The following is a 144179-nucleotide window of genomic DNA, read 5'->3' as shown; positions in this document are numbered from 1 at the left end:
CTTGGTCTCAAAGCCAAGATCCACTTACAGTGGAACCTTGGTTCTCGAATTTAATCCATTCTGGGAGTCCGTTCGACTCCCAAAACTGTTCGAAAACCAAACCGCAGCTTCCGATTGGCTGCAGGAGCTTCCTCCACTCAAGCAGAAGCTGTGTCAGATGTTTGGCTTCTGAAAAACATTCAAGAACCGAAAAGTACGACTGTATTTCCCCTTGAAGCATAAAAAGCAGAACATAGTGGCTTTGAGCGAATGAGCTCCCTGGTGCTACATATTCGCTTGACTTAGTCACCTTGGCAACTTATTTGAAGGGCAGGAAAAACATTTCCCTGTGAGAAATAAATAAATCATGTATTGCCTTTATCAATCCCAAGCAAGAGTTCAGTGTTTGAATCCCTTCTACTCACTATAGATAGGTACTCATGCAAACAGCACACATATATCTGAGAAACGGCACAATTTTTCTGCAGGAAATTTCTCTGCAGGTTCCAACCTTTCAGGTTTAGCCACAGGCAAATAAAAATGTGTGCTTATTTGATAATATTTATTTATTCGTAACTTAAAAAGTTTCAGTCACATTCCCAAGGATCAGAAGTACAACCTCACTAACGAGGGCCTGAAATTATGAAACGTGGGTGATGCATGATGCAAGGCAAATGAGCTTTTGCAATTTGTGTACTCAGTTCCATACATTATGTGCTGTGTGAAAAAAAAACATTTCCTTCTGTCTGTCCTGAAGCTTGCTACATCCCCGCAACACCAGGTTATTTATGAACAAGTTAAAAAGTATTGGTTCTAAGAATGATCCTTGAGGAATCCCACTTCTTACACTACTGCACTGTTAGAACTGTCCTTTTATTCCTACTCTGTTTCTCATTCTTTTGCCACTTATCCTCAGGGCTGTCTTTAGCATATGCTGCACCGGGGGGCAAAAAAACTTGCCCAGCGCTCCCAATTTTTTTGGGGGGGGGGAGGAGGCCAAAGTTGTTGAGCTTTTTTCAGGGGGAAGCTCAGAGTTGTTGAGCTTTTTGGGGGGGACACACATCTATCTCCCATGCTGCTGCAGGTGGAGGGAGAAGAGCAATCCCTGCAGAGGCTTGGGAGGGAAGCTGCATGCCCTCCAGCCATATGGATGGTGGGCACATAACTCTCTCCTATGCCGCTGCGGGAGGAGAGCATTTCCTGCAGAGGCTTGGGAGGAAAGCGCGCAGGAGGGCGGAGCCAGCTGGCTGCCTCAGTGCCCACAACAGAAAAGCCTGAGCTGCTCTGACGGGCTCTGCTCTGCTCGGCAGCGGCTGTCAGCTGGCCTGGCTCTTCAATCCCCAGACTCCAAATCTTGGCCCCGGACTCTTGGCGTGGTGCCCCGCACCCCTAGCGCCTATGGGTAAGCCGACCCTGCTTATCCTCTCCCCTTATCCAGTGGCTGCTAAGGTTACTCACGAATCTTGGGAGGGGATTGTCTCAAAACCTTTCTGAAAGTCTAAGTACACCATGTTGACTGGCTCACCCTTATCCATACACTCTCAAAGAACTCCAAAACATTTTTTAGACAGGACTTGCAGAAGCCATGCTGCCTCTCCATCCATTTTCTTGGCCTTGACCTGTATCCAGATTCACATTGTGCCCAAATGTTTCCCTGCCCTACTAGCTCTGATCAATGTCACATTCTAAAAAAACGAGAATTAAGAATTTCAGGCAATTAAGAAACCATCCATGAACCAGGAATATTAGACCCTCCAAGTGTCCTTATTTTCCAGGGACAGTCCCTGAATTACAGAAGCTGTCTTAGTTTCTGATTTGATCCTGGAATGTCTCACTTTTCCTTAGCATGTCCCTATTTCCATCGGAAAAATATTGGAGGGTATGGTAGGATGTCCCTTTTTTCATGTTGGAGAGTATGGATGCGACCCCTGAGCCAAGGAGATAAGTAACTATGCAACCTTTAGAAGACATCTGAAGGCAGCCCTGTATAGGGAAGGCTTTTTTTAATGTTTAATGATGTTTTTTTATGTGTTGGAAGCCACCCAGAGTGGCTGGGTCAACCAAATCAGATGGGTGGGGTAGTAGTAGTAGTAGTAGTAGTAGTAGAATAGGAAATCACTATTTCCATCAGAGAAATGTTGACGGATATGGAATATCCTTTTGTGAAGACCTTGACTTCCTATTAGCCTGCTAAGAGAAGCCATAGTGATCTGCCCATCTGTGCTAATACAGACAGCAAAATTTGCCGCAAGAGTACCTTTCAGTTTTGTGAATGAGGTGAGTCTGTTTGTGCTTTCTGAGTCTAACCTGCTTTATCCACTTTGCAACTTCCATCTCCAATATACGATGGAGGGGAGAAAATGTTATCTCTGTATTCAATATGCTTGATTTGCAGGGAAACACACACACATAACTGTTCTAGCATTATTCTAACCAACTGCCTGTTAGAGCAATGCCCTTTATTAGTGGAGTGCACTTTCAGTAATGACTCTATGCAAAAGATCACTGGCTGGTAAATGTCTGTGAATTCCATTTTCCACTGCAAACAAAACCCATTCTGAGCCACCAGCCAACAGAGTCTCCTCCAGCTGCTGGAGAAGAAGGAAACAAAAGTGATTATTTATGAAGAGTGGCAAAATAAGATCCCAAGGAAGCCTGTCATAAAATGCTTGTTGCATAATACATGATGGATCAGTTCTATTATGTAACTTTCCCTAAGATATAAGAATAAAGAGAGTTGCTAAGCATCATAGTCAGCATTAATTTACAGTAGGAAAAATAATTAGAATCTACCCCATTTTTAATTTTTTTTTTAGAAGAATGGAGTGAAAATGTAAACAATGCTTCCCTCCAGGCAAGCACTTTATCAAGTTGACAGGTGCATTTGAATTTCCGAGGGTGGGGGACATAATAGGTTATTTATGTGTCATTTTAATAGAAAGACCCAACCATCGAGATGGACAGGGGACTTTATCAGGACTGCTGTTTGCAACTAATCCACCAATTTAATACCCCAGGAAAATACCTGAGACAAAACTGGTCCATTTTTCTTATACACTCCATTATACCCAAATCAATATGGGCTCTATTCATCTCTGATCCTTAGCTCGGCAGGTGCCCATCATGCTGCTTCCCTCCCTCTTGACTCAAAGGCGAGCAATGCTGGTTTGCATTGTAAGGCTCTGGTTCAAGCGCCGGAAGTGAATGCAGAAAAAAGGAGCTGAATAACTCAAGTCGATCCATGCACAACTGGGAAATTAGAGATGGATTCTGAAGGAGACATCTACAGCTCAAAAGGATCAGGTAGGAGGCAATAGGAAAAAGTCCTTGCTAAGACCCTGGAGAGATGCTGCCAGTCAGAGAAGACAATATTAGGCTAAATGGGCAATAAACTGATATGGTGTAAGGCTGCTTCCTAACAGGTGATGCTGTTTTGACCCAACCCACCCCCATTCTGCTAGGCAGCAGTGATGACACCACTGCCAGGTGTGTGCCTCCACCACTCCTCATTACAATTTAATTAGTAAAATAATCCTTTTGGAGCAGGCATAGGCAAACTCGGCCCTCCAGATGTTTTGGGACTACAACTCCCATCATCCCTGACCACTGGTCCTGTTAGCTAGGGATGGTAGGAGTTGTAGTCCCAAAGCATCTGGAGGGCCGAGTTTGCCTATGCCTGTTTTGGAGCATCCTTTCTTAATTATTTCTTAATCAAGATTTACAAACTTAGGACATGCTGTGGCGGGACAGTATTTATCCGACGGGTGACATTTAAAATTCATTTGAAAAATTGGAGATGAACAGCAACAGCAACCAACAACAAGAATTCAGAGGGCAACTGAATCCAAATACATATATCTCTTTGTGCCTCTGCTCCCCATCGAAATCATTATCAACCCAGCAGCTCTACTGCATGAACTACAATGGCTTAATCAATGTCAGGACATTTTGGGTGCTAGCTATTGGGGGGAAATGGCCTCGCAATGTGTCATCTTGCAGTTTTCAGAGCTGATTCATCACAGGTCTTTCCTTGGCCATGCTATTTGGACACCTGGCTTTGAACATAAAGAGGGGGAGATTAGAAAAACAAGGAAGAACAGCAGCCAATTCCTGTAGAAAAGAGCAATTTCATTTTGCAGGATTAATTAAAATGTGGGAGATCAACTGCAGTGGGAGGGAAGGTGTGGACCTTTTGCCTGTGGATCAATGTTCTGTGAGATATATAACCCTCTCAAAAGCAAAATGGAATTCCTTGAAATTGTCTTGCTCACCAAGCTCTCTGTTTTGTAGCTATTTCTTTTAGTCAGTACCATTTTTTCCTTGCGTGCAGTTTTCACTTCTAACTAAACGTTTTCGTATGTTAAAATATATGAAATCAAATGACACTTCTAAAATAACCATTCTTAAATAAGCATCTAACATAAAGCCTCCATCTGTCAATCACCTGCTGTCACAATGATGGCAGGTGAGCTGTTTTTGCCCACATGGATGTTCATCTGATCTTCAGGGCTCAGTAGCTACATGGCACTTTGCAATCCCTGACAACCTAGTGCCTGCAAGTCTGCTTTGGCCTAGTTGAATATTTACCTGTCCCACACAGGTATGGCAGGGACCATAGCATGGCTAAAATAGCCCTAGCTGCACCAATGACAACAAATACAGGCGATCCTTGTTTTGCCACAGGGGTTACATTCTAGACCCCATGCCTGTTGGCACAGCCCATGAAAAGTGTTCCGCCCCATCTCTGTTCTGCCCCCCCACCCCACCCTTTCAGTGAAGTCTTTGTGGTGTTTTAGTGACTTTGGGGGTCACTTTGAGGTTTGGCGCCATGCACGTGTGTGCGTTAGCACATCAACCAGTTGTGTCTAAACCAGGAGTTGCCTATATACATGCTTTTTTGCTTGGCCTTTACATTACCTGCAATTGGTACGTACAAATTAGTGTTAGCTTTGGCAAGCGAAAATGCCGTTGGATATGTTGCAGTGATAGGAGTCATAAAAGCAAAGTTGGTGTTTTTTTAAAAACTCTTGCTGAAGAATATCTTTCCTTACCAGTTCCATGAATCTGAATAATATTCTTTTAGCAGATAATTATTCATGCACAGCTTCCGCTGCTTGTACCGTTTATTCAAGGTGTCCTATTAAATTGGTTGTTGGTATGTTGGCTTGATTTTGGAAAGGGACCAGCAAATTCAGGAAGGAACTGGAAATCACTTCAAGACAGATCCTTTTAATCAATCTCAGGCTTGCAGGAGTGAGGATTTATGAGGGTCTTTCACCCCTAGGTGTGATGCTAGTAACATAATCCAATGTAACTGTTAACGTTTGCATCTGGGTATCCACTGGACTACCAAACATAGCCGTGGAGCTAAAGAAGGCAAAAGGCATAACTTCAAGTGTTAATTGTTTGAGACTCTTATACGAAACATTCACAAACTACATGGGCTCAAGTGCTGTGGAGGCTACAGGGATGGGGAAACTAGGCCTTAATTAACTCCTGGGGTAATTTACAAGTATGCACACCGCACTAGTTACTGGGCTTGCTAACAAGACCCTTGATCGATGGCATGTGTTGAGGAAGGGGGCTGAAATGTGGCAGATAATAGTGGGGAATTGAGGGAACTGATAGGAACAAACTGAGGACCCAAAGCTCAAGGGGAAACCATGTTTGTGGGGAGAAAAAGGTTTCCACTTGCACCTCCCCCTCAGCTTCACCATTTTGCCTTCTCAAACACTGGCATCACATGTGCGGGACAATGTTCATGGATATCTGATTCACACAATTTCCCCCGAAATGGTTCTTCCCACTCCTTTTCATAAAGCTTTCTGTGGGAGCAAGTATGGCATAGTGGTTAGAATGGGAAGGCTGGGAAGGCCTTGGGCCTCAGCCTGACCAACTTCATGGGGTTCTTTTTGGGAATAAGATGAGAAGGCAGAATGTATTCTGCCTTGAGCTCTTTGGAGGAAGGGCACAATATACAAGTAACAGGTGCATACATACACACATATAATATATACACATTTCGTACCCGGTTTTGGAACTGTGGTAGAATCCAGACGTAACCAGTTGACTACAAGCATTTAACAGCCTGGACAAGAAGAAAGCAGGTGGCCTACAGTTCTGAATCAACTCTAAGGCCTTCCAAAAAGCTCACCAAATCTCATTTACAGGGCTGTCCCATGGAAGTTGGAGCAAGCTTGTTTTCTCTGGGGGTTAGGACTTGAACCAATGGCTACAAGAAAGGAGATTCCAACTAAACCTCAGAAAGAAATTTCTGACAGTCAGAGCTGGTCGACAGTGGATTGGTCTTCCTCAGGAGGTTGTGGATTCTCATTCCTTGGAGGTTTTTAAGCAGAGGTTGGAGGGCTATCTGTCATGGATACTTTAGCTGAGATGCCTGCACTGCAGGGGGTTGGACTAGATGACCCTTGGGGCATGTTTGTACCAAAGTGAATCCCACAGCACCAGTGGGATTTACTTTCTATTAATAATGTTCAGGGTTGCAGGATAAGGCTGCCAGTCTAGGCACACTTAGCTAAGGAGGAAGCCTCATTAAACACAATGGACTTACTTCTGAGGCAACCTACACAGAACTGCACTCCACTTGCCATAGTCTAATGCCCTTATTAAACTGTCTAGGAACAAGGTAAATTAAAGGGGAATGTTACCAATTCAATTCATTCATTCATTCATTCATTCATTCATTCATTTAAATGAAGCTGATTAGCTTTGAGTGAAAGAAAGTTTTCCTGCCCTGGAAAGGCAAGAGTTCTACTTTGAGTTTACTGCCAAGCCTGTCAGAATACTGTGTATCACCCATTTGCTTGTTTTATTTTTCTTGCAGAACAAAATGTGGGGTGTTTTATGCATTCGAGTAGAACAGCTTGTTTATTCCAGCTGTTTAATATTTGTCAGGGGACCTACCAACCTCAGGCAACTTTTTCAAGGTTCATTAAAACCAGACCACAGACAAAACCTGTAGACTCATGTTAAGCCCACCTAACCCTTTGGACAGCTGCAAGGTTAGACGCGTGGAATGTAGTCACGAATCAGAATAATGCTCCTGAATGAGATCTTACACTGTATATTCTCTTTGCTTGTTTCAATGGAAATATGGGAGCTTGCTTACCCAGGTAACTTCTGAAATATTGTCATAGTGAAATTGTCAGAAGAACAATTGTAGTCTAATGCAATGGTTAAGCAGGCTAAAAGATGATAAGGTTGAAAGTGGAAGCTAAAATCCTAATGTGACTTTTCATTATTACAAAGTGCCCCCCTCTTTTTGCTTCATATGTATGAAGAGTGGAAATCTGAAGTCAATCTTGAATCTTGATTCAATTTGCATTTAAGGGCCAAACTGCCTAATTCATACTTTCTGAAACATTATGTAAACAGAAAGACAGCTCTCCTTTGAAATCCGCACTTCTCCAAATTTTGCAAAGCAGCTCTTGATCCAAGTAATAGGTGAAAAAATGCATACGCCAAAGTAAGATATCCATCAAAAATGCATAGATTGGTGAAAATAACAGAGATGCATTATATCAGGTGAAATTGCTGTGTGTACGTATGTAAAATTGCATATAAAATGTGCGCATTAAAAGAAATTCACACATTTAAGAAAATGAGAACTCTTTAAAAAAAATCACAAACTGTGAAATGTGGAGAACTGAATTTAAGATTAGAAAAATGAGAAACTTAGAGCAATTGAAACTGGCAGATTCACTCATTCTTATGGACAATACACATTCCTGGAGCTGTCTTTATTATTGCAAACAAACAGAATTCCTCATGCCTTTCATTTCAAATGAATATTTCACTTTTCTACAATTTTTTCTTTTATGCAAATCTTGATCTTGGATGTCTGATTATTATCTGAATTCGGTTTTTGCCGCCCATCCATCTCTATGTCTCCCATCTCAGGTAATCAGCATTTCTGTTTATCGAAACATCTAGCTATCTGAAAACTTAGAATGTGCTCCAGATTTTTCAGTTAAATGCTGCTGTGTATATCACTAATGCTGCTTTGTACATGGCTAATATTTTCCAAAGCTTCTGACAGCCCAATCCATAACCCCATTTGCCTGGAATGCTAGTATGCATTCTGATTTACTTCAACGGCCCTAAATCTGTTTAAATTCAAGAATTTGGGGTTCACTGGATTTTAGAGTTGCCTGTTCCAAACACTCAAATAATTTACTTTGCAGCTTGCTCAATCTATTTATGATGCCATCCTGTGTTATGGCCAGAAACATTTTAAAGGAGATGAACAGTTGTCCTCAACCTCATCAGGAAATAGCCATAACTCAGAGGGAGCTAAATATTCCTCTTTTTACAATCTTGTTTCTATAACCCTAGCCCAATTTGTTTGAGCTGTTGTTATGCATATTTCATTGATCCTAGATCTGCTTAAATTAAAGAATTTGGGATTAATTGAGCAGTAGATCTGATTTGTATTTCCTGCTCCCGTCGGTTCATTAAAGTTTAGCTCTTGAGTTGAAAGAGTTATGATTAGATCAGATTTGCTTGATCAATTGATTCCAAGCATTCTTAATGATAGATTGGCATGTGCAGAAACACATATGCATTAGCTATCTTTATATAAGCATTTCAAAGTGTTTAAAACATTGGTAAAACAAATAGGAACAAAATATCCTAAGGGGTTTAAGAATTGTTCATTGGTGGTTTTGTCACACAGAAGGGAAACAATGTAATATATGAAATTATAATAGACCATGATGTAATACTTGAACCATTGACCTAATGGACCCTGGACTGGCTGTTCAGTCGCTAGAACAATCAATTCCAAAAGTTGCATCTATTAAAAGTGGGAGGCTAGCTATTTTTATACTTGGATTCTAAAGTTCCAGCCATATTTTGTTTTAAATGGAAAATATCCTGAGGGATTTCCCTGTTTACTGGAGACTAGTACAGAAAGCATAGAAAACAATATACGGAATTATATTACATGATCCCTAAGCAAGTTTACTTGGAAGTAAGTCTCACTATGTTCAGTGGTCTTATTCCCATGTAGATATGCACAGGGTTGCAGCCTAAAGGAAGAACATTATTAGACCTAAGAAAGTTATTATTGACTATGACCACAATTACTGAGGAGCATCTCTTCTTCTTCAATGGGGCTTGCCTAGGAGGTGTCCCTGCCAGGCTGAGCCTCCATGTATACTGTGGTACATGGACAGTCCTGTTTACCAACGATTTGGTTTACGGACTCCGCAAAACCGGAAGTAGTGTCCTGGTTTGTGAACTTTACCTTGGTCTAAGAACGGTATTTGAACGGTAGAAGGGCACCAGTGGCGGGAGACCTCATTAGGGAAAGCGTGCCTCAGTTTAAGAACAGTTTCTGTTTAAGAACGGACTTCCAGAATGGGTTAAGTTCATAAACCGAGGTACCACTGTATATGTCAAACCAACAGAAGTCTGCTTGGGAGAGATTTGCTTGCTTTCCTTAAATGCAAAACCATCATGCAATCTGAAGTGTTGAACTGTTAGCATTGTCAGAAAACTAATTATCATATTTTCACTTGCACACTTCAGACCTGCTTGCTAATTAATCTCTGTGGACAGGATGCCTATGAATCAAATATTAATGTAAGTCAGATGATATTGGATGAAATGTGTTCAGTGCCCCACCCTGAGAGCAAATGAAATGGATTGTTTTCTATAGCCTTGACAACAAGCAAGCAAAAAACTGGTTTTCATTGAGCTATTTCTTCCAAGCATCTGATGGCAGGCACACGTGAAGGAATTGTGACTAAAGAAGAAATGGGACTAAATGTTTTTCAATGCGGATTTTCAAGGTTTGTCCATGATCACAAATGGTCTTCATAAAAGACCAGAAGCCCAGCACAATTGTCCTACAGCACAATGCCTCACCTTCTAACCCAGAAATGGGAGGAAACGATTTAGCATATAATGATTGACCAGTAGATGCAATCAATGGGTCTCCCCTTCTTTGGGCTTGGCTGCCTTTGGCATCAGCACTGGCAGCGGCTACTTGTTCTCCCAGGTATGCTTGCTGCCTCCACCACTGGAACAAATCTTTCATTTGCCCAACAGACAGGCAGGCCCTGATCAAAAGCTATTAGCTCATGTCAACAGAACATCCCATTAATTACAGCAGAGGAGACAGAAAATGACAGAAGAGTGTGTTTCTCCTTTGCCACCACTCAAAGTGCTCTAGTGAAACAGTTTGCATATATGCTTAAGTATTGTGGAAATTAACACCTCCCTTCCAGGTATGGGAATCAGAAGGCTGACAAGACGACAATTAATTAGGTTCTTCTGCATCACTGCTTCTACATAATTAATGTGCTCATTATGGATTTTCAAGTATTTTTTTTTCAAGAATCACCAGCAAATTTTAGAAACCTAAATGTTCCTAACATTTTCATAGTTTTCCTTAAATTTAAATGAATGGCAAGCAATGAAAATGTCTCCAACATCAAGTTCACAAATGTTTTTCTCCTAAACAAAATCCTGTTGTGTTTCACCATGACATTTCATTTTGCCCGAGTCTGTAGTGTGGAACGGCTGCACATTGTATTGGATATTGTGTGGCAAAGTAAAGGATGCTGTGAGCAGGTCCTGAGAGCTGTTGCTTGCTGCCTCTCTCTCTCTCTCTCTCTCTCTCTCTCTCTCTCTCTCTCTCTCTCTCATATTTATTTTTCTTCCACAAACATACTACCATGCAATCATCTGATCTGGGGATGCAGGAATCCATGGCTTGGAGTATTTTATACTTGGAGTATTTTAAGCCTGTTTTATTCTGTTCCCTTCCTCATTATTCATAAAATAGGAAAATCATGCCACCAACATAGGACTGTTCAGAGTCAAACAGCAGCTGCAACCTGCAAGACTGTTTCCATTAGGTTACTGGTGGGCAACATTCATTCTTCATTATGATAATTTATTAAAGTGGTCCTTTGTGTGTGCACATCTGTTAAAATGTTTTTTAAACTTCCTAACATGTTTTATGGGCAAATGAATCTCGTTTTTTGTCCAGCCTGCATTTAATTTTCTTCTCCTAATCTCTATTTTCCCTTATACACAGATGTAAGAAGAAGAAGAAGTGTTTGTAGGTTTTGAACCAAGAATTTAATGGCAGAGATCTTTGCCACACTGGTCTAGTTAATTCCAGGTGCCACTCAAAGCTGTTCTCCCACCTCTTAAAGATATTCACTTTTTCTGATTACTGGACCACAGGGAAATGAAAGCTAATATTAGTGACTGATTGTTTATAATCGTGGTTTTCATTTTCTTTTCTTCGCCCCTTCCTCCCCTTTTCTTACTTTTAAGAGGTAAGTGTCACTGTTTATATAGCAAAGATGGCAGCATGCTTGAGGGAACCCAAAGGGTAAACCCTTCTCTACATTGTGTCTGGCACCATGTTGGTGTGTGGCTTTCGTTGCTTTGCTTGGATAAAACTGCCTATGCTCCATGCCTATGCCCCATGATTGAAAAGGGAAACCATCTACTTCAGCCAACAAGAAAATCATATGGTTATTCTATAAGGTTGCATATTCAGCAAATACATTTGCTGCGCTGCTGCGAAAATTAAATGGAAAATAACCAAATTATATATATTTTTTTAAAAAAATAGGGTAATATTTTTTGCTGTACATTATTTTTGCATAGCTTTTAATTTTTGATTCTAAATTATTTGTAATACTTTATTCAGTTGTGATGGCATTCCTTTTCTAATTTCTTTTTGCAAAGTGGTGAAATCCATAAATAAAGATTGACTTCACTTGGCAAAGCATTGCGTTCTTTATTTTTAGGGTTTCAGTTTTTCTCTGCAAATATCACTGCTAGGAGCCTGGTGTGCTCTCTCGCTCGCTCCCTCCCTCCCTTAAACAAAAGCTGGAGTGCACCATTGGCAGCAAAAGAGGGGAAAATGCAGTAGCAAAATCAGTACCCCATCTGGATACTTACATGGAACATGCCCAACGTAGATTTGGAGGACCAATTATTAAGTTCTCCAGATCCTTAAAAAGCCATGTTGAATTTATTGGATCACAGGGATATCTCTTGCAACTGAACGATGGAAGGCAACATTATATCCTTTCCAATGCAAGGATTTTGCCCTTAACTATTAACAGGTAATTAATGCATTATGGAGGAGGAATAAATAGGTGGCAATTAAATAACATATATTAATGACTTATTTATTAACATATTAACAAGTTGGCCTGAGAGTAATAAATGCAAATTAGTGTAAAGTGCCAAAAATTGTGTCGATAATAGGCCCCCAAGTAATTTTGTGTGTTCAACCTAATTACAAATATATTTTCTTTTTAAAAAAATTACTGCCGGCTAATTTTTATGGTTTGCTATAATTTCATTTTAGAATTAGAAAATTAGCCCTAGTCTCATGAATCAGTCTCATTTCCAGGAGAAATTGTCCTGTTATCTTCGAGGAGGTAACGTTCAAGCGATGTCGTTCAAGGATTTCAAAGAAACTGAGTTGGGAATTCTGCATACATGAAGAGCTCGTGCTTTGAATTGATGCACTGATATTTTCAGGTTCATCTCTGTTTTCATTGGACAATGTGCAAACATGCCAGAAGGAGCACCGGATTGATGCCACCAGTGCATTTACAGCATGCTGACCGCACCACTGCCTCAGTCCTTCCCCTCTCTGTCCAAGTATGCAGCAGAGGCTGTCCAAATGTTGCTGGACTTCAACACTTATCAGCCCCAGCCAACTTTGCCAGTATTTAGGGATAATGGGATGCTTTTGAATTATGGTGCTGGAGGAGACTCTTGACTAGTCCCATGGACTGCAAGAAGATCAAACCTATCCATTCTGAAGGAAATCAGCCCTGAGTGCTCACTGGAAGGACAGATCCTGAAGCTGAGGCTCCAATACTTTGGCCACCTCATGAGAAGAGAAGACTCCCTGGAAAAGACTCTGATGTTGGGAAAGATGGGGGGCACAAGGAGAAGGGGACGACAGAGGATGAGATGGTTGGACAGTGTTCTCGAAGCTACTAACATGAGTTTGACCAAACTGCGGGAGGCAGTGGAAGACAGGAGTGCCTGGCATGCTCTGGTCCATGGGGTCACAAAGAGTCGGATACAACTAAATAACTAAACAACACAAACATTGGGAGGGTCACAGTTTCCCCATCACTGTTCAATGTGTAACAGCCTGTAACAGCCTTGGGAACTGGTACCTGTAACAGCCTTGGGAACTGGTAGACAACCTAGCTACTTTTCATGTAACATGATGATGTATAAATGGGGAATTAAATGGCACAGTTCAGGCACACTGACAAATGAAGGTCATATGTGTCTAGGGTTACCCCATGATATGCATCGAAATGAGACTGCAATCCTACAGACACTTACCTGGGACTAAGTTCCATTGAACTCAGTGGGACTTACATCTGAGTAGGCATGAGGACAATTGCAGTGTAAATGAATTTGGTCTCGAACTGAAATCCCATTCAATATTCACCTCATTCACCAACAATTAGAACACAAATACATTTGTAGACATGCAATCTATGTACTTCAAAATATTATTATCCCATTGTTGCTAATGAAGGTCCTAAGGCACACATTGATTAAATGTATACATTTCCATGGGGGAATAATTAGGTCAATGATATAAAATTCATTGTCCCATTATTTAATTGCAAGGGTGAATCATGAGTACAACTTCTAAAATTTGGTTTAATGAAAAACACTTCATCCTGACCTAATCATATCAACCTTATGCTATCTAATTAAGGATGTAAAAAGCATTAGAGTTGCAAAATATGACTTTCAGTTCCAGCTGCTAGCTGCCCATTTATTAATATATATTCTCTTTAAAAAATTTTTTTTAAAAAAACCCTTTTGATAAATACTTAATGATGGGAATGTGACAACATTTGCATGTTGGCAAATTACTTTAATAGAGTGATTCTTGACTACAGAAAGTGACCTTTTTTCCTATTTAATGGATGGCTAAAAATACTTTTGAAAATTATGATATGGCTGTCTTTCTGCCAATGACAAATTGCTTGTCTGAACAATGTAAAAATTATGAAATAGAAAAGCCTTAAATTCTCATTATACTGTAAATGTATCCTCGACTGCTGCATTTATCAATTTAATAAAAGGAAATTAAGCATATTTTAAAGTATGCCGTTACAAGGCAATTTTTTAAATCTAGAGAATAAAAATCAGAAGCAAGCAGATAAGGACAAAAAATAATCCAGAGACACAGTAAAATCCCACTGAAATCAACAAGGCATGGCGTGTGACCCTATTGTTGTTGTTGTTTAGTTGTTCAGTCATGTCCGACTCTTCGTGACCCCATGGACCAGAGCACGCCAGGCACTCCGATACAGAAGTCCAATTGAATGAAATAGGAATGACTTCCAGGTAAGTGTGCACAGGATTGCAGCCTGAACTACTTAATTACTTGCTCACATTCCATTGATTAGTCCTTACCTAACTCTATTTCAGATTTGGCAGCTATTCGCCCCACCCTCTGTCAAATCCCAATATTTAATATATAAATTAAGCTGGTCTTGTCCCCACGACACCCACAGTCCCCTTACTGGCATTGCATTGGTTTAAAGCCCACCAGCTTTGGTTCAGCACTCCAGAGCCCACTTTTTTCATGGAAGAGAGTGATCTTTTTTGTTACCTGTAAGACAGGTGCACCAATTCTAGGGGGTGAAGGTGCCGTCAGCACCATCAATATTCCTTATCAGGGGGCCCATGTTTGAGAGGGCAGAGGAGGCCAAACCACCAAGCCAAGTGTGGCATAGAATCAAGGGCAGGCAACTCCTGAGGGCAAAAGAGGAAGGGCTGCAGCCATTGAAGTTGTGCTGTGTTGGGCAAGTCCTCCTCTTGATGTCAGCAGAGATGTGGAGTGTTTTGTGTGTCTCATGAAGTATACTTTGGTGCGAGAATAAAGGTGTTGTATGTAAACAAGTGTGTCCCTATTTTCATGTGCAAAATAGGGAGGGGTTTTCTGTCCTAAGAAGCTGCCCTGGGAGCCTTATTATAGGAAGCACAAGCTGCTGCAGCAACAGCAATGGAAGATTTCCAAAACAAGATGTTGTTTCCAGGGGCGTAGAAAAGGGGGGGGGGCGGTCCGACCCAGGTGCCATCATGAAAGGGGGTGACAAATTACCAAGGAACAAATACTGCCCTACTAGGGCAGTTCATAAAAAAGCTTTTAAAATTTTTTTAAAAAAGCCTGCTCCAAAGGTCTTATCTTAATATACTAGGGATTATATAGCTACATATGAAATTTCATGCATATCGGTTAATACCTTGACCCTCCTCCACGAAAATAGCTGTTTACTTGCCCATTTTCCTATGTCGTTAAGACTGAAATTTCAACAAAGCACGTGCCTTTGCTAGGCTCTTTTGGGGCAGCATTCTTCTTTAGGCAAGCATACCTAGATGCTTAGAAAGTTGAAGTCATGCAAGACAGGAGTGCCTGGCGTGCTATGGTCCATGGGGTCACGAAGAGTCGGACACGACTAAACGACTAAACAACAACAAAAATGTTTTAAAGTAGGATTGTTAATTTTTCTTGATTTTACTGCTGTGGGAATTTTTTGTTTTTTGTTTTGGTAAACCACTTTTCAGGGTTTTTAAAATAAATTTTATTAAATGAATAAAAAATAATTATAAATAAAATATAAATATAAAATAAATATAAGTAATGTATAAATATAAATATAATTTTAAAATAACCAAAACACAATCCATCCTATAGATTTAAGTATCTGTCCATAGCCGCCTATTTGTTATCAGAGGCTCAGAATCCACATTCTTTTGTAAGAAAATACCAAATAACATAAAACCATTTTTGCAGGCAATTTTTTTTAAAAAATAATCTGCACCAGGTACCACGTGACCTTCCTACTGCAAGAATTGCATTGGTATCATGGGAGGGTCTCAAGGTACAGAGAAGGGAAGGATCCAAAGAAGGAATGTGGACAAAAGGGAGAACGCTGTAGATGCTGATGGAGCTTTGCTTCCTGGTTTTACCTCGGTGCTTTCCAATGCTCTGGAAACACAGATTTCCACAGTGTCTGTTCAGGAACATCACGCAATGGATTGCTTCCAAATAACACCTAGTCATGCATTATTGAGCACAATAATCAAGCTGCCCTCGGAAGCTGTGAAGGATGGGATATAAATCAATAAAATAAATACAAGGAAGGAACAGGTCAAGATCGGTGTCCATAGATTTGTAATGATGTAAATAGATTTGTCCTTCAGACTAGAGAATGTTCCAGAGCTGTGCTCTCTTCTGGGGAAAGTTTACCTGAGATGGACTTTCTAACAGGATTTCTTTCAAATTTCCATCTTGGTTGTGAGTCCTGGAAGTCATGATGCCTTCTTTGCGGGCCTTTTCCAACTGGTCTTGGAGGGCGGGGCCCTGACTTACTCCAGCTATAAAAGCTGAGGCTGATGCAAGGCTAGAGACCATCTTGGCTGCAAAAAGCTGAAGCTACTGAACAGAATCTTTGGTTGGGGTGTTGTTTACAGGGTACGGAGGGGCTGCTGCTGCTTTACGATATTAATTTTTTGTTTCTTTATTTCAGATCTTATTAATATTTTTGGGAAATTGTTTAATTTGGTTGTGTACTTTTTATATTTTATTTATTGTTTATGACGATTTTATGTTTGTAATGAAGCATTTTTTGTCACATTGTAAGTCTCCTTGAGCATGATTTTAACTAAGGAAATGCAACATGCAAATAAAATTATGTATGCATGTATGTATGTATGTACTTTCTGGAATCCGTTATAAGCTATGCCAAAAGCCAATATTAAGTCAGTTTGTAAGATGTATATCAAAAGTTTATCATTCTCGACTTTGATCCAATGAACTTTTTGTAAATTAAAATTTAGTTGGATCGAAAGTTAATTGATGTAGCCTGAATGACAAAGCAGCTAGTCTCTGCCAACTTTGCACATGCTCAGATGTTTCCTAATTAATTAATTAATTACCTGTTTGTCACTCTAAGGTCCCGGGACAGTGAGATATTGGAAATGAACAAGTACTGCCATATTATGCTATAACACACATGCTACTTTCCCAAGATATTCTTTGGTGTCATCCAAAGTACTTGGAGACCTTCGTGCTAAATAGAAGAATTTTTTTTTTAAAAAAAGATCCTGCTATTATTATTATTAGTGCATTTTGGGGTATCATATATATATATATATATATATATATATATATATATATATATATATATATATATATATATATATATAATTTGTGTATGCTGTAAGCCACCATGGGAAGAGTGCATATGTGTACAGTGGCATATAAATTCATTAAATACTTGAACTAAATAAGTTTTCATGTTAATTTGCACCATTGGATTGTGACATGGTAAGTTTGCCCATAACTAATATGTACCACTCACAGAACTATCATTACATACAAAGTAGAAATTAGGTTTAATATGATTGGTTTAATAAGAGAAGATGGTTCTTATTGTGGATTTTGTTGCCCTTCAGATGACAGATGCTGAACTGTAGCTAATGCTAGTCCTACTCAGAGTAGATCCATTGAAATTAATGAACATGCATAGTTGGATGCAACCCAACTGAAGCTGGCTGACTGGGATTGAATTTCCTGGCTTCATTTTGCTCCTCTCTTAAAAATATGGACATCCTTGAACTCTCCTGTAATCTCTTAGATCTTTCCTAGAAAGCTCTTATGGTGAACTGAATGCATACTGAGTTTATTCTGAAAGAGGTTATAGTCCTTTGTCAGGCAAATTTGTGTGGAAAGCATTTCCTAAAGATAAAATTTTCCCTGAAGGTACAAAGTTTGAAAACTACCACAATCTCCTGTTACATACCAGGTGCTAAATACTGACAAATGCTGATTTCCACAAATGTTGATGGTCAGATATTAAACATTTAAACCAGATATCAATGGACTTCAAATTCCAAATACTAAAATACCAAATCTTTGAGCATTGAGAGAGCATACAGAGAATATTAAGCACCCAAATTCACAAAGGAGATTTTCAGGCACTAATGACTTCACAAACGGCTAAGTGTACAGTATCTGCTTGTTCAATTGACACATTCACCTTTTTATTATGTTTTCCAGGGTCAAAACTCTCATTGAGAAAGAAACTGGAAAATAATTAGAACAGCACCAGATGTTTATAGCAGTGACAAGTGAGGCCATATATTTATACAAACTGCTGATCTTTCTCAGTTAAAGCTTTACAGACTTTGCATCCTTTTAGCTGCAGTGCTATTTTATTAGACAGAATCCCCACATTTACTAGTTTTTCACTCCCACTGCCTCCATATTAACCAGCCAAATAATGGAAATGCCACTGCCCCACCTAACCCACCAACAAATTTCTCGGTTGGTCTACATGTTATGGGGATTTCCTGAAAACTGAAAGCTTTGGCAGGCTCTCTTAACTACTTAACTACTTTAACATTTCTTGGGTTCCATGATCACTGCAGAAGGTGACAGCAGTCACGAAATTAAAAGACGTCTGCTTCCTGGGAGAAAAGCAATGACAAACCTAGAAAGCATCTTAAAAAGCAGAGACATCACCTTGCTGACAAAGGTCCTCATAGTTAAAGCTATGGTTTTCTCATGTAGGGAAGTGAGAGCTGGACCATAAAGAAGGCTGATTGCCAAAGTATTGATGCTTTTGGATTATGGTGCTGGAGGAGACTCTTGAGAGTCCCATGGACCGCAAGAAGATCAAACCTTTCCATTCTGAAGGGAATCAGCACTGTGTGCTCACTGGAAGGACAGATCCTGAAGCTGAGGCTCCAATTCTTTGGCCACCTCATGAGAAGAGAAGACTCCCTTGAAAAGACCCTGATGTTGGGAAAGATGGAGAGCACAAGGAGAAGGGGACGACAGAGGACGAGATGGTTGGACAGTGTTCTCGAAGCCACCAACATGAGTCTGACTAAACTGCGGGAAGCAGTGGAAGACAGGAGTGCCTGGCGTGCTCTGGTCCATGGGGTCATGAAGAGTCTGACACGGCTAAACAACAACAACAACTTTAACATTGTGGCCCAATGCACCTCAGATAAAAGTCCAACTGAGGTGAGTTAGACTTACTACCAGGTAAGTGTGTGTTGATCTATAGTAAGTGGACTATGAATTGGCCTCCTTGAGCCACTGTCTTGTTTCCTCTCCCATGTCCTGATTCCTGATAAATGCCTTTAGGTGATTCTCCCTGCCCAGATCCCTGAGTCAGTTCAGTGGTCAACTTGTTCTCATCATGCCTTTCAATGCCGCTATTCTTAATACTGGACATTTCACTGACTAATTTATAAACCCAGTTTCTGAACTTTCATAATATAGTACAGTGGAACCTCGGTTTATGAACACCTCGGTTTATGAATTTTCGGTTTATGAATGCCACGGACCCATCTGGAACGGATTAATTCACTTTCCATTACTTTCAATGGGAAAGTTCGCTTCAGTTTATGAACGTTTCAGTTTATGAACAGACTTCCGGAACCAATTGTGTTCATAAACCGAGGTACCACTGTACTGTATTTACGTGAATCTAATATGCCATCAAATCTAATGTGCACCTCAACTTTCAAAACCTTGAAACCAAAAAAGTATTTGCTGGCACCATCAAATCTAATGTGCATCCTAATTTTTGCGACTTGGTTGGGCAAAAAAGATGTGCACGGCATTCGAGTAAATACAGTATGTGGATCGGGTCAATTCATACCAGAATTAACAAATGAATTCCTCAAACATCCCTATATCATTCAAAGATGAATCAACTTTTTAATAATAATAAAAAAGATACCCCTGAACCAACATGCTGCAAAGCTCTGATGGTACTCACTTTTCGTTTTTCACCATTGATTCCTCTCCACTGTTCTGCCTTTTTCACAATGTAGCTCAACTCTTGGTTGGAGATTTCCAGGTCAAATGGAACAAATAAAGTTGCCTCATCACTCTGAATCCTTTTGAATATATCCAATAACCAGCCTTCATTGTGCATCCTGAAAGGCAGAAAAAAGCACCCTTCACTACTGTAAAAGTTATACTGCCAAAATCTAGACAAAAAAGAAAATAAGGAAGCAATATTACAATGAAGTATTATCATTAAACAGGTACACTGAAGTAGGAACCACATCAAATGAAAGAAGAGAAATACCTAGCTCTCATATTATTATTATTTTCATTCCTTTTATTTAAATTCAATTTTTAATAAATGTATGACCAACAAAACCACTCATGAAGCTTATGGTGGTGATGAGTCCTGTCTGTCTCTGGCAAGGACTGAGATGATAACTCACAAAATCTCTCAGGGAGCCTTTTAAGTTGTGTTTCCCTGATTGGACAATGCTCTCCCCAGTGAGTTCTGCCTGGTGCTATCATCTCTGTGGAATGAATCACATCGAAATTATAAAAATGCCGAATCATGCAGAGAACTGGATCCCCATTCCCTGATAACTGGAGTGGGGAAACCTGACTAAAGTTCCTAAGTCAGGCAGATATATGTATTCATTTATTCATTCACTCACATCATTATGGTTGGAAGCAGAAATGTTGAATCCTTTTCATTAGGTTGAACCATATCTGCATATGTCTTCCATTCTCCTCTATTTGATCCTTGATATCCTAATTGATTTGCAACTAACCTTTGTCAAGGTTAGCTAGACCTGTAAAGGAACTAAGCTCTTGGAAGGATCTTGGCTTTGTTCTAATTATCTTATGGCACAAATTTGTATATAGATACTTGGATGTAATTTCCATTGAGTTCAATGGAACTTTCTCCCAAGAAACTACAGATAGGATTGCAGCCTTAATTATCAGCTTCATTCTAGCCTGTGGGAGGCAAATCTGGTAAATAATCAACAGAAGTAGTTTTGGGGGATCAGTTCCACAGTTGGTTATTTGCCACCCAAAACAGGTAAAGTTTGCAAGTCCTGAGTTAATTTCATGTATAAAAAGCATTTCAGTGAGATTTGTGTTGAAGTATAAATGGGCAAAAGATGCAAAGTTGATGTATACAAAAATGTCTATGTGCACATTAAGCCTAAATATCTTAATGTGCAACAAGATACTTCCGTAGCCACTCAGAAATGCATTTATCAATAGACATTTCCGTGCACAATAAAACAAAAGTGTTTCTTTTTAAAAATCCAGGTATAATTATATTGTGTGCTTTGTATCTTCCACGGAGCGAAATGCTTGGGAAAGCTTCTGTAATGTAACCAGTTTTGTCATGCATGCTTTGGTTTATTATTTTGTTATGAAGAATTTTAAAAGATGCATTGTCCCAATGAAGTACCTTTTTTCCTTTATTGTAAAACATTATGCAAAGATTGATCCAGAAGGGAAAGAATCTTTGATGATCCCACACCTGTTCCCCAGACAATGAAGATGTTCATAATATTCTCATAAAAATCTGCCTTACAAATGTTTTAATTTAAATTAATTTTCCTGAGTAATAAACGACAGCAGCTAAAACTTATGAAGCCATTCGAAACTATTAAGTCAATGATTAAGAAGGCATTAACATCTCAAAAACTAATTAACTAGACTACCAGTACATTGGACTTGTGTACAGCTTGCAGGAATGTAGAAGATTTGAATTCCCTTTGTAGGGTTTTATATTGCGTATTCCCTCCCCCTGCCCCACTTGATGCAATGGCGCTTCTGATAATATAAAGACAGGAATGATTTACTTGTGTGCAAACTATCCCTCTCTAGCAATCTCATTTGCCATTCTGAAAAAAAATTATTCATATTGTTTGGCTAGAGCACACATTTCTGTTGATATTAGCATTAGCTTCATTTTTTTCCCCACTGGCTGATCTGTGCAAGGGTTCCACTCTTGATTCTCCCTATCTTACTGCTACTTTCAATGAAGAGAAAGAGAGAGAAACAGTCATGTAATGTTAAACCATGCATAGTTCCACACCCACCTTAAAAAAGGAAGTTCAGGTCAATGGGAACCTAATAGAGTGGATTAGCATTCTAAGGACTACTTAGGACTGTTTATATGAGCTTAAAGCTGAAATAAATCATTCATTCATTCTTATGACTGTTATTTATGAACAAAATCTAGGCACCAAATCACTTGCCGTAAGCTTTGGCGAACATGCCTTACTCATCAATTGCACTGATATTATACCCATTGGTTTACAACTGTATCACGGTTGATTCACTGTCTGTGCTCTGTTTGCATTTCATGCATACAAATGGACAAAGGGTTGTATCCAGTTGAGTCATACACAGAGAAGATCCCCTGAAATCAGTGGGTGCATCTGATCAGTTGATTTCACTGAGTCTACTCTGAGTGTGACTTAGCTGGGTACAACCCAAATAGTATCATGAAATGTGGCATTCTGGAATTGGGTAGAGGTCTACTGGATATCGAGCTAGTCCCTGTGCCATTGCATGATGTCAGTGGGCCTGACTGCTGCCCCAGTTCCAAGCTGGTTCAGCAATTATCCTGGCCCCCACCTGCCCCAGCTGGCTGATGGGTGGGGTTTGGATAGTCCCCTAAATTAGCCCAAAAAAGTATTAGACCACACCATGTTGCACAGCCCTCCTGCAGGCCATCAGTAGCCTGAAATGGAGCAGGAGGGAAAATCACATTGTGGCTGTTATTCTTACTCACTCCATGTAAATAGCTGTTCAAAGGCCTGAATTTAAACTTAAAGCAAGTTTAAGAAGCTCTCTCTCTCTCTCTTTTTCTCTCGGTACATTTGCTACACCAAAACCAGCATTTGTGCCATTTTGTTTGATGAAATCGTGGCTGGCCATTTGGGTACAGAGGAAAGAATCTTACATTTTGACATAGTGAAAAAGAAAGAAGAGCTTACCTCACAAAATACAGGTACAGGGATGTAGACGAAATGAGAAGCAGCATTGTGTAAAGCAGTAGGGTAATCAAAATGCCCAGAACGCCAGATTCTTCAATTCTTAAAAAAAGCCAGTACATCTTGGCACAGTCAGCAATGGGTTTGCCTGGAGCATAGTGAAGACGCTGAAACACACACACACACACACAGAGAGAGAGAGAGAGAGAGAGAGAGAGAGAGAGAGAGAGAGAGCATAGTAAGAAGGTAAGTCAGTCAATCAATAAATGCTCATGGTGGTGTTATCATTTCTACTTCATTGCGCATGGTGGTTCACAGGGATAGTTAAAGGTTGACAGCAACACTAAAGTGAAATGGCACTGTGGTAGGTGGTTTCTCTCTCCTGCTGCTGGAGGAGTTGTCCATATTTAGGACTGAGAAGTCATGCAATTGCTGTGAGCTTGACCACTCAGTGTTTCCATGGTCTGACTTGAAAAGAAACTATGGTATATTCCATCTGATAAGCAATACTATGGCCCGAAGGCCAAAACAACCCCTTCTCACCCCTGTGGGCCACTTTACAGAACATGAAAAGAAGGGCCCTTTCGGTGATTTTCAGTGTGGTCAGGCGGTGACCCCCACCAGCCATCTTTTAGCCTCGTTTTGCTGGCATGTGCCATTCCACTGTCCCCGAACACCCCCAGAATGACACACTGATGTGATGTAGCATCACTGCATGGCAGTCAGGAGGGGAAATGTCAATACCAGCCAAATGGAGGCCAGGGGAGCTGGAGGAGTGGCCTGCAGGTGTGTCCAGGTACAGGGACAGGAGTACACAGTTGGCTCCGGAAGTGCACCCTGAGCTTGCGCCTCCCCCTCCCTGTAAGCAGCAGCAACATCCTTGCTGGGAGGCTGTTACTGCAGCTCCACCCCACCTGGGGAGAGACACTCCTGGGTGAGTGTCACAAATCACACTACAAACTTACAAGGGGGGGGGGTAGGCAATTTCACCCTCTCTTTAACCACTGCAAATATTGATTTGAGAACCTTCGCCCCAGTCCTCCTAAAAAGCCAGTACAGATTCTGTCAGGTTCAGCCTCTGATAAGCTGGATTCTCCCTTAGGTTTATTCCTGACCTGCCAAGTTTTGCCTTGGCCCTGTTTGGAGAGCCTGCATTTTCAAAAACCAATCATTCTTGTTATTTTATTATTTATGGGCCACCCTTGATTTTACATAGCAGTCCCAAAACGCTTTCCAACATAATCTATAAAACAGAATATACAGAAGAAAGCCAAGCAATAGTATATAATCACATTGGCGCCTAATTATTTATAGAGGAAACAGAACCTCAGATATTTGCAGGACGGGGTTTCTGCTTTATACTGTTTATTATCACATGTCATTGCTTTTCTTTGTTTTGTGTTTTAAGTGCACTGTCAAGTGATCTGTACTTTCCCCTTTAATAATAATAATAATAAATGAAAGTGAGTCAACATGGGTCCCTATTTTCCAGGGCTATCAATCTGTCAACTTTCATAAGCGCTAAGTCCACTTAGAATTTTTTTAAAAAAGATATTAGATCATTAAAATAACTCATGTCACATTACCACAACATAACATTTTAAAATGCTTGATCTAAAATAAATTGATTGGCAAGTAAATCTGAAATAGCAGCTGAAGGAATGCCAACGGCGGGAAGCAAAATTGCAAGTACAAATATGGAAAACACATGTAAGGGATTCGGTTTCATTCTGAAACGGGATATGCCCCTTTTGCGTGGCATTCAGTCAAATGCGTTCCTTGTGCGGGTAGTTTTGGTGGAAAATATTGGCAATTTTCAACGCAATGTATTTTTCTATCAAAGTCAAATTAGAAGCGGTCACAGACATTCAATTCTCAGATCTGTTTCTGCCTGAACTTGCTGCAGAGGATGGCAATTTATCCAAATTCATCTCTTTGTTCGCTTTAGCCAGAAGCAGGGGCTCTTATGTTCTGCTAAGTGTTTAATGCATGTTCGAGCAAATACAATATCTATAGGGCGAAACCTGGCCTGTTGACATCAACAGCAATTTGAAAAGATGCGGCCCAATATTTCCGCGAGTAAATCGGCAAATAATGTTTTGGGTTTTTTTGATGCCGCTTATTACCAACATGTGTAAGTCTTAGCAGTTCAGGAATCTTCTAGTTAAACCTGGTTCCCAGGGTATAGGATGCTGCTGCTTTGTCCTGACTGCCTGGTTTAAGATGCGCATTGCCAAGGCTCCGCCACAGACCCCAGGTGGTTAGTGGCGGGAGGCAACTGGCAAGCTGAGCTGAGAGCCCTGGGGAAAATCTGACAGAAAAACAAATTTTTGTTTCTGATTCCTTACCTATCCTGAAAGCACTATTCATACACTACCTGCATGCAGAATACACCCAGTTTCAAGCTGGAGCAGGGCTGCACTCACATCCCACCCCTGACCCCAAACTACCGGGCTAGTTCTGCTCTTCGAGTAGCTGCTGGTGCATGCAAACTCCTTTGTGCCAGCAGATATTCAAAAATAGCCATGGTTAGATGTTCCAATCATGTGGAGCATCTGTGCATGAGCAACTGCTTGCACAAAGACTGGTGTCCCCATGCTGAACAAGAGAATGGGTTTTCCATGGTAGCCCTTTCCATGTGGAATACTCTCCCTAGAAAGGCCTGCTTTGGCATCTTCCAGGTGCCATCATGCAGATACATTTTTTTTATCCTCCTGGACATTTGGACAGTGCTGTTGGTGGCTCTTGGGATTCATTCTACATGGAAGGCATGAACCTTTTTATTGTTTTATTGGTTTTATAATGGACTTCATACTTCACGTCACTTTGTGAAATAAGATGCAAATAAATGTACCACTTGCAGTGTTGGTGCCCATGGAGTGCTGGTCCATTAAGGTGACTGGATCACTGCCCCACCAACCTCAGCCTGCGCCAAGCCAACCTCCACATGCCTGCCTTCTTACTTAAAACCAGACTAGGGAGTGAGTTTGACCAAACTGCAGGAGGCAGTGGAAGACAGGACTGCCTGGCGTGCTCTGGTCCATGGGGTCATGAAGAGTTGGACATGACTAAATGACTAAACAACAACAGGGGTGAGACTGCAAGTCAGCTTCCTCCTTCTTAGTCTCAGGGTTGGCCTTTTAAAACTGAGCAGGGAGGAGGATGGGGACCAAACTAGAATTAGTTGCCTCCACCTACCGTTGGTCTCCTTGCCTGCCACCATACCGATCCCAAAGGGCAACAGTGTCTAGGACAACAATGGTTGTGCATGTGAAAAGAGCAGCCTTGATCCAGCTTGAAACTGTGAATGCTTTGCACATGAGTTATGTGTGAATTAGGGCTAAAACCATCCAAGCTTGGTCCATTCCACTGGCCATAGGCGTCAACTTCCGGATAGGCAAATAAGGGAAAATAAGGGATCAGTGGTGGCGCGGCACCGGAAGTCGCTTCTGCGCATATCCAGACATGCGCAGAAGCAACTTCCAGTGCCGGGCTGCCCGTGTCCACATGTCTGGGCACCAGAATCATTTCTGGGCATGCACAGAGGTGATTTCCGAAGCCAAGTGAGCAAGCAGCCAGCCGGGGCATGGCTGCGGGCGCCGACAGGAGCTGCAAATCCGAGGGATTTACGGGATATTTTTCAATTCGGGAGACCAGCGGGAAACGGATTTAAATCCGGGGGTTTCTCGCAAAAAAATGGGAGACTTGACAGCTATGCCACTGGCCAATTCTCTTCCTTCCTCCTGAAAGCATTGGAAAGGGCTACTTTTGCTTCAGTTCACAGATTGCCTTGGGAGTGCCTCCTTTTTGCACAGTAGAGAAGCAGATGCACCCACAACCTCATGCAATTGGTGCCCACTTCTATGCTCCTTCTCCCTTAAAAGAGAGGGGAGAAATAGCACAACCAGCCCCTCCATACAACCATCCAGTGGCATTGTGCATAGAACATTACTTCCCCACTTGCAAAAAGGCAGTACCAATATAATGCCTGAAGAAGTTGTAGACATGGATGAGAGCAAAGGTTTGGCATTACAACTGTCAAAGTTTTTATTAAAAACAAAAAACCCCACATTTTTTCTACACATTTTATACCATGCAGCTATTGCTTTGGGTGAGGGGGTTGGGAGACAGAAGTTATACTACATTATTTTTAGTTCATTTCTTTGAAAATATTCCTTAGCTTTCCTGTGATATTGCCATCATCTCTAAGGTTGCTGCAATCATTGGAGCATTTCACTTTAACGTTGTTGTTTTTAAATCTATGTTTTTCGTTTTTGTTTTATTTATTGGGGAGCAGTAGGGAGAAGGGAGATTATATGTCTTACCATCAAAACTGTGATCAATAACATAAAATTTTCTATTTTTTATTTTTTGGGGGGAAAGAAGAAGACTTTTGTATGCTGTCGCCAGGGGTAGAATTTCAATTTCATATCATTTGATGAGTCATTGAAGAAAACAAACTTTTACATCAAGGACTCATATCAAAGTTATTTTAAGTGACTTACCCCCAGGAAGGCATCCACTACAAACACTGCCAAAGGGTCTAGCATTGTCCACAGTCCCCAAGCAATGATCAGCTTTGACAAGTAAGAAGGGAATGAGCCAAACAACAGTTGACAGCCCCATCTCATCAGAACCATAAGAAGCATCACTGTGTTCAAGGTCAAAGGTCCCACCACAATCATGGCCAACTCTTCACTAGTGCGTACCAAAGAGTTCTGGTAGCACAAATCCACGGTATGAGGATAGAACTGGAATCTGGAAATAAAAGAGGGAGCAGAGGGTTCAAGAGACAGGTAGGTTATCTTACTTGATGGGTATACATCACTTACACAATTATTTATGTTGTGCATTTTAATAAGAAAGAAAGCAGCCCAAAGATTTATCACATTGTGCCTCTCCAGTGATGAAAGGTTGCTTTGATCCAGTAGAGTGGAAGGGGGATGTGATTTCTCCCTCTGCAGGCCCCTTATCTTCTTATGAGGGCTGGCGGGGGGGGGAGCTTCAGAACAACATTGTAAGTGACACAGGAGAATGGGAATGTTACAGAAATCAGATCTCTGTGTTTTCACTCCATGCCTCCTCAGGAACAAAGAACCTCCTATAGGTGGAGGAACACCGATACAACTCTGGATTTGTTATGCATTCATAACTGAACAGAATTGGGGGGGGGCACGCATGTGCCTCTTAAGGCACACTCAGAAAAAAATATCCTAGAAATCAGTGAGGGCCATGTAGGTATCTAGTGCTCTTTCAGAAGGCATGTCCTTCACCCTCTCTTAGCAGAGTGAGTAAATTTATCTCCCGTGCCTTGTCATCAAGACATTCTGATCTATGGGAGCTGTGGCCCTATTGTTCTGTTTTGAGCAGTGATATGTTGTGACCCTGCAAGGCACGGTTTCAGTGGAAACCCTGGACAGCTCCATGCAAGTCTTAGACTGCAGAGTTGAAATACTGCTTCAGCAGCAGTCATCGTCAAACTGAACTTTAAGTAGGCGCTGCAGCTTTATCTCAGTAGCCAGATTCATCTTCCATGAAAGGAACTAAAGGGACCCAGCTACTTTAGCAGTCATTGACTCTGACATAGTGGGGGAGACTGTGGTTCCACTAGTGCTTCTAAGCTGGAGTCCTCAGGCTGGAGAGGCTCCATAGCTGCCAAGTTATCCCTTTTTTTACAGGGATTTTCCCTTATGCTGAATAGGCTTCCTCACGAGAAAAGTGAAAACTTGGCAGCTATGCTCCTGGAGAGGTGCTGGTACTTTTGCATGTACACCTAGGGCTGGACCAGAGGGCAATTCCCTTTCTCATTCCAAATACCTGATCTCATCCCCTGAATTAGGGGAGTCCAGCCCCAAAGCCATGACACTTCTCAAAAGCCAAGACCAAAGGGAGGAAAAATCCAGAACTGTGAAAGATATCAAAACATCAAGTATAGGATTTGCTGCCTGAATTCTGGATTGATTTACAGACCACAAAGGCTTGGTTTTAAGCTCTTTGCCTATTGGCTAGTTTTTCATTCAGTAGTGTGGGAAGAAGACAGAGACTGAATGAGATGGCTATAAGATACTTCTGCTGTCAGCTTTCATAGACAGTCAACACCACCATTCCAATCTTCACAATTAACCAAATGAATGGGAAGTAAATAAGAATGGGGCTGGTTGCCTATAGACCCAAAGGTGATGCAAAAGTTATGGTGCCTCTTTTTGTGACATTATGTAGCATAGTGCTGTGTTTTCCAAAACGTACCTTCATTTCCATACTTACTTCGTGACAGGAACTGAAATAGCGTGAAGTAAGACCCACTGGCTGAAATAATGAAGATACAGTCGGGCAAACCAGAGCAAAACCACTAGCAGCATAATGGACCACAGGTCCCAGGAATACCAGTGTCCCCTTCCAAGTTCAGAAAAGATGGCATATACACCAAAGTAGAGGTGCTTTGTGATGCTTGTGGACACACTTGTTTCAACCGCAGGGTGGCAGCTGCAATGGCAGAGATAGGAAAGACGATGCAATCATAGTTGAACACAATGGACTCTTAGCATGAAAATGAATGCGCACATTGTTTGACAATGCCTTATATACTTTGTATCAGTGCTGGATTAAACCCTGTGGAGGTCCCTAGGCAGTCGAAACCTTAGGGGGTGGGGTGGGCTTGTGCACGCACTCTAGTGAGATAACATTGAACCAAGAAAGCTTAATTGTAATTTTCTTTCAAGATCAAATCAATATTATTTTGATCTGTTGTTGTGGAGCCCCTAAACGGCATGGGGCCCCTAGGCCAGTGCCAACTCTGCCTATTTGACAATCCAGCACTGCTTTGTATTTGAAGTAGTCTGCTCCATTTTATTCAGGTGTATTTAGGGAACAGAACAGAACAAGGAGTTGCTGATTACAGAGAGAGAGGTGTCAAGGGTCTCCCCTACATGAAAGGTAAACTCTGCATCTGGGACGCCCTTGGCCTGTTCTGAGGCCACTCACAAAGGTGGCTGCCAAGGATGGCAGTGGGTGAGGAATGAGTGGGTACATAACCAAACAGTCTAAGCCTGAAAATGCATTATGTGACACTTAAGTTAGGAGTATGCAGAAGGACAGAAGAAAACCACCAAGAGGAGGAACAACTGGCAAGGTGAGGCTATGCTGCTCACCTGACCTCCATCTGGCTGCAATGCTGCTGCAGACTGGGGCAGAGAAGGGGAAGGAGAGGTGGCAGCAAGGCTGCATGGGGCAAGTGTGCTGGCAGAGCCAATCCGGTGTTCCTGTTGGTGCACTTGCATCATGCTGACCTCACTGCCACCTTGCCCATACAGCTTGTTCTAGCGTGGTGTGCAGCAGCAATGCAGCTGGAGGCAGGTCAGGAGACCTCCAAAACTAACATTCAAAACTATAATTAATGGTAGTAATAAAATAAATGAATGAGGATGTCACAAATGCAAGCCAGTTATAAAAGGGCACTTATAAAAAGCAGTAGATAGAAGATTGTTCATCATAAAACGAGAGATATCCTTGGGAAGCTTTGGCTAGTCAGCTGTTGTTTGGTCTCTTAAAGGTTCTAAATGGCACTATTACAACAAAATGTGCCGTTGGTTAAAAATTAAGCCACCACAGTTTTAAAACCCTGAACAAATTAATTAATGCTGATAATGATGCAAAAGCACACAAAAAAACCTTTTGGGAGAGTTCAGGATCTCTTTAATTGCATAGCTTATTTGTTCTCTGTATTAGCAATAAGGCCCATTTCAGAAGGGAATAATTGTGCCAGCGCTATTGTATAGATTTTTGTTTCACAATCAATGAGTTAAGTGTTTAATGGTTCTATGATGCTCATTGGCCCATTTTTATATATAAACCAGCCTGAGAGCTGCGCTGAAACTGGCTGTCATAGGAGAGAGAAAGCAGAAAGGAAGTTGCACTGTGCAATCATTTACTGCTCAATGTGGTGTGATCTGCCCTTTAGTTAATTACTCTGCTTCTTCAAAGCAAAGAAAAAAGGCAGACGCACAGATGCAAGCTTGGCATTATGTCTGCAAGAAACTGGAAAATCTTTGCTGATTCAAAGCTGAAAAGACAGTCGCTTCTTTGACCTTTGGAAACTTCTAACTGTTGTGCATATCTCCATTGATTAAAATGACTAAGCAGCTCAGGCTGCCAAGCAGGATGTCAACACACTTGTAGCATTATTTTTATATCGGTGCTGTACTTTGAACATTCAAAAAGCCTAAAGGTCTTGGTATTGAAGCATGCGGGGAATGCTGCTGCTGCTGTTACTGTTTTTAAAAGTATCCTATGAAGAAACGCAATAACCAGTGCCTTCTACACACGGATCCCTATTTATTTAACCCAATTTCTTGACATGCACAAATCTTTCCCCCTAAAAAGAAGAACAATGGTGTGCTCTGTCCCTTCTGACTTTGGTTCATAACAGAGAGCTTCTCACGTATCATAGGGGTGAATACTGCCAACGCAAGCTTGGGAAATGAGCACCACTCCCATCAAGCAGCCTAGCTATGTCTGACCTGAGATAGCATCACCAGCGCATACTGGCTGGTCAGGAGAGGAACTGATCCTGCACCACCACTGGATGGGCCAGAGAACAGCAGCTGTCAGATGATAGAGGAAGGAGATGGAGGTGGTAAAGGGAAGCACCAGATGCAGAGAGACGAGACCTCTAAGTGCACATAGAAGTATCCCAGACTCATCCTCTTGATAATGGCATCACTGCTGTTTACCTGGATGAAGCAAGGTGGTAACAGGCATAGGTGCAGGTGGCCATTGTGGCTGGGGTGCCTTTGCATGGCTTAGGCTGTTGTGGGTACTTTGTCCATCCCTTGATACGTCATATCTGCCCACAGCAGCACATGCCTTAAAAAGGGAAAGGGAAAGGGACCCCTGACCATTAGGTCCAGTTGTGACCAACTCTGGGGTTGCGGTGCTCATCTCGCATTATTGGCCAAGGGAGCTGGCATACAGCTTCCAGGTCATGTGGCCAGCATGACAAAGCCGCTTCTGGTGAACCAGAGCAGCACACGGAAACACCGTTTACCTTCCTGCTTGGAGCGGTCCCTATTTATCTACTTGCACTTTGATGTGCTTTCGAAATGCTAGGTTGGCAGGAGCTGGGACCGAGCAACGAGAGCTCACCCCGTTGCGGGGATTCAAACCGCCGGCCTTCTGATCGGCAAGCCCTAGGCTCTGTGGTTTAACCCACAGCGCCACCTGCGTCCCGCATGCCTTAGTTGTATGTAAAAGGTAAAGGTGAAAGACTCCTGGATGGTTAAGTCCAGTCAAAGGCGACTATGGGGTTGTGACGCTCATCTCAGTTTCAGGTCGAGGGAGCCAGTGTTTGTCTGCAGACAGCTTTCTGGGTCATGTGGCCAGCATGACTAAACCACTTCTGGTGCTACAGAACAACGTGATGGAAGCCAGAGCTCACGGAAACACCGTTTGCCTTCCCGCCGCAGCGATACCTGTTTATCTACTTGCACTGACATGCTTTTGAACTGCTAGATTGGTAGGAGCTGGGACAAAGCAACGGGAGCTCACTCCGTCGCAGGGATTCGAACCGCCGACCTTCCAATCAGCAAGCCCAAGAGGCTCAGTGGTTTAGAACGCAGCGCCACCTGCGTCCCTCTTTGTAATGTACTGTGTATGGAGTTATCTTTGAGAAGTGTTGGAAAACTTCATTTGATCCAGAGCACTGTGGTTAGACTCCTGAACTGGTGCTGGGTATCAGGAATGCATGATTCCTTAGTTGCCCAAGGCAGATTGCTGATTATGACCTAAGAGATTGCTATGACATGGACTATGCCCGATTTCTTGAAAAGGCATACATCTGTTGACATGAAGAATGCTGAAGGATCTGACCCTAAAGATGCCCTATTAGAATGCAAATCAAGCTGAGCTGAAAAACAGAAGAGTCGAGCCACCAAATTATGCTTCAAGTGTAAATGGACTTGGGGGGGGGGGAATTGCCTGTAAAACTGATAGCATGGAGCACAATATATACCGAATCCCAATGAGTTCCAGAGTGCATTTTCTCAATTTATGAGTATATATACGCCCCCCCTCCGCCCTAAATGCTAGGCATGTAAACTCAGCATGGAATCTAAAACTCAAGCTGTGTTATTTCTAGCTCATATTTCATCAACTCTGTTAAAGATCCTGAAGGAGAAATTCTGCCCTCAGTTACACTTGGGCAACTCAATTATCTTAAAGTGGAATTATACAGGAACAACTCGGAACATGGTGGGGGAGGGATGCTTACCTGTGGACCTAAAATGCAGATTTTTATTTTTATTTTTGTAGCTGAAACATTTGCAAGGTGCAGTGCCAGGCATATGATGCTAACTCTTCTCTACCCACCTTTCCTAAAATGAAAGACTGGAAAGCCTAGAAGATTATTGATGTCCATGAAACATACATGAGATAATACCGGTAGTGAGGGCTGACAACTCTCCTGATTTTCATAGAACAGTGATGAATTCAGTCATAGACTGAATGAAAAGCCATTGTTCATGAATTTTTGGGCGGAAGTGCAAAATAGGTAGGTTCTCATTAAAACACAGGTGGCACTGTGGGTTAAACCACTGAGCCTAGGGCTTGCCAATCTGAAGGTTGGCGGTTTGAATCCCCACGATGGGGTGAGCTCCCATTGCTTGGTCCCAGCTCCTGCCAACCTAGCAGTTTGAAAGCATGTCAAAGTGCAAGTAGATAAATAGGTACCGCTCCAGCGGGAAGGTAAACTGCATTTCCGTGTGCTGCTCTGGTTTCGCCAGAAGCGGCTTTGTTATGCTGGCCACATGACCCGGAAGCTATACACCGGCTCCCTCGGCCAGTAAAGCGAAATGAGCGCCGCAACCTCAGAGTTGTCCGCGACTGGACCTAACGGTCAGGGGTCCCTTTACATTTACATTAAAATGCAAACTGAACCAATTTCCTCTCCCTTCCCTAGAGAACAAGTGAATTTCTGTCTTAGCAGGCAGGCCTGTACAGGTGGAAAGGGCAGTTTTCAGCACCCAGCAGTCCGTCAGCATACCCTCCCTGGGAGTTCCCTCAAAAAGCATTAAAAAGACAAGTAAAAAACAATAAAAACAAGTCAGGTAAAGCATAATCGAAAACAGTAAAATAGGCAGCAGAAACCAATTGCAACACATTTTCAAATCAGCTTATGGTCTGAGTTGAAGGCCTGTCTACATAAAAATATATTTCCCTACCAACTTTGGAGAAAACCTGGTATAATCTTCTACTATATATTTCAGAAAGTGCTTTGTCCATTTTTGGATAGATTCAGCTGCCTCTCAGGATATTGCTGCCAAAATCAGCACAAGGGTTTCTGCAGTGGGAGTGTTTGAATCATGGGTGCCATTTTGAATAAAGAGGGCAGACCAAAATGTGACTTTGGCATGACTTTCGGCATGCCAGGTCCAATGTGTTCTGATTCGGAAGCCACTGAAGATATTGTTACACCATCTGAAAGGCCTTCACTAAATTTGGCATCATGGGTCCAGCCTCCTCCACTTTGGATGGTTCCGAAGACACTGTTGACCAATTTGGTGTGATGAGTCTCAAGTGCACCGACCTGAACGCCTCTTGAAATATTGCCACCTGACTCAGCATGAGGGTTCCCAAGGTGAAGGTGACTGTCTTCTTCCATGTTTTGGTGTTGGGTGTCATTTTGAATAAAGATGGCAGACTGAAACATTTGCACCCATGTTTGATGCAATGAACCATGTTTCAATGTGCGTATGTGTGTGCGCACACACAGCACAAAAACTCACCAGTTATAGAATCCATTTAAAATTCTCTCCTTTTTCTGTTTCTTTGAATTCTATTTAAGACTCAGTCCACCAGATATGGGATGCAAGAAGGTTGCATGCAACGTACTTAAGTGGCCAGATGGTTTTGACCTTGATCAGGAAACACCTCTAATGCTAAACATATTATTTAGGGAATTAAAGTAGTACCGAGCACCAGGAAAGAGGCTTGTAGATGCAATAAAGCAATAAACACATTTCCAATTTAAGGCAACCAGACACACACAAAATGAAATATCCTAGGGGGGTAAACCATCTACAGAATTTACCCATTTTCATTTTTTAAAAAATTACAGCGAAACATTCTGTAGAAAAGATGGGGGAAAGAACAACAATAAGGAGACTTGCTTCTGCTCTGAGAATCCTCTGAATATGGTATGTTGTACCTTCCCTACCTTGCCACAGACTATCTCCCCAAGGACATTTGCTTTAACTAGAGGGGGGAAATTTCCATCTTCCTCCAAACTAAATACTGTTTGAAATCCTGAAATGATTATTCACTAAAACACCAGCTGCAACCTGAAGTAAAAGCACATCTTTGCTTGCAGGGCACTGGGGAAGAGACTCTGGAATTGCTTGTCATGAAAGATCCCCCTCAGTATTAGTTGGAACTTTACAGCAAAAGTAGAGCAATTCTGTGAAGAAAACATCACTGGGATAGCTAGCTAGGCCATGGCGGCTAGGATTCTGGTCACCTTTGTCAACTTCCAGAGATGGAAAAAGAAACCATTTTAAAAAAAATAAAATAAAATACTTATTTAGGGATATATTCATTGAGAATGCTGCATTGTAACTTCTGAATAATTTTTAAATTAATTTAAACAAATAAATTATATACTTATTTTATTTACGTGGCAAAAAGGCAGAAGAACCCACTGAAGTTAGCAAGTCTCGCTACTGTCGACATTCCCCTTTCTACTGTAATATAGCCACATTGCTTGTGTAGAGTAATCTTATCCCCTGCCTCCTATGTTCTTTTTGGTAGTTGCTGCCTAGGTGCTTCAAAAAGTTCTCATGATTTGTGGATATGCAGCAGGCTGCTAACCTACTAGAGAATTATGTCTCTACTATCCTATCTGGAACTGATGAGATGGCTGCTGAAAGATTGCTTCCAACTCTGGAGACTGCATATCTTTTCACAGCATTTTTAATATAGCTTACTATATAATAAAACTGTAAGGATGCCATCATGCTGCAATTTGTGCGGCAGCCCCTAATATTTTTATAATTCAGTTTTACTTGCTATTTTGCTTTTATGCGTTTGTGGTATATCTTTTTGAAAGGCAGCATATATATTCCTTTAACAGATAATACAACAAGCAAACAGATAAATATTATCTCAGATAAATTCTCACCACAACCTGATCAGATAGGTCACAATTGTCAATACTCTGTTGCAACTGAGGGGCTAAGGCTGAGAAGCTGACTTGCTTCAAGTCACCCCATGAGTTGGTGGCTGATGAAAGATTTGAACTGGCATTTCTTAGCTCACTTTCCAGGCCACTATGCTACAGCAGCTCTCATTTTTAAGCGTAAAGTTTAGATCGTAAAAGTTTGTAAAATAAAACAAAAATAGTGAATGCAATTAAATATTGGAACAGAATACTCAATGAGATTGGTTCTGCCTAATTAGCAGCCTTGAAATCAAAACCAGGCACCTTTCCAAGTACATTTAAATGATTTGGTGTTCTAATACTGGAGAAATGTCAAAGAACCTAGAGTCCATGGCATTATCTTCTACTTGTATTGAACTCTAACCATTGTCAGATACATTAACACTGGTTTCACCCATGCTTAACATAATATTTTGCTGTTGGTAGGTGGGAGAAACAAATGTTCAGGGGGAATAATTTATCTGAGCAAATTTTGCAAGCTTTTAAATGCAAATCTTATCCATGTTTATTGTGACTTGTCTCTCAAAATTGAGACAACGGTGCTATTTTATTAAGAAGCATTAAATAAGTAAAGAGGGAGCTTCTATCAGAGGAGATACAAGCGTTATTAAGAATCAATTGATTTGCGACAGATTTTGCTATACTTAAAACTCTTTTCAATGTATCTCTTTAGCAGGGGAAGTTCAATCGGTAAGAGGAAGATAAATGGGCTTGGAAAAATTTCAGTAAACTAAAATGCATCATGGAATACCAGCATTAAGTTTTTCTTCTCCATTTTATAGTGAGCTATTGTAGTTAGTCAACTCTTTCAGAGTGTAATTTGGGCTGATGGCTCTGAAGAAAATCCAGCCATTGAAAACTAGATTTAATTCCTTTTGAACCACTCTTATTTTTTTTAAAAAAAAATTCTTTTTAACATGTCCCAGCACTGCAAAATCTGATGAGAAATCCACCTTGAACTGTGCGCACTTTGACACACAATCTCTCTCTCTCTCTCTCTTTCCCTAAGGCAAAATGATCCTATATTCAGCAGGGTTTTATCACAGTATTCTAAAGGACTCACACAGAATGTACCTGATAGAACTGGACCAGAATGTCACCCATGATAGAAATTACAATCAAGACATGGTGGATACATAAAGAGAACCTTATCTATTTTGCAGTGGGCTGTGATTGGTAGAGAGTACCTTTAGGGGGTTGTTTACAGAAATCAGGTCTTCCTGCATTAAAGGAAAAGAGGGAGGAAACTGCAAGCCTTTATGCAGTGTTCTTTTTGTTTGCTTGTTATATGACACAATAGATACTGGCTGTATTTATGGTATTCAGACAATGCACAAGCTTGCTCGACTGCTCTTGGGGAGTTGCTTCCTTACAAACAAAGCCCCCAAGCCCAGAACTCTGTCCTGTGCTTCAATACAATATTACCCAGGTAGTTTAGAAACGAATAGCATCACCATTTCCTCGGTTTCCAATTCTCAGACTACGAGTGCCTTTTCGATCGTGTAGCTAGAATGCCACCTCAGTACACAAGAGGGAAGTATCAGTGGCCTTGGAGGAAGCCGAAGATTTGCAGAAGAACAAAAAGGATTTTGGGGAATCTATTGGGGGTCCCTCCTAAACAGCTGACTCTGAACTGAATATGCACAATGGCCATTGTGCTAAGTGATGCTAAGTGATGGAGGAAGAAACAGAAAACTCAGCGCAGGGAGGACAGAAAGGAGTGGTTGGAATCCTGACCCCCCCCCCCCCCGTACTCCAGAATGCAACATTTGGTTGCAGTTCCTGCTTGTTTCATTAGCGAATTCAGGTGGGCGAGGGATGGAAGGATCTGCCCATTTTGGTTCTCCCAGTTTCTCATTTTTTCAGTCTTAAATTCAATTCCCCAATTTCCGCAGCAATTTGCAAATTTTATTCTCAAAAAAACTGCCATGCAAATTCACCAGTATTTCAGTGCAAATTCCCCCTAATGCATTTTTGTGTGTAGTTTCGGCTATTGTACACATTTTTAAAAAACAACTGCTCCCGATATAACACATTTTGGTATACTGTCTTCATTAATATGTTCATTTTAGCTAGAATGTGAATTTTTGTAAACACTGGTTCGTTGGAGAACTGCACCACAAAATTCAGATAATTTCAAAGGATGGCGGTATTTTTGTCCTTATATTGTGTTGGGAAGTGGGGCTTTCATAAATTTGGCCTTAAATGCGAACTGAATCAGATCTCTCCCCCACCCCTAACTGCAACAGTTTGTTGCAGATCCCACTTGTGGCATTCTCCCTTCGAAAGATTTATACAATCATTTGCCCTCCAGATGTTGCTGAATTCTAATTCCAATCACCCCCTTTGGCTGGTCAGGGATGATGGGAAATATAGTTCAAAAATTTCCCATTCCCATATTGGTGCCTCTAACTGCATTTATATGACCCTGGCATCAATGACTAATCTAGGAAAACATTTCTTCAATTCAGATCTTCCTACCCAGATGGGACATCTGGTATCAGATGCAATCTTTTCTTGGCATGATCTCCTGAAGCCGAGTTCTGATTGGTGTGTGGCAAAGAGCAAGAAGAAGAAGTAGAAGAGTTTGGATTTGATATCCCGCTTTATCACTACCCGAAGGAGTCTCAAAGTGGCTAACAATCTCCTTTACCTTCCTCCCCCACAACAAACACCAGGTGAGGTGAGTGGGGCTGAGAGACTTCAGAGAAGTGTGACTAGCCCAAGGTCACCCAGCAGCTGCATGTGGAGGAGCGGAGACGCGAACCCGGTTCCCCAAATTACGAGTCTACCACTCTTAACCACTACACCACACTGGCTCTCCTACAGTCTGGTTTATAATCACATTAAGTGCTAGTTTGTTGAACTCAACTGGATTTGACTTCAAGCATCACCTCCTTGAATTGGGTCTGGAAGCACATAGGAAGATTATGGGAACATTCTCTTGTATTTTCTGGAATTGTTATCATATTGTAGCAGCGGCAAATGCAAGAAATATCAATCTGTTCATTATTTCATGGAAATATGCATTTTATGGTTATGATATACAGCACTCTTGTCTTCATCATCTACATGTGACCATGTAGATGGCACACTAAAATACGTAGTATATATTAAGTAATATTATTAATATTAGAGTTGATATTTCTTATATCTATTTGTTAAGATACCATCATACAAACTGGGCTATAATTTCCTATAAAAGAGGTGGGTTTTTGAGTTTGTTTGTTTTTTGAAATATTTCTTTCAAAAAGAAAATAATGAAAAGGAAACTCAGCTATGAATCTGATTCTAAGGAGTTTACAAAAACATTTTGCCCTTGCCCTTCAGACTTGGTTCCCAGAGCTCTCCCCCCCCCCTAATATGCATTCCTTTTTTTTAAAAGGGGGGGCACCATATTTTATTTTTATTTTGCTGTCAATATACATTCCATTTTCATTCAGCAAAGCCATAGAACACTTTTTCTTTCCTTGCAGAGCTTTTGAGGCATTCAGCACATTCTTGAAGTGGAAGAAGAAATACAGTACAGAGGAAAGTGGGGGGGGACACTCCCTTGGTGATTTATACATCTTTCTGTGTCTGGGGGTCATGAAATGTACTACTGCACCTGTCAAGAGTTCCTCATGGCATTTATTGGAGGTCACATGTGATACCAAATTTCCCAGCGCAAAGAAGAAAAGTAGAGGGACCTGAAAAGAATAGGTTCAGATTGCCCTAAAAACAATCATTGCAGGGAAATAAGGCAAGAGCTGTTGAATGAATCCTATGAATTGTGATACGCTGATAGAGCCTTTCCCAACCTCCTGCTCTGCAGATGCCTTTGGACTCCTAACTAGAAATGCGGGGGAGAGGTGCAATTCAGTTTGCATTTAAAGCTGAAGCTAGCTAAATTTGGGCCTTCTGAAACAATACTCAAACAAAAGGACAGCGCCCGCAAAAATTGAATTTTGTAATGCACGATGGAATATGCTGAGATAACTAGACTAACTCTGAGAATTAGAGAACAAAATGAGAAAAACATTATTGAAGAATGGAAATATTTTGTGGAATAATTGGGAAAAAATATCATGGTTGCGTTAAAATGTATGCAGGATTTGAAGTATAGCAACAGAAGAGAATTTATAGTTTAATAATTTCGAATTAATGCATACACAGTGGTACCTTGGTTCTCAAACTTAATCCATTCCGGAAGTCCGTTCCAAAACCAAAGCGTTCCAAAACCAATACGCGCTTTACCCAGGGAAAGTAATGCAAAATGAATTAATTCATTCCAGACTTTTAAAAACAACCCCTAAAACAGCAATTTGACATGAATTTTGCTATCTAATGAGATCATTGATCCATAAAATGAAAGCAATAAACAATGTACTGCAGTCACACAATCAATCAATCAGTGGCTGAGCTGGGTTCCACACAGTCACAAAAACAAAACAAAAAAAGCTGCAAAAACAAAAAAGCAAAATAAATAGCAAAAACAGACAGACCTTAGCGTAACACTCAAAATGGAAGCGTAACACTCAAAACAGAAGTGTGGCACTCAAAATGGAAGCGTAACACTAAAAATGGAGCACGTTCAGCTTCCAAACTTAGTTTGCAAACCGGAACATTTACTTCTGGGTTTGCAGTGTTTGGGTACCAAGTTGTTTGCGTACCAAGGCGTTTGAGAACCAAGGTACCACTGTAACAGATAAAATATAAGTAACATAGCAGCTTTATAAGGGATTAAAAGAGCACCATGGAAGGGTCAACAGATATGAGAGATTTGTTCGGACTGTATTTTAAAAGAATTGGTAAAATTGGAAAAACTAATTAAAAATATTATTAAAAAATATATTTTGTAATGCAGTTCTCCAGCCAGTAATATGCACCAACAAGCTTATACTAAGGGAAAGTGTGCATAAATATGCATATATTCATGAAACTGAAATGGATTATATTGGGGTAAATGTGCATCTTAGGAGAAATTCACAATAAAATGCTAATTCATTTTCATGAGAGCTTCTTTAAGATGATTGCAAACTCACCTGCAAATGTAGAGGACTGAACTTAAATCTGGAAAAAATGAGAAACTGAGAGAAATTTAAACTGACTGCTTCCTCCATCTGCAACTCCAGTTGCCATCAGGTCAGGAGGGTAGATGGAGCCACAATCCAGTAACATCTTTGAGGATGCCAGGTACGGGAAGCCAGCACTCCTATTTCCTTCTCTTTAAAGTTATATATTAAAAATCAGGAATACTCCAGTCCTAAACAAACTTTCTAGGGAGTAAAGCCCATTAATCACTGTGAGCTTTACCATAGCCGCCAAGTTTTCCCTTTTCTCGCGAGGAAGCCTATTCAGCATAAGGGAAAATCCCTTAAAAAAAGGGATAACTTGGCAGCTATGATTTTACATCTGAATAAACATGCATAGGATTGCATTGCCCTGTTAGTGCATTAGGATCTATCCTAGCGATAGTTCATTGGCCGCTTTTGGAACGAAATCAGGACATTTGACTCCTTATTGAATTAGCTAGAGCCAAGCAGCTTAGATATGCATAATGATACAAAGAAAACTTAATTCATGATGTTTAATAGTGTATTCACTGTATCTTCCATGCTTTGATGTGCCAATTGCCTTTAATCGAGTTACTCATGCTCTCTCTCTTTATTTTAAAGGGCTTGTTTCACAGAAACTGAAGCAAACCCATTTATGACTGCTGGAATCTTTCCATGTGCTTTTCATATTGTCTCCAAATTGCTGACCTCTTAATAGTAGGGAGGAAGTGTAGAGTGAGTTAGAGGGCTGTAAAAATAATCACTCCAGCAACCCATCTCTTCAAGCAGTACACCCACACAAGTCTCAGTGAAATAAATGCCGGCAACTCTCATAGTTTGTTTGGGAAAATACCTTCCTTGAGATTGGAGAATTGAGCTTGATTACAAGATATTAATCTTGCATTTCAGGAGTGTGTTTGCATTCTCATCAGATGCTTTTAAAAGCATGCATTGTTAAGAGGTTCCTGCAAGGGGCAGATTCACCAACTTCCAGCAACCAGTGCCATGCAGTGGACAGAGAACTGAACATGATCTGTAGAGACTCGGTTTCAAATCCCTCCTCAACTACAAAGCTTATTGGGTAACTCTGGGCCTCTCACTAGCTTGACCACACAGCAATTTGGGGGGAAATCGAGGATATTACCATGATTATCATTTACCGTCAACCTAAGGTCCCAGGGCAGGTGACAACAATTGAAACACAATGTTAAAACAGTTTAGAACAACGTACAATCACTGATATAAGGTGGGACCTAAAAGTGTAAATCTTAAAAGTGTCAAAATCCAGAGTAAGGAGGTGTGCCTTCTCTATTTGCTGAAAACTGTGTGATGAAGATGCCAGACACCCTCTGTGGGGAGGGTGTTACACAATTTACGGGCTGCCACAAATAATGCCCTCTCCCAGATTGCACAAATAATGCCCTCTCCCAGATTGATCTTGCGCCCCCTAACCATGGACAAATTAGCTCTTCTTTCCGTCTCTCCTCCAACCCCCCTCCACCCATTCAATTCCTCACGCACTTCACCTTGCTATTTTTATTTATAGACATATTTTTAGCCAATTTTGTGAGGGGGACGGGCCTTGCCTGTGCCCACCTCATCACCCCCTAGCTACAGCTCTAGGTTGCATACACACACACCAAGCTTCTGAGGCTGTAGGAACTACCAAGGGGGTCTGAAAGTAAGGAAGTATTTCGGGTATTTGGGGCCTAAGTCATTTAGGACGTAAACACTACTGTTCCCTTGAAAGAAGGATGGAACCAAAAAATGTGGTAATAAACAAAGTGTCATTATTTCCACAGTTCTGGACTCTAATAGTCATAGTCCTATTGAATGATTTATGAAAGACTCTGTTCCAGGATACAAAATAATAATAATAATTTGAGGGGCACATCACTAAAACATATTAAGACCAACAGCAACAAAAAAGCGAAAAAATTGCATTGGGTGTGAGCAATGTACCAAACATCAGGAATTTCAGCAGCCTGTGCTATTTACTTAGAAAGGTTTAATGGGATTTACTGAGAAAGTATACATTGGATACTGTCTAGGAGAGCTATGATACTGCTTCCACAGAGTGATGTTGCTGTGAGACTAGATCTGGGATGAGTGGCTATACCTATTTCTAGTCAATATCACTTTTTGCATCCTATTACTCAAAATTCTGGTCTTCATTATTCAGCCATTTTATTTTTAAAAAAATCCTCACAAGATATGTATTTAAATTTGTTTTCTCCCAAAATAGCATCTAAATGTGTTTTTCCTCTCTTATCATTTTTACTTAAATGCATATTTTGAAATATTTAAACTGACAACAATTGCATCACAATTGTGACATCCAGTGGATGTGGAAGTTCTGATCCACAGTTTAAGGCAAGCAGTGCAGATGAGGTCATTTCATATAAAAATTCGGAAAGACTGAATTTTTCAAACATCTCAGACTAGCTGGCAAACAGAGGAAGCTCGGCTAATTGGATGAACGATGTCTGAATACTGAGATTTCACCAGATATCAAAGAGTTCTGGGGACAAAGAAGGTGGCAGTAGAGTGTCATTTATGAAAAGATTCTTTAAGGTTCGTGAGCTGTGAAGAACAGTGGCATAATGCAAAACTGAAAACAAAAGGAAACACTTTTTGCAATTAAAAGATAGTAACACTGTACTCTAATTAGTTCTCTCAGGAAGTAAACATGTCTCCAGTTAAGTGAATGAGTGACAATTACTTGGATTATTGTCATACTTAAAATGTCAGAGCTGAACGACCGCTTCCAGCTCATGAGAATAAATTCTACACATTTAGGTGTCAGAAACAATAAAGTTACATATAGACATGTTTTAATGGACATAAAAATTCACGCAGAGAGAAAGAGTCCGGCAGAACAGTGTACTAAAAATGACTAATGATCAATTGGGCATGCTGTCTCCCTCAGAATAATCACAGTTAACAAATATAAAGGAAAGTTAATCTTATGAGCACTGATTAATACCAAACTTGCACATAGTGGAGGATGGAAATCTAAGCACCGTGCCAGAATCACTGCACTTGGACAGAGAGGGAAGGGGCAGCAAAAAGGTTAGTGCTGTGGGGATGCATCAGAGGGAACACAAGATTAGGTCTGCCAATGCAGCTGCACAGCACTGACCTCCCTGCCATGTTCCTTTCCCTTTCCTGGTAAGCTGGTGCGAAAAGGCCAGGTGGGCACTGCCAACAGTCCCTGCCAGCTGTTTGGGCTACTGTCAGCATCTGACATCCTTGTGCAGTTGGACAGGTACTCTGTGTACTGTGGACAGGTACTCTGTCAGGGTCTACTGCTGACACCTGTCTTGCCCATCCTCGTGCTTTAAATCAGGCTTCCTCAAACTCGGCCTTCCAGATGTTTTGAGACTACAATTCCCACCATCCCTGACCACTGGTCCTGCCAGCTAGGGATCATGGGAGTTGTAGGGCAAAAACATCTAGAGGGCCGAGTTCGAAGAAGCCTGCTATAAATGCTCTGACCTGGCACTGTGAGGAGCCCTAGGTATGTTTCCCCACTTTTTTGCTGCTGCTGCTACTTGTTGTTGTTTAGTTGTTTAGTCGTGTCCAACTCTTTGTGACCCCATGAACCATAGCACGCCAGGCACTCCTGTCTTGCACTGCCTCCCGCAGTTTGCTCAAACTCATGTTCGTAGCTTCGAGAACACTGTCCAACCATCTCGTCCTCTGTCGTCCCCTTCTCCTTGTGCCCTCCATCTTTCCCAACATCAGGGTCTTTTCCAGGGAGTCTTCTCTTCTCATGAGGTGGCCAAAGTATTGGAGCCTCAGCTTCACGATCTGTCCTTCCAGTGAGCACTCAGGGCTGATTACCTTCAGAATGGTGCTACTACTACTACTATTACTACGACTAGGCAAATGGCATTTCCTGGCACTCTGGCACGGTCCTCCGTGCACCAGTAGAGGTTTAGTCACACTGGCCACATGACTTGGAAAACTGTCTGTGGACAAACGCTGGCTCCCTTGGCCTGAAAGCAAGATGAGTGCCACAACCCCATAGTAGCCTTTGACTGGACTTAACCGTCCAGGGGTCCTTTACCTTTACTTTTTTACTACTACTAATACAGGCAGAGACCATTTTATGTGCATCCGATTGACGACCACAGACAGACCCTGAAGTAACTGGAAAATGGGGCAGAATGGGGCTGGGGCTTATGAAAGCGTTTGGGGGCGTAACAGGGTGGGGCCAGTTGATGCATGTTCCGCTGATGCGTGGGGGCCAGGAATGCAACCCCCTTGCAAATGGGGAGTTGCCTGCAGCAGCAGCAGCAGCAACAACAACAATACAAGAAGTGAAAAGCCAAAATAAAACCCTCCCCAGGCTTCTGCTCATTTTTAAAATGGGAGAGGTTGGGGCAGGAAAATTGTGTCCCTTTTGGAATCTGCTGCCTGGGGCAACTACTCCACAGTTTCTCCTATTAAAAGTGTCCCTGGAATGAATAAATAAGAATATCAGAATAAGCGAGGGGCACTGCCTATTCCATAAAGTGGTAAGAAATGAAAAAGTTTTATAAAATATATTGCATGGTGAATGTATTTCCCCACCCCATCCCCACACTCCTAAAAGGAATCTGCTTTAAAAAAGAAAAGTCACTCTAATTGTAGTCAATGCCAACATTGATTTGCTTCACACCTGCTGTGAAATTCAATATGTGGTTGTGTGATGGGGACACAAAACTGTGTTTTTCTGCTGCAGAACACACCAACTGTGATGATTTATCATATGATTGCTGTGTCATTAATTTTGTCTATACTATAGGAGATACTTATTGCTACCTTGTCATTTTGTTTAATGAAGAAACAACATGGCTGCAAGCCTTCTTCATTGTGCTAGGCCAGGAAACTATTTTCATTTAAACATACCATAATTTGCTAATTGCTTATGTTCCCAGTATCTCAAACATTGCTTCTGGCGTAAAGACTTCCTATTAAAAAAAAAAGAAAGGAAAGGAAAGAAGCAGACACACTGCCAATTAATTAAATAGCAAAGCAACTATGCCCACGTATTCCAAAAAGCATCTCTAGCAGTGAATGGTAGGTGAAAAAATCAGTGACCTGCATGCACGTCTGTGTCTGATAGTTAGTGTGTCGACACATGTAAAAGGGGCTTTGCTTCTTATGTAAATCCCAATTTGCATGCAGAACCAATAAATGTAGAGAACAGCTTGAAAAAGAGAGCATAATTGACAGAGTGTTGCTCAGAGAAAGCATGAGAAACTGTGGCTCAGATCCAGGCCTGTCCTTGACTTCTTCAGCAAGAGAATGGGGCAGGTAATGAACTATCTCACAGGGTTACCATGAGGATGGATCAGATAAGAATTGCAATGTTTCCTCAGGGATTTAATATCCACCAGAAACCTATCAGAGCATCGTCACTAAGACATTTGGGAATGGTGGACACAAGAGTCTGTTTGTTTCCTGGTTTTCTCTGCAATATACAGCCAGGGGAGAGTGTTCTGGGTCAAATTCATTTGGTGTAGAACAGGAGTACCATTCTCTTAGGTTGGGTCTGTGCATGCAGCAGAATGAAGTGGAAATGAGATCCCACTTCAGGCTGGAGATTATAACTTTTTAATCTTCTCCCACTAACCAACACCCTTGCAAACATAAAGCGGGCACATCAGGTCGAAAGGTTCTTGCCTGCTTTTCCTTGTGGGGAATGTTTCATGTAGAGCAGGGTTTCCAAAACTTGGGTCTTCAGCTGTTTTGGACTACAATTCCCACTGGTTGTGCTAGCTAGGCATGATGGGAGTTGTAGTCAAAAACAGCTGGAGACCTTAGTTTCAACAGGAATCAGTGAACAGCCTTCCATTCCATACTTCCGCTTGACTTCATGTTTCATAACTCATAGAACTAAAAGAGAGAGGAAAGTACCCAAAACAAATTTAGGTGTTGTTGTTGTTTTTTTAATTTGCTCCCTAACACTCACAGAAGGTTTTATAGTAAACAGCACGGGAGATAATGGAAGGTAAAATTTCCATCTCAAAAGGCTTGATTCATCCAAATTATTGGGACAATCGCTTAGGTTAAATATTTAGCCCAGAAGGCAGTATAAAATTTCATCAAAATTCAAGCCATGCATAAATGATCTCAACCTGCAGCATCTATTTACTCCAGACAACATGCCAGTCACATTTCTCACACAGCAGATTGGAAGTAATGATCAAACAGATAAGGATGAAAGACTAAACATGTGCTATGCCACCCATATATTATTCAGTTGGAGGCAAACCTATTAATAGTGTCCTGCAACAGCTTACAGGGTTGTTGTTGTTGTTGTTGTTTCCCAGGCAATTGAAAAATATGTGTCAGCTATTACAGAAAAGGAAGGGGAAAACAGTAAAAAAAAAAAGCTAATGAAAAACATGTGGCATATACAAAGAAGCCAGATTCGGAGGTTGGGGGATGATTTAGCAAAGCTGTAGGATGCGTTTTGGTAGGTCATTGAAAACAAATGTGCTGCTAGGAAACGGACATTGGAATATGTTCAGGAGGATGAGAGCAATAAATGTCCATTAAATGAGAGGTGTTCATTTAGGTGGTTTGGTACATATATTTTCTATCTGCCACACATATGAGGATGAGGGGGAAATTGTTCCAGTTCACATCCAGAGGCAGGCCTTTCTAATTCACATTTTCTGAGGCTGCATTCGCACGATACATTTAAAGCACTATGATACCACCTTGAACTGCCATGGCTTCCCTCAAAGAATTATGGGAGCTGCAGTTGGTTAAGCATGCTGAGAGTTGTTAGGAGATGCCACAATTCCCTTAAAAGGTAAAGGGACCCCTGACCATTAGGTCCAGCCATGACTGACTCTGTGGTTGCAGCGCTCATCTCGCATTATTGGTCGAGGGAGCCGGCGTACAGGTTCCAGGTCATGTGGCCAGCATGACAAAGCCGCTTCTGGTGAACCAGAGCAGCACATGGAAACGCCGTTTACCTTCCCGCTGTAGCGGTACCTATTTATCTACTGGCACTTACAGAGCTGCAATTCCAATAGTGGTTTAATGGTCAATCCCTCTTCTCAGGGAACTCTGGGAACTGTAGCTCTGAGAGTGGAATGTGGGGTCTCCTAAAAACTCTCACCATGCTTAACAGACGGCAGCTCCCGGAATTCTTTGAGGGAAGGCCATGACTGTTTAAAGTGGTATCATAGTGCTTTAAATGTGCAGTGTCAATGTGGACTAAAACAATGCATGGGCAAAAACACATCCATCATTCAAAAGTCGTGCTTCTCTTAATTTTGCAACGCAGTCCTCCATCCAAGATGTGTGTACCAAAAAATGCATATACTAGGGCAAAGTGTGTGTAGAAATGCATATATTGGAGAAAATAACTTTTAAAATACACTATGTTTGGAGGAATTGCATACAAGCATATGTTTATCATGAGAAATTTGCCGATTAATTTTCATGAGGATTTAAAGGGGGGAAATAAATCTCAAACTGGTGTGGAAAGGACTGGGGGCGGGGGAGGAAATTGAGGGAATCCAAAATGGGCGGATTCATCCATCCTCACACACACATCACCGTTTAGTGTAACATTTTGAATCACTCCTCTGTGGCCTGGAGATAGGATGGGGAAGAAAAGGACATACAGAAAACTACAATTTGGGGAAACTATTTAGGCAGGCTACATCACACAGCTGGACAGTTCATAGCATGGACCTGCCCAAGCCCAGAGCTCATTATGACTGCTGTGTGACAGGAAGCTGCAGCTACATAGGAATTGAACTGGGAGTGATGGTCATGTATGCAATCATGTGCCAAAGTATGGATGTAATGCAATGTAATGTAGTGTAATGTAATGTAATGCAAACTTCTGTGGACTAATTCAGAGTGAAAAGCAAGCTGCTTTCCTTTTTGGGAGGCTTGAACTTGAGCTAAATTCAAACCCATTTAACCCAAGGAGGTCAAGTAAAAGACAAAGAGAAATATCATATTCACCTCAAGAAAGATCCCTTGAGATCCTGCTCACCTCAGGCGAGATAGGGCTCAGCAAAGGTCACCATTTGGGAACAAAGACTTGACATAATTTAGCACCCCGGATAAGTCCAGTGTCAGACTGGAAAAGAAATGGCTTTTTTCCTTTCCTGTCTTCTCCCATTTAATGCAAAGCAGTAAACGAAAATGCTACAAGGCACTCATGCTGGCATGACAAATTTCAAGTCAATAAGTCTTTCTTGCTGTTGCCAAGATGTACACTGAGATTTGGTGCTTGGCATTCAAAATTAGATAACCTTCCTTGAGTAACTACATTCACTGTATCTACAAGAATGAGGAATAAATCAACAATAATTGAAGTACTAAAAGTGTCTAATTTCCAGCACAGTGCTTCAAGCAACAACTGAAATTAAAAAACTGTTAAAACGCAGCTACATACCCATACGATCTTGTCATGAATGCACTGAAGCAGAGGTTAAGAAAAAAGAATAAATATGCATTCTTAGTCGAAAGTAATGTTCTTCCATAAACGGGTGGGGATGAATGGAGGAAATGTCAGGTCTCATGTGGGTACTGTGCACCTCCTATGCAAAGATTCTGTGTGAGCATCTCTCAAGCAAGAAATGGAATGGCTGTTGTGCATAGGCTTTGCATAGGTGGCAGTGGGGATGGGCTGTTGTGTAAACCTGGTCCTCCAGTCCCACGTTCAAAAACTATCTCCCTTACGACTCCCAGAGTCATTTCTGGGATGTTTCTTCCCCCTGGAGCACTGAATCATAGGATCCGTCTGCAAAGGAGCCAAAATTCACATCTGTAACTCCATCAAGTGGGCAGCACATTTTAAAACGCTTTTACCTGCTGAGCCAGTTTCTATTTTTAAGCTGCTGCTGTATTCCTTTTGTGGGGTTGCTTAGATTTTAATCACTGTAAGCTGCCCTGAGTAATGTGAATGCACTAGAAGGGTGGGGTAAAACAAGTGCAACTCATCACCTGAATCCTTTTTCAGGTAATGCCCACTGTTCCCAGCCCTGTCCTTAATGAGATCATCTTCTGTATTATATATCATGCCCACCAGAGTGTCTTTTCCCTATAGCTGTGACCTTTGGTTCCTACTTTCTTCATTCCCTTGGGTTTTGTATTCACTGGACAGCTCCACCTCTACTCACCCCCTCCAAATGCTCCAACCCTCTGAATTTCTGCAGGAGCCAAACTTTTTCAGCTTTACCTAGTTCCCTTCCCTTTCCTCATCTCCCAGTCCCCATGATTGTAAGCTGTGTTTCTTGGTTTTGTTCAGATTGGTCAAGACCTATGCCTACTTTTAACCATATCCATAAGGAGCCTTCCTAACAGTAGTGGACTGTGTGCTGGGAAAGAGGAAGCCTGAATGCATCTGGGATTGGGTAGAGAAACAAACTGGTTAAGGAAAGGCGCTGAGTTCACACATAACAACATGCAATAGTTAAGACAAGTCAAGGTTCACTAGCCATCAACAAACCAGGGATGAACGTTGGTCTTTCAAATTTCAGCAACACCCTGTGTGAGGCCAATGATTGGCACCCTCATCCAGCCTCTTGCTTTCTGTTCTGCTCAGTTGTGATGCCCTGAGGCACCCCCTAGGTTTCGTGCTCAGGTCAGGTCAGCAGAACCAGTCGTGCTGCTCTAAATCTGTCTCTGAACAAACCATGGCTTCAGATCATCGTTTGAGGGCAGTAAACAAGCTATAGTCAAGCTGCTGGGCAAGGTTAGCACATAATGTTTAATAAACCATAGTTTAATAAAACATGGCTTAGCATTATGTGTGGACTTGGTCAATGTCTCAGGGTCCACACTTCAACTTTATCTTCTAGTTCCTTTTAGTTTCTGTCCAGTGTCATTACTGCAATACGAACATCCTATTTCCTTAGTCTGTATTAAAAGGTTTTGTGTTTTTTTAAGCCATTTGGTAGTATGCTTCTTCAAATTAGAAGATTTTGAATCTGGGCACTTCAATCAGAAAAAAAAACCAACAGTGCCAAAACACAACAGAACACTCAGATAGTATACATTTTGAGAGGAGGGACAAAACAAATAAAATTAGGGAACCATCTCCATCTCATATGGTATACATAGCTGCTCAAGGTGCTTGCACTTCCTTAATGTCAAGGGAATTTCAAAGGGGACTGGCTTTACAGGCAAGCAATGCCTAGGATAAACATCAGATGCTAATTTAAAGCTCTATAAAATACTCCACCATGTACAGTATATCTGATAGGGAGACATTAGTTTTTACACTTTGATTGAAAAGTTAAAGGGGGAAGCGGTTGTTTCTCAGAGAAAAAACAACTTTTAAAAAACAGCACTCAGGCATGCTGCAAGCAAGGATGACTGAACCAGAGGATTTTGTCTCTCACACGGCCAAGCTAAATCCTGCAAAAGCAAACTGCACAGAGTGTTTTCAATCATTATACCTCAGTGGAAAACTAAAAATCAAAAGTGGGCAAGATCTAGGAATGAGCACTAGGAGCCCCCCCCCCCCCGCCCGCCCCCTGACCGACCGCCTGCCTAAATCACACCAGTGCGCTCCCTCGTCTCTTTAAAGCTCAGCTAGAGAATGTAATTCACACCTCTGTAACATTCATGAACAACTGCTGCAAATTCCCAGTTTGCAGGGCTTCCTGTTAAATCAAGAGACAGATAAAGTATAGTTTTATTCACAACTGAACAAGCAGGCCTTTAAACACATCCTGTACGTATAATCCATTTGCCTATCCTCTTGCCCTCTTCCCAGTTTCTCTTCTGCCTGCCAGAGCCATTTCAGGAAGATCTACAAAGACAAAAAAAAAAACATTCCCTGCTCCCCACTAACCCCAAGTAGTCAGATGTTCCAAGATCACTTTTGGACCAGAACTGGAAATAAAGACGAAAGGAGTGAGGTATGGGTTGAACTTGGGGCACATTTAGGAATTGCAAGACTCTCTGCAGAGGGGGAAATATCCATATGGGATGAGTAGCTAATGTAAAGGAAATCTGTTGACTTGTACTTCAAGAGCCAATCCCCCTGCCCCCATGATACATTATTGCCCCTTTACCCACGACACACAATTAAGGGTTGTAGTGAAGCCCCTCCTCTCCTGGGGGTCCACAACTCTGATCAAGTGGATGTTCCATATCCAGCCCACAGGACCCATGGCCCAGAGCAGCTGGTCTCAGGAAATGTCCATCATCCTCTAAGGAAACCCTAGAGCTTTTGATGGTGTACAACCAATATAAGCTAGAAACCCCTAAGGTGTTTATTGATCCTGCAAGATTATATAGATGGCTCTGAGTGCTGATGGTGCTGTATGAGATATACTAATGATAATGTACAGAAGCACATCCCTTGTAATCATAGAATGGTAGAGCTGAAAGGGACCCCAGGGATCCTCTGGTCCAACACCCTGCAATGTAGGAATCCTGCCCATAGCTGTCCCTGGGTGGGCTTGAACCACCAACCTTCCGGTTAACTGGCAGGTGCAATGACCCGCTGCACCACAAATGGGGCTGTTTGGTGGGGGAGCACAGCTTGATGGATCCCTATCCTATGCCAACACACTGCCATATTTAAGGTGAAGAAGGGGTTCTCTTTGATGATTCCGCAGACCTTCTCGCCTTTCATTGTAGCATGTGAATGTTTGCTTGCTTGCTTGAACTGACCATTGGGCTATTGTCTGGGTGGTTGATGGGAATTGAATTCTAAGACACTTGTCCTGGAGGCACTTCTAGCATTCATGAATATATGAAATTCTCTTATACTGAAATAAGCCATTGGTTCATCTAGCTGTCTTCCCAGCAGGTCTCCAAGATCTCATCTAGATAGCCTGGCCAAATCTACTATCTGTGTTCTTCTTGAATAGAGATGCCAGGAGCCATCTGCATACAAACTGTGTGATCTGCTGTTGAGCAGTGCAACCCCACGCTCCTCATGGTCTCTCTTCTTACAGCTCATACTAACCTGGTGAAATGGGACCTTACAGAACATCTGGATGATATTGAACCGATAGGAATGTTTGTACTAATAGAAACCTCCCTCAAGCTGGAATAAATGACTTTGAAGCCTCTTTCATCTCTGTTGTTCTATGATTCTACAGGTACTAGCATATCCTCTGGAATAATCCTATTACAGTAAATGGGATTTCTTCATAATGAATAGACTCTGAGCTACAACTCTGACTCACATGCAAATTAATATTCCCCAAATATTTGCAGTGCTGTAGCTTAATCTTGTACCCCTTAATAAGAGCCAGAAGCTCCTTGCAGCACTTTTGTTTTGTAGTTCTCTTAAAAGGGAAATGTTGGGCTTAACATGATTTTTCTTGTTCCTTTTTGTTTATTTGCATCACTTATTTGGTTTCACATGAAATGCATCACAACCTTCATGTCAACCATCCTCTCGGCGGGCCTTTGAAGCAGATAGTTGTTGCCAATTTGGGGATGAAAAGCTGAGGATGACACGCAGCAATTTATTCATTACAACGATTCACTTACCTGGATGGGACTTGTGAGGTCTAACCCCACCCCATGCACCTGAAGATGGTTACAGTCCCATCCACTGACTTCAGGAAATTGGCGAAGGGCCATAGCTCAGTAGTAGAGCATCTGCTTTGCATGAAGGTCCCAGGTTCAATCCCCAGCATCTTCAGGTAAGGCTTTGCGAGGACACTGCTTGAAACCCTGGAGAGCTGCCACCAGTCAGTGTAGACAGACTATACTGCACTAGGTGGACCAATGTTCTGACTTGGTATACGGCAGCTTCCTACAGGCTTGCTCTGCCATTGGTCATCCTGTGTACCACCGAGAGTTGTGGCTAACTGGTGGATCTGAGAGTGAAGTCAACCTACAGGGATACCAGAAGTCATTGAATCTGGATAGTTATTCATTAACAAACTGCAGAGAACTAGCTTTGGTAAACAAAATGATCTGTTGTCATACTGGCAAGACAGGCTGTGTATTTGGGGCATCCTAAGGACAGACACTACCATCTCTAAGACAGCTCCTTACTCCATGGTCACATAGATGCACTTGAGGAACAACCCTCCCCTTAAATCCATAGGATCTCAAAGCGATGGCCCATAAGAATGTCCATAGCTGAAATGAAATGAGAGTCTAGGTAACTCTGGAGCATGTTCATCAATACTTCAACTGTGGTTTGAGGTTGACTCAGTGTATATATTTATTTGTTAAAATTTGAATTTGGGGGGGGGGAAGCCACCAAAGGGATGAATAGCAGAAAGTTTTAGGTACCAAATTATTTCCCAGTATGCTTTGTCTACATATTAAAGCAACAAGCATTAACAATAATTATGGCACTTAGTTCCATTCGTTTGTTTCCTTGCGAAACTACCCAAGCGATAGTTTCAGCCATGAAAGTGAACCACAACTAAAATATGACACTTATCTGCTTTATTGTTTATTTGAAAATTGTGGATCTCCTTTAACTCCAGATTGGTACATGTGTCCTTTCATCATATAAATTATATATATGGCATCTGCACAGCAGAATCACTCTCCCTCCATCTCTCCCAGTTGCAAGATATCTGAAACCTTATCTGTTGTGTCATGTTGGATTACAGACAGTCAGTTCTATAAATTTTGGTCATCTCAATCTTCATCTCCCCAGCTGCCTTGGTAAGATACTCAGGCTGAGTTTGATTGTGTTCTCACCAAGATCACCTCTACTCAGAGCATTCATTTCAATGGAATACATGGGGGTGCCCCCTTTTTTGTTTATTGAAGGAGAGGGAGAGGGAGAGGGAGAGGGAGAGGGAGAAGGAGAGGGAGAAGGAGAATATACACTACAGGTACATTGAGGCATATTATTTAAACAGAGGCAAATAAACCAGGTTCATATGGCAGAAACTCAACTCATAAACTAAACCAGGTTCATAACATCATGAACCTAGTTTAGGCACCTCTGTTTGAATAACATACTCCAACAGACCTGAATATCTTCATTAACTGGTGTAAAAAAAAACAAAAAAAAACCCATTTATTTATGGAAGAAAAGCAATGACAAACCTAGACAGCATCTTAAGAAGCAGAGACATCACCTTGCCGACAAAGGTCCGTATAGTTAAACTATGGTTTCCCCAGTAGTGATGTATGGAAGTGAGAGCTGGACCATAAAGAAGGCTGATCGCCGAAGAATTGATGCTTTTGAAGTATGGTGCTGGAGGAGATTCTTGAGAGTCCCATGGACTGCAAGAAGATCAAACCTATCCATTCTGAAGGAAATCAGCCCTGAGTGCTCACTGGAAGGACAGATCCTGAAGCTGAGGCTCCAATACTTTGGCTACCTCATGAGAAGAGAAGACTCCCTGGAAAAGACCCTGATGTTGGGAAAGATGGAGGGCACAAGCAGAAGGGGACGACAGAGGATGAGATGATTGGACAGTGTTCTCAAGGTTACTAACATGAGTCTGACCAAACTGCGGGAGGCAGTGGAAGACAGGAGTGCCTGGCGTGCTCTGGTCCATGGGGTCACAAAGAGTCGGACATGACTAAACGAATAAACAACAACAACAAAGGGCAGAAAGGAGTTGTGGTATAAGGCCATTTTTCAATGGGAAACACTATTTTCCACCCTTTTTTCTCTTTAAAAAAAGCTCTTTTATCAAAATGTGTTTTACACGTGAGAGCTTCATAAAGCAGATAGGGAACAGGGCACTTGTCCTGTGTAGGCAGTTTCCAGAAAAGAAAGTTTAGGTATGCATGCCAGGGGGAAAAGTGATCATCACCATTCTTATCACTATCCTACAAACCTAAGATTGCTGACAAACTACCTTAACATATCATGTGTATGAGATCATCTATAAAGTTTACATGCATATAGAGGTGAGAAGCAAAGTTAAGGCAAGGGAAGAATTGTTTATAGGTGAATGAATGAAAAAATGAATGAATTTTGTATGGAAGCCAGGGGGAAAGTTCTTTAAGAGTGTGACATGCTTTACAGGCATTTACACAAAACCAAAACAAAATCTGACTGCTTATTCTTGTTCAGGCAGTTTTACCTATGATTCGGACATCTGTAGAAATGGTAGCATTTTGACCAGAAGTGAAGCTGAAACACTGAAACTTTCCCCCTTTTAAAGAATAAAACAAAACACCATATAGTCTAAATAAAATGTAAAATAGATCTCAGGAAGAATCCGAAGAAAATTTTTTTCAAGCAGCCAAGATTAATTTCAAATATTTTGAACACGCAGGCAATCATTTGCTTCCAATGGATAAATCATTCTGCTCCCTACTTACTCAGTGTAAAATCAATCTGTTCTGTTTGTATGACAGAAACAACAAGCAGTTTCACAAGAATGAGGCAAACCATATGTGAAGGTGTTTAAGAAAGCACAACAGGGAATACACTGTGCAAAGAAGCATCTGCATTTATTTCAATGTCAAATCACTTGTGTGTTATAAAAAATGAAAGTTTATTGTTTTTGTTAAAAACAATGTCACCATGGCACTGCAGCGCTTACAATTAACTCTTGCTTTCCTTCAAGCTCTCAGATTCATGTGTCCCCTATGGGAAGCAGGTGGAAATAAACCTGATGGTTTTTAAACACTGTGATTTCAGTGCCAGTTTTAAGACTGATTTTGTACACTGCCAAGTACAATATGGTTTAATGGAACTGCGTCACTGACAATGGCTAATCCAGCCTCCCCAAGCTGGCACCCCCTGGAGGTTGTGGCAGTAGCAGTAGGCAGAGCTAACCATCACCCACGTCACTGTGGCTTATTGAGAAGGAGAGGGAGAGGGAGAGGGAGAGGGAGAGGGAGAGGGAGAGGGAGAGGGAGAGGGATATGACTGCAGCAAGGTTGGCACAGTGCAAATGCACCCATAGGAGGTGCCATATATGCATTGGCACTGTGCGGACCTCCCTGCCCTCTTGCACCAGTGATGGGAGGTCAGGTACGTTTTGCTGCCACTACAACCTGCTACGGAGCTCCAAGCTAACAATTCCCATTGGCCACAGGCAGCATACAAGAGAAACACAATTGAACAAAATGCAAGAAAAATATTGCGACCGGGAAAATATAGGGGGCAATCGTAGCTGAACTGTATTTTTACCTCTTTAAACATACTGTGTACTGTATTATTGAGAATGGGGAAAGAATTGAGTTTCTAGGCAAAAAACAGAGAAGGTGAGAGTTTTCTGCAGTCATCAAATGAAATGTTTTCTGGGCACTGAAGACTCTTGTCTCCTACATCAGCATAAGGGCTCCTGCTCACGGAGCGAACTGGAACCCAGCAGAGGTTCCTCACTGGAGGATAGGGATAGTTCAGCAATTTTCACCAGTTCCCCACTCCCCTGCAGCCTCCTCCACAGCCAGCAGTGTAGCTAGACGCTCGGGTGCCAGGTGTGCATAGCTGCAAAGTCTCCCGTATTCCCTGGGAAACCCTCGTTTTTCCAGCCGTTTCCCGCTGGCAGCCCAGATTTAACAAACCCCCATAAATCCCCCGGATTCTTACCGGCCCGGGGAGGCTCCTTCTGTGCATGTCTGGAGTCTCTGGACATGCGCAGAAGTGATTTCTGGCACTGTGGCCATTTTGGAAATGGGCAGAGCATGCGTAGAAGCAACTTCCAGTGTCGCTCTGCCCAGTTCCAAAATGGCCGCAGTGCTACTTCTGGTTCCGTGCAGCTGCCGATCCCGGATTTTTCAGTCTGGAAGTTGGCACCTATGCAGGTGTGGCCCGTGCGTCCTGCAGCCAGGGGCAGGGTGGGCTGCATGGAGCCTCTCTGCCGCCTCCCCCTCAGCTGTAGGGCAGCTGGAGAGGCGGAGAGCAGACGCAAGTCTCATGCTGCTATTTCAGGGAGCGCGGAACCTGCAGGTGCCCAAGCCACCACAACACTCCCAGGAGAGACACGTGGCTTGGGAACACTACAGGCCCCGCAGTAAGTGCCGGCCCCCATGGTGAGGCGACTAGTGCCAGCTGTGTTTCGTTCTGTTTGTTGACTGAACTAAAAAGTTTGGTGAGCCAATTTTTTTATTATCATCTTTTTAAACTCATATTTTTGTCATTTTGTCACACACCCCCTCAGTGATGACACCCGCGACGGCCCGCATCCCCTGCACCCCCTTCCTCCACCACTGTCCACAGCCACCTCCTGCCCTGTTCTGGAAAATTCCTCAGTCATCTGGTGCACTTTTTCAGGGGGCTGCAGAGGGAAGGCAGAATTGGCAAAAAATAAAAAATATATCACCCCGCCCTCTTCTTCCCTGCGAGTGGAACTCCCCAGGGGCAGCCCAATACATTTTGGTACCTAAGGCAAACCACAAAATGGTGGCCCTCTTCACCATTAGGGACAAAAAGGGGTGGGAAGAATGACACCAGGAACAAGGGGGGAGTAAATATATACACTGGAATCTGCTGCCCCTGTTCCTGCCACCCGAGGTGGTTGCTTCATCTACCTCATGGTTGTGCCGGCCCTGAACTCCACTGAGCCCATCTTCAGATCCAGCTCAATGTCTTAGTGCCTCTGAAGTAAGTGAGCAATAGATTGGGCTCTGTATGTCCTTTGGGGTTTGCAGACTCATTTTATAAAGATTATAAAGGCCTGTCCACTTAGGGATTCACATATTATTGAAGTATGCTATGAATTATAGCTTTATGGAGACAAATATTGGCAGTGATAAGAGTAGTAGTTTTTGCAATCACTTCAAAAAAAAAAGAGTTTCAGGAAAACCCTGTCTTAAAATACACACTTCTTGGCTCCTGTATTCCAATTTTATGTTATTTTCAATTTTATTTTTTTACAAGGCAAAGATAGTGGGGCGCCAGGATACTGAAAAAGCCCAAACCATTTTCAAGGCATTGTAAGCTGATAATTAATGCAGTACATGTATCACTTTGAAGATGGCTGGTAGTACAGCATTTTATGATAAATAGACTTTATGGGGTTTGTTTTTTTAAAGCAGGATTTTGTAAAAAGGCTACCCCAATAAATGATTTACCAGCTCCAGTAAAAGATCAAGGAAATTGCTCAGATTGCATCTCAGAGTATCTAAAACTCTGATGTTTATGGAAACCTAAAAAGCTCCTAGACCTAGAGCCCCATTATTTTTTATTTTTATTTTTGTCTCTAATCATCTAACATAATATATTGTTAAAGAACTAGTAGAGGAAGGTCTGGGATCAGAGAAAGGGAGCAACCCTTCAGAGACAAGTTGGGGAGACAGTGAGGGAGCAGAGAAATGAAGAAGACAAATAATAGACAGCCCTTTGTTGATTGTGTAGAATTTTTGTGCGGCAACACACCGATTTGGTAAGCCTCTGCCTCTAGGGTACAGGGATGTTAGATATGAGCCTTTAAGGGATGGGGTGCATAGGAAACTGCCTTATACAGGGTTGTTTGTCCATATAGCCCAGCGTTTCCCAAACTTGGGTCTCCAGCTCTTATTGCACTACAATTCCCATCATCCCTGACCACTGGTCCTGCTAGCTAGGGATGATTGGAGTTGTAGTCCAAAAAAAAGCTGGAAAGCCAAGTTTGAGAAACCCTGATATAACCCATCATTATCTACTCTCAGTAGCTCCCCAGGGTCTTTGACAGAGAAGCATTTGGCTATCACATGCTGCCCAAACTTTTGGTAACTGGAGATGCCAGGGACCAAACCTGGGGCTTTCCACATGTGACACATGCAGTACTGCTCTGTCACTAAGCTATCATTCCCTCCCCACAAAGCCACTAGTCCCTGCTTTTCTGCTAGGGATAGAACTGGAAACTTCCTGCTCCACAAGCAACAGCTCTGAGTGACAATTCAACAAGCCACTCTGCTGGGGCATGGTATGGGTGGGCCACTGACTATAGTTCCCAATTTTTGATTTGATAGCAACCTTCCTGGCAGCTGGTGAATCTAAGGTAGGCCAGTAGTCAATAGGCAAGCAGTGGGATTTAGGGTAGAGCAAGTAAGAGAGGGGTAGAGCTGGGCAGGGCAGGGTGAATCGCATAAATAAGAAATAATAATATTTGATTATCAAACAAATATTATTTGCAAAGATCAATCCTTCTCATAGGGGATGGAACAGAGATTTGATTCCATTCAAATCTAAAGGTGAATGTACATAATTAGCACTTTCAATACGCAAACTGAAACAAAGCCATCCTTTGACATTCACACCGAATTTTGCAATGCAGTTTTCCAGGCAAGTCATGTGTACAAAAATGCATTCTATCAGGGGAAACGGATTTGTAAATATTAGGGATTGTGTGTATCAGGATAAATTTGCACTAAAATGCTGCCAAATTTTCACGGGGATCTTTTTAAATTAATATTTTTTTGCAAATAATGATGTAGAAATGTGGAGAACTGAATTTAAGATTGGAACAAAATGAGAAACAGGAATTGACAGATTCGCCCACTCCTACTTCCTTATTAAACTTCTTCCTGCCCGCTCATCATTTCATAATCAGATTCCGAAAGCAATAGCCTTAATTGTGCTCTTAAGTGCTCCACATGGGGCCAGTGGGGATTGTTTGAAATCCTAACTGCCAAGGCGGGCATGTACCTCATGTCTAATAAATCAGGCAGAAAAGGGGGCTGGCAGCATTTTGCCACTTCAGTCGCTTCTGTTTTGAAATTTGCAACATGGATTTGGGTTGGGGAAATAAGATATGCATGCCTTATTATGCAGGACATGTCATCACGTACTCATAGTGGTCCTTTCCTCTCTTTCACTCTCTCTCTCTTTGAAAAAATAAGTGTCTAGGAAATGTTTCTGCACAAATTGTTAGCTTTGAAGAGATTAGGAGTTCTTGTAAGATGCTTCTCATAAGGTGAAGCAGCCACTCCAAGGCCAGGAGGAAAGAGGGAGGGAAGGAGGGAGAGAGAGAGAGAGAGAGAGAGAGAGAGAGAGAGAGAGAGAGAGAGAGAGAGAGAGAGAGAGGAGGCAGCATGTTTTGTCTAACTGAAAACTCCAGGGAAAATACTGAGGCTGGCAGAATATAAAATAAGGATTTGGCAAGAATCTTGTGGTTAGAGCAGCTACTTGTGCAGCTACTCTTTTAAAAAGAAATGCCCAGGGGGTCTTTAATAACCACAAATGGCCAGGAACTCATTTTTATGGCTGGTTCAAACGGCATCACTTCCAGCAACAGAAGAAATGAAATGTATTTTCTGATTCCAGAAATAATGAACAGTCCCGGTACTAAACCACCACTTATTTCAACTGTCATGTTACCTTAGATAGTTTTGCTTCTATTCCCCCCGTCCCACCCTGACCTAAAGAGAAAAACAACGACGTGTTTTGCATAGTTCTACAGGAGTAAACCAAAAACAAACTGAAAAAATCAGTTTGCTCACCATACGGAGAATCTGTGTTTCTCTAACTCCTCCAGATAAGATGTTACACGGAAAGCTGGTTCGTCTAGTCCAGTCCCAGGACTTCCTTGGCCACACACGTTGCTCGGATCATTCTGGTTCATCTAAAAATAACAGTCATAAATAAGGGAGATTAAGTGGCCACAACAATGCACTAGAGATTTTACAACTCTTGTTTGAATGGCCTTGTTGGGGAACTACTCTATAGATTTGAAATAATCTAGCGAACTCTGCAGTGCAGCACCATGGTTTTAACACACAAATAGCAAAGGAATTTGGATTAGCATTCACTCACACACTTGCTTCTTTGTCTTTGTAAGTGCACCCAATTCGTCACTTGGTGCAAGGATTGCTTAAGAAATGGGGAATAAAACCCTAAATGTTCAGCCCGGGCAATATATCTTTAGAGCAGATGTGATACAAAGTGGCCTTGCACAGTGATGAAACTTGATTTTTCTCTGCAAAATGATTGGCATATAACATAATTACAGAGAAAAATAGGCATTGGTCTAGGCCACAGTGCAACCACCTGCAACCCTGGAGTTGGTTAATAATGTCTTAATATTCTTGAACTGCAAGCCCATCATCCCCCAGCCAGCCTGGGCAATGCTCAGGGTTGCTTGGAGTTGTAGTCCAGCAATGTTTGGGGATTGGTTCTAGACAACAGTGGCGGCTCATTTGGGAGCAGGGAGTGGAGGCAGTCAATGTTCTCTCATTTGCTGCCATGTGGTTGGGGTGAGGCAGAAGTGAGGCCAGGGGAGCTTTGGTTAGGCAGCGGTGACCCTGCAGGTGCACCTGTGGGGCTGCCGCCATCCCAACTCACCACATCTCTGCCCTAACAAGCACAGCATTGTCACAACTTGGAGTAAACCAGGGCCTCTGCTCCCCTACCACCGCAACCTACCATGGGCATAGCTAACGGGGGACAGCTGCCCCCCTTTAGATCAAGTAGAACCATAGAAATACTTAACTGACCAATCACATCAGTTCTCCCCCCCAAAAAAGTCCCCCCCCAAAAAAGTCCTGGCTACACCCATGCTGGACGTACCACTGCTGGGCGGTATTTAAATAGGAAAGTGGGACCCTCTGTGAGGTACTCTTGGTTTTCTAGCCTCACTCCTCCTGTTTTAGGTGTTCCCAGTTACTACTGCCCCTTTTTGCCTCTTGAAAGGGATATCATCCACATACAAGGAAAACAGTATGCAGAGGAAGAGGGAAGGGGAAGAGGGCACAGGAGTGCCAACTTGGTATCGCAACCGTGGGTGACCGGGGTCGTGGGTGCCATGCAGAGTGCATGGCCCTAGCACTGAAATTTTGTGGGTGCCCGGCCCCTTAATGGGGAATTTTGTGGGTGCTCAGGCATCCAGGGCCCCAGGGCCCCAGGGAGTTGGTGCCTATGGGAGGGAGTGTGTGAGCCTGCGGCAATCAGGGGTTTCGGCAAAGTCATCTGAACGCAGCATAGTGTTGCACATGCAGGTCTGCAAGAAGTCTGAGATTTCAAAACGAGTTGCCTGTGCAAAGCGTTGACACACTCTCTGCAAACCTATGAGTCAGAATTATAACGTTGAAGATGCAAAGCAAAAAGGCATTAAAACAGATTATACGTGAACTTCACTGGGTTGTGTTTGATCATGCACATGACTCAGAACCAGATCTTATGTCAAAGGCATGAAGGTGTGGCTCCAGGAAGCTTTTACTTTCTCACAATGATCGCATGGGCATAAGCACTTTGTGCCCTTTAATAACAATACGTTAATAACTTAATTACACACAGCGCAATGCTCTGAACAACATCAAATAAGATGTCACTGCATTGCTCTTTAGGCCAACAAAACATCAGAAGAACAAAAATAGCAGTAATTAGGCTGAGGCATGGAAGTCCCTTAGAAGGCTCTGAACATCTCTCCTTCTCCAAATGTAACTTCTTACATTTTCCTCCAGCAAGGGTACTTTTGTTTTCTGGGTTTTGTTTTAAAAGTACAGTGGACATGACTCAGAGAAAAAAATGAGGTGCACTTAAACCCCATTGAAATAAACACCACTTAACTGCTTAGCTATGTGCATACTTATTTATGAAGCTTTCCCTCCAAATGCTTGAGGTACCTAACAAATGCCAATATAAACAATCCAAATTTAATTAGTTAACTTAGACCAACTTATTAATTCATTTTAAGTTTATACCACCCTTCAATCATATTCCTGGAGCAGCTAACAAAAGAAAAATAATGTAGTATACATCCACTTACTACTATTGCTCTGGAACTATTTCGCTTCATGAAACCATACTGCATTATCATAAATAATGGATTTATTGCTCATACAAGCAGTGGGTTGGTTTGAGAGTTGTATTGGATGAACTTCCCTAATAGAGAAGAAGGGGGCGTTCTTATCAGGTTCTCATAGGCATCTGGTTGGCCATTGTGAGAACAAGATGTTGGACAAAATGGGCCATTGACTTGATCCAGCAGAACAGTCTTATGTTCTTATGAAGTTAGCCCTTCAAATATTAACTTCCTGAGCTTCATAGGACTTCACAGGTCATCCCTAGCACCTTGTGTTTGATCTAGTAGCATATTAAATATTAGGTGTTTGGTACCATGCCTACAGACTTTTAAGAAGCATGAACTCAGGGCGAAAAGGAGAAATGAGCTAAGAGGAAGGCACATTTGCAAACGCTCACCGTGATCAACTCCCACCCGGAAACCTATGTCCCCACCATGGAAGGACGTGTAGATCCAGAATTGGCCTCCACGGTCACGTACGGACTCATTGTTAAGACCATGTTGTGAGTCGAGGCCCCACCCCCGCTTGGAGATAAAATAAGACACATGGACGCAAGTATTTAGGTTAATGGGCTAAAAAAAAGGTCACAACTTTATTGGTTACAGAATGTGAGTGGTATTGGCTTAGGCATTGGATTGAACAGACTATACTTGACTCCTGCCCGCTCTGTCGGGAGTCACACAAGGGTTAACAACCTGTAGGGGGAGCTTGTTGATGCAAATCAACTGGAAGCTTTCCCCTAGAGTCACCGGGGGTTGAGCCACGGTCCTAGCCACCACCTGGGCATCGGACAGGAACCACGACCACCGGATTCATTTAACGGAATACCCTTAAAGGGGAGAGGCTTTTATGGAAGCCAATCTTACTTGACTATGAGTGATTGCCAAAGAGGAGGAGGAGGAGGAGGAGGAGGAGGAGGAGGAGGAGGAGGAGGAGGAGGAGGAGGAGGAGGAGGAAAACCATGCCTATAAGTATTTGTCTAGTGATGAAATTCCAGAGAGATTTTTTTTTGGGGGGGGATGCAAAAAGAATGCAAAAAGTACAAGAATTTAAAAATGGTTTTTGATGGGTTGGTCCTTTTCCAGAAGAGAATTGCTCAGTTTCACTGTCATCGTATGATGGACTCTAAAACCCAAACACCCTTTTGAAGGGAGCAGGTAGAAACAGAAGTGAGAATACCCAATAAACCGTAAAAGTTCAGCAAAGAAAATAACCAGCTAATTACCACTTCAAAGATTGGCAGGTATTGGTGAGCTGTTAAGGGATTTATTTAGCCAAAGTCTTTGGCAGAGCGGGGAAAAGGTGTGTTCTGAGCCATAAAAAAGTTTTACTGGCATTGCTGGGTTCACAAAATGTCAGCAGTTTTCCTCCAGATGCGCAAAAAGACCTCCACTGAAAGCCAAGGGTGCCTTTTGAAATAACTGCAATTCATAAGGCAATTGGAGATGATAGATAGATGATAGATGATAGATGATAGATAGATAGATAGATAGATAGATAGATAGATAGATAGATATGATAGAGATATCCTTACCTTGCTATATATACCATGAGCTTCCTTCACTGGGACCAGATCACAATTCTTATCAGATGAACCAGAGTTGATTGGATATGGCTCATTTCCTAAGCAGAGAAAGCACAAGAAATATGTAATTCAAATGACTGAAAATATACTTGTTTCCATTAGTAAATTTTAAATTTTAAATAATTTAAGATTTATATCTTCAGCCTCAAGTATGCTGCCTGTTTTGCTGTATATCTCAAGAACTTGCTTATAATGTTCACAAACTGAAACAAGTAACAACAACAACAACAAAAATACGAACAGGCACAGCAGCCTACCATCGCCAATGTCCATGAGCTGGAACAAATGCAAGAAAAGAGATTCAGGTATTAAACCCATCAAAATTATGTGCTTGTTTGTTTTGGAAAGAAACATGCAGCACTTAACCAACTGTTGCATGAGATGCTTTTTCAAAGGCATAGGGTTAGCAAGGGACCCAAATTTCAGTAGTAAAATTCATGTGTCTGTTCTGTTTTGTTTCTCTTCTGTTTTGTTTCTGGTGTCCATGACATTGCTGATGATGAATAAGTAGAACTCAGATAACTCCCCTCTGATGCATTCAAAGTACACATGAGGGGAACGGTGAGGCTGTGTAGGCTAGCCCTCTCCTTTCCCCACCGAACCCAGGGCAGATGCAGGGCCAGATTTAGGTTTGATGAGGCCCTAAGCTACTGAAGGTAATTTGACCCTTTATATGTCTACCTGTCCTTTGTCAGCAACAAATTGTCACTGTTTTTTGTGTTGAATATATATGCTATATGGTAATTTATGGATCTAATAGGTATGTAAAGTCATTTGCACATAACAAAATATATATTTTATCAAAGTAATTGTTGAACTGAAATACAATTAAGAAGTACATTAATAGTGAAATACAATTAAGGAGTATATTAAAGAGTGAAATAATTATTAAACTCAAACTTAAAATGATTTTTTTTCATGTATATCCAGTCTTTCTTTCTTTTTTTAATTTTTGGGGCTCCAAATCCAGCGCTGGGCAGAACCTTTCAATGCACATCATAAGCAGCTCTGAGTGCACATCTAAGTATCATGGGTATCGTGAAAGGACTAACAGTCAATTGTTAGTCATTTAGTCTATTATTGCCATATTTTCATTGTGTCATATTTATTGATTTATTGCCTCAGGTGACAGAATTATTGGATGGGTAACAGGTACTAACACCTTGATTTAAAAGGGGGGGTGCCAGTTAGTGCTTTGCCTTAGGTAGTGAAATGTCTTGGGTGGGCAAGCTTCCTTGAGGAGAGTTTTCCATAACTGAGACCACACAACAGAAAAGGCCTAGTAGTCACCCACCATTACTGTTCACCGCCGGGTTACTTCAATAAGGATTTCTAAAGGAGGCTCCCAAGTTCTTAAAGGCAAACCTACAGGTCAGAACCCGGAAAAGGGGCCTTTTTGTTTGAGAGTTTCCTTCCCCCTACTTTATTTTTTCTGTTTTAGAAGCTGAGAAACCATTGCCGGACTACACTGGTGGCGGAGGCAACTGACAGGAGGGAAAGCCCTTCACCGCCTGTGCTGTTGTGCCACCATTTTATAACACTTTCTTCCTTCTTCAAAGGAAATTAGGTCAGTCTGTAAAATATTAATTAAAAAGCTAGGTGTTAGAGAACTTAAGAACCTAAGACCAGTCTGCTGGATCAGGCCAATGGCATAATGTCTCGGACAGTGAGGTAGAACATAGCTTCCATGGTTAGTAACCATTGTTGTGTGCTTCTGCCTCTCTAGCAACAGAACAGAGGGAGGCAGGGAGGGGAAACTCTTCCAGATGACCTATTTATTGAGCCAGTGTGGTGTACTGGTTAGCATGTTGGACTAGGACTTGGGAAACCAGGGTTCAAATCTCCACTTGACATGAAGCTCATTGGGTGACCTTTGGCCAGTTACTGTCTTTCAGTCTAACCTACCTCACAGGGTAGCTGTGGGGATTCACTGAGGAGGACAAAAATAATATTTGTTGCCCCAGCCACTCCATGTATGCCACCTTGAGCTCTTTTGAGGAAAAGGTGGGGTATAAATGCAATAAATAAATAATCTGATTTGCTTGCACAATGCTTACGTGAGGGTTGGGCTATGGTCTTTCCTGAACATTCATTCTCATTTGTTTGCAGGGACGTTATATGACAACCAGCATTGATCCTGAATTCATCCTGATTTGTTTTGCAGTGGTTGTTGTACATCTTCCTGTTAATCATTTGTTCATCCCAAACATTTCAATGGGTTTCTCCATCACCTTCCCAACCACAAATACATTTTTTTAATAAAAAAAATATGTATTTGTGGCACCAGCTTGATAGGGTGGTTTAATCCGTATTCATTGAGTATACCTAAATTTCTCATATGAGTTCCCACAAAATACAGAGAGCCTGGAGATGAAGGGGAAAGGGGGAAAGGAAGGATTGGTATGCCTGAGTGAGACGTTGGAGAGGGAAACAAATTGAATATACTGTTGCTGAATGATTTTCCTGTGGGCGGTTGTGCTTTGGTTGGTGGAGGCTTTTTTGAGCTTGTATTCTTCCCTTTATTTTCTGTATCACTGAGCTCATTACTTTTATCTCTAGATAGATTTCCTGGTAAAACACAATGTACTTCTTCAGCAGCCATAAACTGTGAGGAGCTGCTTAAATTAAAGATCAATAAAAAAATTACAGGAGGAGAAAAGAAAATGTGTCATAAATAAAAAAGAGATGCTCTAAAAAAATGCTGTGCAATTAAACACAATGAAAATCTGAAATGAAATTAAATTTTGTTGTAATACATTTCCCATTCTTTTCTTCAAGAAAATTACCTCAGAAGTGGAAGGGATTTCTCTTCCCCTCCCCCTCCCCACGTAATTTAAATGTTAAGCGGCCAGATGTGTGTCTCATGCTTGAAGAGTTGAAGCTTTGCATTATTTAGCATATTAAGATTCACAGAATTTAAAAAAGGCTTCCTTTATTGCCTGGAGGTTCTAATTAAGTAAACCTTAGCTTGGTACATTTAAAACTTGCAATACAAGAGATTTTGCTTCTTTCTTGGATTTTTCTTTCTGTTCTTTCTACAGGCACATCAGTATAATAAATGTGGAAAATACTTAAGATGCTATAATTTTTCTTTGGCTTGAGGAATTAAACCTATCTATTACTTTAAGAAGATTTTAATAGGGCCAGCAATCAGAAAGACATCTAACGGCTCCAGACTACTTTTTTTTTTATCATAGGAGTTTTTCATAGTTGCTAGAGAGGAAATGTGGCTTATAAAATTCTACGTAAAAATTCCCTCTCATATACACACTACTACTCAGCAAATTAGCCCCATGAAAAAAAATGAGAATTGCACATTTCATCTCTGCTAAACTGCATTCTCTCTTTTTTATAACATTTTATAATTGACCGCAAAATGCTATAAAGTGCTAATTAGATGCCCTATCAACTATGAGATGATGGAAGGAGTAGAACAGCTGCACTAGAAATTGTAATTAAAATGAAAACCCCACTGACAAGTCTAGGGACAATTATAAACCATACCCAAACATAAATATTTCTGCTTTCTTAGAAAAACAATGGGGGGGAGGGGAGATCCAACATTGCCACTTTGCTGTAATCATTTTAGTAAGTCAGCTCCAAAATCATTACATTCTTTGGCCTCCTGCATTTTCTTAAACCCACAGATTTTACAAGATTAAAGGCAGATTTCAGATTATCAGGTAAAAGGGCATGGTACAGTCCTCTGAGGACTGTACCATTCCAGAATGCAGCTAAGGGACTTCATCTTGAGCTATGATGGGAGACAAGGGAGGGACGCTTTATTGGTTCTCCTGGACATCTCAGTGTCTTTTGATACAATTGACCCATGGTATCCTTCTGGAACAGCTATCCAAGTTGGGAGTTGGGAGACTGCTTTGTGGTGGCTCCATTCTTACCTGAACAGTTGGCCCCAGAATATGGTGCTGGGGGATTTGTGTTTGGCCCCTTGGGATTCCACGAGGACAATCTTATTCTCCATCCTATTTAATATCCCCAAGAACATGCTGAGTGGGGACACCTGGAGTTTGAAGCATGCTGTCATCAATATGTGGATGACACACAACTCTATTTCTCCCTTTTTTTTCTTCATCAGATACAGTGGTGGATGTTCTAAGCCAGGTGCCTGTCTACAGAAATGGACTGGTTGAGTGCCAACAAGCTGAGGCCAAACAAGATGAAGATGCTGTTTGTAGATGGTTCCTTGGTCCAGATTGGATCTAGAGAGGGTTGCACTCACCCGGGAGGATCACGTCTGGAGCTACATCCACCATTGTCCCTGGAAGCAAAAGTGGCCTATGTTGCATGGAATTCACTAAGTAAAACGAAACAGCAAAGCAATACGCCCCCCTCCTTCCCACAGACACATTTAAAAGGCTGTAGAATATTAATCAGCCAAAGGCCTGGTTGCAGAACTTTTTCGCCTGGCGCCTAAAAATATATAATGAAGGCACCAGCCAAACCACTGGTGTTCTTATGTAATTTTGTTTATGGATTGTTTTTATTGTATTTCCTATTTTGTATGTTGCAATTCGCCTAGGAGCTCAAGGTGACACACACACTTTAAAATAATAACAATAATTGTTGCTGCTGCTTCTGTTGTTGTTTCCTGTGGTGGGGATCTTGTTATGTGATGTGTACACCAGGCTCTTATTAGAGAACAGTTTCTAGGAAACAGGCTAGAGCAACTGAAATGACAAGACACCAATTTCTTTTGCGACATAAGTAAAATGATATTATCTGCCCGAACCCAAGACCCTACCCATGCACAATCTATCTAGGCATGGGGAAATGGAGGACACAAACTCCTTTATTTCACCAAATGTCACTGACCCCTTTGAAACACTGCCTATAAGGAATTATTGATAGGGCCAGCTTCTGGCGTTTTATCAAGTAATTACGTTTACATCCTATATATACAGCAGAGACAAAGAAGCATGCTGCATGCTGGAAGCCATAGCCCCCTTGAAGTTGTATAGAATGGGAAGTGGAATAAGGAAAAGCCTGCTGCATTTCCACAGCAATTGCTTCATAAGTCAGCTAGTGAGCATAAATGTCATTTCTCCTAGGGCCTTTCCAGCTGATACAAGCTTCACACTCCCCTCTTAGCTCCCTTTGAACATGAGATCCATTCCAGAACCAGCAATGTGGCCCAACGTCCTGAATGAAGCCCACAAGCCATGTCTGGTGGCTCACTGGAGTACGGAGTGGATCAGTTGTCAACCTACAGTGGTACCTCTACTTACGAATTTAATGCGTTCCAAACACACATTTGCAAGTAGAAAAAAATTGTAAGTCGAATCCCATAGGAATGCATTGGGAGCAAAAAAATCATAAGTAGAAAAAATCCTATCTAAAAATTCGTAAGTAGAAAAAAATCCTATCTAAACCGCATCCAAGATGGCGGACGGAGCTCCATTCGTAAGTAGAAACATTCGTAAGTAGAGTTATTCGTAAGTAGAGGTACCACTGTATTTCAGTCCCATGCTAATTTCACGTATGTGCATAAAACCAGCTCTGTCTTGTTCCATTTGTGAGTGAATGGGGTTTTTTTGGGAGGGGGGGGTCCTCAAAAATCCACTGGGTTTTATCCTCATTTCCCTCACTCACTCGCTTCCCCCCCAAAAATCACAAGGCGGTCTGAGTTGTGCCTCTTTCTTTCTTTCTTTCTTTCTTTCAACATTTTACAGCTGCTTGGAATAGCTAGTAAATCCACCATGGTCGCACAATTAAAAGAAACTTTTTTTAAAAAAAAAATGCTCCCTGGAAGTAACCATACATCATAATGTGGAGTGTCACTTCCTGGGAGCATATTTTTTAAAAGCCACAGAGGAAGTATTAGCTGCTCTAAGCAGCTGTAAAAGGTTAGCAGAAGGAAGCCCTTGGACCGCTCCTCCTAAGTACAGGACAGGCCTAAAGGCATGGATCAGTTTATTATGGATTAGGGGGCATAATCTGCAAATGTGTGTTCTAATCCACACACAGAGAAACAGTACAATAGTTTTTTAAAAAGTATTTTCCCGTGGCTGCTGGAAGATGAGAATTTATTCCGTTCATCTGAGCTGCAAAATGATTTTCAGATCATGAAGAAGGCAAGCCATTTGGGGAAGGAGAGAGACCTCTTCGAGGAAAGAGGTGCTGCTAATAATACTGGTGTGAGGAGAGAAAGGAGAGAGCGGGAGACATCATAATCTGCAAATATAAACCGGCAAATAAAATGCAAAGGGGTGTAAAAATGTCATAGAAACACCACCTCTAATCTGATGTTGTCAGTACACTCCACACACACCTTGTAATTGCAAACACATTGAGCCTAGACACACACACACACACACACACACACACACACACACACAGAGAGAGAGAGAGAGAGAGAGAGAGAGAGAGAGAGAGAGAGAGAGAGAGAGAGAGAATGGCATGGCCTTTCTGTACCTTTTCTGCAGGGCTCTGTTTGATCCTTCACATTTGATTTAAACTTGTCCGTGGCTTCGCCTGCCTAGTGAAATAATTGACAGACGATATCATTTGGGGGGGGGGGGTGGAGATGTGTGTTTTCGTAATCGAAAGACATATGCAAAGCAAATCTATTTTCAAAGTGTTAGCAAATTATCCGGAGCGATAAAAGCTCTGACCTGCTGGAAACATTTCAAGAGCTGGTCCTTTCTTTTCGCCCGAGTTTCTTTTGACACGCACTGTTCCCAACCTTCTGCAGCATTAAACTGCTTTCCCACTTCCTTTTCAACAGTGGGAATACTTCCCTTATGGGTGTCAGAATCTCTCGGAGAGGTCAAAGGTTGCCCTGCGGAGGAAATAACAAGCTGTGAAATGTAAAAGAACAATTCCTTCCACATGTTCCCTTCCTCCGAGAACAGCAAAGCACTGTCAGCCGCCATCACTTCGGGATGGCCCAGGCCCTTGCAAAACAGCTCTGTCAAAACAAATTTACCATTAAAAGACCCACGCAACTGTTTAAAGCTTTTTACTACCCCTCCAGTAGATGAGAACGTTGTTCACTGAAACCAAATGGGGTGCATTAAAAGCGAGGCCACCAGAGAAAGACGAGCCATGGCATGGTCCAGCTAAAGTGAATGAGGTGTGCGTACACATGGATGTGAATGCATTGTTTTAATTTGCAGCGGGCAGCATGTGCTTCCCTTAAAATGGAACACTTTGGCTGGTTTCTTTGCTCAAAAAACAATGACATATCGTAGGAAGTTTCCACATGGGGGCTTTATCCCACAAAAGGGTTGTTCAGATCCAATGTTTCTGTGTATCTGATTAGCTTCCATAGTTTCCATTTCCCCCCATCATGGATCTTCGTTGCTATTCTTGCCACTTGCCATCCACTCCAGTTTTATCCATGCTGTGTTTGTCTTCCCTTTCCCATAGTCGCTCCTCTCACACCTTCCACTTCCTTCTCCCATTTTCAGCATGCATGTTGGTGTTTCTGCACTTTTATGCACACACCTTTACAAATAATAATAATAATAATAATAATAATAATAATAATAATAATAATCACCAGAAGTGCCCAAGATCACAATAACAAATGCTACCAGTCTATTTCTGTCAGTTCTGCAATCCAAGACACATTCCAGCCTGGACACCGAAGTCCAATTCTGAGGGCCTTCACTGTGAGAAGTGAGGTTACAGGGAACCAGCCACAGGGCCTTCTCAGTAGTGGCACCCACCCTGTGGAACACCCTCGCATCAGATGTCAGGGAGACGAGGAACTATATAACCTTTAGAACACATTGGAAGGCAGCCCTATATAAAGGTAAAGGGACCCCTGACCATTAGGTCCAGTTGCGGACGACTCTGGGGTCGCAGCGCTCATGTCACTTTATTGGCCAAGGGAGCCGGCGTACAGCTTCCAGGTCATGTGACCAGCATGATTAAGCCACTTCCTGTGAATCAGAGCAGCACACAGAAATGCCGTTTACCCTCCCACCGGAGCAGTACCTATTTATCTACTTGCGTGCTTTCGAACTGCTAGGTTGGCAGGAGCTGGGACCGAGCAACGGGAGCTCACCCTGTCATGGGGATTCGAACCGCTGACCTTCTAATCGGCAAGCCCTAGGCTCTGTGGTTTAACTCACAGTGCCACCCGTGCTGTATAGGGAAGTTTTTATGTTTTATTATGTTTTATATGTGCTAGAAGCCACACAGAGTGGCTGGGGAAACCAAACTAGATGGGTGGGGTATAAACAAAAAAAAAATATTTTACTGTTATTGTTTTGTTGCTATTATCATTTTAAAATGACAGGACTTCCACATTAGCAGGTCCTTGCAACAAAAAAATCAAGGGGTGGGAGGGAAATTAGGTTCAACCCGCGTTTAAAGACGGATCTACCTAATACATGCATCATGAAGCAATATATGAACCCACAACACAGCTAGTCTTTGAAATCAGCAAGTCTCCCAACGGTGTGATGCGGTTCTCCATCCCAAAAAATATGTCCAATAATGTATACTAGAGTATATGCATTCTTGAATGTATTAGTGAAATTGCGTACAAATTGCATTGAAAATGTGTGTATTAGTAGAAATGTGTGGTAAAATGCTGACAGATGTTGCAAGCTGATGCAGAAATGTGGCACACTGAGTTTCAAATTAGAAAAACGAGAACCTGGAAGAAACTGAAATTGACAAACCGGTCGACTCTTAGCTTCTACACTTGCCATACGCAGCATAATTACTAGTAATTCAGACTTACCCAAATTTTGCAATGCAGTTCTCCAACTGAGCAACGTTTACAAAAATGCAAATATTAGACATCAGTGAAAATAACCGATTCATTAAATTGGGAGAAACTGCTTATAAAATGTGCACATTAGTCAAAACCATATGCAAATATGTGTTTATTGGGAGAAATTTGCACTAAAAGGCTGGAGGGAAATTCCTGAGGATTTTAATCACTAAAATCTGCAAATTGCTGCAGAAACGTGGAGAGCTGAATACATCCACCCTTACATCCCTCATTTCTAGGCACACATCTGGGGTTTCCAGTCCAGTTCTAAAAACTGGGGGCGGGGGGGGGGGGTGCGCCACCACTTTCCCCATGAAAACCCGCTGCAGAAAACCCAAATTGTTGTTTGCTCCAACTCAGCAATAAAGATCAGGTTTTCCTATGGAAAGTAGCAAGGGAGGGGGAAAGTGGAAAAGGGACCAGGAAATAAAAAGTGCAGAACAAAAGGTTCATAACCCCTAAGACTGAAAAAAGAGAGACAGGGAAGCTGTACCAAACAGAAACAGACTGAAACTGTGTCCGCTCCTATTTTCTACACATGTCACACTCAACCTAATGACATATATTTCTCCAGCATAAATTGTTGGGCTGGATTTGTGTCTGTTAGTTTATTAAACATGTGGTGAGAGGAATCAACTTCTGCTAAATCACTTCCTTGCTTTTGTGTTGGTTCTCTATTTCCCCTGCTACTTGCTTGCAGTTTAATTGGATAGACATGCTTTCAGATTTCAACAGGAAGGAACAACAGGGAGATGCATCTGACAATGGCTCAACTCATGTTATGTTAAATGCATCACCTGACGGAATTTGGATCAGAGATCAAAAGGTGCTCAGACTTGAGAACACACAGCAAAGTGGATTATCCGAACATCTTCCTCCTTGCAAAACACCACATTACTTTCCAGGTATAGAATCTCTCTCCACCCCCCACTGCCAACATTCATGTGTGAATGAGCTGTCAATGTCTTTTTCGCAACCAAGACACCTGCTATTAGAATCTAGTCTGGGGCCCATGTTGAATTTCACAAAAAGGCTGCCTTCAGATTGTGTTGTGTCTTGATAAGAAATGAATAATCACCACCCCACTCCTTACATTAAACATTACCCTGTGTTATTGTTGTTGTTGTTGTTTTTTAAAAAAATCATTTTCCTGAATGATCTGCTTCTCTTCTCTTTAAACATGATAGCTTTCTGATGTTTTATTTATTGTTTATGGCTATTTTGTTATGTACTTTTTTCACGTTGTAAGCCTCCTTGAGCATGGTTTGAACTATGGAAAGGCAGCATATGTTTTCCGCCAGCATTATGAAGCATATTATATAGTGATTAGTCTCTTATAAGACTATTCCAGTGCTTTTTTTTCTAGGGGGGACACAGGGGTACGCATACCCCTAAACATTTTGTGAATCTAAGTTTGGCCTCATTGAGGGGCAGTATTTCAATATGAGTAGGAAAATGAGAGTACCCCTAAACATTTTAAGAAAAAAAGCACTGGACTGTTCTAATACCTCAGCGAATGTTAAAGACTGTAAGCACCCTCCTCATTCGCAAGAGACTTTCCTTACGTTTTCTGACTTGCATCTCAGCATTAGCAAAGTTTTATGTTGTGTCCTAATAGATTAAATACAGTATTTATAAGATATATCAATGGGCAACAGCTTGCTGCAGATCATAAATGCATTTGTTCTGTTGGAAATGGCAACGCTGTACATTTCGTCACATGGTCCCCAGTTCCCTAAGGTTTGGTCCTTTAATTGTAAATAGCCAGAAAGTCATCAAGCTGGTGTTTAATAAACTTTTAATTTGAAATGGATTACCACATGTTGTGTTTGTTTGCCCATTATTAAATCTCTTAGCAACATATCACCAGCAGAAACAGCATATTGCAGCACGGCACTGATATATATTAGAAAACAAACCCACAGGGAGATATTAACAGCTAATAATATCTATAAAGAAGGCTCCAAGTAAATAAATAAAAACAAATGATAAAGAAAATTATTCTGAAGGATTTCTGTTGTCAGTGGTTGCAAACTGGTGTCTGTGTGTTTGTGTGTGTGTGTGTGTGTGTGTGTGTGTGTGTGTGTGTGTGTAAGACTTTGATGTTCAACACATCTTACCTTTTGTTATGCACAACTGCACATGGATGCCAGTCGCAGAATTATCTTACAGTGCTGTGCATCTATATCTGCACATTTACATGGTGAAGCATGCATATGCAATACATACACATGTACTTTCAGGGAAGGATTATATATCTAACTGGGAAAATATACTGCTTAAAGGTCTTTGAAAGCCAGCTCCTGGGTTAGAGTAGAAAACAGCAAGAACCCCCTCTCTCACACACAGCCTCATTTCCGACTATCCCTGTCTGGTTCCTGGTGGCACACTCTGAGCATGAGCATTCAGAGTTTGACAGTTGGGATGCTGAGAGCTGACACTCATATGGCATAAGTACATGAGTTTCAAAACCAGGGCATTTATGGGCTAATGTAGACATAAGAAATCATGAAGACCTTGATGCCTACTGAAACTGCCCTTGGGTATTTTATGGTGGCAATTGCCCCCCCCCCTCAAATCCATGGACACATCATGGCCTTCATGTCCAATGATTTCCCCAACCTAATCTACTCCAGATGTTTTGGACTACAACTCCCATCATCCCTGACCATTGACCATGCTGGTGGGAGCTGAGGGAAGTTGTAGTCCCTGGAAGGAACCAGGTTGGGGAAGGCTGACCTCCAGATGTTGCTGGCCTAGAATTTTCTCTTTTTTTCAGTTTAAAAGTCAACTTTATTTAAATTTCATAAAATACAACACCATAAAATTCATATAAATCGCAACATTGTATAGATCTTAATATACAATATATGCTTGTTCCGATAAAAGAAATTGTTAACTTCCCAGTCATTTCGCATCACTTATCTTATATATTCATTTTTTGCATGTAGAAGAGTATTTTTTAAAAATTGGTATAAAAACAGAATTGACGATCTGTTTAAATTAGATGGTCATGAGGAAATTAGAGTTTGGAAATTAAAGAAGATAAATTAAGGAGACAAATACTAGATGAAAGTAACGCATGCTGGCCTAGAATTTTCATCAGCCACTGCCTGCACTGGCTGGGTTGATAGTAGATGGACTTTGGCAACATCTAGAGGACATCAGGTTCCCCATTCCCATCCTTGATCATCTTACCACTTGGATGGAGCTTGTCACTCAACTGAGAATGGTGCTTTCTACCACAGCAGATGTGGCTCCCTTCTTTGCATGGCTGAGGCGCTATCCATGGAAAAGGAGGGACTACATTATAACTGCCTTTATAGTGCAGGCAGTTATCCATGTCTTCCTTACTCTCTGAGCACTAAATAAGTGAAAAGCTTGAGTCGGTCAAACTTTCTAACATCCAGCATTGAGTGAAGGTGGAAGAGAATTTTTAAAATATGAAAACCAAGGTGACCTATCCCTCACAATAAATGATACCCGATATGTTTCCTGTTTCCTGGTGGATACTGATTTATTTAAAAACAAAAAACAAAGAGTATCTAACCTTGAAGTGAGGCCAAAGAAGATCTTGATTGGCAGTATGGTAGGCATGAACTTTTTAGTCCATTATCTTGTAGTCCGCCTGTTGTTTCCTTCTTCAAGACTCTATCCTTCTCAGCAATGCTTGAATATACAAGGTCTGAAGAGAGCTGTAGGGCTGCCTCGTATTTTTTCTGCTCATCTGAATACCGCGGTAGTTTAATTATCTGATAAGAGAAAACCCTGTTATATGAATAGGTCAGCCATATGCAAAATTATTCTTCTAATATTCTCAAACTTTCAATCAAAAAGGTTGATCTACAATTCTGTGGAAACGCCCACTGCAGGGGTCCGCCACTCATTAGTTTCTTCTTAATTCACATAATTCCTGTTTTAAATGCTCTCAGTGTGCAGTGCAATAATTTAAAGACACAACTGTCCGTCAATTTGTGCATCCAATGATCCAATTATTCCCCCACAGCCACAAGCCTCAATGGGTCCTTTAAAACTGACTTTGAAGTTCAAATATGAAAGCAATTTCCAAGTCTTACTGTTTTAAATACTGCATTACAGCCTAATATAGCCACAACATATTTTCAACAGGGCTTTGGTTTCTGAACAACTTGGCTGCCCCTGGTTTAAAGACTGAGAAAGATGGACTTTCATCAAGTTGCACTGCTGAAGCATATCCCTTCCATCATTGCTGTAAGAAGGAAACTGTTTCACATGAATGTTGCTTTTCAACCTTAAAATAACATTAAAGATATATTATAACAAATAGGTAGGTAGATTTGCTGTAAACATAAAAATTGCATCCTTAAGGTGGATGCAGATTAGGAATGCTGCTTCCTACAAACCTGGAAATAGAGGTTGCACAACCAGTGATCCAAGTCAGAAGAAATCCATTTTTCAATTTTTTGGAACCTATCAATTTGAGAGTTGTAGTGGCCTCTGAGGAAAGGACATTTAAACTTCCCATCCACTGTATCCAAATTATTATTACACAAAGGAAATGCTCCCCAGCCCACAACTCGGTCAATGCAAGTATTGGTCCCACGAAGGAGAAAGAGTTCAAACAGAAGTATCTCCCCAGGCTTCCCATCCTTTCTGGCTGGAACATCCTATTGGAAAGAGGAAGAATCAACTATATGCATATTTGGAAGAATGCCAACATAGTTTAAGAAAGGTTTTGAAAACAATGTCAGATAATAGCAGACATAAATTTGAGAGGGAGAGATGAGTCTGTCTGGTGAAGAAGCATGTGTGTCTCCCTGTCCTGCTGCGACAAGCTCCCCTCCTCCTTAGTCTCCCAGAACCAGAAGAGGCATGCAGAGGGTGGAGGAGGTTAGCTTCATGCAGGAGCGGTCTCAGATTGCTTGGGGAAAACCCTGGAGAGGCAGGTACGTAGATTTCTGTGGGAAGGTGAGGACCTATACTCTCAGCAACTGCACTATGGGGGCAAAACCTGCCAGAGGTGAGCTGCTGTACTCCTTAGGCGTGACACTCCCATGCAGATTCTGGGGTTGTTGTTGTTGTTGTTGTTGTTGTTGTTGTTGTTTTTGCTAATAAAGAGTTAACTCCAACGTGTGCTTAGTGTGATTACAGTGGTACCTCTAGTTGCGAACACCTCTGGATACGAATGCTTCAGGCTACGCATGCGGCAAACCCAGAAGTAACAGAAAGGTTTCCGCCGCACACGCATGCGCAGAAGTGGGCTACTGCCATGCACACATGCGCAGAACAGGCACTTCTGGATGTGAATGTTTGGGGGGGGGTAAGAACGGACCCCTAGAACGAATTAAATTCATGTCCAGAGGTACCACTGTACTGCTGGCTTCCTTCTGTCACTAGGCTCCCTTGTTCCTGTGGCAAGGAGATGTTAGCACCCAGAAAAGCAGAGGAGTGTCCCAGGGAGATTGTGGACAGGCTCCTAGCCACTTCAAGCCAGAGTGGAGAAGCACAAAATTTGTGCCCTCCCCACCCTCGGGTCTGCACCCTTGGTGGAGGCTAATCTACCCAACCCCTAGGTACCCCCCCTACACATTGAAGCTCCCTCATTGAGCTTTGGATTCCAGCCATTTGACAGAGCAGCAGAAACAGCATTTTCAGATAATCAAATGGTTATACTTGCATTGCTTCAGCTGAAAAAAAATGCAACTAAGCACTGATAACAGGGGAGAACAACATTTCAAGGTTCCTTTCTTTTCAAAGTGTATACACAGTGTCACTCCTGTGTATAGGCTTACTTTACATGAATGGTTTGTGAACGCTTAAGATGAAACAGAAGCACCCGCAGAACAATGCCATAACCCCGTAGCAGCTGCTCCTAAGCCATTGACAGGATCGAGTTTCATTTAAACCAGATTTACCATTTTTCAATAAATAACCCATGGGGAGGTTAAAAACATTAGTTATCAAATTACTAACAGAATATGCCCCTTATCAAGGCATTTGGCTACTTGGGTCCTAGACTCGTGCGTGCAACAAGTTCTATTTAAATTCCGCATGCGCTTCTTTGTTGAATTCAATGGAGGAATGGATCGCAGATTCCCTCTTCTCAAATAAAGTTAGCAAAGGTATTTCCTTATATTTCTGGGAGTAAGGGGAGGAGATAAGGAGAGGTAGTGAGCTCATTCTAAGCACGTGCTCCGCCACTCAGAACTATCATCCCTCCCCTAGTTCATCTTTCTTGTCTGCCTTACTAACTTCTCCTATGTAGTTACAGAAACCTGGATTAAATTAGCCTGAAGTATTTTTTTAACCCCAAATGCCAGTTTATGCTCCATTTATTCATGTTCAAAAGTCTCCTCAAATTATGCACCAGCAACTGAGAATAAAGACATGCAATTCCTTCCTTGTGTTGTACCAAATAGCGCTGCGTTTAATTGAATTAAAAGATATTGAGCTAAGAATCATCTCTTGATACTATTTCCAAAATCAACAGCTTTATATTAATTCTGTTGTCAAAATATATTTTACTTCCCCATATGCCACTGCATTACAACATGGAAATGCTCAAGAGAGAGAATGAGATCTATTTGAATATTTCAAATTAGCAGGTTCAGTTTGGGGATTTTTCTATAAAGTGCGCCACCAAGAAGTCCAACTTGCTCTTGGGTTTTTGTGGCTAAAAGAGAGATAAATCTATACTTTTTTTCTTTGTCCCCCCCCCCAAAGGAGCTGAACTTCAGAGAGTACTGCACAAAGCCCATTATTTTTAGAGTCCCAAAATGACAAAGCCCCAGCGCACATAATGAGGTGATTTTTTTTGAACATCTGCCATACAATTAGATCAGCATCTACCAAGTCCCAAAACTATATAGCATAACAATACAATCAAATTTCAATATTACTGAATTTGTGGCCAATTGTTCCTTGTCAATAAAATCTTCATTTTAATGCCTCTAAAAATCATCTTTGTGAGACCATATTCTTCGTAAGTCAAGTGCAAACGAACGCGAAGAAACAAGATGAGGTAGCTATAATTTCCATGAACATGGCACTAAGGGATTATTGAACAAAGCTCTGTCCAGACCTTATTGCATGAGGGAAATGCTAAAGAATAAGAGTTAAATGGAAGAAAAAGGCAAAGGAAAAAGAAGAAGTAAGCATGGGTGAAATCAAACATGAATTCAATTCACCAAATAGATCCATGCATATAGGATGGAAGGAAAGCTTGGGTAGCAGTTGTCCAGGGTTTTAGGTAGGGGCCCTCCAAGTGCTATCTTCAGGCACCAGGAATGAAATCTGAGACCTTCTACACCCAAAGCTGACTGAGGTACATATTCAGTATGGTAATTTTATTCACTGAAATTGTAAATGCTTGTAGGCATTACTATGTGTTGAAATTTGATTGGCTGGTAACTGAATCCCAGAGAGTTCTCTAGTAGTTCTCATGTGACTCACAAACGTTGGTCACTTGGGAGGTATCTAGTGAAGGAGAGACTCCATTTTATGTGAAGCAAGATGGCTGTGTTTTATAACCCACTGTGAACACTGCTAAGTGGAATGGAGTGTTGGAGTGCTGCTTCTCTGCTTGGAAGAAAGAGAGCAAAACTGCAGGAGAAGGTGAAAGTGGAAATCTCTCATAGGAGCTGCAAGGTATGGCCTAACTGAGATATAGAAGGCTGAGTGATGAGCTCTGAAAAGGGAGGAAAATACAGTTGTTTGGAAATTTTGAGGTTAGAAGAAGAAACTGTAGGCCCATGCTTGGGTAAGCATATGACTGTAAATTGTTGTTTGTTGGTTTAGTCGTTTAGTCATGTCCGACATATTGTTACCCCATGGACCAGAGCACGCCAGGCACTTCTGTCTTCTACTGCCTCCCACAGTTTGGTCAAATAAATATTGACTGTAAATATTGTGTTTTAATTCATCAATCCATCTGCAAGTAAAGTTTTTGAATGTTAAAGTCTGGACATCGGTTTTATTTCCAAAGAAGGGTGTCCCTCATATATATGATGTGAGCTTCTTAGCTACGATTTCGCGCTACCCTTACTTCAACAGTACAACCCTTCCTTGTTGCAGAAACATCTCCCACATCACATCTAGATCAACTCTGACACAGCTGCAGGTGCAGAAACATTCTCAAGATCATCATGGCATAAGAGCCAACCCTCTTCTTAGCAGTGGGGACAATGCCTCATAGGTCCCAACATTGCTTCTGCTTTATTCTCACAAAGTATTAGGTCATTAAAGCAGAATTTGTTGTAATCTCACAGGCAGTGCAATGGAAATGGGCAAGAGCACCATAAAAATATAACCCCTTGTCTTTTTTAGATAAAGGAAAATAATTGTTGCATCCTGTGTGCTTTAGCCTCCACATCTGGTGGCAATTGCCTTGCCCCCAAAACATCTGCTGCCAATATTTTTGTCTCTCTTCTATGACCAGCAGGGAGTAGCATTGCAAGGCATGGCTATTGTTAACCCTGACTGCATACATTATGGCCTTCATATCACTGGCCTCGGTTTCTACTGCCTCCCACAGTTTGGTCAAATAAATATTGACTGTAAATATTGTGTTTTAATTCATCAATCCATCTGCAAGTAAAGTTTTTGAATGTTAAAGTCTGGACATCGGTTTTATTTCCAAAGAAGGGTGTCCCTCATATATATGATGTGAGCTTCTTAGCTACGATTTCGCGCTACCCTTACTTCAACAGTACAACCCTTCCTTGTTGCAGAAACATCTCCCACATCACATCTAGATCAACTCTGACACAGCTGCAGGTGCAGAAACATTCTCAAGATCATCATGGCATAAGAGCCAACCCTCTTCTTAGCAGTGGGGACAATGCCTCATAGGTCCCAACATTGCTTCTGCTTTATTCTCACAAAGTATTAGGTCATTAAAGCAGAATTTGTTGTAATCTCACAGGCAGTGCAATGGAAATGGGCAAGAGCACCATAAAAATATAACCCCTTGTCTTTTTTAGATAAAGGAAAATAATTGTTGCATCCTGTGTGCTTTAGCCTCCACATCTGGTGGCAATTGCCTTGCCCCCAAAACATCTGCTGCCAATATTTTTGTCTCTCTTCTATGACCAGCAGGGAGTAGCATTGCAAGGCATGGCTATTGTTAACCCTGACTGCATACATTATGGCCTTCATATCACTGGCCTCGGTTTCTCCTGAACTTTTATATCTAGGTGCTAGCCTGGCCTCACTGGAAAGGAGGAGACAGGAACAACTGGGAAAAGAACAAAGATCAAAGCATGTTTTTATTTCTAACTAGAGCATGAGTTACATATGCAATATGTGAAAAGTTTGAATATCTCTCAAAGGTTGAGAACTCAGGTCTATTAATCATCTACTTCTATATTTCTTTGGCTGCCATTTCTTGGATTAGTGATATGAATGGTCCCACCCATTCAGAGGTTATGCAGTGAACAGATTATTATTGAGAAATTCGTTCTCTGGCTTACGTATATTTGGTCAAAGAGGCTAGTTATTGTAAGTTGTTATGTTCTTCAGATGCTTTGTACCTGTTGCTAAGGATTAGAACCTGAGAGAGGGGGTGAATAATGAGAAGAATGACATCACAACACTATGTGATGTCTGCTTTGGCCATGTGACATCACTGAGGGTAAGTGGGGGCAACATTTTCCTGAGACCTGAATTTCTTGCCAAAAAGTAGAGTCATTTTTCGACACTGCAGAAAATGCAAAAGGGAGAACTGAATTCTACTTAATACTCATGACATTCTGAATATTGAAAAAAACAAAGCTTGAACTAGAGGTAAATATTTTTGCTTCGTGTAATTTTATGGATTTCCTAAATATACTCTACTCTGTCAGGAGTAATATTTTACTTCACCAGAACAAAATGTGAAACTGCACATCACTCAACCCAGTCTTTACAACACAATCCTATGCATGTCTATTCAGAGGTACAGTCATACCTTGGGGTCACAGACACTTCAGGTTGTGCGTTTTCGGGTTGCACACTGCGCCGAACCCGGAAGTACCGGAATGGGTTACTTCTGGGTTTCGGTGCTCGCGCATGTGCAGAAGCACTAAATCACACTTTGTGCATGCGCAGAAGCGCAGAACGACGACCTCTGCGTGTGCAGACGCGGCGCTGCAGGTTGCAAACACTGCGTGTTGCGAACGTGCCTCCCACATGGATCACATTCGCAACCCGAGCGTTGACTGTAAATCCCTTTGAGTTTAATGGGACTTACTCCAAGGTAAGTGAGTCCAGGACTGCAGCCTAAGTATTTCTGAATTTTAAAAGTCCTTCCTATCTTGCTTCGTTTCAGTTGCACTAAACATTTCCTTCAACCGTATTGTGTAAGCTGTGTTAAGAGTATAGTGCAGGAATATTATTATTATTAATAATAATAATAAAAACCTCTAGCTTAACTAATAATACTTCATTGTGCTGCTATTAAAAGCATCTTGGCTCCTATTTAGATGCTGACATAGAGAAAATAGAGGCTCAGGAAATGTTGGTCTCATCACATTTTAAGAATTAATACCTTGGGTCGTGTTAATCAGTTTCTGATATATGTAGCTTTCACAGAGTACCAGGGAAAAAATTGTGAGTGTGACTAATAATGACATGGATTTGAACTATATTTCTCATACTGATCTAATTCTGAGCATAACCGAGGACCTGTATCGTGATATGGATTTAAAGAGCCTTACATTAAAAAAATAAATAAATTACCTTTTGCAGTGAAATTGATCAGGCTTCTCTCCAACTCCTTCCAAGGCCAAAAACTTTATTATTTTGGTAGCTATAATTTAAAATGAGTGCCTGCACCAGCTCAACGACTGGATGATAAGTGTCTTGAAACTTCAAGAGAAGCCACTAAATTTTTCACAGCATTTGGGTTTCATTTTCAGTATAATAAAAATATGGTGCCCTTTTAATAATGAATAATAGATTCCTCCCACAGTTTGATTTACATGCATGGATTAAATGTCATGTTTGAAAAGTTGCCGTTTTATTCACCCTGGATTTCCCTTAAGTAAAGCAAAAATGGTGCACTGCTACACTTAGAGCACTGCTACCTTGCCACATTGGCACATTAATATTAACTCTGGTGATATACCTTTTTAAAAATCTAAAGATATATAAATCCCTCCCCATCAGTGGCTGCGAACTTTATAGGCATATGAAATGGCCAGTGCTGTGAACATGTTATAGGGTTTCAAAGAGAAGATAGCTGTACATTGTCTGTGATACACCTTCTATTCTTCTTGTCCAAAAAATATGCTATTAAAAAATTGGGACCTTGATGTATATTATGGACCATGGTGTATATTATAGAATTTGCCACCTATCTACTACACCAAATACAATATTAGCAATAACATAACTGCGTTTTATTGTTATTTTGCATTTTTTATTGGCTATATATTGGATATTGGATTTTTTTATTTTAAAAATGTTGCATACCTCCTTGGGCTATTTTTAGGACAGGTGACTAAGAACTTTTATGAATCAGTAAATATACAATAACCCCCCCCCCCAAAAAAAGAGAGCAGTCAGTTAACTAGCAAGCGTAATAATCACTTCCTGGTGTCAAACCAAATGTTAGGCCCATGATTCAGAATGAATAAATATATCTCAGAGTTGTTTAGCTTATGACACTCAATCCAACCAAGCCTAATAACAGTGCCCTACATTATTAGTAAAGCTGTGCTGCTTATGAACGAAAACCACAACATATATATATGGATATATATATATATATATATATATATATATATATATATATATATATAGTTAATTTAACTGACTTCACAGTATGCAACAGTGCATTGAATTGGATTTCCATTTACTAGAAAATGGCCTATTAGCAGACTCTTCTGTGACATTACCACTTCCAAGCTAGACCCTGGAATAGCTAAAACAAGCTCCCAAAAGAATGGCAATCCCTTCTGCTAATTTAGACTCAGGCATAGGCAAACTCGGCCCTCCAGATGTTTTGGGACTACATCCCTAGCTAACAGGACCAGTGGTCAGGGATGATGGGAATTGTAGTCTCCAAACATCTGGAGGGCCGAGTTTGCCTATGCCTGATTTTAGACAACTGTACATTTTGGAGTGGTTGTCATGGGTATCTACTGTTGGATAGTTGTTGCTATGTTCATAGCTGTCTGGGAACTTTTTTTATACATACCGGTACTTTTTCTAAGTTTGAGAAAGGATGAATAGGTATGGTAAACCACAGAACGTCAACCTATGAAATAGCTATAATGCTGTGTGGTAGGTGTGACTGGAATTGGGGGACACACCCTCTTCTATTGGAATTTTTTAAAAAATCTCTTTCCATTAGCATGAGATCCAAAACCATATGAGAACAGTCTCTCCCTTCCCCCATGATTGGGTCTTCATAAACCCCCTCCCAGGAAGTGAACTGCCACAATAATTAATCACAGGCATGTACACCTTGGTTGGATCTACACATAGGGGGGGGGGAACATGCTATAAATAAGTCAGAAATTAAATTGCTATACTGTAACAGAAGAAAAAACGCTATGGAAAATCACTTATAATTTTTCCCCCTATCTGGTGTTGCATCCAAAATGCTGTTTCTTGACTACTGTAGCTGAGTCCCTTGTGTGGCCATATAAAACCACAGGTTGTATGACCAAGGAGGAATTCACATGGGTTCAAAAACATTAATCTCTTGAGAGAAGAAACTGAGTTCTGATCCCCCCACTCCCGTGAAGCTTACACCACCCCAGTGGCCCCCCAAGTCCCCAATCCAACTGATCCTACCTTGCAAGCTTTCGCGATCAACTGCAAATCAAGTTTTCCTCCCATCTCACTTATGCTGTATGCTGCTGTACATGCATGTATACCCGACATTTTACTTTAAGGACAGCCAACCGTCATGCCTTTGTAGAAGATTACAGGAAACCATTCAAATGAAACCTCGCTGCTATCACTCAAGAGTTAAGGGAACCTGACAATTTAAGCCAAGGGGATGGTGAAAGGGAGAGGGAGAAGGAAAGGAAACTAACAAGCTTAGGCAAGAAGCACTGATTAATGAACAAAAAATATTTTGGGGGAAAGGTCGGACGTTCAAGTCAGACTAGCCCCCAGGCAGTTCTAGCTTACATGACCAGCACTTTCTGTATGCAGCAGGTAACCCATGCCGACACAAACTTTGTCGACATGAGAGAACTATTATTTTTGGAAGGATGTAGCGCTCTGGAACAATATCTCTAATGTATTAGTTACAAGCATGCTGTCTTTCAACATCAGGCATGCATGTTTTATTTTTCACCTTATTTGTCTTGTACCCCAGTTTCTGCATTATAGCCAATGAAAACAAAACTCTACCCTTCACATTAGCTGTCGGGTATTTTCTCCTGTAACAAATCCCAAGGAACGAGCACTGCATTTCACCTATCTCGGTCTTTCTGCACTTGCTGGACAACATTTTAAAGAAGGGAAAAAACTAAACTCCCATTTGCTCAGGTGAACTTCTTCTCTAAGGGTCAATCGTAACTTGGCAATATGAGTTTAAGCTGCAAACCAACTTTAATCCACCAAGAACAGGCGTCCCAAATACATTTTGGAATATATACACATATACCTTTCGGTACAGACTACCCATATCTCCATTCTAGTCTAAGGATTGCTTTTATGCTTTATTTTTATTTCTTATCACTACGGCACCATCAATTTTGAGGCTCATTACAGAATGGCATAGGCAAAAGGTGTGTCCTTGTCCCAAAGAATTTGCTGTTTAAGAGTCAAAGTACATTCTTTGTCACATGAATGTTTTCCCTGAAGTTCCTTTATTGTAATTTAGTAATAGGAGGGGGGAGGTTGATTTTGGATGAAGGGCAGTATATAAATTTTAAATAAATAAATCTGAATATTAGAGATGGGTGAGAAATTCAGTTCAGGTCGCATTTTAATGTGAACTTGCCTAATTTGTACTTCTGAAAACAATAAATGAGCCAAAATGCAGCTGTCCTTGGAGAGCCACATTTTTTCAAATTTAGCAGTGCATTCCTCCAACGGGGGGGGGGGGGGAGTGTACAAAAATATGAAGCTATAAGGAACTCCCTGTTTGCACAGGGTTGCATTCCTAGCCCCCAAGCATATAGCATATCGGTGGAGTGTGCATAAGCCCGCAACATCCTGTTACTCCCCCCATTTTTTAAACCTCCCGGTTTAAAAACAGTACATGCATTGGTGGTCTTGCGCCAATTGGACATGCACAAAATGGTCTCCACCTATATGCATAAAATACACACATTAACTAAAGTAACATACAAATGTTCATCATGTTAGGACAAATTGCAAAAATTGTACACACTAGGCAAAATTGCAAACAAAAATGCACACTAAAATACGGCTGAACTTTTATAAGGACACACACACACACACACACACACACACACACACACACACATTTATGAAACTGATCTGGAAATGTGAAGAACTGAACTTAAGACTGAAAAAATAGGAACAGAAAAATCACAGTTGACAGATTCCTTTATTCCTAGTATTTATTCCCCAAAGCAGATTGCATGCTCATAGGCTCTCCTAGCCTCCATTACCCACCGAATAATCTTAGCTTAATGGGGTCTCTACCAGGCATATCTGGGATGCTGGTAGCCCTGTGGGTTAAACCACAGAGCCTAGGGCTTGCCGATCAGAAGGACAGCGGTTCGAATCCCTGCGGCAGGGTGAGCTCCCGTTGCTCGGTCCCAGCTCCTGCCAACTTAGCAGTTCAAAAGCACATCAAAGTGCAAGTAGATAAATAGGTACCGCTAGAGCGGAAAGGTAAACGGCGTTTCCATGCGCTGCTCTGGTTCGCCAGAAGTGGCTTTGTCATGCTGGCCACATGACCTGGAAGCTGTACACCGGCTCCCTCGGCCAATAAAGTGAGATGAGCGCCGCAACCCCAGAGTCGGTCACGAATGGACCTAATGGTCAGGGGTCCCTTTACCTTTGCCTTTACCAGGCATATCTACCAAACCAGGGATATCTATGATAGGGAACTAGTCTTCCCTGGAACCTTTTCCAGAAAGGAAAGTACGGTACTTCTGAACATATGTAGGGTGCATTTTGCTCACAGCTGAAACACCAAGCCAAGTGGCCCCAACCCCACTATTTTATAGGGATCATAGCTACAAAATGCACAATAGTTTTGCTATCCGATACTTACAGTGTGTAGAGTAATCCACTCTTTTACTGTAATTTAACTATTTCAGCAAAAAAAGCAGAGAAATTACACAGCTAGAACAAGCATGGAACAGGTAAAGATTACACATCTGAAGCACAGCAAAAAGGCTCAGGAAGAGCAAAACTCAGCAAAATCTTTAAGCGGGTTTTTAAAACCTATTTATTTTAAGCTGCTTTTCCTAATTTAGACCTTTATTTGATGAGCTTAAATTAGAGAGCTGTTTTAGAATGTATAGCTCTTTTTTTAGCAGCTGGGATCTATACTGCTGTTTTATTTATTTTTAACTGGCCCTTCTTTTTTAAATAATTGTGTGCTGCTGTTATTTAAGTTGTCTAGATTTGTTTTGAATTGCATTGTGTTTTCAGGATATGCAAACTGCCTAATGTAGATTGCACCAAACACTGTGGCCTATAAATGTAAATAAATAAATAGAAAGAATACAATACTTTTGACAGGGAAATGATGAAAACAAAATTTACATGCACTAAAGCTATAAAACTGTTATTACACTGAGACCAGAAAAGCAAATTATGATCATAAGACTATCCCATTACAGTGGTACCTTGCATTGGGGCCTGTCCGTTGACAGGATTAAGGATCTGGGCCACTGGAAATCTGAAGCATGCAGGGGTTATGTTCAGATGCAGTTGCTAATGTTGTTTTGTTCATTCCTAGGTCCGCCTACCCTGCACATCTGAATAGTCGGGCACAACATTGTCCACTGGGCCAGCAGGAGGGCGGTGGAGTCTGGATTCAGACGCAGGCTCGGACTCCCCGACCACATGTGTGTCTCCTGGGTGTCCAGACAAGGAATGCGTTGGGAGAAGCTTCTCCCGATAGTGCAAGCGAAGGTGTCTGTGGAAGGCACGCCTGCGGCAATGGTGGTGCAGCTGGGTGAGAACGACTTGCCGGAAGCTCCCGGCTTGAGCCTGTGGACCCTCATGCAGGAGGACTTCAAAGAGTTGAAGGCAGCTCTTTCTGGACTCAAATTTTTTTGGTCGCAGCTGTTGCAGCGAGGTGTGTGGCGTGGTAGCGATTCCCAGGTGCCACAGAGAGGGCCAGGAGGCGTATCCAGAGCGCAGTGGCCAAGAACGTTATGGCCTTGGGCCACAAATTACCTTCCGTGATTTGTGGCTGATCGCTGTGTCAGCGGGGTTAAGGGATTGGTTATAGGTGTGAGTGGTTGGCGGCGAGCACGGGTGCACGTGTGGCGGATAGGCTCTGGTTCAGTTGATAGGGATGGGAGAACGGTCTTGCCATCCCTATGTGAAGGGTATTCTGTTAAAGGAATCCAGGGACTCAAATGGTTTGGTCAACCCCTGAGAGGGGGTTGTGTGCATGCCTGCGTGCAGGGGGACATCTGGGTGGCGAACATGATATGCTCCCAGCTTTTCGCCTATCCTTGGCTGACCTATGCTGGTGCCCTGGGTCAGCACTACCTGCAAGGGTGCCAGGAGCTAGTCGAACCAGTGCCTATGCAACCACTCACTTTCTGTAATCAATAAAGTTGTGGCCTAAATTCTGCCAAAAACCAAAACAAAAATTTGAGTCAAGTGTGAATTTATTTAGGGGGGAGGTCTCTGGGTCTAAACACACAAAATCATAACATGTATCAATGCATCAGCTCACAGTGGCTGTTCTGCTCTGCTCTCCTCTCCGATCAACCAACGAGCAACGGTTATTCCAGATGTGAGGAACCACTGACTTTCCAGATGTTGTTGGACTACAACATTAGGGACAATGGTGAGGCATGTTAGAAGTTGTAGTCCAACAACATCTGGAGAGTCACAAATTCCCTATCCATGAATTTATTCACTAAAGCATTGTATATGGCTTTAAATAACAGCAATCGCACAAGGCTCTTTCCGCAGGAATCAAAATCATTCAGGAGCAGGGAGGAAGCTCATGCTTATCAGACAAATTTCTTCCAAATCAAATGATTCAACCAGTTGCAGACATTTGTCTCAATGCCGCCAGAGCAAATGGCACATAACAATTCTGCCCCACGCAGCATGCAACGGGGATCAGAATATCTATGTATACTTCAGTCGCAAAACAGAGCCTCAAGTGTGCTTGGGTTTATTCCAAAATAATCCAAATGCTGCTTTTTTAGCAAATGGGGGTCAATGAAGCTCAAAACTCAGACAAGGATTTGAGCATTCATGTGTTTATATACACCCACTCATTCATTTATTATTCTAAAGCTACTTTACCCAAATCGAATTACATAGCTGACAAGCTGCATAGATAAGAAAAATGCAGACGAAATCTGAACTCGGCTGACAACGCTGCATGATATAGTACATTATATCATTTGGCATTTTTCAAATGAGTGGAGGAGGTTGCATTGGGTGGATGGGGCAGGAAAGACGAGCCTGCAAGTACCTAAACTGTACCTTTAACAGGAACATAACGGAATGTATTCAATATACGTATATGTAGCCCAAAGAAGAAATCACTGAGTGGTTTTTTTTTTCTTTTCTAAATGCTCAACCATCAAAGCAAAAGAGAGCACATTGAAGAAACTTTGCTTACTGTGTGTACACTTTGGTGAAAACAGATCTCCACATCATAGAAATTCCCATGGTGTCTGACGGGCAGTGTGGTTCCAGCCCACTGCTGACCTTCTGCTTTAGACCAGTCAAGCACTTTACCACCAAGCTGTCCGCGGAGGGAAACCTTGAGAACATAGCTGCCTTGTGGCACTTTGTCTTTAACACCACGTAAGCATTTCAGCTGGATCTGAATGGGCTGAGGTCTTTGAGACCAGTCAATCTAACGGAAGAATAGATGGCTGTTAGTGGGGAGAAAATAGAAGAGGAACACACTTGGCTTGCAAAAGTAAGAGCACATAATCAAAAGCGATCTGGTTCCAGTCAGGTCATGCCTGCTCTTCCCATGGCCTTACCAGGTTTTATATGAGCAATGAGCTGCACATGCTTATGAATGCCCTTCAGATCTTCTGGGGTTTTCAAATGCATGTGCCCAGTGCATGTAGGGATGTTGAAGACTTGTGTGAGGGAACCGCCAGAAGGCCCTCGGTGCTGGACCTCAGTGTCCAGGCAGAACGATGGAGGTGGAGACGCTCCTTCAGGTATACTGGACTGAGGTCATTTAGGGCTTTAAAGCTCAGCACCAACACTTGAATTGTGCTCGGAAACAATGCTGACTTGTCTCTTACACAATCATTTCACTGATCCTGAAATTAAAGAGTTGGGTCAAGAGGCACCCTAATCTTGCAAGGGATTTGGGGGGTTGATTATGGTCCCGGGTTTGTGTTATGGGGTCAGGTTTATACACCACTGTGCCACACCTGCCTGAGAGCATGCAGTTGGGGAAGGGTGAAATGATATCATCACATCTGCATTTCTCCGCTACCCACAAGCAATGGGCAACAGCACACTTTTCCTGACATGAAGCCATACTGCTGGCAGCTTTTCACAATTTGTTCTATGGCTATGATGGCTAGAAGTGGGGGACGTTTCAAGAAAGCCCTGGGGTCACATTGAATTTCTCACACACTGCATTCCCTTTGAATAGGCAGCAGGCAGGTGGGCCTCCAGTAGGTTCCTTGCAACCTTTATGCCTTCATGCAGGACATTCAAGAGGAGGAAGGGGAGGGCCCGGGCCAATCCAGTATTGCTTGGATCCTGAGCTGGCCCAATGCCATCACATGGTGGCAACCAAGTACAATTGCAGGTGCAGCAATCTGCCTTCTGCACATGAACTCTCCTGACCAGGAGGCTCAGTGAAGCTATGGATGTGGCAGCAGCCCCACTATTAAGTTCATTGGGTAGCAGCTGGGGTTAGGACTCCACCACAAATCACCACAGTAGCAATTTGGAGCGTTTCCTTGCTTATTCCAAGGTAAAGCAACCAGTTGTGAGAGAAGGCACCGCACAGTACACAGCATATTATTTTAATATGCTTCGCTTGCCAAAGTGTTTCAAAGCCTCATGATCCAAGCTCATAGTGACCAATAATCTCCCTCCTTTTTTAAAAAAAAATCCGACCTTGGATTTATACTGAAAGAGACAACATATTTCCATATAGATAGAAAGCTTGTGGAGTTTAAATTAAGCAGTTAAATAAACACATGAAGCAGTTAAACCTCTTCTGGTTTTTTTTTTTTTCTCAACGCAAACCGTACTTAACAAACTAATCTGAATGACAATTATTTTAATTTAAATGAGAAAAATAATAATTAACAATGGAGATTTAACCTTAATATTTTTGACTATATACACACACACACACACATGAGAAAAATTAACATCATGTGAATGAAGAAATAAGACAATCTTTCTAAAACCTCAAGGCAGGATTACTGATGCAGGCAGTCTGAGTTATTAAACACATTCTAAATTAAACGCCTCTATGAATTTTATACTGAAATATATTTTGATAGTTTTGCATGCCAAATGTGACATTTTATATTTCAGATTCATCCTCTGTAGTAATTTTGGAAATGTCATACAAACAAAGATTTTGTCATTTACCAATGGAATTACTATGCATGGCCAGTTAGCCCTCTCTCTTTCTGGCTCTCCTAGTTGTTTCAAGTCAGCAAGCCATAAAAAATCTTTATCTCTCTGAAACACAGCAATTTGGAAGATAATCGAATAGTGACTGGGGGGCAAAAACGCCAGTCTGAGGAATTATACCACAATCTCTCTTGCATTTACAACCTTCCCTCAAAGCGAGTGTCAGTTGAGTAGGAAAAGGAGATAGGAGATTCATCATATCTCAAGCTTGTCTCATTTACATGGTGGTGCAACGCCGCCTTCCCTCATCTCCCCCAGAAAGACTTTGCTTGGCCAGTGCCGAGGAAGTGTTTTGAAGAACTCCAGCCTTGCCCAAATGATTCATCGTTAATGCTTTTAGACATTCTATTTAAGCATCCAGTTGCATCTGCTGGGATGCATACGTTTAATCCTGATGAAAAACTAATACGTTTATTTTTTTAAATGGGAAGGGAAGGGATTTCATATGAGGGAGTCAATATAATTGATCTAGTCAGTTTGCAATTTACATTAGGAAAAAGAGTAAAGGTAAAGGTAAAGGGACCCCTGACCATTAGGTCCAGTCGTGACCGACTCTGGGGTTGCGGTGCTCATCTCGCATTATTGGCCGAGGGAGACGGCGTACAGCTTCCAGGTCATGTGGCCAGCATGACAAAGCCGCTTCTGGCGAACCAGAGCAGCACATGGAAACTCCGTTTACCTTCCTGCTGCAGCGGTACCTATTTATCTACTTGCACTTTGACGTGCTTTTGAACTGCTAGGTTGGCAGGAGCTGGGACCGAGCAACGGGAGCACACCCCGTCGCAGGGATTCGAACCGCCGACCTTCTGATCGGCAAGCTCCAGGCTCTGTGGTTTAACCCACAGCGCCACCTGTGTCCCAGGAAAAAGAGTAGACACACAAAAAGACTCACCTCCCAGCAAAGACCTGCTGCTCCATTAGATCCATTATTCAGTCCTGCAAGGTTACTAGACTTGGCTGCAGTTCCTTCATTCGGTGCTGCTTTCAACGCCCGACTTTCTTCCATGCTTCAGTGGCAAAGGGAAAGTGAGGGTAGGAAATTTAATAAAATGCATAAATTAAAGAAAGTGTTGACCCTTGAAACCTACATGCATTTTAATGCATTCCTTAAATATGTTTTACAAAGAATGCAGCAGTGAAGGGAGTATTGCTTTTCAGGGCAGATGGATATTTAGCTTTTGACAGGTGGAGAAGGAATAAAATGGGATGACTTTGGTAATGGCACAACTTCCATTTGTCAGTCTAGACTGGTGCCAAAAACACAATGGGCCACAATCCAGCAAGCACTTTAAGCTCATATTTACTGGCCCATGGCCATGAGGTTTCGCCCACAGGACCCAGGGAGCCAATACAGGCTTGTACACCAGACAGAGCAGGAAATTGGTGCTGGAGCGACAGCAGAGCATGGACAGAGGAACCACCAGTCAACTGGTGCTGCGGCAACATCACAACTTGGAAAGAGAAGCCACCAGTGAACTGGTGCTGGAACAACAGCACAGCATGAATGGAGATACCACCCACATGTGCATAGAAACAGGCCAGCTATCTTCACGGCCAAACTAGAGTGTGACCATCCACTTCCATTGAGAAGAAGTAGCGTCAAGCTATGAAACACTTCTTCTCACATCATAGATACTTGATATATGGCGGTAGTGGAGGAGGGGGCTTAGAGGGAATGTTGGTCCAGCCAGCTGAACTTCTTGTTACACCTGACTGGAGCATCCTTCCTTTTGCATGTGACTAGTAGGTGGGCGTGACCTTTCCAGACCTGGTAAAAGGCCAAGTCACGTAGCCACCTTCCTTCTTTTTAATCCTGCCTGCTTCCTGCTTCACCTGGACTGCACTGCTGGCTGTCAGCCAGCAGTCCCTAGGTTATCTCCCATATGGGGTAAACCTGTTTGTACATATTTGTAACTTTAAGCCTAAAGCCTGCCTTCAGGAATCACACTGTGCTCTGCCTGATCACGAGTAAAACTACTTTTTGTTACTTATGAATAAGACTGTTGTTTCTTTATTCTTTTAGGAGACTCTTAAGAGACTCACACGAGTCTGCAACCAGCTTTCTTGGTGTGTAAAAATGCACTCTGCTGTGTGAAGAAACTTGCTAGCGTGAGTTAGGAAGGATAATATTAATCAATACTGTATATCCTCTCCTGTTACCCACAACACTCCCACAAGGGGAAGGACATCACCTTTTTGAGAGAGAGACAGCAAGAGTATAGTCAGCTATATATATATATATATATTACAGAGAGAGATGACTGTGTTCAGTTTCAGACAATTTCTCATCCAAACTCTTGCTGGAAGCCTGCAAACCAGCAATATATATTCCTATAACCACTTACTTGGAAGATTGTAAAGCCTCACACTCAACCTAGTTTGACCAAGAAGGTCTGACTGTATTTATTTATTTTAAAATGATTGTGTGAATCATCTCCAAAGACTAATAATGAACAAGGGGAAATCTTGCAGCCGTTTTTTTTCTGCACACTGACCCAACTAAAAAGCTTCCCTAAAGCTGGCACAAGATAAACAAAATATCTGTGTTCCTAAAATCAGTCTGTGGCTTCAGATGATTATCACAGGGTCTGGGTCAGTTCATATGGGGAGAGGCAGTCCTTGAGGGATTGTGGTCCTGAACCATTTAAAGCTTTATAGATCAAAACCAGAACTTTTAACTGGGCCCGGAAACTAATTGGCAGTTGGGCCAGGTATGGCATTATATGCTCAAATTGCCTTAACCGCGATGAGCAACCTGGCCGCTGGATTCTGTACCAGTTGAAGTTTCCGAATTGTCTTCAGAGGCAGCCCCACATTTAATATATTGCAGTAATCTAACCTCTAGGTTAGATCAGGGCCGTCTTGAGCAGATCGCGCGCCCTGGTGCTGAGGGGCGGAGATCGCTCCGCCGCCCGCCCCGCCCTCGCAGGGCGCAATTGATTTCCTTCCCAGGCCGGCGCCCAGCTTACCAGCCCCGCGCCATGGTGCACTGCACCACCAGGGGTCTATGAAGAGCCGGCCCTGGGTTAGATGAAGCATGACCTCAGAAGAAGCTGCCTGGTATATCACAAGTACATATTCCACAAGTAAGCATTTACAAATGTAATAGTAAAGTGTGCCTCAACTTTTAATTGCAGGGGATGGAGAGAGAAAATGCTTCAGCCATCGAGAGTATGGGAAACACAGTCCTAAATAAACACCTCGGGATTTTTTCGGCATCCCTTTCTAGCTTGACCTGAAGGTTAGACAAAGCTTAACCTAATTTGCCCTAAAAGTGGAATTGAGTCAACTTGTATTGTGAACTTTACTATTTAAAAGAGAAAATCTCTTTTCCTAGGAAGAATGGTCTGTTTGAAACTTTGTACTTATTTAGTTTCCTCATGATGGAAATTATTTCACTTAATTTGGTTAGAGCTACATTGACACAGGGGTTCATTAGGACACCCATTTGCTTGCAATTCAATTTAAAATTAAATACACTTTGTTGTGGATTTTATTACTTTTAAACTACTGTATCTATTGCCTTTATTAGCAGCTAATACACAATTATGAAGGTAAACAGTTTTCATTACACTGTTTGATCTCTTTTAGGGGTGCAACATTTTTCTCCTTTTTCTTTCACATAGCCAGAAGTTGAATTCTGGTGAGTAGCAATCAATTTAGCCTCTTTTCCTACCGGTGAAACCTCATACGCATTTTGAATTGCCGCAGTAATACATTTCGGCTATCTTCTCAAATTTTGCCAGTTCTATTATTGGAAAGACAATGGAGATTACAGGGTCAGCATAACTGATTATCTTTCAACTGTAGGTTAAGTGAGGGTTATGAGGGTGCAGATTTGGATTTAAATATTTGCCTCCCCACTTTTTGTTTGCTGAGGGTTAACTACGTTGCAGAACTGTCCTATTTGCACAGCTAAGAGTACCATGCTAGAGCACTAAGTGGCAAAAATAAAGGAGGAAACAGCCCAGGAATACAGATGGTCTTCCACTCATCTCTCTGGTAAAGAGCAAAGAAACCTGTCCAGCTCTGTGGTACTAGATTGTGCTTATTTTCTATAAAATGTCAACCATTGCTATTATTTATTTTGTTAAGTTGCTCTATCTTGTCCAAGGCAACCCAAAGCGACTTACAACAATTATGAGGGAGACAGGCTAGATAAAGGAGGTGAGGTGACCTACTGTTCTGAAACATAGTAGAGGACATTTTCTAATTTTGAACACAGACGTATCTAAGGCCTATAAGGAAGGCTAAAAATGTACCCAGCCATTTAGGTTTCTGTAAATGAGGCGCTGCTGCTACTATGTTGTTCTAGCTGAATTCACAATCGCAGAATCATCTGGAGAGTGATTCCTTAGCCTAAGAAACCTTGTCCCATTCCTAATTGGATTGTGCTCTCCAATTCATTAAGCACCGCAAGTACAGGAGAGAGATGTGTATACTGCAGCATGCTAGTTTAGGTGGGAAAGATGAGGCTTTTGACACGGTAATACAGAACAAAAACCCCTAAAGCAAGTGGTATGTTTAATAAGGAAAACCCTAATCTTTCAAAGAAGCAAGCCATGTCACACCACCTACGGTATATTCCTCAGTATCAGCAGCCGCCTCTATACCAGTAGAGCCACAATCCTGGTACCAGTTATACAGCAGATAATCAGGATGGAGATGGGGCAAGGCTGTGTTGGAATCAAGACTGCCCTGAGACTGCATGGATGGACCAGTGGGAGTGTTTGATTGGTTCTGCCAATGCGTCTGTGGAACCCCAACACAGCTTCAGCTTCGCCATTGTCCCACCCCACCCAGACAAGCTGCAGTGTCACCCAGGGATGGGAGGTGGGCCCCATAGCTCTGCCTCACCACACCAAGCATTACTGCCCTGCACTAGGGCCCATAGAAACCAGCATTACAATTTCTCATGGTTTAAGCCACGGTCAACTGCACTCAAGTTTTAACAAAAGTTAAATACTAAAGTTGATGTCAGGGGCTGGTCTGGATCAGAAGATTGGGGAATGCAATCACAGGGAGATCAGCTCCTAACAGAAGAGGAGGGGGGATATTCGCCCGCCCACCCACCCCTGCTTCCAGCATTTCCAGAAGCAGAGAGACAGGCAGACACAGAAGCTGCTCAGTTGAGAGAGGAGCTACCCAGCTATGAGATAGTAGCTAAGCAACCAGAAGGAAGGGAGCAGCTGGGCGATACATCAATAGAGAGTGGGGGGGAAAACCCCTCCCTTCCCCCTGAACTTGGAGGTCCAAGCATGTCACAGCACAAAGGAGACACAGGGGGGAGGAACTTCCGTTGGCACGCTTCTTGCTGTGGAAGTGGGGAGGAGTCAGAGTAAGCAACTGATAGCCTTCTGAAGGGTTGCCTGTCTGTGGTTGCAAAATAATGCTGTAATAAAAGGACTATAAATCTACCAAACGCTCCGTTAATTCTTATAGTTGAGCTACCAGAAGGGAGAGAGGAACTCCCTTACTTGACAGTTGCTAGCAAACTGGTGTATATAGTATATAGTAGGATTCTCAGGTAGAAAGCAATGGAAGGGGTAAAGACTTCTGTTACTAATACATACCTTTGAAAGATTTTAGGAAGCCGCCTTCTGAACTCTTGTGTGCGCTGGAAAATGCCTTTATGTTTTAAACCCTATACAAAAAAACATTTGAACTTTTAGAATTCTAATAAGCATATCTTTTTTAGTATAACAATTTTTTGCACATTTTCATAAAGACATTGACATAATTTTAAAAGACTATCTTCCCTTCCACCTATAATATGCCTGTTTTTGATATAGTTCTCTTACACACCCAAACTGGGCATTATGATAATTGTGTGAGTGCAGTTAATGTGTCTAGTTCTTAACTGAAATAGTAACTGTGACTAGGGCAGGGTGGGTGGACCAGAACTGAGACCGGCACATTGGGAAGGTTTAAACCCTTACTGTATATGTACTGTTATCCTGATTAAACCCCAACAGCTATTATTTGCCCTGGGAACAACCTTACATTGATTTCAATTGAATCTTTTTGGTACATATAGTATAGCTATTGAGTGATCATAAGAATTTACAAAAAACAACACTTCTGTCTTCAGAAAAAGAAAATCAGCATGTACACATTTCTATCACTTCTCTTCAACAAATCCCAAATTCAGTTATGTAAATTGCAATATAAAACTGTTCGTTTCGGGCTTGTACAAGATAAAGAAGATGCAAGTAGTTTAAAAATACAAATATTTCCCTCACGAGAAAGCAATTTCTGTAGTCAGATTATTCACTAGAATACAGCATGCAGACTTGTGGGGGGGGGGTTGTGTGTGTGTGTGTGTGTGAAGCTATTGTGCTGATGTTCTGTACATGTTGTTACGTTGCTCGTCAACACTTAGGAAGAAACTTTCTGAGGAAATCTTCATGTCTTCCATATACTAATATTAACAGCATTAATATTAATAAAAGCATGCTTTGGGCACTGCATATTGAACTCTACAATGTCTTTATAGGAAGCCATTTTCTAATACAGGTAGTTGCTGGAGATATGTTGTTGGAAATAACTGCTGAGGCATAAGATGTGAGCATATGCAGTTATTTTTTTCTTTGTGGTCTGAAGCTGTTGTCTGTATTAATTTTAAATTGGCGAAACCCTTGATATCTGAGGATGTTTGTGTATGTTGAAATTATATTCCTGTAGTATGGGTGTTAATGGAAGGATAACAAAAATGGGTTTGGGGAGCCTTTGTGGTCACCAAGAGACTTAGACTGAGGCTGGAAGGATAAACACCCACCACTTCCTTAAAATGTAGAACCCATGCTACATTTTAATGTACTTTTTATAAACTCAACTTGGTTTGGACATTTGGCAAGAATATATCAAGCCATGAGTGTAAACTAAGATGGATGACCATTTTATTATTATTAACGCGAGCCGATGGGTCCCCCCCCTTTATTCAAATTCTTTTTTTTAATAAATTCGCAATAAAAAAAGTGGTTTTCCGCTTGCCCTACTCCTTTGCCAGGGAAATCCCACTCTTTATCAGAGCAAAGGTCAATCCAGAGAAAACCTGAATTGCCATTTTGCCTGCTTGAACACGAAAGAGTGGTTTTCCTAAAGGCAGCCCTGTTTAGGGAAGTTTTTAATCTGTGATATTTTAATGTATTTTGTTATTTGTTGGAAGCCGCCCAGAGTGGCCGGGAAAACATTAGCCAGATGTGCAGGGTATAAATAATAAATAATAATAATAACTTCCCTTGGAAAAAGCAACAGGACAAGGCTGTGGACTCTCCTTCATTGGAGGTTTTTAAGTAGAGATTGGGTAGCCATCTGTTCTGGAGAGTGTCATTGGGTTGTTCTTGTTTTTATTTTGATTATGTATTCTGTGTTTTTATATCATGATTTTATCCTGTGAACCGCCCTGAGACCTGCGGGTACAGGGCAGTATACAAATTTAATAAATTATTGTTATTATTTTAGTTGAGATTCCTGCATTGCAAGGGGTTGGACTAGATGACTCTTAGGGTCCTTTCCAACTCTATGATTCTATGATAAGAGGAAGTGTGAATAAGCTCAGAGTTAAACCAAAATGGACAGAAAAATGGTGGATACCTTACACCATGTCTACTCAGACATCAGGCAATTCTGTGGGCTTAAACCCAGGTAATTAGGATTAGAGCAGGGCTTCCCAAACTAAGGCCCGGGGGCCGGATGCGGCCCAATCGCCTTCTAGATCCGGCCCGCGGACGGTCCAGAAATCAGCATGTTTTTACATGAGTAGAATGTGTCCTTTTATTTTAAATGCATCTCTGGGTTATTTGTGGGGCATAGGAATTCGTTCATATTTTTTCCCAAAATATAGTCCGGCCCCCCACAAGGTCTGAGGGACAGTGTACCGGCCCCCTGCTGAAAAAGTTTGCTGACCCCCTGGATTAGAGTGTACTCTTAGGTTGCAAACATACTTACCTGGGTTTAAGTCTCATTGAATTGAACAGAACTTCTCAATAACTACACTGTCAAATCATGCTATCAAACTCATTAATGACATGAAAGCATAATTAGAAGTAATATTTTTCACATATATAGATATTTCTAGATGTTTATTTATGTCTGTTTTATTTGTGTGATATTTGCGAATAAAAAGGCAGGGTTTTGAAAATGAATTCAGATGGGAAACTACATCAAAGGGCTGGTGGAATACAGGTTCTTCTCAAAACTACAAAACAAAACACAGAGGATATATCTGCTTGACTATCTGATTATCTGAATATAAAACAGTTTGGGGATCTTTGAATACTACTGTAGAGGCAAAATTGTTTGGTTCAGGGAGAGATAAAGGTGCTAACATTATGCATCTCTGGTGTTTCCCACTGTCAAAACCAGAGCAATATATATTTTACCACTAGCTTATTTTTAGATTGTTCTATCTTTGCATATCTTTCTATTTTAAGGGGTAGTGGTATGTCCAAGTGGAGAAGATTGCAGACAATCGTGGCAGGAGGTAGAAACCCCCAAGGTATCATGTTAAGTAATGTAATACCTTTGAGTCAGTACCTGAAGGCAAGTGACAAATCAATTAAGACTACCATAAAAAGGTAAAAACCCAATTAAATAATTATCTCTTCCACTTGCGACTATTAAGAGCTAATTAAATTCTATATGTTCTATTACATGTGGATTCAAACCCTCCCTTGCCAGTTAAGGAAAGGTATTCAATGGTTACAGATGAGACTTCATAAACATTCAAATGCCTATTGTGATAGGCTACGGCATGGGACTTTGTGGTAAAAATTAGCTTTTACTGATGGCTGCATTTTTAAAAAAAAATTAAATCAAACCCGTGTATATCTCATGGCATAAAAAGGCATTAGACTGAGAATTTATTGCTTCTATGTATTTGTTAGACTGTGTACCGTAGTATCATAATTATTATTTTTCATAACATGATGATGCTCTTGAAAAGTTTAAAGATTTTTAGTGTTATATTTAAGGGACAGAATTTTATTTCACAACATTATTATATTGTTGTTCTGTTGTTGTTATATGATTTTATGTGATGCTTATACAAGGTCCCCCAGGCAACTCACAATTATAGACATTTGTTTATTTTATTTTACTGATTATTAAATGTTCCTCTCTCCTTTCCTCCTAAAGGAGCACAGGATGGTAAGCATCAAATGATAAAACGATATAAACATTTTAAAAGCATGCAATATTACAATGTAAAAATTTTAAATGCATCAGTTAAACATTGCAATCACCTAAACCCTTAATAACCAAACCTCTCTTGGAGCTCAGAATTGTATAACTCACAGAGCCTTTGTTTGTTTGTTTGCTTATTAAAGATTTTCTTGATTTACAAAAATATGTGCAATGTCTCTCATAACATTATTACAAATCAGTTTCATTTGTTGAGACATTGGGAAGAAAAGGGGAAAAGAGGTAGATGGGGAAAAGATGGGTGGGGTGGGGTGAGGGTGGGTGACGATGTTTCTATTTTACTTAATTTATGTGGGGTTTTTTGTCAGCGTTGCTTGTGCAGGTTCTCTGCTGTTCGCTTGTGTTCCCTTTGGAGGTAAGAAATGTTGGGGTTGGCCTAGGGTATGGTTGTTCATTTGTGGTTGGCTGTGGTGATCTTTGTTTCGTGTGTGAGTGGGGTGGGTGGGTGTTTTGGACGACAACCATACGAGAAATATGTAAAATAACCAAGCAAACATTAGAAATAACCCCAGAACTGGCCTTACTAAACATCTTCCAAGACAATAATGCCCACTTACACCACAAAGAACTCATAACCCATTTAATCTCAGTAGCCAGAAACACCATGACCAGACACTGGAGAGACCTTAGCTGCCAAGTATCCCGTTTTTCGCGGGAAACCCCCGGATTTTAATCCGTTTCCTGCTGTTCTCCCAAATGGAGAAAAATCCCGGAAATCCCCTGGATTTCCTACCTGCCAGGGAGCCTCCATTTTGGGTGCCACTCTTCCCATGTGTGGGCACCGGAAATCGAGCAGAGCAGCACCGGAAGTCGCTTCTACGCGCTGCTGATCCTGCATTTTTCAGCGGGAGACTTGGCAGGTATGGGAGATACCTGTCAGGAGTAAGCATGGACCAATGGCACCAAATAATATGGGAAACAGCCTTACTAGAAAAATTAACCAATAAGCTGAAACTGACATGGGGACAAATAGAAGAAGATAGCCTCACCCCAGTATGGCTCCACAGAGCCCTTGTTCATGGATAAAGCAGCCCCTCTCAGTAGCAGCTCGTAGGGCAAGAGAAGAATGGAGCAGTGTTACTTAAGTGGCTTCCTAATGGGGACGTCACTGCCAGTAACCAAGAGAGAGAGAAGTAAGGCAGCAGGGGGACACAGCAGTAGGAGTGGTGGGTTGGCTTCGCTGCTATGACTTCACTTCTCCCCTTCTCCCTCTGCTACATGACCCATCTTTGTCAGGCTTTCCCCAACCATGACCACCATAACTGGGTGCCCCATTCCTCCATGCTTTTCCTGTCCAGAGCAATTCCAAGCCTGATCCTTCAAGGGAAGGAACCCCTGCAAACAGCATCTCTGTCTTTTTTTGTCTTTTTTAGTTTATTGGCTCTCACCCAGCCCACCCCCCTCGGCTCTCTGCCAAAAGATGTTCATTTTTCTGTCGCCACAGAGCATGTTTAAGAGCATGTTGGGTGTACTCTCCCTTAGGGGTGTTGGTACTCGGCGCTCACCTGTTTCAGTGGAAAGTTGTCAAGGAGAATAATCTCATCTTGAACACTCTTCTCAAACTGCTCGATGTAAGGGAGTGTGTCTTCATCATCACCTTCCTCACAAAGTCCACTTGTCTTGGTAAAGCCAGCAGGCCACGCAGAATCTAAAGCGTCTTCATCTGGTTTTTCTAGAAAAAGAAAGAATGCAGTAGATTCTTTTTGCCGGGAGAAATTCTCTCTCTCGCAATTTGTAGTTCTAAGATACTGTTCACATCCAACAAGCTGCAATACACGACAAAATAAGTTTAATTTTAAAATGTCGCTGTAGGAATGTTATGGATGTATACAGTGGTGCAGCAAAAAGAATGGTAACGCCTTGCCGCGTTGACTGATTAGTATCATGCCTGGCACAGTCATTTGACTCAAACTTTGAAGCAACCAGCATAGACAAGAAAAGGGCACATAAACATGTGAAGTGGAACGATGAAGCTTCAGCATGCCTTTCAGCAATGGATGAGTGAATCTGTCAATTTCAGTTTCTCTCTGTTTCTCATTTTTTCCCAATCTTAAATTTGGCTCTCCGCATTCCATATCAATATACACATTTTTGTATACAATTTCCCATAACAGAATTCATTTCTGTATGTTATTTTCACCCAGTGCTTTTTTTCTGGGGGGACACAGGGGTATACATACCCATAAACGTTTTGTGAATCTAAGTATTTCAATATGAATAGGATAATGAGAGTACCTCTAAACATTTTGTTAGGAAAAAAAGCACTGTTTTCACCAATAGATGACTTTATATGCACACTTAACCCTAGTACAGTGGTACCTCAGGTTAAGTACTTAATTGGTTCTGGAAGTCCGTAGTTAACCTGAAATGTACTTAACCTGAAGCGAACTTTCCCATTGAAAGTAATGGAAAGTAGATTAATCCATTCCAGACGGGTCCGCGGAGTACTTAAATTGAAAGTACTCAACCTGAAGCGTACTTAACCCGAGGTATGACTGTATTTCTTTTGTTTGCACATATTACTTGTTTCACCTTTAAATGCAGGGTGATGCAGAATTATTGTCTGCAAGGTCATTAAAGTCCTGTGCTTGGACCAAAACAATAGGCAAAAATTGAAGTCCTTTTGGGCAATAGTAAAAGTAGAAATGAAACAAAATAGTCTTGTTTCATCCCAGCATTAATATATATAGATTCTTCTCACTGTTACAAGCATATGCTTGCATTTTGCAGGACTTTTGGATTACAACACTACATACTTTTGCTCTGATACTTACAGAAGTTTAAGTCACAAATAATCAAGAGGATTCTTTTGCTCATTTTCCCATATTAGGATCACAAAAAGATGACAGCAACCAGTTTGTTCACATCTCACTTCATCTGGGTTACATGAAAAGAAATCCATGTTTTTAGATTTGTCTACTCCCTCCCCCTCCCCCCCCACTTTGTGGGAAAACGTCACATCTAAGTTATTTGCCTTCCATACGTTCAGACACAGAACTGACTCCAATATCTACATCTTATGTACATTTTAACTTTTGCCCAGTTAACATTGTTCAGCAATTTCTGAGTACCAAAGCTGTGCTGAAACCCTACCACCAAGGGATACAGAGCTTTTTAATCTGGTATATTTTGAATTCCAAGTGTTCTGATTTCTCGTGAATAAACCAGTTTTGTCAGCTACACTAATTTACCTCCAAATTTGTACACTCTGTAACTGCCTATGCACTTAGGACTGTTGTCCTGTAGCCCCTTACCTGGGAGTAATTTCCGCTGAACTCAGTGAAATTTAGTTTGATTATGATGTATAGGCTTGTAGTTTGGACATTATTTTGTGCTATACACGATTGGTAAATGGATATATTGGTAATATAGGACAGATGCCTGGAGGGCAGAAATAAAATATTAAATATTCATTATTAAGTGATAATTTTGAGTGGTGGCAGCAACAACTACCATTTTATGATTTTTTTTTAAAATGGAATTGTCTGAGGGTGCAAAATTAAGAGGCTGGCAAAAAAGCAAAACACACAAAAAATTGCTTGGCCTTTGGCTTTAACACAGTATTGCATCGTCTTAGTTTTCAGTATGGTTTAGGGGCCTGATGCATTTGTTGAATAGCTTGTAAATATGGATTCATGTGCCTGCTTGCAATTATTTTGTGACCAATGTATGGTTAATGATTTCTATGTAGAAGTCATGAAAATTCACCTAGACATAGGGCTTGGTCTCACACACATATGTTCATTTCTTGTTGACTACAACAGCAAAACATTATTTGCTGTTGAAGGTGGACCACCACAGACCAATTTTGTGGAGCATCTCAAGCACACAGTTCTTTTTGGCAGGGACCAGTCACACTTCACCTCTCAGGTATCAAATGCAGAGAAGTTGGACAGAGCAAAGATGGGGAGCATTTGGCCCTCCAGATCTTTTCAGACTTTAGCTCCCTTCAGCTCCAGCCACCATGGTCAACAGACAGGACTAATGGCAGTTAAAGGTCTGCAACATCTGTAGGACCATAACTTCTTCCTACATCGGCACGAGAAACCAAATGATGGTCGGGAAGTTGTGAGCCAACTCTTAGTCCTTTATTATACATGAATGAGCCAAAAAACAAACACAGTTCAAATATGTGAATGAAAGACGTTTACCATGTGACACCAGAATTCTATTCTCTTCATCTAGAAGTGTCATCAGTTTGTCATAGAGGAGTTTCTCATCCAACTTCACAGGCACTAAAACAAGAGAAGTAATGGAGGTCAGATAAGTCTGGATAATTTCAAAAACCGTTTAAGTGGGTATATAACATGGCACGTGTCAGAGGGTTGTCGTGGCTACTCTAGAGTAACTCTGCCCGAGTCCAGTTTGTCTTCAAAGACGTTTATTGTGCTATTTATTTACAGTGTAGAGACAGCTTAAAACATGACCTCTCATCCCGAATCAGAATTCGGCAATGGCGTACGTCTGTTCCTATGCCAGCAAAGTAGTCTGGGCACCCCAAAATGCCACCCCCTTCACCTGCGTTGCGGCACTCTTACTTCTTGCGCCAGAAGGAGCGATGCCCTTTCAGCTTCCTCCCTGAGCGGTCGGTGCCCTGGCTCTGCAACATCCCTGAGCATCTGCCTGCATCCCTGAGCTTTCCCATTGTTCCTCCCTCTGATTTCTCTCCTCCTCCAAGTCTCTTCCTCCCCCTCTGGCTGCTTCAGAACCACTGGTGCTCTCTGTACTTGGCAAGGTGGACGTCAAGATGATGGGCGCTGGCTCCCTGTAGGGAGTCACCCTTACAGCACGTAATAAGCATTTAGAGTGCAAGCTAATGCATGGTTTCTGAGATTTAAGTCCCACTGTGGTCAGTGGAGCTTGTTCCCTTGCAAGTGTAGCTAGAGTTACACCTTTAACAACTCTCCTGGACACCAGCAACTTCCACAAGGCTGGGAAGGGCAACAGCAATATTGGAAGTGAGACAGAATGGCCACTCCCAATAACAGTCTATTGCTGGGATATGGAGTAGGGCAGGAATCAGTAATCCTTAAGAAGCAGAGCACTTAAAGTCACAGAAAACCTTTGCTCTCTCAGACCAGCTTGGACTACTCCAATGCACTCTATGTGGGGCTACTTTTGAAGTTGACTCAGAAATTATAGCTAATCCAGAATGTGGCAACTAAACTGGTGACTTGGAGTGGCCGCTGGGACCATATAACACCACTCTGAGAGGATCCACTGGGATCCAGTACATTTCCAAGTACATTTCAAGTTTTGGTGCTGACCTTTAAAGCCCTAAACAGCCTGTATACCTCAAGGAGCATCTCTACCCCCATTGTTCAGCTCTGAGATCCAGCTCTGAGGGCCTTCTCATGGTTCCCTCACTGCGAGAAGAAGTTACAGGGAACCAGGTAGAGGGCCTTCTCTGTAATGACGCCCTCCCTGTGGAATGCCCTCCTATCAGATGTCAAGGAGATTAAAAGTTACACAACCTTTAGAAGACATCTGAAGGTAGCCTTGTATCAGGAAGTTTTTAATGTTTGATCTTTTATTATGTTTTTATATGTGTTGGAAGCCACCCAGAGTGGCTTAGGCAACCCAGCCAGATGGGCGGGGTATAAATAATAAAATTCTTATTATTGTCATTATCATCATCATTAGACCAAGCTCCTGCACAGGTGGAGGTGACAGTGTCAGGTTTACTACCGGTAGCTGATCAGACCCATAAGCAAGCCAGATGTGGGAGTTTTATAAATGTTAGATATAAAGTAAGGATAGCCAATGTGGTGCTCTCCCAATGTTGCTGGGCAACCATCCTCTTCGATTATTGGCTGTGCCAGCAAGGTTTAATGCCATCCAGTGGAACAACATCCTGACAGCTCCAGATTGGCTTTCCCTGATAGGAGGGGCTTTTTCATCTGGTCACCTTGCCATTTCCTTTCTTGGGCAGAACTGGGTGGAGATGCACAGGCTGACCACTCCACTTCTGAGAGTAAGATCTGCTATAGACTTGACTCCCTGGGGGATTCCCATTTGGCTTTTTGTTTGCTACATCCCAGAAGCAGTGCAATATATAAATGGGTTATGAGCAAAGGATATGTTTTAAAAAGAAACACCAAGGTTAAAAAGGCTACCCACCCTTGCATATCTTTTCACATGTTTAAACTTCCAGAGGGAGGGAGGAAGGAGAGAGGAGGAGAGGGAGAGGGAGAGGGAGAAGAGAAGCAGGGGTGGAGAAGGAGGAAACATGTATCATAAATTGGGCTCTTCAAAAATAAAAACTGTGTCTTCTGGACACATCTTATGCAAAGCTCTCTTTTCCAATCTGTGGCCTCATGCTGATCAAAGTAATTATGTCTGGAATAAAGAAAAGCTCAGTCTTGTGCTGTGGTTCTGTAGATCTTAACCAACCTGGGGCTGCCTGCCATGGCTGACATACCCTTAGTAAATTGGACTTTCACATGGCTTTCAAGTGACAGTTGTGCCAGAGACATGGTAAGAGAAATTCAAAAAGACAGCCATTTAGATATGGCTCCCCGAGACACAGGGAGACCTAATACATTAAGTCAAACAAAAGGAACAAATTGGACGGACTTTTCTAAGGGCTTTTGTCTGTTCCACATAACAACCCAAGGGAATGTTTAATATTCATCTTACGTTGTTCAGTCTCCCGTTCCAACAGGCTGCGGACACCGAGTTGATAATATTTGAATGGGTCTTTGATAACATTCCTGGAAGATTTAGGGTGTTTGTTGTATTAAGTCTCTGTGTATTTACACATTTTATGGCAAGATAGACTGACAGACCTTTGAACCATATGGCTTGCTTCACTGCGAGGGAAGATCATGGCTTTCAAAGGTCCATCTGTCACATTCAGATATCAAGGGCACATACAGTGGTGGCCTTGAGTTATACCACAACAAGGGAAATTCCCGCCCTTGGAGGTTTATAAAAGGCAAGTTCTGAACAACTTTAGGGTGGCATTTCTTGCTCTCTGTTAAGCTGGTAGAGATATAGTTCGGCTGGATTTAAATTGATAATTGAATGATGTCTTGGAATAGAGCAAGGAAACGTCACATGGAACCTGTTCACAAGAACAAATTGGCCTAAGCCTCTATGCATGTCAACTTGAAAACACTGGCCATTTTGTTCCTTCTGTTTCACATCACCCTTTATTATATGCCCAAGGAATGGAAATATTGTGTGCTTATGTGTCTGCATGTAAGTTATCAGGCACATCCTTGACTGATGGATTTGAAGACTGGCTACAGGGAAGTTTGGGGTGTGCTGAAGGAAGGTTCTCTTGTTGCAAACTAATGTATAAGGGCAGCAACTGGTAGAAATCAAGAAGTAGTACCTCTATAACAAGGGTGGGCCTCCAACAAGACAGTCAATGATGGAAGTCCATATGCGAGGCCCAGGTTTCACACCCACTTTTTGCATTATCCATCTTAATTGTAAAATAAAAAAATTCCTTCAGTAGCACCTTGTTGTTGTTGTTGTTTAGTCGTTTAGTCGTGTCCGACTCTTCGTGACCCCATGGACCAGAGCACACCAGGCACTCCTGTCTTGCACTGCCTCCCGCAGTTTGGTCAAACTCATGTTCGTAGCTTCGAGAACACTGTCCAACCATCTTGTCCTCTGTCGTCCCCTTCTCCTAGTGCCCTCAATCTTTCCCAACATCAGGGTCTTTTCCAAGGATTCTTCTCTTCTCATGAGGTGGCCAAAGTATTGGAGCCTCAGCTTCACGATCTGTCCTTCCAGGGAGCACTCAGGGCTGATTTCCTTAAGAATGGATAGGTTTGATCTTCTTGCAGTCCATGGGACTCTCAAGAGTCTCCTCCAGCACCATAATTCAAAAGCATCAATTCTTCGGCGATCAGCCTTCTTTATGGTCCAGCTCTCACTTCCATACATCACTACTGGGAAAACCATAGCTTTAACTATACGGACCTTTGTCGGCAAGGTGATGTCTCTGCTTTTTAAGATGCTGTCTAGGTTTGTCATTGCTTTTCTCCCAAGAAGCAGGCGTCTTTTAATTTCGTGACTGCTGTCACCATCTTAAAGACCAACTAAGTTTTTATTTTGGTATGAGCTTTCGTGTGCATGCACACTTCTTCAGATACACACATCTTAATTGTGTGTCCTTTGGTTGACCATAGAAGTGAGTTATTGAGTTTGGAATGGGAAGAGATTTTCTTATGGCTTTTCTCATATAGGTAGCAATTCAATCTAGTGGTACAATCCAACCCTAGATCATCCAGAATGAACAAGTTAGGATGTGGCAGAAGTCTGGCTCAACCAGCAGCTTCCTAGGTCAGCCAGGCTACACCAGTATAAGCCCTCAATCCCAGCTCAGTGTAACTACCTTATCCCAGCTGAGCTGGGGAAAGCCAGCTGAGCCAGGAATGGCAGAACACACAGTGGAAAATGGGCATTCTTAGGGAGTGATTGGTCAGTGATTAGTCGGGGCAGGACTTATCCTAACTCCTTTCCACTGAGTCATGCGACCTGGCAACCTAGCTGAAATTACATTGGCGAAAGGAAATTTCCAAAAGAGAAAAATTAAGACACTTATTCTACCTGTTCTACATAACATCCCCCATTGTGAGATTTAAAATCTAGTAAAATACTTGATTGTTGTCTTTTCTCAACAAAATCCTGATCATGAACCCACACAGTCAAAATAATTTAGTTCTGCGGTAGCGTTATTCAAAGCCAGGCCTGCAGAAATTATACAATTTGCTATGCTAGTCTTGACCAGGTATTTTAAACATTTTTAATTAACTCATATGCTTAGGTGGGTGTTTTTCCACTCTATGCCTGCACTCATGAAACTCAGTTTTAAACACAACCTGTAAGCAAAATGCCAGGCCACATTGAGTTGCTTGTATCTGCCCGCTAACACACTGTCCTTCATCAAAGACTACCAAGGCTTTCCATCACATTTAGAGCGGCTAATACTTATAATTTAAATTGTAAGCTGGATATTTAAATGGAACCGAATTTGTGATCTTTGTCACCTCATTTCCATGAATGGGAAAGAATATTCTGACACAAAAATTACATACTTAATTCCACCTCACCTTCTTTGCTGACCTCCATCCCACACTGCCTTGGGTTTATTTCCTCATCCATCAGAGGGTCAAAGTAATTTCTGCTGCATTCATTTCCTGTGGAAAGTACATGAAGTAAGGGTCAGTGATTATTAGAAGCACATGAACCAAAATGTTAATTTTGAAATTTGACACCGGCACACAAGAGGGACATTTCTGCTACTACTTTATAAGATTTCTTTAAAAACAAGTCTTCTAAGCTGACTGGTTTCATAATTATCATCTAGGGAAAGGTCAGAAAAGGTAATTTTGGAAACAAGTTCAGTTTATGTTACTTTTGCTCAGAACCTAATGAGAAAATTCTCAAATGTAGATGATAGGTTGATAAAAAGAAAGAAAGAAACAAGCTACCTAAAACCTAATCCTAAACCAAAATTATGTTTGAGATGGGCTCTGAAAGTGACTGTTAAGGAGATTGTGTTTCACAGGTGACCCCCTTCAATTTTAACAGTTTTAAGTTTCACCACTGAGCTTTCAACATCTGGCGCATCTTTAATGCTATTGCCAGCCATGGAAGTGTTTAATTACAGAGGAGAAGCTGCAAGCGCTGCCTCATTAATCTGAACAGCAATTGTATTAACTTGGGCTCAGCATCCGCAGAATGATTTTGATGAAATAAAAGTACTCATTTAGCAGTTTCAATTTCCATAGCTAGCCATACAGAGTGCTGCAGGAACTAATGAAATTGATAAAAGGAAATACAGCTGCTGGCACACAATATTATCTTTATGGGCTTCCATACTCTAGTCCTGCAAGAGGGCTCCTTGTGCCCAGAGGGGGTTTCAGTGGCGCAAGTGGAGAGCTGCACCTGATCCAGTCACAGAGAGGGGCTACCACTGGTATACAGGGATACTGGCCATTAAGAAGTGATTGTGGCAGGTCATATTTGTACTAAACTCCTAGTAGCTTTCAGTGCTGACCCCCCGTGCAGGAGCCCCCATTAGTGTAGAACAGGGATGGGCAAATCTGATGTCAGTTGCCCTCAATTTCTAATTTTTCCAATCTTAAATTCAGTTCTCCACATTTCCACATCAGTTTGCAATCTTTAGATAAATAAATAAAAATCCTCATGGAACGTCATCAACAGCTTAGTGTGCATATTTCCTTATATGCACGTTGTTTGTAAAGCAAATTTGCCTAATAAAAATTTATGCAAAGCAATTTCCTCTAAAATGCCGCATTTTTGTGTGAATACATGCATTGCTTTGCAGAAAACACCCCCAAAATACCCCAATGTTATCATAACACATTACTAGGGCCGAGTCTCAAACAAAGATGTGCTCTCCCACATTCTCAGCGCACTCCTGCCTCAGCGGTGTCTACGTTGCTTTGGTCATGCCACAGAATGGAAGATGGCAGGATCCCCAAGAACGTGTTCTATGGGGAGAGCTTCAGTCACCAAGTTCACTGGCAGACCATGTCTGTGCTACAAAGATGTGACAGGAAGGCTGGTAACATAAACACCACCTTGTGAGAATTCCTTGCAGACAACTGAAGTGCCTGGAAACATACAGTCAGGCTTGTATCTATAGCAGTGATGTGAGAAGGAATGACCACTGACTGGGAGGAGCACAGAGAGAAGAAACCGGATGCCTTCATCTGTCCCAGCTGCAACAAAACACGTCTCTCTTATATTGGTCTCTACAGCCACAGCAGGTGCTGTAACCCTACAGCAGTTTGAATTCACCCTCAAAGGAGCACCCCTCCATTGTCTCCCGAGACGGACAGATGGCAATTGGGTTGGAGAACTGCATTGCAAAATTCAGAGAAAATTGAATTGGGTGAAGGATGGCTGCGTTTTGGTTCATGTATAGTTCAGGAAAGTGCGGATTTGATAGGTCCATCTTTAAATGCAAACTGGATCTAATTTCTCCTCCAATCCTAGTGCTGGGTTCGGACATCAGTAGGTGTACCTGCTTAAGAACTACCTATATTGATAGCAGTGGTTATACCTGTGAAGAACTGGGAGGCCCGAATCTCCCTCCCTTAAAAAATTCAGCCTTGGTAAAGGATCACATTTGATCTTCAAGTCTCATAAATGGTTCTGAGCCCCTTGTCACATAAACTTGTTGCAATTGTAAGTTATGTGCAGCAGGAAGCTGGCGTTTTTTGGTTTATGTTACTCCGTAGAACGCCATTAATGTGTTTGGCAATTTATAATTAATAATACATTTATTGTTGATGGTTTTTATTATGAGAATGAAATAAAAACAATGTCCGCATATTGAACAAACTTTTGGAAAACGGATGTATGAAAACAGTGTACACTACACTGCAATTATATTTTTAAGGGGGTGGGGGATTCCAAGAATCAAACATGTGACAAGGATAACATATCCAAGGCATACTGCAGCAATCCACAGTATATTTGTTTTAGATCTTAAAAAAAAAAGTAATCCAGGCAGCAGCTCCTTTTCAGAGACTAAATGAAACTTTGATATGAAACTAGGTTTAATTTAGATTTCTGGACCAGCACACTTTGACTGTCAGGCTCTGTTCTTTCCATGCAGTAAGTACAAGACCTGAAAATTTGCTTTACCTTGAGGTCTCAATAAAGAAAAAATAAATGAGTTTCATTTTTGTTACTTTATCTGTCAACAACTACTAGGCTGGTATGAATCTTGGCAGTATGTAATCAAAGTCTTATGTACCGCAATAACAGAGCTAGTCTACCTTATTCAGCGTAATTGTTTTCCTCTAGCACAAAGCACTGTGAGAACATGCTCTTTTTCAGAGGTTGGCAGAATAATTCACTTGGGTGTTAGAAGAGGAAATGGTGAATGCATATCAATGGGCGAGTCCTCCATCCCTATACATGGACTTGCAAATGCTGCATAAGAAACAGGCCTAGGATCCACCCTCAGCCAATCATGTTGAACTATAGTATGCTTTTTAACCTATAGTGGTTAAAAAAATAGTAACAATCTGAATTAAAATGAAAGATAGGCATTGAAATTATTTTGTAGGAACTGCTTCCTTAATATTATTATTTTCCCAAATAAATAGTTGCCTACGTGGGAGCTCCCAAGCTGTGAGTTGTGCGCATGTTTCCTGCTAAATTGAGATTTATGTTTTTTTATTGTATATCATTGCATGTATGTTTCTTCTATCATGGGTGGGATACTTGGGTTGACTGGTTCCTAGCACTGGGTTTCTTTGTTCAGCACCAAGAACCATGTGAGCACCATTCTTTTGCACTTCCTCTTCCTTATCCAGCGCCACATGTTCATCTGGAAAACTGCTCCTGAGCACATCTCACCAGATCCATGTGCAGAATGTCTATTTACACGTTCAAGGGCTTCTAAAGCATTTCACCAATTATACTGGAATGCAATGGGCAGCAGAATCCATAACCAACGTCAGTGATGTGCTTTCTCACAGAATATTAGATGCAATGCAAAATTAGACAAAACCTCATGTCTTGCCTCACTGAAACTCAAAGAAAGCCTGCATCGCTCTTCTTGCATTATTCTACTGAGTCACGGCTCAGTGACAGAACATCCGCTTGGCATACAGAAGGTCGCAAGTTCAATCCCCAACATCGCAAAGAAGGGTTGAGAGAGACTCCCTGTCTCTTCCTCCCTGGAGAGCCACTGTCGGTCAGCGTAGACAATTCTGAGGTAGATGAACCAATGGGTCTCACTCAGAGTAAGGCAGCTTCCTGTGTCAGTTTCTAGTTATTCTGGTAGCTAGCCAGAGGTAGGGTTGATTAATATATTGAGAATTATTATATGATCACTGGCGTGTTTTAGCTACTGTTGACATAATATATATTTTGAAAACATCTGTTGTATTTGATTTGTAGTGTTTGTTTTATTGTAAGTCACCTTGAGACTTTTGGTATAAGGGGATAAATAAAATAAAGTAAAGCAGAATACACTTTAGCATGCATTACCCAGTGTTTATTGATTTAGTTTATGTTTGGGATAGTTATGTCAACGCCAGCAACACTGTGTTAAGGGGGAACAGTCCAGTGTTGACTTGGGAAGTAACCATTGAACTAGGAAGCTCCTATAGAAGAGTTTGGATTTGATATCCCGCTTTATCACTACCCGAAGGAGTCTCAAAGCGGCTAACATTCTCCTTTCCCTTCCTCTCCCACAACAAACACTCTGTGAGGTGAATGAGGCTGAGAGACTTCAAAGAAGTGTGACTAGCCCAAGGTCACCCAGCAGCTGCATGTGGAAGAGCGGGGAAGCGAACCCAGTTCACCAGATTACGAGTCTACTGCTCTTAACCACTACAGCACACTGGCTCTCCTATGAGCAGTGCTTGCTGATATCAGTTGTAACTTGGAGCCTTGATAATGGAGACAGCCGTTTTTGGTGACACTCATACCTCACAGGTATGACTTAGGTATATGACTTAGGATTGTGTTTCAGGCAGGGACTGAGAAAACTCTTGGGTACCACACATTTTAGGGAAGCTTTAAACTGTTTGTCAGATGGTTTTATTAGAGCAGTTGCTCAGCTCCAGAACCTCATTTTCTCCTCCAACATGTGGAGAGGGGGAAAACTCTGAGTATGTGCAAAGCACCTTTGCCTTCTTACTGAGTAATCATAGGATATCCATATGCATTTGAGTTGAGAGAAGACAGCTTTCAGACCCAGACATTTTATGCTAGAAAGGCTTCGCTTCAACACCTACATTAAAAAACAAACAAACAACTATTGATTATATGTTGATTGCCAAAGGTCCTCTTTCTTTAAGGAAATGCTATGGAACCCAAGCAATGGCTCAGCAAATGAAGCCGTTTTGATTTGTTGTTTGTTTCCTTAAAAATTTTAAATACACTAACATCTCTATTAAGCAAGCACCAAAAGCATTTTGCTAATTATGTGAATTCATGAATAGATTGGGAACTAATTACTCACTTGCTTTTGGAAATATGCGAAAGCATATAACATGCAAATGAAGAGGTCCACTGAGAAATTTGTGTTCTGCTTCTTTACACAACACATATAATCAGGCAGTTAAGCTAAATGCTAATACAGCATTAACATTACACAGAAGCAGCTTTAGGAACACTTGCAAACATTTTCTTTGATTTAGACCTGAGCTATTTGGCACTTCCTGTACTTCTTGTTGGCTCGGAAGAAAGAAAACCAGAGCCTCGACCTAAAATGTGCTAAAAACCAAGCAGTTTTTTTCTGGCTTCTGTCAAAAACCCTTCATGATTGAGAAGAAGCTTACAAACTTTATAATGGTCTTCTGAGTTGATTTATTTAGGAAAATATATATAAACTGCTTATTCTTGGATATGCTATCTCCTTTCACATGATGGCTGAATACATGAAACGGGGCTAGTTTTCTCTGGTGTTACTTGACAAGGTCTAAGGATCAACAAGCTAAGCTTTTCTATTTGCATGGAGCAAGCTGTCGAGAAAGACTGTGAAAACGTCTTAAGACAATTTCTATGAAAGGCAGGAGTTGCTTTCATCAATAATATTTTCAAGACGGCTTTCCCTAATTCAATAGGGCTTACTCCAGGTAAGTGGGGTTAGGATTGCAGCCTTACTGTAGTTATTCCAATCAATTTCACACACTGATCTGGCAAAGATCCTTCTTCCATAGCGGAGTAGGTGCATGGAGATTCGTCAACTTTTAAGCATGTAAGATTTAAGTTCTGATTTGTGCCAAAGTTACCCAGATTATGTTTTGGAATCTCATTTTAAAATCTAGTGTACCTCACAGAAGACAGGAGGAGGAGGAGGAGGAGGAGGAGGAGGAAGAAGAAGAAGAAGAAGAAGAAGAAGAAGAAGAAGAAGAAGAAGAAGAAGAAGAAGAAGAAGAAGAAGAAGAAGAAGAAGCAGCTCAATAAAACCATTCCATTGTGTTGGGAGAAGCATAGCAATAACCACATTCCAATCTAGATACCAACTGATCCAATTTATTTATTTGCTTATTTATTGTATTTACATCCCACCTTTCTCTCCAAGGAGCTCAATGTGATGTATATGGTTCTGGCCCTCCTCACAACAACCCTGCAAGGTAGGTTAGGTTGAGACACAGTGACTGACCCAATGTCACCTGGTGGCCTTCATGGCCAAGTGGAGATTTGAACCCTGGTCTCCCAGGTCCTAGCCCAACGCTATAAGCACCACACCACATTGGCTCCACTTGCCCACTAGGCATGCCTGTCCCATTGGACATCCATGCATGACCATAACATTTGAGAGGGCTTATGAACCCAACATCCAGTGTTTGTAGGTGTGCAAAGGCTAATTGACTTCCCTCATAAAACCTGGGAATAGACCAATGAATTTGTTCAAGGAGGGAAATCACTTTGTTGAATGCACCTAATGCCTCATAATTCTTCGGCTTGGAAGGCTTGTGAATCAGGCAGAAGAAGGCTTTGCACCTCACCTTTTACCTGGCCTGCTGGTTTTCCATATGCAGGCAAATTCTGGTGTGAGGCAGCTTTTAGACAGGTTATTCCCCAGATGCAACTGGGAGTGGTACTGTCTCAGTGCTATGTGCCTATCTCCACATTTAGCTCTGCTTTAAAACTGTCACTGTTGACAGGTCCCGGATAATGTTCATGAGCATTAAGCAGATTCAATTCCCTTCTGTCTAGGACGGTTTGAACATTCCTTCCCTATCCATGCTTCTGCCCTCCCTTCCCTCTCCTTGGAAAACTGACTGCATCTGCTCCTGTTTGCACATGCGATGCTGCACGCACAGTGTCATTTTGCTGGCAATTCTTTTTTACTGCAGGCAGCAGAGGGCATTGTGCCAGTGTGAGACCTGCTGGCTTTCCTGGGGAAATGCTGTGTGTTGAATGGCTCAGAAAACACTTGCTGGTGTTAACTGAGCCTGTTAATAAGCACCATTCAATAATGCGGTTTTGATTCAGCTGTTTTAACTATTGGAATTTCAATCCATAAGGAACCAGACAGAACATGAGACATGCTTAAGGGCAAGGAATCCCTGTAACCAGTGCTATTTTTCTAGAAAAAGAGGTGTCGGAACTCACCATTAACACCCCCCTTGTTCTCTTATACTGGCAATTGCGCCCACCTGATAGGTGCCAGAACTTTGGGGGGGGGGGTTTGACTGTAACACAGTACCAAATTGATAGATTGATAGTAGAGCGCCAGTACTGCGTGTGCGCGAAGCACGATAGAGCACTTCTGCGCATGCGCAAAGCGCGCAGATCACTTCTGCACGTGCAAGCATGGCGAACCTGGAAGTTCATAACCTGAAAAGCCGTAACGTGAAGCAAACATAACACAAGGTATGACTAATTGAAAAAAGATTGTTGGCTTTCTATTATTATATTAGATGACTGGTGATAAGCTTTTGTAGACACACAGGTAAAAAAAACACAGAATAAATTAAGGGGAAAATATTGGTTGACAGACAGCATTCAGGTGATAGCTGGGAAAGGATAATATGTGGTTGTTACCTTATGAAAAAGCATTCCCTCTAATCTTGGAGCCAGCATTCTTGAATTCAGTGCAACATAAATATTAAGGCAAGACAGAAGAGTGCAACTTTCAATGAAGCTTATTCTGGCACTGATCACCATGCATTTCCCTAATAATTATGAACAGGATGTGAATATAAAAGGAAGAGAGGGGGGAAAGATCTTCAAACATGTATATGTCAGATGTTTTCAGCAATCATTTTGCCCTCCCAGTTTTAGCACCCCAGGTTTCTATTGGAACGCATCAGGATGGAATGTCTTGTACACACCATGGAATGCACAGGTTAGATCAAGAGCATAACCACTGTCACTCAATCTGACGGTGATCAAGAGTGAAAGCTCACCTCTTGGTTCAGCTCGGGCTTGCAGCCTGAGTTTTTGTTGGTGAGCTGCAAGGGTGCTACCCGGCTTGTCACGTCTAATAACTTCCTCCTCTGAAGTCTGATATGCTGAAAGATCTGTGCTGCTGATGTTAAAAGCTGGATTCGCAATGCCTTCTGCTGCAACTCTCCCATCTTCTCCTATTGGAAAGCAGGGGCGGGGGGGGGGGGAAGCAGCAAGGTCAGAGGAGCGCCCGAAACAGTGACAAGCAGAAAATTCCTTCTAATAATTCCTTCTACTGAAAAGACTTGAGAGTTATCAGCATCAAACGGCACCAAAACAGAATTAGGTTAAAATTAACTCTTTATATAAAAAGGAGAGGGGGGGAGAATAAATGATTAAAATAATTACAAATTGCACCCTGACAAGCAAGAGCAAAATTTTGCCCACAGCCATTTGTCTGTAATTAGTTAATTAATCCTTACACAAATTATGAGCAATAACTCATCAAGCAAGGCTCACCCATCAGAAATTCAGCCGACTTGGATTTCTTCTGCTTAGTTTGTTTCAGAGCCTTCTGCTGGAACTTCTGGAGGGAAATTGTTAAATGAATAAATTAGCTTAAGAACGAAGATTACCCTTTATGATCCACAACTAACACAGTATTTTAAATATGGGATGGCATTGAAATGTCATTTAATTTACATCTCCGCTAAGGGGTCAAACACTAATTGAACAACAGAGTGGAAGAATTAAATAAAAACAGGAGAAGGAAAGTTAAGACAAATGCCAAATGAAGGTCACATTAAAATACTTCCTTTTGTATTATTTTGTATTATAATTGAGACAAAGACTCTTCATCAAAGGAAAATTTGACCTTGGATTCACTATTCGGTGAACTGAACTGGATATAGGGGGAAAGCAGCATCAAGTGTTGTTTATAATGGTAAATGCATTTTTATTTCTTCAGATTCCTGTTGCCAGTGCCAAAGAAGGTTATCACTTGTGTCCTCACAGTGTTTGTGAAAATTAGCAAAAGAAAAAGAAGAGTTTGGACTTGATATCTTGCCTTTCACTCCGCTTAAGGAGTCTCAAAGTGGCTAACCATCTCCTTTCCCTTCCTCCCCCACAACAAACACTCTGTGAGGTGAGTGAGGCTGAGAGACATCAGAGAAGTGTGACTAGCCCAAGGTCACCCAGCAGCTGCATGTGGAGGCGCGGGGAAGTGAACCCGGTTCACCAGATTACGAGTCCACCACTCTTAACCACTACACCAGCAACTGACATGCTGGTTTTTTGGACACTTTACCCCAAACAATGAAAAACCAGAGGACAAGACTTATCTAGAGGACCAGATTTATTGCCAATGAACTGAACTTAGAAGCAGCTCCAATGGCATATAAAACAGTGTGCAGATGAGAATGGGCAATCCTCCCTCTGCTCGTGGCTGGCTTCTGCACAGTGTATCCCTTAATGCCATTTCTCTTTCTCAACCACCAACCCTGTTGCTCTCCACTATCAAAAGTGAGCCCAGCTGGAAGAAAAGTGTCTTAGAGAGAAGCGGTGTGTGGGGTTAATTTAGAAACATGGCGTGGCATACCCGCCAATCCTCTACGTTAGGAAGAGTAATACTGGCAAGCCAGTACAGTGACAGGTCAGGAGATGAAGGTATGGGTTCTGCTGTACTGGGTGAGGCTTGGTGGGTCTGGAAAGATTGGGATAGATCTGGCTGAAGCAGGTTTTACAGGAGGAGACCAGGTTGGGTCAAACTAGGGTTAGGTAGAAACAATGGAAACAGGCAGAGTGCTTGGAAAAGTACTGGAAAGTCACAAGATTGGGAGGAGGGGGGTGTTTAGAGAGCAAGACATGTGACAGGTACTTGATGTGTGGGATGTGCAGTCCACCACTTCCTCTATGGCGGAAAGTTTGGGGTGTTGGCAGGAAGTGACCTGTACCTGTACATGTTTATGCATGAGGTTTGCTCTGTGATTGGCTGGAAGTTACATCATGAGTTAATGTTTACCTGTCAAAGCTGCTGCTAATAAATACAGACCCCCGAGCTCTGCCTGGGGTTGGTCTTTGTGGAACTCAGCCTTGTCTTATGTCTCATTGTTGGATCTAACCATTTACCACACGGTGAGGGTGGATATGTTTGTTTGGCTTTCATCATTTATAGTCACCCATCTGTCTAGGAACTATTCAATACATATATGCAATCCCAAGGGCAGAGGGCACAGGAACATTCACCTCTGCATCATTTTTGCTCTCAAGAGTGTACCCCCACCTCTGCTTAATATATGACTGGGCGAAATCTGGGTTTAAGCAAATGAATGGGCTCGCTGTCATCACTAGTACTTGGAGCCCAAAAGCTAGCTTCATCTTAAATCATGCATTAAAAACACATACTTAAATTGTTTCAGGACAAAGTTTCAAAAGCTGGGGCAAATGTATGTGTGCAAAACTTTCTCAGTAATAAGTATCTTAGTACCAAAAGTGGGCTACCACGAAGAATAGCCCTGAACCAAAGAATTCACTTGAGAACTTTCAGCCAGCCACCATGTCTCAACCTGAAAATATAGGGATAATGTTACTGGCCTACCTTATAGAGTTCTTGCACAGATTGCTGAGATAAAGTATGTGATTCATTTTGAACATTCTGAAGGGCTTTATAGGTCTTCAGAATGGCATTTGCAGGTCAACACTCAGAGGAAAAATCGTCACCAATTCTATAGAGTCATGGAAGTGGTTTGGACACACATTTGCTGCATTTTAAAGCATTTGTGTAGTGGGCAGAGGATGTGTGTTCCAACTAGTGGTGAGCTGAAGGCAGGAGTGAGGTGTCTTGAATCTCTGGTCACCCAGTCCTCTTCTATGGCATCTTCCTCTCCCCAAGGTGGGAGCCGAGAGATTCCGTCAGACGCAGGAGTCATCTCAAACTTCTCCATCAGCTGGAAAATATGTTGGCCAAAGTACAAGCCCTATCATCCCCATTTCAAATCATTTCGATGGTGGACTGAGCCTTTCCAAACTGCACTGGTTCTCTTTTTGTTTGTTTGTTTCTTAGACTTCTTGAGCAATACTGAGTACAAAGCTGCTAGTACCTTATAAGGAAAGAAGGAAGGTGCAAAGGGATTCCATAGGTCCTCCTTATCTTGATCCACTGAGCTGCATGGATAATTTACTAGCTTAAAGGTGGCAATCATAGATAGTAGCAAGTTGGAAATTTCATATTTATCCACACAAACTAAAGGCCAGCATCAGGGTTGGGCAGCTTCAGACACCTGCCCAAGACCCATGTCTCAACTGTCAGCCCAATTAGCTTTCTGGTCTTCTTCCTGCTCCTTGCCGATGTTGCTTGCTTTCCTGCCATCTCTGCTAGATGGGAGCAAGAAGATGGAGGGGCAATGTCATGGACTGGTTGGATGCAGGGGAATGGTGGGAGACTTCAGCTGGGGAATACCCAAGGGAAGAAGGCTCAGAGCCCAGGGATTGGTGGTGGGATGGCAATGAATGGTCAGAGGGAGAAGAGAGAGAAGACTTAGAAGGAAGTGTTGGAAGCTAAAGAGATAACAGGGTTTGGTGAGCAGGGAGATTCTGTGGCAGAGAGAAGTCCAGAAGCAGATGCAGATGCAGGAGAAGAGGGTGGGGGCAAGAGGCAGAGATGTGTGAAGCTGGTGAAGAAGCCAGGGCATCTCCCCCTCCTGGTGCGACAAGCTTCAATTCCTACTAGTCTCCCAGAACCAGAAGAGGTATGAAGAGGGAGGAACAAAGACAGGTGCACAGGTGGAGTCTCAGATTGCTTAGGAAGTATCTGGGGGAGGAGACTTGGGAAGCTGTTGGAAGAGAGGAACATTTAGTCTCCACAACTGGCTCAAAGAGGCAAGATCAACAAAGAAGCGTTGCTGCAGTCATTAGGCCTGGCACTCCTGAGCAGCCCTTGTTTTTTCACTACTCGTGTGATTTATTGTTGGCATGCTCCTGACTCCTGCTCCTGTCAGGCAGCAGCTAAGAGCTCCCTGCCCTCATTTTCTGGGCAGCTTGGGACAAGAGGAAGAGAGAAAACAAATGGGCAGCATCAACGGCAGTAAGGTAGAGGGTGACACATTCAGGAAAGTGGATCCATGGAGGTTTTCTTGCCCAAGAGCTGCCAATAGACCCTTCCCCTCCATCTCCCCACCAATGATTTATTGTATGTGGACAGGCTTTGCAACTATCCTCTCCACAGACACATTACAAACTTCATGAGTTCACTCCAGAATAAATTGTATGATGTTTGTAACTAAATAGAAAAGTTTAACTCACAAACTGCTAGGGCTATTATACTTTTCAGTGCAGTGCTTATTTTTCAATGTCAGATTGTGACAAAACGACATCCTATGCATCCTCAAAATTGCCGCCATGAATGGAACAATTAAAATATTTATTATCATTTATCATTTTCTGTCTTTCTCTCTGAATGGTAGAGAGAAAATGCATAAAATGATGTATGTCATAGTCACAAATAATACTCTGTCAAAATAATGAAACTATAATCCAAGTGAGAGTAAATTATAGTACAAGCAGGTTAAGGCATACATTTTCTTTAATGAACACTAAATAAGTATTCAATAAAGCAAATAAGAGACGGAGAAAAATAGTTGGCTTCTCTGATTATTTTAGTCATTCCAAAAAGAAAGAAAGAAAGAAAGATTAATATTTCCAAATGCTTTGGGGGTGTCATTAACCTTGTGGCATTTAATGTCTTAAATCAGCTTCAGTTGCCAAATTTTGTTTACATGGCTTTAAATCCCTGCTTTAAAAAAAAAGTTCAGGATACTGCTAATTTTTATACAAATAGACTCTGTTTCATTGCATTTCACAGTTATGATCTGTCATAAAGAACCTATTCAAATACAATTAACTAATACTGATACTTGACTTGCATTCTTAATGCCTTGCATATCACGCTGAACATTAGCCTAGATTTACAGCATGAGACTTTTAAATATCATCGGTATTTGAGGTTCCTCCCAGGCCGAGAAGTTATCCAGAGGTGAAGCAACCAGGAAGGGGCAGATTCAGTGTCCTGTAGGAGACCCATAAATAAGGTATCTGGGTTGTTATTGTTTTAAAAGGAATTAATAGCTGCTGCTGGGGCAATGGAATAGGCCTCTGGTACTGGAGGAGCAGGATTCACTCCAACAGGGGCTGGTGCCGATTGTGACTGGTAGGGAAGAAGGCTGGAAGACCAACAGTAGATGGCGCTACAACAAATGAAAGGCAGAGCCAACTAGCTTGGCTCCATTTGCTGGCAGCCAGTGGCATCCTTTGGACTGGATAGAAGTAAGAATGGAGGCAGGTGGGGGCTGCCGAGGACAGAATGAGCTTGGAGGGGCACTTCCCCACTTGCTTTAATGTACCAACCTCCACTGGTGTTCCTGTAGGGGTATTAGCATTATCAGTTTCAATTTCTGAGTTGGCTTATTAACCCTTATACAATCGCGTCATTTAGATCATTGGGGGGGGGGATAGGCAAAAGTTTTAGCCCCCCCCCCCAGACTGCCATCTAAAAAGCTGGTGGGAATTAAATTGGGATATAAACATTGAAGAGGATAAATGGAACGATGTATGGACAAAATCACCATATAAACCTCTGCCAGCAACTACTAGGAAATGTTCACTAAAAATTGTGCATGGTGGTATTTAGCACCAAGGTGCTTATCTTATAGAAAACCCAATAGCTCTCCGTTATGTTGGAGAGGATGCCAAACTACAGGTACATACCAACATATGTGGTGGGAATGTCCTCAAGTTGAACAATTTTGGAAGGAAGTATCTCAGATTACAGCTCGAACAATCCCCCAAACTCTGGTTAGCCTTACTTAATTTATATACTTCAGATATGGACCAATTAAGAAGTAAGGAATTCATAACATATTTATCGACAGCAGCTAAAATGGTAATAGCCAGAGCTTGGGAAAACCTTGATATTAATGAATATGGATCACTGGTATAATATATTCTGGTAAACAGCCATAAGGGGAGAGCTGTCGCAAAAATTGAAGATAGCAAGGAGAAAGAAAAAAACAAGAAAAGTTTTACACTGTATGGTGTGGTTTTATTAATTACACAAATGTAACAGCACATGGATGAGAAATACAACAAATATTGCAGTGTGGTGTAGATAAGCAGACACTACTCATTAGCTCACTCCTATTACAGTGATACCTCGGGTTACAGACGCTTCAGGTGACAAATGCTTCAGGTTACAGACTGCGCTAATCCAGAAATAGTACCTCGGGTTAAGAACTTTGCTTCAGGATGAGAACAGAAACCGCGCGGCGGCAGCGCAGCAGCTGCTCAGGAGGCCCCATTAGCTAAAGTGGTACCTCAGGTTAAGAACGGTTTCAGGTTAAGAATGGACCTCCAGAACGAATTAAGTTCTTAACCCGAGGTACCACTGTACTCTGTTTTCCAAGTTGATTTATTGAAGAATTCATTTTACTGGCTTACTGTAACCGCCTCATCGTTATGTACTATAAAATAATATGTTTAGTATTTTTTCTACACCCCTAGTGACCCATTTTTTTGTTAGTCATGTCATATTTTATCATTTATGTGTGTACAATTTAAAATATTTTTTAAAAAAACAACAACAGTACTTAGCTGGTGAAGCTTGAAAAAGAGAGAGCCAGTGATTGTGTGCAAAGGTCTTGCCAGAAGGAGGTTATATAATCAGGTTTTAAAAATCAGCTGAACTATCCAAGCATCTAGAAATACAGCCAGATGAGCTTGGGTGGCAGAGGCAGAATGTTTGATCCTCAGTGTCCGTGTCAATCTCAAACCTAAGCCAATTCTGCTAAGCTACTCGGATTTGGGACACGGGTGGCGCTGTGGGTTAAACCACAGAGCCTAGGGCTTGCTGATCAGAAGGTCGGCGGTTCGAATCCCCACGACAGGGTGAGCTCCCATTGCTCAGTCCCAGCTCCTGCCAGCCTAGCAGTTCGTAAGCACGTCAAAGTGCAAGTAGATAAATAGGGACCGCTACAGCGGGAAGGTAAACGGAGTTTCCATGTGCTGCTCTGGTTCGCCAGAAGCGGCTTTGTCATGCTGGCCACATGAGCTGGAAGCTGTACGCCAGCTCCCTCGGCCAATAATGTGAGGTGAGCGCCGCAACCCCAGAGTCGGTCACGACTGGACCTAATGGTCAGGGGTCCCTTTACCTTTACCTTTACTAGGAAGATTTAATGGCATTCTAAGGGAATTGGTGGCAGTGCTCATATTGATGAAATCTAAATTAAAGTTGCAGGGAGTTCTATTTCAGAATTTCATCCCACCTTCAGGAATATTTGGTGAAAACCTCCCACACTTTTCTTTTTTAAAATTTTCCCTGCTGGCTGAATCACCTTAAACTATCTGTTTGGTGCGGAACACTTTTATTATATTCTGGTCTTTGCTTGTAGTATTCTGTGGATTTTACATCTGGTGGGAACAAGGAAGAGAAATATGGTGGCAGGAGAAGCAGAGGGCTTCAGCTTGATGTTACTCTTGCCCCCTCCCAGCAATTTGATTCAACAATTTAAAAAAATTATCCTTTTTTAAAAAACACACACACAAAAACACACACATGTGGTTGCTGCAGAGAAGATGTTGACTCCGTGACCCATTTTTCTGGGTCTTATAGGTCTAATGCAGCTGCATGACGCTTTTCAAGTCTTCTTTTTTAATGTAATGATTATTTCCATTTTCTCCCTCCTTAAATTAACAGCATATATTTTTAAGGGGACACTCTGACATCTTTCCCACTCACTGTGTTAGAAATTGTTTTTTTTAAAGGAGAGAGAAATCCTTTCGAAGGGCGAGACTGTCTCTGCACAGTTTAATCAGCAAAGAAAGCAACCCAATGTCATTTCTGTTGGGGATCTTGTGTCACTGAAACAAATGGAACGCTTTCGTAAAACTGATTCTGGAACACGGTAATAATGTCTATGTGCGAGCACAGCCAGTATTGCAGCAGCAGCAACAACAACAACAACAACAATCCTCATTTATAACCAGTGACAACTAAAACCTATGAAGTTTTTAAAAGAATGTGATTGTTGTCAGAAGGAATTGGGTACAACAAAGCCGTGTTCAGTTCTGGTTCCACTCAAAGCCATGGCTCAGGGGTTCTGCAAAAGCTGCTGCAAAGCTGGTGGGCACAGACCAGCCAGAAAGTGAATTTTGCATACTGTACGGATCATCGCTCAGTTCAGGGCAGTCAGATTGAATCTGTGATCAACCCATTGTGCTTCATGAAAACGTCAGCCCACATTTGTGTCTTGCTGTTTTCTCCTGTCCCGCTGTAAACAAGCTGTGCTCTGAGCTGTCTCCCTACCCTTATCTGCTTGGCGAAGATCATACAGACAGACCTCATCAGCAGGCTTAGAGTTAAAGTTAAAGTTACCACTTCCAGACAGCAGTCCCTATGCAGGCTGGGAGTCAAAAAGAAGGGTGCCTTTGGAATGACAGAGTTTTAGTTCCTTTTAGGAAATGCATACCTTAGATTGAGACACAGGCTGGCATGCTATGTCTCTTCCATGAAATTAAATGAGGTGTCCTTAAAATGAACAACTGTTTGAAGCATCAGCAAACTAGCTCAGCAGATTCATCCGTGGACTCCCTCCTCCTCCTCCTCCTCCTCCTCCTCCTCCTCCTCCTCCTCCTCCCCGGCCCCAGAGTCTTCCTCGCCTTTGGGATCTTGTCTGAATACAGCCAAAAGAGTTATGGTAGCTGGAAAATATATTGTCAATCTGGTAGGATTCCAGGAACTTAATAATGCCTGAAATGCTCTAAGGAGTGTAATGATGGTAAACAGGAACAGGTATGCTGGCTTCTGTTTTCATTCACTTCAGTGAGAGCATTCGCCTTTAAACATAAAACAGAGCTCTGCTTCCAGAACTCGCCCTAGATAAATATGGACAATCTCTTACAACACTGTGCATATCCCTTCTGTAAACCAGCTCAATTGTATCAGTACATCAACTGCTGTATTTAATTCCTGCAGTTTCCTGGTCCAACAGTATTAAGACTTTCCTTTATGTGCAGGTGGAGACAGAACCTCCCACCAGCCTGCCAATCCTCGCCTTATTACTCCATCTATTTAAGGAAGAACAGCCAGAGTGAAACAGCTTGCAATTTGCACCTGCCTGCTTTAAGAAGAGCAAACTGTTTACTGCTAATGAGAATGACACTTGGTGGGGTCAAACGTAGTTTCGCTGTTTTCTTTTTTGTAGCTGGCTTGCTAGCACCATCTCAAGTGGAAAATAAAAGGCAACATCAGTTTTTATATATATAAAAAAGTTTATATGACAAAAGAGCTACAGCTATATCCTATTAAAAATGTTGGTGGTCCTGTATCACAGAATGTAATACATATATGCTTAGATTTAGGTGAATCTATACATTCCTGTATACAGTGTAGTGTTAAACAATTGAGCTTCATCATAAAATTACCTGTCCAAATTAAACCTATAAACCCATTTCAAGCTAAGGCTTTCAACTTATATACTTACACTGGATATCTTTAATGCATTGCCCTGCTAGGATGTAGGGCTACACGTTCAGGTACATATATAAAATTATCAGGCTTAATGAATATCCTAAGTAATTAAACTGAGTTCCTGGCACTGTGTTCTAAGGAAACTGGCATAAAAAAAACTTTTAAAGAAACAGTCATAATGAACTACCGGTAACATGTCCATTGTAAAACTATACAATTTTCCCACTTTAAAAAAACCCAAACTTCTGATGCACAAAAAAATTGCAGGCAACAGAATATGTAACGCTTTCTATGCTACTGCTGTTCTTATCCTGAGAGTTCTTTAACCTATTACCGACATTTTTTTTCTTCCCCTCCCCCACCCCATCACAAAAATCATCACTTGTGTAAAAGAACAAGGGAGCAACCAATATGAATGTTCTCCAAAAGTGCAATTTAAAATAAAACACTGTCGCCATATTCTGATTCAACAAACGGCCCATTTGTACGTCCTTTTTGAACAATAAGCAACATGACGATGGGGGTAAGCGAAGTTGAGACTGTCACAAATGTGGGCCTCGGTAGTAATTAATGTAGTTTAATATGGTTGTTGGCACACATCTCGCATGACAGATAATGTTCCAACATGTCACTGATAGGACCTTTCAGCACAGCTTTAGGAGATCTACCAGGCTCTGCCGAGGTTGGTTAGGTCAAAGGGTTGAACCATGTGTAATTCAGAACAGAGGAGGTCCCACGGTCACTCCACAAAAACAATTACACTACTTATTTCACTCCGTCCCTTGCCCGAAATTCACAAGCCTCACAGTTTCAGTGCAGTCAATCTCGTTCTGCCCCTGGGCTACAAAACCACATGAAAATATGTGGTGCTGTGTTTATAAATCTAATCAAAAATAGAAACAGTAGACAGGCACAATGAGGTTCTACTATAGATCCCTGGGAATACTCTAAATTCTTGAAGGCACTTTTGTTTAACTTCTATGGGCCCCCCCCTCTCTATTACTAGTACATTGTCTACAACTCTCGTTAATCATCCCCTTCACTTGGCAGTAACAGAAAAAGGGGAACTGCCTGCCTGCCTGCCTGCCTGCTTCCTCTCTGTCACTCTTATGAATAATATTATGAAGCAAAAAAATATTACGGAGAAACATTATCTTAAATATCCCCCCGAAATGAAATCACTTACCTCCTTATCCATGGCTTTCCCCCTGCTCAGAGATGCACAAACAGAAACAAAGAAGTCCTTCTGCCTACAAGAGAAAACATACACAAAAAAAGCCTAGATAAATAAATGATCATTCAGCTTGCACACATTTGACCTCGTCCTAATTTAAGTTAAGCAGTTCTGTTTGCAGAGAATACTTCAGAAAGATATCGCCAAAGGCAGCAACAGTACCAGGGGTGGGGGTGGGGGTGTCTTTCTTCCAAGCAGTCCTAACAAAGCCGTAGCTGAGATAGTGCCATTTCTTCGTTCTTGGAGTGGGGGCACAATCTCATCAGGAGAGAAATAGTTAAGCAAGAGTGAAAGTTGGCACTATCGGGAATACCAAGGAATATGTGGCAACACTGACAAGCACAGCAAGTGGCATCCACTTGCATTACCATTAGAAAGTGAATTTTCAGCATATGGATGCTCTGGAAACACAGAAACCAAGATGAAAAAATGCTTCACAACTAGTTCTGCACATGCAATGCTGCTTTGGGCTTGTCTTCCTTGGAAAGCTATTCCCTCATTGAATGGATTTGTTATTGTCACAGGCCAATAGCATTTCAGAAAAACAGAATAAAATATAGTAAAACTTAGGGGACTTAAAGAAAAACTATTTATGATTTGCCATAAGAAGTAGCACACTTTTTTTCCTTTTTCCTTTTTGAGGGTGAGGAGCAGGAGGAGAAATCCCCCAGAGCAGATGCAGATGCAATGGTGGCCATAATTTAGGCCTGGTCATTGTGCATTCTTAGTTAAGACTCAAAGTTATAAGATTTATAATGAACTTAAGAATGTGCTGAAAAGCACATTTTTTTAAGAAACCAGAGGCATTCCTAGTGGGCATCGTAGGAAAGGAGATTCCTAAGAAGAAGGTATCTTATTTTATGTATGCCACTACAGCAGCGAGACTTTTGATTGCTAAATATTGGAAGCAGCAAACATTACCAACGATTGACGAATGGCAGATGAAGATGATGGAATTTATGGAACTGGCTGAGATGACCGGACGAATCCGCAACCAGGGAGAACAAGCGATTGAAGAGGAGTGGAAAGATTTTAAATTGTATTTAAAAAAGTATGCTAAAGTAATATTTTAGATTAGAAATTAAGTGGTAAATAAAACTGTGGAATAGTTGAAGAGGTTATTTAGAACAGGAAAATAAGAGATGTATTATCAAAGGTGATTATTTGAAGGTAGAATTTGCTATTTAGAAATGTGTATAAGAAACACAGGGATGGGACGGGAACCCGAGGAGGTCCCAATTTACACTGTGATGAAGATAAGATGTACTGGTTTATATGTTTTTGTTCTTTGTTTCCTTTTTGTATTTTTGTATTTTCTATTTTTGTATTTCTCTTTATTCTTATTGTCTCAAAATCTTGTTAATCTTTTGTTGAAAAATTAATAAAATATTAATAAAAAAAAGACTCAAAGTTACCCTGCTGCTTTGGCTCTCGGATCTCTCCCCCCCCCCCCCCGCGCGCGCGCCATTGCCCACACTACTCGCCATACCTCCTGCACTGCTGTCCCACACAGTGCTATGACTGTGAATTTAACATGCATGTGGATGAATGGCTATCAAAACACCCAGACAGCAAAATTTTGATTTTGAGTGGGAAACGACTTTGGGACAGCGATCCACGACATTCCTCTGGCAAATGAAGGTTTGCATGATTGAAGTGGATTAAAGCATTCTAGAGTTCTTGCGCAACAAAACTATTTCCTCCCCAAATGTAAACTGTTTGCAGTAAGGAAAGTGATGGGGAGTGTGTTAGAAAGTGTAGGGTAATGATTGACAAGAAGCTATAATCCCTGCACAAACAGATCAGGATGGATGCTCAAGGAACAGCAGGTGCTGAATAACCTGTGTGCAAATAAATCAGAATGAATGTTCAATAGACAGACTGCCTGAAGGCAGCCATGCTACACTCCTGATGAGACCCAAGACTGGTGCATGATGCACACTAATCAATAGGTGGCTGTTTGAAAATCAAGCAACAGAGAGGCTGTGCCACATGGACAGCGATTGCAAAGCTAACTGCAAATCATTAGGAGAATGGTGATTTTGGGGCTCTATATTATATTGGTTAGTAGTAGTAGTAGTAGTAGTAGTAGTAGTAGTAGTAGATATGCAACTAATTGGCATAGATCCTATGTTCATGGATTTCAATAAGTCTACTCCAAGTATGACAGCTGGAAAGCACAATAATAGCAAACTTAAAAGTGTTCACATGCATTCATTTGATATATTACAAGAGCCCTGTTAGGTAAGGCAATATTATTCCCCCATGCTGCAGATGTGGGGAAGGACGACTGAGGCAGAAAGAGCTTAAGTTGTGAGTTCATGGCGGAGGGAAGGTTTAAACTGGGTACTTCCTGATACATCGTTCAATATGTTAGATAAAGGGACCCCTGACTATTAGGTCCAGTCATGACCGACTCTGGGGTTGCGGCGCTCATCTCGCGTTATTGGCCGAGGGAGCTGGCGTACAGCTTCCAGGTCATGTGGCCAGCATGACAAAGCCGCTTCTGGCGAACCAGAGCAGCACACAGAAACACCGTTTACCTTCCCGCTTGGAGCAGTACCTATTTATCTACTTGCACTTTGACATGCTTTCGAACTGCTAGGTTGGCAGGAGCTGGGACCAAGCAACGGGAGCTCACCCCGTTGCAGGGATTCGAACCGCCGACCTTCTGATCAGCAAGTCCTAGGCTCTGTGGTTTAACCCACAGCGCCATCTGCATCATTCCTGTGCATTCTTAGCCACAGGAATGTCTTAACTATATGCTAGCTAGAAAACCCTTCCTCAATCCAGGTTTCTTGGAAATTGTTGGGCTACAACTCCTGGCATCTCTGACCACTAGCCAGGCTGGCTAGTGATGATGGGGGTAGTGGTTCAGAATATCTGGAGTGTACCCAGGTTGGGGAAAGAATAAAAATTGGACAAAATGAGCTCATTGTGCAAACCATGGGTACCATGAACAAGTGCACTGGAATTATACCTTGGCTCCCGCTCCCCCCATTTCTCATTTTCTCAACAGTTCAAATGCTCCCCTCAGATTTCAAGAGGGGAAAATACAATGTTCGGATAATTCATTTGTATGGATGCAGTCTCAGTCATGGATTTCCTACTTAGAATTAGTATGTTGGTGAAATTGCAAATGGAACTAGCAAAGGAACTGAGAGTAGTTTTTTACTGCTATTAATAGCAAAAGTGCAAAATAACTTCTTTATTATTATTACTGCACAAAGTTTTCAGTCTTTTTCTCATCCATCCTTTCAGATCATTCTCAATGCAATTTAAAAGATGAGGAACCAACTCTGATAAATGGTGACTTGCCTAAGGCTACCAGTGAGTCTGCTCCATATCTGGAACATAAAGTCAAGCTCACATCTAAAACTGGAACACACCATGAATATAATCCAGAACTATAAAAATCCAGGAGGAAAAGGAACTGTTAAAAAAAAACACACACATGGATTTCCCATGCACATATGCAGTAATTAGAATTTCACATCCTGTAACATATATTATTGTATGCATTAAATTATTTGTTGTTTGAAAAATAAAGTTCCGTATGGAAAATTAACTAGATCCTGTCCAAACAGACTTGAAATCAAATATAATTATTGTAATGCAATAAAGCTTCCATTTCAAGTATGGCTAGAAGTCTGAAATCATGCATTTTACAATTCACAACTGAAAGTTTAGGATGAGGGCATTAAAATCGCATTGCTGCTGGACATTATGTTTTTAAAAGAGTAATCTCTCTCTCTCTCTCTCTCACACACACACACACACCAAATTTTGTGCAACACACCACCAATACTTTATTCTCCTATTTCATAATGGCCTTTGATTAAACAAATCTGAAGGGGGGGTAAATCCTGGTGGGAGAAGCTTAATCTTCTGCACTGGTCTCCTCTTTCCACATCTACCTCCACAAACACAGCTACTGTTGGTAATAGATCAGTCTGTCTGAAAGCAATGAGACAGAAATCATACCATATGAGCAGTCCCAGAAGGAATACCTCAAGTAGTTCATAACGTACTCCCCTTGCCTCTGGCATTGGCTCCTGGATTAGTGTCATATATGTGTCAGTATGAAACAACATAGACTATTTGTTTATACATTCTCATTACTCCCAGTTATTTTACTCTATATCCTAGTTGACATTGACTGTATATATCAATACACACATTGCGATGACTAGTTTGCATTTGGCTGCTGCACACACTGAATGGCCAGGGGAGGGGAATGGCTGGGGTCCTGCCATCAGCACCGGGAGCCCACAAGTAAACTGGGTTTCCTAATGGCACTGTCCACATGCTGCTGTGGCAGTTTTTGCATGGCACTAATTAGAACCATAAAAGGCATCTGGCAATTTCATACACAGTTACTGTTAGCAGGGAGGAAAATCCACTTTACATTATAATGTTTAATTAATTGAGAAAGCCTGGATACATATAACTGAAACATCTTATACTGCAATTATTTCCATCCATTCTCACTGGAAGGAAACATAAAACATTACAGTCATCTGGGGCATAATTGAAATTAGCCAAGTGCCTCCTGTGGGTAGCAGCAATTTGCTAGATGCTGCTTTCTCCCGTTATGACAAACTGCGACTGAAAAGACAGGGGGTCCCCCACTTGAGTCAGAATTCAGAATTCCCACTGAAATCTGGAGCAATATATGCCACTTGCCTATAAGCAAATACTTATGGAAATGTTGATATATAACCTTGATTAAGGATGGGAGAGCTATTTAAAGATGGACCAACCTAATTTGCCCTTTCTGAAACAATAAATCCACTGAAAGCTATCCTTCAGAATTCGCACTTCTCTGAATTTTGCGAAGTAGTTCTCTAGTCAAGTAATGGGTACATGGGGGGGGAAACTCAAGTAAAGTGTGCATAAACATACATACAAAAGTAAATTGCTCTGCCAAAAATGTAAATTAGGCAAAAAAGAGGAAATTTATACTAAAATGCTTATGAATTTTCAGGGTGAGGTTTGTTTTTTTAATGCAGACTCGTGGAAATGCAGAGAACTGAATTTAAGACTGGAAAAAAGAGAAACTGAGAAACCTAAACTGACCAATTTGCCCATCGTTAAACTTGGTATACAAGTATATGAAACTCTGTTCTTCAGGATGTTGGCTACAAAAACCTGCTCCAGCAAAGCAATATATCAAGAGATGGTTGCCCTCTCAAACCTCCAGCCGAAAATTACATTTCTGGAAAAATGCCAACATCGGGAGATCACTGCTCTAAGCTATGATGTCTGAGGAACACTTTTAATGCCATAGTATTTGGGGAGAGGTATAATGACAGAGGTATGCATGCAAAAGGTCACATGTCAACCCCTGGAATCTCCAGGTAGGGCAGGGAACGCCTTATCTCTGAAACCCTTGAGAGCATTTGCCTGTTGCTGCAGACCAGGAGCAGCCAACATTGCACCTTTCAAATGTTGGACTCCAGCTCCCATCAGCCCCAGCTAGCAGGACGAATGGCCAGGGATGATGGGAGTTGTAGTCCAGCCACATCTGGAAGTCACCATAGTGTAGGTAAGACTAAGGTAGATTGACACAATATAAGGCAGCTTCCTGTATTTCTTGCCCAGGTAGACAAAATTCAGTGAAGAAACTGGGAGAGTAAATCAGAGGCAAAGTTTTTTATGTGCCATGTTTGCAGTCCACACCCGTAGCTCCTGTACTTGCTATGTGTAGAACAACCACGGGGTTAAAGGTCTCTAAGCAAAATTGCTCTGTGCACATTTATGCATGGGCGGAAAGGGGCTTCATTTTGATGCGGGAAAGACGACTATGGTGACTCTCTTGTGTGACTATTTGGTGGGTTACTCAACCTTGGATTTTCTTATTACTGTACTGGATTTCTTTTTTTAAAAAACCCCTTTATTTCTAAATTAAAAAATTCCTTCAGTAGCACCTTAAAGACCAACTAAGTTTTTATTTTGGTATGAGCTTTCGTGTGCATGCACACTTCTTCAGATACACTTGAAACAGAAGTCAGACCCTTATGTATATACAGAGGGTGGGGGGTGGGGGGAATGGGTGATGGGCTGATGGGAGTGGTAAACCTGTAGATGGCTGTTAACGACTGCTGATGACTGCAATTGGTCCTGCGGGGGGGGGGGGGAAGCAAGGGCTGAGGCGCTAAAGAAAGCTTGATCATGCATAATGAGATAAGAATCCAATGTCTTTGTTCATCCCAGGTGGCTCCATGGTTTTAAGCTTGGTAATGAGTTCTGTATTTGTATCCGTATTAACATTTTCATTTGAATATTCTCAGATAATGTATTTTGACCTGTGTGTGTGTGACTGCTACAACTCATGCTCCTCTCATGCCCTATTGCCTTTGAGAAATTATCGCCAATCCACACAACCATTCCTGCAAATGGATGACTTCATATCCTTCCCATCAACAGCTGCCTATAGCTCAGCTACTTTATTATTCCGCCAGTGCTCTTTCATGGGGCAGAGTCTTGCCTGAGCTAGTTTTTGGGGTTGGTTTTTTTTAATTTACTGGCATTCTGCTCTTTGCTTTTAAGCATTTGTCATTCACCTGCACAAGATGAGCTTTGTGTCGGGAGCCAAACGAAGGCAAAACTTTGTCATCGTTTTCATCAAATCAATCCTGGTGTTTACAGTGAAGAAAGCTGATCAGAACAACTTAACCCACAGAATCCTCAAAAATCTGCCATTCGGTTTTAACATCCTAAACTACCGTATGTGTTGTTCCTGTTGCATAACTTCACCCACTGTCTGCTGCAATAGAGGCATCTCTTCATTTACATGAATTTCTTCTTTTATGAAAGAAAAGCATGAAATCTTCTAAGTGCAAAGCATGCTGTTTTTACGCAGAGGTTAAACAACTTAAGTAATGTACTTAGGATTTAGTTTTGTTTTTTTCAAAATTTAGACAGCATGATAAAGTTCCATGATAATGGGACTAATCTATTGCCAGTCACTTCTTTGAAATCCCAAGACGTCAAAAATAATGGGAAATGGCTGAAAATAATGAAGTTTAATCTACTGATCAATGATGTAGGCTCAGAAAGAAAGTTACCCACAAGAGAAATCCCAGGGGGTTAAATACTCCTGTGAATGCCTAAAGTAGCCTAATCCAATATGAAAGTTTCTGTGTAGACTGGACCCATTGTAGAGGCATGACTGGTCTGCTGCATTGATCAACTTTTGCAATACAAAATATGCCTAAAGATAAGGGGACACTGCCATAAATCCAAATCAGCAAGTCAGTTGGGTAGACTTTTCTACACAAAGAATTCATAACTCGACGCAATATGAAAGAAGCATCTTTAGGAGAAATGAAAACGGAACTGGCAGGTGGGTTTGGTGAAATAAAATGGGAAGGAATTTGATATACTGTTAATAAAAGGAAGAAGGGGGATTATTGATTTTATTCAGCTTTGTGGAATGTTTATGGGATAAGCTGAAGTCTGCAATATTATGGGGCTTGATCCAAGGGAGACAAAAAGAATACTTGATGTGGTTCTCATCTTAATTTTCTTTCTGCCTCTCTTAAAGCAGATATACAGGCCACTCAAAACCACAAGACCAACTTTTGTCACTAAAATTAAAATAAGAATTTCACTCTAATTAGTTCTTTCTCTCTCTCTCTCTCTCTCTCTCTCTCTCTCTCTCTCTCTCTCTCTCTCTTTCTCATTTAAAAAAGATAAGCTATTTTCAAATGGTGTTCCATGGAATTCTAGGGTTCCCCAGAAACTTATTGGGGGTTCCTCAATAAGAAGATCAGGAGACAAGCTCCCCTGATTGAAAGCTCCCCTACTGTCACAATGGCAGCCATAGGGGAGTGTTACATGTAGTGCTTTTTTCAGGGGGTAATCAAGGTTACACAGTACTAGCACCTCTTTTTTTGTTATTGAAAAGTGTGGCACTTACTGGAACAACTTCACCATAAGTACTGGGCACCTATTTTTCTAGAAGAAGAAAAATCACTGGCTACATGTCTTCTAGGTATCCTCTCAGTAATGGAAACAGTGAGGTTCAACAGGTTTTGGAACAGTACTTCACAAAAACTGACTGTGTGCCCTGGAACAGGCTGAAAAATCCCTTGCAATGTCCAAGGAGAAAATTGTCAGCAGGGGGGGGGGGAGTTGGAACAGTTCATTGAAAGAAGAAAATTCAGGCAAACTTTTGTCTACCAGATGTTTTGGCCTGCAACTCCCATCAGCCCCAGCAGTGGTCAGGGATGATGGGACTTATAGTCCAAAAACATCTGCACAAGTTTTTGCATACATAACATGTGCTTATGTATGCTATAAATAAAGAATAAAAATCCTTTGATTCTGGTGTAGAATGTTCTAGAAACACTGTCCAGCAAAAAAAAAAAATAACTTGAGTATAGAGCTAGTGGTGATGAGCTGTGTGTGCCAGCAAAAGTCAAATGTAGAATTTTCGTATCACCAGACCCAAAGCTATAAAATGGAAGCAGTTCATAAATTCAGCAGCGTGTCACCCAATGAGGAATGCAGTGACAATGGGTTATATATATACACATATGTGTATCAGTCTTCATTCCAGACTGAATAAGGCTTGTTCTTCCTCCCCACACCACCCCATGGATGGATGGAAGCAAAGAACTTGAGAAAGCAACAAGGCCAAAATAGAAGGAAAACAGGTTTCATGCAGCCACTCATAGGCCACTATTGCTGACCATAAAAGGTACCCACTGTCCCACTCACTACAGAGTTCAAATGGTTTGTGAGTACTGCATCCGCATTTTGCTTTCACTTCCAGCAACAGACATCAGATGTCTAGCAGAATAAAATGGTACAAGAGGCACGAGGACATTCAACAAATGTTGAATACAACATACCGTGTTTCTCCGAAAGTAAGACACCGTCTTATATTTATTTTTCCTTTAAAAAAAACCACATGGTGGCTTATTTTCAGGGGATGTCTTATTTTTTTATTACATGTCCAGCCTAGCCTCTTCCTTGGTGCCCTTCAGAACTGCGCCTATCACTATGTCTTATTTTCAGGGTATGGCTTATATTGCAAAAATGCTTAAAAATTCTGCTATGTCTTATTTTATGGGTATGTCTTATTTTCGGAGAAACAGGGTAGTACAAATGTGTCACGGTTAGCGAAGGAATTCAATTCTGGTCCAGAACAAATTTTCTAGGTCCAGATTATTTCTGGTCCAAGGTCCCGGCATGTGTATTACTACATCAGCATGTCATTACACCAGACCTTAGCTAGACTGCCCTTAGAAGTCTTGCCCAGATTTGCAAGGCTGGATCCAAGAGTCTAAAAGAGGAATCCAGTTACTTCTGGATTTTGATAGCATCTCTAATTAAAATACAAGTGATGGGGGGAGCACTTACAACTCTGCTTTCAAACAACCTATACACAACTCCACACCTCGCTTAAGTTTTAACAGAAGAACAGTAGGCTATGTGCTTCCCATTTCATCATCATATCTTCCTGTCTCCAGTAATGACAAGTAAGGCAGTGTGGGTGGGGTTCCTTTGGTCTCCCTACTTCCCAACACAGCAGGTCAGAGCGTTACCACAAGGGAGAGAAGAGGGATGAGGTACAGGGAGCTCGGAGCAGTGTGGCACATGGCAGCAGAGTAAATCTGACACTCCTGTTGCCATGCCGCATGCCAAGTTCCGCACCCCTCATCAAACCCATCTCCCTCTTGGTAAAGCACAGCAACCTGCTGTGTTGGGAACCTGGGAGAACAACGAAGCCTGCCCCCCCCCCCGCCTGCCTCACCAGCCACTACTGATCCCCTTACATAAGATCGTTGGGATGGGGATGTTCTGCAGATAGTCTGATACATTTGTTGGGCACCATTGCATCCCTTTTTGTGTGTTTAAAAGGCACTGCACAAGGAACTTGGGAATGAGAATGTGGGGTTGCACATGCTGTCCCACCCCATCGCGCTTCTTTGCTCTGTGTGCCCAGAGCCCAGAGCCACACAAACTGTGGGTGCAGAGACTCTGAAGGCACTGTAACATGCAGGATTCCCAACTGCACAGAGAGAGGACCAAACTATATATGCATGGTCCCAGTATCAACGAACACATGGAGGTCGGGGGTCAGAACTCTCAAAGGAAGTGATCTCACTCTTCCTGTGCATTTATTGTGTACTCTGCAAACTTGTCAAGAAACCTGATGCAAAACATGCCAATCAATACCAGCACAAGGGAAAGGTATTGATGCTTAAAGGTAAAGGGACCCCTGACCATTAGGTCCAGTCGTGACTGACTCTGGGGTTGCGGCGCTCATCTCGCATTATTGGCCAAGGGAGCCGGCGTACAGCTTCCAGGTCATGTGGCCAGCATGACAAAGCCGCTTCTGGCGAACCAGAGCAGCACACGGAAACACCGTTTACCTTCCCGCTGTAGCGGTCCCTATATATCTACTTGCACTTTGACGTTCTTTCTAACTGCTAGGTTGGCAGGAGCTGGGACCGAGCAATGGGAGCTCACCCCGTTGCAGGGATTCGAACCGCCGACCTTCTGATCAGCAAGCCCTAGGCTCTGTGGTTTAACCACAGCGCCACCTGCGTCCCTATGCCACCTGTGTCCCATTATTGATGCTTACTGTCACTTTATTGATCCAAATTCAGGATAAATATATGCACGTACATTTTTTATAAAAAAAAAAATTGTATCTATCTTGTAGAATACTTTCCCCATGCTTCAAAATTCTTACTAATTGTCATCCCTGAATTTTTGTCATTCGGGAAAGTTTTGTTAAAACCGATTACATGCAATTATCTTAATAGGGCTTAGTGAAATCCCCAATACCTCTAGCCCCTTTCTCATATATTTTCTTGCAGTGTAGCCCCAAGAAAAGTATAATGTTGTGCATACCGCTTACAATGCCCTTGAAGTTCCCGTCCCACTGATGTAGTCTTCCTTAGCAAAATCTTAATGGATAGCCATTGGAATATTGCATTCCAGATGGATGCCTGACTGAGGGTGGGTGGATTAATTCTCTCCTATTATTCACTTCACTCTCCTGAACACGCAACAGAATGACATTTCCATATCAAGTTACTGATTTGCCTCTAGGTTTAGCTGAAAGCTTAGGTTAGTCACTTTCTTAAAAATTTGATTTCCCTTAAAGGTGACCTGAAAACCGAGAAAGACAATGGGGGTCTGCACCCTTCTCTTGCTCTGTATAACACATAAAAGGCTGTGGGAAAACTTTTATTTTTACAAGTTATACATGTGCAGGCTTGATGAGAGAAGGGAAGAAATGGGCGGGGGGCAATAGTTCTCCTGTCCTGACCCAAGATGCCACATTTCCCTCCAGCCTGCAAAGAAACACATTACACTATGCTAAGTAAAAGAATACTTGCATATAACATATGCCACATGTTAAATAACATAGCAATGTGATCTTCAGAAAATGTATTGCAAAGAGTTTGGGCACAATCCAGCCAAAGTGAATCCCTTTTAGAAACCATTGCTTTGGATAGAAATGTATGAGTAATTATCTATTGAAACTAGTGGACATTAAGAGCTTAACTTTGCCTGCCCCATTCCCTAAAGCACCTACAGAGACCCAAATTACATCCAATAGTACATGTATCGTACTAATTTAAGTTCACAGTAATACTTCCAAGCTAGAATCTGATAAACTCTTTTTCCCACCCCAAGCATTAGAGTTTAATCTCATTTGCATGTAGTACTAAGCCAGGCATCCCCAAACTGCGGCCCTCCAGATGTTTTGGCCTACAACTCCCATGATCCCTAGCTAACAGGACCAGTGGTCAGGGATGATGGGAATTGTAGTCCAAAACATCTGGAGGGCCGAAGTTTGGGGATGCCTGCACTAAGCCATAGTTACCGTTAACCAGAGTTCATGTTAACCAGAGTTTGTAAACCATGGTTAACACCAGGTCTTCTCACAGACCCTCATTCAAACCTTGGCTTATTATGTTACAGCATAGTTTCATTCACTGGTCCCATTGTTGCAGATTCTCCATAGTTAGTTCCAGTCTGCTGGAAACCTCATGTGAACAAAGTTTTTACCTTTCATCTACAGAAACCTGAAAAATATTAATCAAGGTGGGTGTTTTCTGGAAAAAGAGGTGCCAGAACTGAGTTCCTGTGAGTTCCCCCTAGGGGAGCACCCTGGTTTTACTGGTGTGGCATTTATTGCTATTATTACTTTTGCATATGGTTGAAAACTTACATTAGTGTAATGTAGGTATTATTTGGATATAGTTTGGGTCTCTCAAGGTGTGGTGCAGACTATTTGTGTTATGAAACTCCCATAAGGGAAAAGCTATAGCTCAATGTAAACCACATGTTTGTGATCTCAGGTTCAATTCTCAGCATCTCCTGGTCGTGTCAAGAAAGGCTGTCTCAAACCGTGGGAAACTGCTACTCATCCTATTGAAATAAATGAAGAAACAGTCTGATTTGGTGTAGGGTAGGCAGCCCCAAACTCGGCCCTTCAGATGTTTGGGGACTACAACTCCCATCATCCCTAGCTAACAGGGCCAGTGGTCAGGGATGATGGGAATTGTAGTCCCAAAACATCTGGAGGGCCGAGTTTGGGGATTCCTGGTGTTGGGTAACTTCTTATGCTCCTGTGAATTTTTTTTCCAATACATACAACCCTTTTAAATCTAGCATTTATATGACATGTAATGTTAGTGTTTTATTGGAAAAAAAAATCACTGTTCTGATATATCAAAATTGGGCCTTTTGACATTTATTTACTTACTGCAAAAGTGTGTAGTAATTCCAGAAACATCATCTTTATAGTAATATTCTTAAATAAAGATTACTGGGTAAAATGCGAAGGTTCACTAGATAAGACATGGGGGAAACACGCGTCACATGTGTGTGAGATTTACATTCTGTGCCTTATTCACCCAGATAACAAACAGATTTTTTTGCACTCAGAGACAATAGAGGCAGGTGGGTTAAAAATCATGGTTTGGAAAGAACTGCCTATGTTCACCTGCTGCTTATTCTCCAGAGCTTGACGGAGACAAATCAGATTGTGCCTGTTAAAAGCACTTACTTCCTTTCACACTTTCAGGCACTCAGCTCTGGGGCACACTTAACATGCCAGTCAGAGGGGGGGGGAGCGGGGAAACTATCTCCCTGCCCCCAAGACAGCAGAACTACAGGGGCAGAACATTACTAGATGTCTGAAGACACCACAAGGACACTTGAAAGTGGGCACAAAGGAGAATCAAGTCTTGGTGAAGAGACGCTGCCATATTTTCAAAGCCTTACACAAAAGCTGCTCGGTTGCTTTGAAGAAATGGAAGCTGCATAACTCAGGAATCTTAAAGCTTTTCTATACAATAAATTTAAAGTGATTTAATTGCCATAACACTGCTGCCCTGCCGCCAAAGAGCCCGGGCTATTTTAGTTCCTTAATGGAAAGAGATTCCTAACAGGCCACTTGCAGAATCTCCATATAATTACAGTCCTCAGTAGGAATTGCAACAGTTATGACACTTCCAAACTAGTTTAAATCACACACAGCCTAGTTCTGTGCATGAAGAAAGCAAGTCCCTGCATTCACACTTACTGGTAGGATTGTAGCCTCAGTATATACGGTATGTAGACCAATGAAAGTGTTCTGGTCAACGTAACACAATCTATATGCAGGGTCTCT

The 144179-nt window shown here is 41.7% G+C and overlaps 1 protein-coding gene across 1 annotated transcript; it reads right to left on the bottom strand.

Annotated features, from left to right (window-relative positions):
- Window positions 1–29078: 29078 nt before the first annotated feature.
- On the bottom strand, window positions 29079–120372 carry LOC118090247 (uncharacterized; the record flags this gene model as incomplete). Its single annotated transcript, XM_060278222.1, has 13 exons — window positions 29079–29301; window positions 61360–61481; window positions 65195–65283; window positions 77545–77746; window positions 78377–78640; window positions 91717–91956; window positions 94618–94732; window positions 99299–99369; window positions 104435–104601; window positions 107075–107164; window positions 111998–112084; window positions 119801–119977; window positions 120300–120372. Coding segments are annotated over 13 exons (1920 nt in total), but the record flags the coding sequence as incomplete, so codon positions are not given.
- Between the last annotated feature and the right edge of the window lie 23807 nt (window positions 120373–144179).

The sequence above is a fragment of the Zootoca vivipara genome, chromosome 8, assembly GCF_963506605.1.
Source record: "Zootoca vivipara chromosome 8, rZooViv1.1, whole genome shotgun sequence".
In the NCBI taxonomy this organism is placed as follows: domain Eukaryota; kingdom Metazoa; phylum Chordata; class Lepidosauria; order Squamata; family Lacertidae; genus Zootoca; species Zootoca vivipara.
Note: the sequence above shows the minus strand (reverse complement) of the source record. Positions and strands in the feature narration are given on the sequence as shown.